This window comes from Rhodamnia argentea, chromosome 11 (assembly GCF_020921035.1).
Source record: "Rhodamnia argentea isolate NSW1041297 chromosome 11, ASM2092103v1, whole genome shotgun sequence".
Lineage (NCBI taxonomy): Eukaryota > Viridiplantae > Streptophyta > Magnoliopsida > Myrtales > Myrtaceae > Rhodamnia > Rhodamnia argentea.
In genome coordinates, this window is record NC_063160.1 from 23,734,452 (window position 1) to 23,873,694 (window position 139,243).

General features: G+C 41.0%; 13 protein-coding genes, 3 long non-coding RNA genes and 1 pseudogene across 28 annotated transcripts in view; 9 read left to right on the top strand and 8 right to left on the bottom strand.

The window, feature by feature from the left end:
• Positions 1 to 338: 338 nt before the first annotated feature.
• Positions 339 to 7,758, bottom strand: LOC115751098 (glycosyltransferase BC10). Of its 3 annotated transcripts, none has more exons than XM_048272984.1 (11): positions 6,872 to 7,755; positions 6,034 to 6,147; positions 5,383 to 5,483; positions 5,109 to 5,180; positions 4,240 to 4,321; positions 4,024 to 4,104; positions 3,860 to 3,898; positions 3,632 to 3,697; positions 2,092 to 2,241; positions 1,018 to 1,150; positions 339 to 463 (listed from the first exon to the last, which is right to left on the bottom strand). In XM_048272984.1, the coding sequence occupies exons 1-11, from the start codon at positions 7,103 to 7,105 to the stop codon at positions 402 to 404; spliced, it is 1,134 nt and encodes a 377-aa protein (XP_048128941.1). In that variant the 5' UTR covers positions 7,106 to 7,755; the 3' UTR covers positions 339 to 401. The 3 variants fall into 3 exon arrangements, with proteins under 3 accessions (XP_048128941.1, XP_030544674.2, XP_030544675.1); XM_030688814.2 differs by having other exon boundaries at positions 387 to 463; positions 2,092 to 2,238; positions 6,872 to 7,758; XM_030688815.2 differs by lacking the exon at positions 339 to 463 and adding an exon at positions 654 to 913 and having other exon boundaries at positions 1,022 to 1,150; positions 6,872 to 7,752.
• A 2,441-nt stretch (positions 7,759 to 10,199) lies between these two features.
• LOC115751099 lies at positions 10,200 to 13,820 on the top strand. 2 transcript variants are annotated; one of them, XM_030688816.2, is made up of 7 exons: positions 10,203 to 10,469; positions 10,559 to 10,693; positions 11,054 to 11,137; positions 11,219 to 11,448; positions 12,206 to 12,253; positions 13,034 to 13,230; positions 13,377 to 13,820. In XM_030688816.2, the coding sequence occupies exons 1-6, from the start codon at positions 10,376 to 10,378 to the stop codon at positions 13,199 to 13,201; spliced, it is 759 nt and encodes a 252-aa protein (XP_030544676.1). In that variant the 5' UTR covers positions 10,203 to 10,375; the 3' UTR covers positions 13,202 to 13,230; positions 13,377 to 13,820. The 2 variants fall into 2 exon arrangements, with proteins under 2 accessions (XP_048128942.1, XP_030544676.1); XM_048272985.1 differs by lacking the exons at positions 12,206 to 12,253; positions 13,034 to 13,230; positions 13,377 to 13,820 and adding an exon at positions 11,516 to 12,194 and having other exon boundaries at positions 10,200 to 10,469.
• A 4,512-nt stretch (positions 13,821 to 18,332) lies between these two features.
• LOC115751100 (glutaredoxin) lies at positions 18,333 to 20,157 on the top strand. 2 transcript variants are annotated; one of them, XR_007197007.1, is made up of 5 exons: positions 18,333 to 18,436; positions 18,559 to 18,647; positions 19,562 to 19,660; positions 19,774 to 19,934; positions 19,985 to 20,157. XR_007197007.1 is itself a non-coding variant. In XM_030688818.2 (4 exons), the coding sequence occupies exons 1-4, from the start codon at positions 18,381 to 18,383 to the stop codon at positions 19,848 to 19,850; spliced, it is 321 nt and encodes a 106-aa protein (XP_030544678.1). In that variant the 5' UTR covers positions 18,333 to 18,380; the 3' UTR covers positions 19,851 to 19,967. The 2 variants fall into 2 exon arrangements, 1 of the variants encoding a protein (XP_030544678.1); XM_030688818.2 differs by lacking the exon at positions 19,985 to 20,157 and having other exon boundaries at positions 19,774 to 19,967.
• A 571-nt stretch (positions 20,158 to 20,728) lies between these two features.
• On the bottom strand, positions 20,729 to 21,663 carry LOC115751165. The gene is made up of 4 exons (XM_030688922.2): positions 21,519 to 21,663; positions 21,259 to 21,364; positions 21,092 to 21,169; positions 20,729 to 20,960 (listed from the first exon to the last, which is right to left on the bottom strand). The coding sequence occupies exons 1-4, from the start codon at positions 21,591 to 21,593 to the stop codon at positions 20,908 to 20,910; spliced, it is 312 nt and encodes a 103-aa protein (XP_030544782.1). The 5' UTR covers positions 21,594 to 21,663; the 3' UTR covers positions 20,729 to 20,907.
• Positions 21,664 to 21,952: 289 nt separating this feature from the next.
• LOC115751092 (pentatricopeptide repeat-containing protein At1g08070, chloroplastic-like) lies at positions 21,953 to 23,139 on the bottom strand. The gene is made up of 2 exons (XM_030688807.2): positions 23,017 to 23,139; positions 21,953 to 22,954 (listed from the first exon to the last, which is right to left on the bottom strand). Exons 1-2 carry the CDS (start codon positions 23,137 to 23,139, stop codon positions 22,280 to 22,282), a joined length of 798 nt encoding a protein of 265 aa, XP_030544667.1. The 3' UTR covers positions 21,953 to 22,279.
• Positions 23,140 to 25,222: 2,083 nt separating this feature from the next.
• LOC125312923 lies at positions 25,223 to 29,127 on the top strand. The gene is made up of 3 exons (XR_007197009.1): positions 25,223 to 25,380; positions 27,753 to 27,786; positions 28,774 to 29,127. It is a non-coding gene; the product is annotated as an uncharacterized LOC125312923 (long non-coding RNA).
• Positions 29,128 to 29,340: 213 nt separating this feature from the next.
• On the bottom strand, positions 29,341 to 32,470 carry LOC125312922. The gene is made up of 3 exons (XR_007197008.1): positions 32,127 to 32,470; positions 31,148 to 31,228; positions 29,341 to 29,368 (listed from the first exon to the last, which is right to left on the bottom strand). It is a non-coding gene; the product is annotated as an uncharacterized LOC125312922 (long non-coding RNA).
• Positions 32,471 to 43,358: 10,888 nt separating this feature from the next.
• LOC115751189 (DNA cross-link repair protein SNM1-like) lies at positions 43,359 to 47,704 on the top strand. 6 transcript variants are annotated; one of them, XR_007197006.1, is made up of 11 exons: positions 43,359 to 44,051; positions 44,286 to 44,466; positions 44,603 to 44,842; positions 44,954 to 45,098; positions 46,011 to 46,145; positions 46,238 to 46,304; positions 46,393 to 46,464; positions 46,728 to 46,780; positions 46,875 to 47,059; positions 47,165 to 47,362; positions 47,527 to 47,704. XR_007197006.1 is itself a non-coding variant. In XM_030688954.2 (9 exons), exons 1-9 carry the CDS (start codon positions 43,463 to 43,465, stop codon positions 46,992 to 46,994), a joined length of 1,602 nt encoding a protein of 533 aa, XP_030544814.1. In that variant the 5' UTR covers positions 43,359 to 43,462; the 3' UTR covers positions 46,995 to 47,379. The 6 variants fall into 6 exon arrangements, 3 of the variants coding, with proteins under 3 accessions (XP_030544814.1, XP_048128939.1, XP_048128940.1); XR_007197005.1 differs by having other exon boundaries at positions 46,875 to 47,362; XM_030688954.2 differs by lacking the exon at positions 47,527 to 47,704 and having other exon boundaries at positions 46,875 to 47,379.
• A 3,070-nt stretch (positions 47,705 to 50,774) lies between these two features.
• LOC115751127 lies at positions 50,775 to 52,018 on the bottom strand. The gene is made up of 3 exons (XM_030688863.2): positions 51,872 to 52,018; positions 51,796 to 51,834; positions 50,775 to 51,609 (listed from the first exon to the last, which is right to left on the bottom strand). Exon 3 carries the CDS (start codon positions 51,585 to 51,587, stop codon positions 50,814 to 50,816), a length of 774 nt encoding a protein of 257 aa, XP_030544723.1. The 5' UTR covers positions 51,588 to 51,609; positions 51,796 to 51,834; positions 51,872 to 52,018; the 3' UTR covers positions 50,775 to 50,813.
• Positions 52,019 to 52,065: 47 nt separating this feature from the next.
• LOC115751166 lies at positions 52,066 to 52,980 on the top strand. Its single transcript, XR_004016582.2, has 3 exons — positions 52,066 to 52,286; positions 52,483 to 52,534; positions 52,642 to 52,980. It is a non-coding gene; the product is annotated as an uncharacterized LOC115751166 (long non-coding RNA).
• Positions 52,981 to 57,026: 4,046 nt separating this feature from the next.
• LOC115751181 (tRNA (adenine(58)-N(1))-methyltransferase catalytic subunit TRMT61A) lies at positions 57,027 to 59,626 on the top strand. Of its 2 annotated transcripts, none has more exons than XM_048272795.1 (4): positions 57,027 to 57,403; positions 57,475 to 57,975; positions 58,568 to 58,812; positions 58,962 to 59,626. In XM_048272795.1, exons 2-4 carry the CDS (start codon positions 57,527 to 57,529, stop codon positions 59,195 to 59,197), a joined length of 930 nt encoding a protein of 309 aa, XP_048128752.1. In that variant the 5' UTR covers positions 57,027 to 57,403; positions 57,475 to 57,526; the 3' UTR covers positions 59,198 to 59,626. The 2 variants fall into 2 exon arrangements, with proteins under 2 accessions (XP_048128752.1, XP_048128754.1); XM_048272797.1 differs by having other exon boundaries at positions 57,062 to 57,144.
• Positions 59,627 to 102,904: 43,278 nt separating this feature from the next.
• On the bottom strand, positions 102,905 to 104,383 carry LOC125312976 (transcription factor MYB118-like). Its single transcript, XM_048273086.1, has 4 exons — positions 104,032 to 104,383; positions 103,710 to 103,809; positions 103,414 to 103,556; positions 102,905 to 103,295 (listed from the first exon to the last, which is right to left on the bottom strand). The coding sequence occupies exons 1-4, from the start codon at positions 104,295 to 104,297 to the stop codon at positions 102,905 to 102,907; spliced, it is 900 nt and encodes a 299-aa protein (XP_048129043.1). The 5' UTR covers positions 104,298 to 104,383.
• A 4,166-nt stretch (positions 104,384 to 108,549) lies between these two features.
• LOC125312795 (DEAD-box ATP-dependent RNA helicase 46-like) lies at positions 108,550 to 114,206 on the bottom strand. The gene is given in 10 exon segments (XM_048272319.1): positions 108,550 to 109,235; positions 109,339 to 109,728; positions 110,014 to 110,216; positions 110,218 to 110,292; positions 110,444 to 110,794; positions 111,325 to 111,594; positions 112,158 to 112,226; positions 112,423 to 112,578; positions 113,062 to 113,379; positions 113,971 to 114,206. Coding segments are annotated over 9 exon segments (2,193 nt in total). The 5' UTR covers positions 113,356 to 113,379; positions 113,971 to 114,206; the 3' UTR covers positions 108,550 to 108,850.
• An 8,420-nt stretch (positions 114,207 to 122,626) lies between these two features.
• LOC125312977 lies at positions 122,627 to 130,284 on the top strand (annotated as a pseudogene).
• On the top strand, positions 126,201 to 128,006 carry LOC115751129. The gene is made up of 2 exons (XM_030688867.2): positions 126,201 to 127,281; positions 127,372 to 128,006. The coding sequence occupies exons 1-2, from the start codon at positions 126,365 to 126,367 to the stop codon at positions 127,958 to 127,960; spliced, it is 1,506 nt and encodes a 501-aa protein (XP_030544727.2). The 5' UTR covers positions 126,201 to 126,364; the 3' UTR covers positions 127,961 to 128,006.
• A 120-nt stretch (positions 130,285 to 130,404) lies between the features above and the next one.
• Positions 130,405 to 136,618, bottom strand: LOC125312894 (peptide deformylase 1B, chloroplastic/mitochondrial-like). 3 transcript variants are annotated; one of them, XM_048272844.1, is made up of 7 exons: positions 136,315 to 136,618; positions 136,033 to 136,171; positions 135,617 to 135,809; positions 133,307 to 133,417; positions 132,396 to 132,458; positions 131,645 to 131,768; positions 130,405 to 130,767 (listed from the first exon to the last, which is right to left on the bottom strand). In XM_048272844.1, the coding sequence occupies exons 1-6, from the start codon at positions 136,544 to 136,546 to the stop codon at positions 131,670 to 131,672; spliced, it is 837 nt and encodes a 278-aa protein (XP_048128801.1). In that variant the 5' UTR covers positions 136,547 to 136,618; the 3' UTR covers positions 130,405 to 130,767; positions 131,645 to 131,669. The 3 variants fall into 3 exon arrangements, with proteins under 3 accessions (XP_048128801.1, XP_048128799.1, XP_048128800.1); XM_048272842.1 differs by having other exon boundaries at positions 130,405 to 130,808; XM_048272843.1 differs by having other exon boundaries at positions 130,405 to 131,030.
• Positions 136,619 to 137,882: 1,264 nt separating this feature from the next.
• LOC115751132 (ADP-ribosylation factor) overlaps positions 137,883 to 139,243 on the top strand; it is a 3,806-nt gene continuing 2,445 nt past the window's right edge. The window contains 3 exon segments of the mRNA XM_030688875.2: positions 137,883 to 138,008; positions 138,406 to 138,589; positions 139,191 to 139,243. The exon segment at positions 139,191 to 139,243 is cut by the window's right edge and continues 18 nt beyond it. Of these exon segments, the coding sequence (XP_030544735.2) occupies positions 138,442 to 138,589; positions 139,191 to 139,243 (201 nt within the window). The 5' untranslated portion in view covers positions 137,883 to 138,008; positions 138,406 to 138,441.

A 139,243-nucleotide genomic window follows, 5' to 3' on the forward strand; every position in this document is an offset into this window, starting at 1 on the left:
GGGGCAATTACCTTGGCCCTTGCACTGAATTTCGAATTCTTTTGGAGTGGTTTCCAATCCCATCCATTGTCCCGGTAAAGAATACTCGGTACAATAAGCTATCGGAATCTCTTTACAAAATATGCTTAACTAGTGTCTCGAGGATATTTGTTAACGATACCTGGCGATAATTAAGACAAAGTGGGTAAAAGTCCGAAAAACGGTAATTTGTATCGCTTGAAATAATTAATCGATAAAAAAAAATATCTCCATTAACATCAATAATTTGTCTTATAAAATCACGAACAATAAAAATATTTTTATATTCATTCGTCTTGCAATGATTCTAGCGAAATAAATGGAGCCCAAATTAATGGATCTCAGGTACGGTGCATCTGATCTGACTCAACTGTCCGAGTAATTCACGAAGGATGCGATCTAGTAGCGAGCAGGCTCTCCTGGGCCCTGGCTTCTGATTTCCAAACCTTTCAATTTTCATTCTTTAAGAGAAAACTAATGTTTCAGTCTTATCAAACGAGCCCGATTCAACCCCTGAAAAATTACTTAAAAGACCCGGTAGTTTCTTAAGTAAATCACATGACAACAATATCATTCCTTTTTCCAATTTAAGTATCGCGTATTGCCCCAGTAGAGTGAAGCTGAATACCACAACGAAGGGGAAAACCATCCTCTCCTTTTATTGCTTCAAGTGCCAAATCAATTACAACAGCCCATACCCTGTATAACGTATTTCCCTATATTTCCTTCTCCTTAGGCTACAACCTTTTACCTTTTATTCTACACACATATCACACGATATTCTTTGCGCGAGTTGGATCTAATCGAAGCTATTCTAATACATAAAGATTACTATTGTGTATACTTCATTTGAGGTCAGGATTTACAAATTATCTCTGGAAGCTCCCAGTGCAGACTGTCAAAAAGACAGGATGAAAAAAAATTAGTAAAAGAACTATTACCCCACAAAGGAGATATGGTTTCTCCATGAAATGCTATCCACTTTTAGTTGCAAGACACTTACGTCATTTAGAAGCCGGAGTGCGGCAGGCCGGGTGAATTTTCTTGCAAACAGGAAGCATCGTGAAGGCTTCCCTTTGCTGCTGCACCATTCTCTTCGGTTTTCTGTCTCATAGTGGATGTTATCAATGTCCTGCAGTAAAATGAACAAAATTATTTGTAAAACCAAGTACTTATTATACACTATATGCAAGAGCCCGTAATTGAAATGAATTATCGATCATATACAAGATCTATTTTGTGTTGTTTCACCATGAACTAGTGCCTGCAGAGCACCAAATCATCACCTCCATTATTCACTGTTTCCCCTAACTACGAGAAAACTAAAACCTGGACAAATTCGCAGATAGAGAAAACCTTAAGAGCGTGTGGGCTATCAGTATCTGCATGTTGGTGACTAGCTGAGACCTACATCTAACCGTTGTCAGAATCAATCCCTCACTACAACACCATCACACCGTATCGTGTGATGACATCACACTTTAATCACTAATGTGCAAATGAAATTTATCCTGAACTCCAGAAACATAATCACGCGTAACTTAAACTAAAGGGAATTCAGAGGTTATGCTGCAGAGGAAAGTAAAGGTGGCAACGCAAAAGAAACATGGAAAGGTGGATTTGGCATAGTGTGATCATCCATCGAAGCAACAGGAACTGTCGGTGAAAGCTGCAAGTTTAGGACCAATCCCAAAGCCAAGTGGTATGATCTTTTTTAACTTCCTTCATACAAAGGACTTGCACAATACCATGGCAGTAGCATCCATTTTTATAACCCGGACATTAATAATTAAAGCTCATTAACCAAAACAAACCACCACCATTACGCATATTTAGATGTTCTCTACGTGAAAATATTGTAGGTCTGCATCAAATTTCTGAGTTAACTTTCCGAAGAATGTAATGCTTAGACTAGCCATTTAGTTCTCTGCTTAGCAGACAAAGCCCTGAAAAGGGGGAGAGAGTTTCTAATAAATGCTCCATTGTCTCTGCAATACCATCTGCAGAATGACATTGCAATCTCTGATACCAACCAGAGAAATTACATCCACATAAGAAATGGAATGATCATACCTTTATGGATTTTATTAGCATTGGAGTAGCATCAGAAAACTTGTAAGTAACAGGATGCCATCCACGACGCTGACGGTCTTTAGAGGATGAAAGATCCCATGAAGAATGTGTCAGAGATCTTCGTGTTATTTCTTCTTCAAGGCCTTCCTGCTAAATTTCGGGAAACAGACTTCAGAAGGTCGAAGTAACACTTCACATGAACAGAATTCCTTGTGAACTTCCGCTTTTTTTTTTTTCAAAAATTTAGAAACAATCCTATCGGCATCATAAAAAATGTAAATATCTCTTTAAGGCATAGTCATTACAACCAGAGTAGAGTTATTTGCTATTAACAGTCAAATGAACAAAAAATGGCTCATACGTCCTATTCCATATGTTCTACACACATGTTTATGAGTTCAACCTTCGTGCTTCACAGCAAATATATCTCCATTCGTCCTTCACCTTTAGGAGGAGGGACATAGAAAGTTTGGGAAAAACTTTGAAAATAGTTTGAACTTCTAAAGTCCTTTGAGTGACAACAGGTGACCAGTTGCTTTGGACTTTGAGATTTGACAAGGCAAACTTAGGCTGAAACAGCTTCTGAATAATTTACTGTTTACCAAAACTTTCACCAAAAGGACTTGCCAACTCTGTCCGTTCTTCCTTTTCGGGTGAAAGAGTTTCCTTGGCTCGCTTTGAGGGAGTTTTCCCAAACTTTGAAAAAGGTTTACATCCAATTAATTATGCTAACTTGTCATGAGATGATTAGATAATTTTTTTAACTTGAAACTTCACGAAACAAAGAATTTATAATTTAGAAACACTCATTTAAACAAAGCAAAAACTTCCCCTTAAACTAATGGGAACTTCAACATTTGCCTTTTGTGTCGTAAGACATAAAGGGGTGAAGGAATGCACATCCCTACTAGTTGGAATGGTATTCCAACCAAATGCACATTTCATCCAAAAATCCAGGATAAAAAAATGCCATAAGAAACCAGTGGTTAGTTTTAGCCTCTCCCATAAACTACGTATGAGTACAGCACGCATGTTTATTTCAGAAAATCCACGTACATGGAGGGGTGTGTTTGAGCTTTAACTTAAGCTCCACCCATAGCACAAAGTCACAGTTAAATTATAAGCATTTTGTTACTAGATCTTGTATGTAAACTGGCCAATTTATTAGCTACTTGATAGCGCACATCTAATTTCCAAAAAGGGTCTCAGCTATATCCCAAACTGATCCTTGAACCACCAATAAAAACATAAGTAGTGCACCAAATTTTGGCAGTAAGCAGACAGCAGCGTGCCTGGGCTGCAGCGGCAGCCATCCAAAATAACCACCAGAAGCGCAAATTTATCTAAGAAAAGTACCAAGAAAAATAGAAACTCAGAGAAAAAAATTTAACAGAACGACCCACAATCCAAAGAAAACTCCTAGTGCATTATGCTCTCTCCAAATCAAAGAAATGTTTCTATCAGACTAGTGACCCATTCTGACTTCGCTCGTATTCCTCTCAGTTGACGTATAAAAGTGAACTCAAAGTTGAAATCTTACAGCAAGTAGGGTCTGCACGTAATGTTCATCGGGTATACAATTGTGCTCCTTTGATGCATCAACTGGCTGCATACAAGATCATTAACAACTGCTTCATAGGTGAAAGAGCAAAGAGAATTTCATGGTTCTAATTAGACCATCCAGATAAGGTCCACCCACTCTGTAAAGAAATGGACATTTTGGTCCTCAAAGTTGGAGATAATGAGGGAAATCAAGTAGGGAACTTACAAGGGGATGATCCCTCCAAAACTCAGGTAGTGACCTCCGCTGCACAATGATCATAATCCATTGTCAAACATTTGGGTCATGCTTAAACAGAGGAATATTGTATGTCAGAACATAAGTTTCTGAACTTTCTACTAAAAATACGAGATAAGGCCATCTTAATTAACCTTGCAGTGCAACTGAAAGATTGGAAAGACTGTATTATCCTTCACCACCACTTCCGCATGTTTTCTGGATAGAACAACCCACTGAAAACAAGAGCAAAACCGAGAGAGAAAAGCAACATGTTAGTCCATCCTTTGTCAGAAAAATCAACAGATAAAAGACTAGCAGATATCGTATTTCGATTGTAGTAGAAAAGAATTAAGATACTAATCTGTTACCTGAGATCCTTTCCTCCAGTTATGAACAGGTATAATTGGACCCATTTTTGGATTATAACGTCCCTGTTTTGTATCTGCAAAGCTGGTTCGGCCAAATACTTTAGCAATAATAGATCCGTCTATGCAGCCAATAGTCATTATAACAGAGTAATAAAACGCATTCAGGAAAAGACATGATTTGAACAATTTATAGAGACTACTAGGCCTTCCCAATATGTTCAGTAGTAGCACACGGCTCCATCTAAGCCTGTGCAATCAATCTGGTTCCTCCTTCTCCATAAACCACCAGAAGTTACCTTATCTTGTACTCAGCAGTGCAAATACATCTTCCAATCAACTAAGATGAGGCAACAAAAACTACATAAAGAAGAACCCATATCTGAAACTCTAAAAGCAAGCGTCTTTGCACTTTCTACCAATTTCACCTCCCATGGTTACTTTGTGCTTAGTTTTGCGTAAGAGTTCCATATGTGTTAATCGTACCTTTAAAATAACATGACCTTTTCTTTAGCACAATGACCCATATCTAACATGGATCACGCCGGCCAAAAAAACCAATAAAACGCAGTGTGAGAAAATAATGGACGAATTTAAGCTACAACTTCAAGTAATAACCAGATTGTCCTCATGACAACAGAATATGCAGAGAAGATCACATGTCATATGCCAACAGAATGATCAAAGTAAATCAAATAATGTCTGAACCAATATCGTAAGTTTATCCCCTTTGAAAAGAGTGATCACCTCCAACTTCACACTGAATAAACTGAATTTTAAATTGAGGCTAGTTTGAAGAGGATTTCTATCAGTAGAAAACCAAAACACCATTCAACATAAGCTCACAAACAGATTCTGGCAGCTCCACTCACCTGTCCACAAAACTAGTTGCTGTTGACATTATATAGTCGTATGTGTAGCTGAAGTTATATAGAGGTAAGCAGCTGAGAAAATGAAAGAAGATAAAACCACTGTTAGAGTTGTGTTTGAATAAGGGCCTCTTGCTTTGAGAACAAGCATTTTCAAAAGTGATAATGAAAATAACCAGAGGATTTCCAGTAAGAAATGTGAAATGAAGATACTCCAACAAAATTCAGACATGAACTGACTGTTGCTGAAGCAACCATTGTTAGGATGATTCCTTACCTGTCTGATAGAAAGACAAAGCGTTCATTAAAAGGCTCTTCCAGTGCATGTTTAAGAAGAATACGCTCTGCTTCTATCATGGTTGCTTCTCCCCAATCCACCTGGTGAAATCATCTGAACTGAGAACACTTGCGCAAATGAAAGAAATCTAAACCTTTGACTAAATCAAAGCATTTAAACAAGCCAACATGCATGCAGGTTTCAGTTTGCACGACCCATCGGTACTTTTGAATCCGAAATGCACCTTATTAAGTAACTAATATATAAGAGACAATGATTGTACTAGCAAACCACCATGTAGTTGCCAACTAGTTTGACTCGCAGCTTTCACAGGGAGCTAGATTCCTTTTCAAACTGGTTATCTATCCACTCAATAGGCACATTAAGCATTGGTGAAGGAAGTAATGGAGGTAAATGTCCTTGTATGTGCATACAACTGCTTGCTCCCACAAAATTATAATAAGTAACAAATATAGGCTTTTTTATTTATTTTTGGACCAGATATTACAGTACTAGTGTGGAAGCCACAGATAGTGTATGCGCAGTTAGAAGGTCCAGCATAAAACAGGAACACTCACCTATATTTGCACTGAAAACAAAAAGAGAGCAAAACATAAAAAGAGAATGACCCGGTAAGGTGAGTAATAGTACCTGTACACTGTCATTAACTTGCCGATTTAAAAAATAGACCGATCTTGTAGTTGCCTTGTTCAACACAAACCCAGGCCTTGAATGGACAAAAATTGAAAATCTGTCCTCCTCACCCTGCAAAACATCCCAAAAAATATGTACTACATTTCAAAAAGCACCTTAAAAATTAATTAAATGAGCAGGTATAAGTTATAAGTGACATCTAAGATATGCCATGTCTGCAGAGCCATGCAAACTTAAGTCGTTCAAAGCCAACCTGCCTGCAGAGATGAACTAAGGCCACATAACTAGTACCTGATTTCGAATCCTAGTGAAAATAATTGACATCAGATTCCAACAGGAAGGGCATACTGTGCAATATTTGTCAGAACAAATAGAATACTCACTCGAGAGAAGGTTGGTTTCTTTCATCAATGCTTCACTACTTACCAAAAGATTCACAAACTAGTTGACTTTTACTCCTCGAGGAATCTCTCTCTCTCTCTCTCTCTCTCTCTCTCTCTCTCTGGGGGACGTGAGATGAAAACAAAAAGACATCGAACAGTACCAAAACTGAAGTGGAACTCTAGATACTGAAACGTGCTAGTCGTGTCTCCACACATGATATCCCAATCCACAATGTGAGCCACTATTGAGGATATAGACGCCATGAACTTTCTTACTGGGATACAAATACCCAGATACGTATGTGTGTATTGGCTGACTAAATGCCTCCTATCATATCCTAACGAAAAAGTTCAGAATTTACCCATGATCGCCACAGACTGACAAAAGGAGACATTGGAACAGAATGCGAGGCTATCAAATTCAACGCGAACAACAACATTGACGGACGTACCTGGAGAAACGCGTGCCAAACTATGTCCAACGGAAGTCGATTTCGCGCTATAAATAGGAAGGCGATCTTGGGCTTGGGAGCAGAGCGATAATGCAGCGAAGCCAACTTCACAACGCGACTGTACTGAGTCTGCATCAACATCAAGCTCGCGAAGCCAAACCCCAACAAAACCGCCGCAAACAGCTTCCTCCTCCATTTGTGCTGAGATTTCTGTTGATTCGCCTTGCGCTTCATTTAGACCGCCTCCTTACTCCGATCCTTTCTCCATCATCTCGACTGCTCGAGCTCACCGCATCCGCTTGTTATCGGCAAAGGCTATTCCACAATCAGAGACACGTACTCGTACACATTACGCGAAGCAGCGCGAGGCTCTTCGACTTCGCTCTCTCTTCATCGACATCGCTCCGGTAAGCCGTCTCTGCTTCTTCCTCCCTCCCTCCCTCCCTCTCTCTCTCTCTCTCTCTCTCCAAGCTGAAACTTCAAAACCCCGCCTCGGCGCTCAAATCACGCCGCGAGAGAAACAACCAGATCCCGCAAAACGCGAGAATCGACTAAGACTCCATGTCCAGAGGCATGGGAAGCCGATGGAATTCGAAGGAATCGCGAAGAGAACCGCGAACTCCTCTTGATGACGCGCCGATTCGGGAAGCGAAGAGCATGTGAAGCAACCGCCGCATGGGAAAAAAGGCCTTCTTCAGGAGTGGACTGAGAAGAGACTCTAGAAGGAAGGAAGTGAGACCAGAGAGAGAGAGAGAGAGAGATGCTTTCTTTTTTAGTTACGGCGGTGATGGCGATGGAGTCGTAAAGCTGCGAGTTTTAATGGGTTGCGTGCGGTGTAGGAGATCAGATCCCACCACCTCTCCCACCTTTATCGTTTTGCATTTTGCCAGACTTGCTCACGAGCTCGTTGCGTTTCCAGACTCGCAATAAACAAATAAGTAATTAAATAACAGAATTCATAATTTTCAGAATGGATAACAGCACATATAATCCGGGAATTTTGTTTCGACATACGATATTGCTCTTTGATTTTTAACTTGTCAAATATGATTCCTGAACTTTGATCAAATATATAATGTCGATCCTGAATTTTTAATTTGTTGAACGTGATCCTTTTTTCTTTTGTTGGAAGAAAAATGCTATTTATATATCATAATATTTGAGAAGCACGTAGATGACTTTCGAGTCTAGCAAATCCTAAATTACTTGTGAAACGAAGCAAAAACTTAAAAGCACATAACAAAGCACAGATCGTAGCTCACAGCATACTTTCATCTCTCGAGAACAAATCTGTCATAATAGACGTTCGATGGCCGATCATCAGATTTGGTCATGAGCACATGCTGAGCTCTCCTACTCCATTAGCAATGGCTTGCGGTGCGCGTCGAGGATCGACACTCTCATCACCATCGCCTTGCAGAAACATCAACATAAACATGTTAGAAGAATACATGTCAAGTATACGTAAGGAGCTCTCAAATCTATATTTCGATCTAGCTCGAGAGAGCAAAACTCTCCAAACTTGAACCAAATCTAAATCGAGAAATGAGAGCACCCTAATCTGGGAGAGGTTATGGAACCACGTCACAAACATCCTCCTCGTTAGTTGTTGATTAGGTGAATGACTGAACCGGTCTTCATGTCCATCAACTGCATAAATTTATTTATAGACACAAGTTCTCAAAATAGGTCGGGGAGAAAAGAGAGACAAAAAAAAAAATTAAGGAGAAAACATGCTATGAAAGAGGGAGGGAAAGAGGAGAGGGGGACAGCTCAAAAAAAGGGGGGGTTGTGTGCGCTACAAAACAACCCTTGGGAGAGAGAGAGAGAGAGAGAGAGAGAGAGAGAGAGAGGAGGGCGAAGGGGGAGTTCTAAAAGCATCAACGGGATCCTCAAATTATTGGTACATGTTAAACATAATCCACAAATTTTTATGTAAATGTTTCAAAATTCAGGGATTATATCAAATATTGTATCAAAGTTTACGGATCATATTGAACAGACGGACCACATTGAATAAAGTAAAAGTTTCGGAGGACATGCACATTAGATCGACACTCATGGACCATTTGTATCATGCTCATTCCATAAGATACTTTCTCTTTTAGGATGCGCAAGTGGCTCTGTAGAACATATTATAGTAATTGATGATATTGGCCTCGATCCGATTACCCTGGTTCTTAAATCGCCTTTGCTCATGATAGAATATATTTGTGTTTCTTTTGATGTCGGGTGTCCCGTTGCTAGACTTCTTAAGATGACATCAATTACACTAATCAAAATAAATAAGTTTAAGAATTAAATTGAATATCGAGTAAAAAATTTGAAGTATCCGCAAAATTAATTTGAAAATCAAAAGTGGAATGAGACTAACCAACTGTATAAGTCGTTAGGATGTAATCATGAAGTCTTGGTAGGCAAATTTTTATTATAGTGGGCACATTTTTTTAAATGCGAGGTTTCAAGTCAAAGCAATGCACCTAATAAAAAGCAGTTGGCTTCCCTAATCATCGACCGTCAGTCATGAGCCGATGATGCGTCAACATCGGAGCTGGTCGGTTCGCTTGCTCGCACGCTCGCTCGACAATGTTGCTGGACCTGTGCTACTCGAGCTCGTGTTGACTTTTGCCATGTTTTTTTCATTTTCTTTTTAATTTTTTTTCAGCCTCAAGATGTTGTCGTTGATCTCGCCAAAATCATGGACCACGTGCGTGGCTTCGCTGGGGATTTATTTTTAGAGGGTATGCTTTGATTTTATGAATTCGATACAAACTCAATCCTCGCTTAAGCGACGATTTGACGGGCGCTTAAAAACTTTTGAGATTGCCCTCAATTGGTCATCGAAGGTTGGACCGACCCTTCGGACTCCTATATGCTAATTGAAAGGCGATTTCAACCATAATATCATATTATACGATAGGTACCGTGTGTGTTGATCTTGTAAATCAAACAAGTATTGCCAATGAAAAAAGTATCCGATGATGGGGATCCACTAAGTGGGCAAGATAGAGGTTTCGCTTGTTGATTTGCATGTCGGGTTGAACAAATTCTAGATCATCGATTTTGTTATGATGATGACTTAATAGATGCAAAAAAGAAGAGTTTATGCATGAGGATTGCACGCGATGGCTAGCTAATATTAATCGCGATCAATTAAAATATGCACAATTGAGGAAATTTTTTCGGACTCAAGACGACTCTCAAGATGTAGGTTTTTTTTTTGGTCGAAGATGAAGGGGTTTGAGAAGATTAAAAAGCTGTGGATTGCTAAAACGGTGCCGTGGATGATCCAAAACCTGTAAAGTGCGGGACGACGGGTCGTTACTATTTGGCAAAATGCGCAAAAAGACAAAAATAACCGAACTGCCCACGTTCCAAAGCACGTCGTTTCGGCCGAAATAAAATCGCCGGAGCCTGTCGGGATAAGTAGATCCCGACGAGCTTCGACTGTCTCGAATCTCCTACTCGCACTCAATAGCCGTCGGAGATGACTGTGTCCACAGTATGGCGTTGGCGGCGAGGTTTCTTCGCCCGATTAGGGCATCTCTAGCTGCTTCGAGTCCTTCTTCCACGGCCCTTTCTCGCTCTAACCCCCCAGGCAAGCAAATTCCCGCATTTCGTTTCCATTGAAGTGCGCAAAGATCCTCAGTCTAGAAGTGAATTCTGTTTCTGAACTTCGTTTTCTAGTTCGTCGTGCCAAGTTAGGGATTTTGAAGGCGTGGTTTGAGGGGATTCAGCCCGCAATACGCGATCATCAGGCTCCCCAGTTCAGCTGTAAATTCTGTATTCGTACGCTGTGTGCGAGGAGCTTTGGCAGAGCAGGCAAGTGAAGAGCATTGTTCTTTGGCGCAGAAAAGGGTTTTTGTTCTGTGTCGTTGCTTCGGGTGGAGTTTTTCTTGGTTGTCTCTGGGGTAGTTACACTTCTATGTGCTGGCTGGTGTTGGTGAATCTGCTAATAACCTTGTATAGCAGTTCTAATTGCAACATTTGGGATCTGTTCAGTATATGCTGTTGGTTATCATCTTGATTGAGTCCAAGTTATATGGGCGGTAGTGATGTTTAATTCCTTTGGTTGACTTTGCATTTGACGCCCAATGCCACTGCTGTTCCTGTTCACGCTGAAACTAACATATGAACTATGTCAGGTTGTCTGCTTCTCATGTTAGAATTGACCTCTTTCAGGAAGTAAAGTGGGAACATTTATCAGTACTTCAGTTATAATTGGATCAGTTCATCCTTGGCCGCACTTTGCATTTTCCCTGGATGGTGAGTGGAGCAACGAGTCATTGAATTGTGCTATAAGTTGCTCATTTCGCCATCGAATCTCAAATCTACTGGAACATGTAGGTGAAGACACTGTGAAAAACGATGAACAGGCGAAAATGTGCGATGAGTCCAATCTGGAAGATAGTCCCAAGGCCTTTTGGACCCTTGCTAGGAAACTCTGGCTCCCCATCTTTTTCCTTATTACTGTCTTGTTGAACTGGGACCATCCTATTGAACTTGCAATGAGAAGTCTTCTATTCCTTCTCAGCACAAAGCCCAGTCCTTTGTCAGTTTATCTTCCTATAGAAAAGGTAGGTGGTTTACTCATTTGTACCTTATTGGTCTCTATACTAGTACTTGATTGGAGAGCTAGTCTAGGACTCAAGAACACAATATGGACAAGGTCATGGCCTGGTGGTGGTCCAGGCTAGAGGCTTACCAAGATCCATGAGGTCTCTGGTCGATTCCCGTCTTCTGCTCCCATATCTATTAAAAGGAGAAAATAAATAGAGATCTGTGGAAATGGACAGTTATAAGTTAGTTGTTTTGGCTGTAATACGTCGAGTTGACGGGCACCTTCACACGGGCTCCTCTAAGCATCAAGAATTCAAATTTCCAAATTTTATTTATTAACAAAGCTTTTTTGTTTTCCATCCTTCTCCTCGGTTATCATGTGAGTGCATCTGTGCTTAGTTAACCAGATTACGAGGGTGATATAATTGTTCTTTTGACATAATTCCTGTATTCAGAGAAATGTGTTGATCTGTTTCATTAACTGTTGACAGTTTGAATTGATCTAATATGTAATCAATCCGCGTTAGTTAGAGCTCTTTCTCATGAAGTATAACTTCAAAAGGAAATTTGGCTCGATTAATGATCCTTGGAAGTTCCATTCCCAATAATAATTAAATTGGAGATGCAGAAACATCAAATGCTTTAACTTTCATATGGCTATGTCTGGTTTTTCTTTAGATATTTGAAAGGAAATAGACTTTTATGGTTGTCGATTTATTATAATCTATTGCTGTTGTTTGGCAACCGGTTGACATGAAATCTTTTATGTTCTAGCTGTGTAGTCAATCTATGCATCAAGATTCTGACCTGTACAGACTAAAGGTATGTTCACTGCTGCCATAAGCTTTTCTTTTCTTCCACTTTGCGCCATAAGTGAGGAGGTGGATAAATGAAGATGTTTTGAATGTGCCAATAGATATCTGTTTGAAATCTTCATCGAAATCTCTCTTGCATTTGCTTGTAGATATTATTCTGGGATCTTCATCTGCATATCATTTCTCCATGAATCTGATCAATTTCATGACTATCCTGCAGCCACACATGTATTATTGATCCTCAATTTGTTGATCATGATCTGCATACTAATCTGCATATCATTACACTTGTTATGGAAGTGAAATCCATGGATTGATGTTTCAGCAAAAACTGTCATTTTGGCCCTCTACTAGATGTGTTCTACAAGTTCTTTTTTATTAGGAAATGTCGTGAAGTATCCTTGTGTGTCCAGTGCGGTAGCTATTTCTTTTTTCTCCCTTTTTCTAATCAGCTCAGCTCGTAGAGGCAAAAGGTGGTTCTGGGACAAAATAGAAAAACAAGCATTGGCGAATCAAAGAAAAGATTTATCTTTTTATAGGTTAAACAGTTCATATGTAGATTGATGTTTGTTTTCATAGAGAGGAAGCCTGCAATTTTTTTCCCTTTTTCCCCCCGGTGATGAGCATGATTGACAGCTTCTTGGGCATTCACATGCATTTGTCTTAACTACATTCACGTCAAGATTGTTTATGAAGTTACCTAGAGCATATTCTCTACCAATGAAGTGAAGAATCATTGTCACTTCTTAACTTTAACTTATATATCTGCCGGTCACCTACTTTGTAGTCAGTATGTGCCAAGAAGGTCGAGGTTCAGGACTATAAGTTCTTCTGCCTCGCAAAGATTGAATCAACTGGTCAGAAATACATTCTGGTTGGAATTCTTGGTGGTTGGTGGCCTTTGCAATCGTTTCTATGGGAGGGAGCTTCTTTAACCGTGAGACATAGAGACTAGAAGAATGGGTGATTAAACATAGAGATACGGTAATAACATCAGTATTCTTATATGGGCATTCCATTCGGAGTTCCTAGTCGTGAATTTCTTCCATAGATCTTGCATTTCATCCAGCAGACGTTGTCTTCTTTATTATTTTGAATTAACAGGCCGATTCTGTTGACTACTTTTGCAGAGGGGGAGCAGAAAATTTCCTTTACTTAAACAAAAGCCTTCAAGTGATGTGGCATACTCGAGGATTGCTTCGTGTAGGCGAGCTCCATCAGGATAGGTCCTGCATAGTTCTATAGCACCCGGTACTCAGCAAGCTAAATTGCGGGCGGTCGAACATAATCGAGACATTTTCCTGGTTAATCATTCCATGGCTTTCCACTTCCAGTGACAGTCTGAGATGGTTATACAAATCCCAAATTTATTAACGCGTTTTGAGATTTATTAATGTAGTGATGAAATTTGCTACCATGAAATGACAACACAATTGAAGAATCACCTATAGAAAAACCATGATTTCACTTCATGGATTTGTATAAAATAATCTCAAGATCGTCTGTGGTGGAGGAAGGATTATAGCTCTTGTCCTTGGCTATGTATTCATTCAGGGAAACTATATTCTTACAAAGTGTAGTCTGCTGGCTCAACATATATGTTCAGCGCTCATGGTACAGCTAGGCATGACACCCGATGATAGATTGGAGGAGGAGAAGCATAAGAGCCTGAAATTTTTGTGGAGTTTCACTTCATGCTAGGTCGCTTTCCTTCTGTTTCTCGCTACTAAAGTTTCCGAATAGTTGCCGATGAGTTCACATTGTTCGGACAACCATTACCCATTAAAGATGCTAACAATGTACTCAAAATCCTAGACTTCGTCGCATAGCTTTGCATATAACCTGTATCTCCCGAATAGGAAGCTCCTTAGATTCCGTCTCATGACATGTTTGTAGAATTAATTTGTTATGTTTTGGCATGGCATGATAATACAATTGTCGTGAAACTTAAACGAAAAAAAAAATTGAAAATAAAGTTTAGAACTTGATCCTTCCGAAAATTCTAGTATATAACGGCTCTTCAACCCTAAAGCAATGAGATGACACAATTTGGTACAAGTTTGTACACATGGTGTTTTTCATCGTTTCACCCAGAATTTCCGCATCTAAATATTGATGACCAAAAATGAGACAAAGATCAAAGTTTCACGTTTTTGCACCCTTCGTAGATGTTACCTTTTGTTTTCCCCATTTACATACGTTGGCCAATTACCAAAGCATACTGTCGGTGAAACGATAAATTCTAGCTCGGCCTTTGTTTGATTATCAATTTCAATCCCGGCACAAACGATCTATTTGTGTCGATCTAGCGATCCAAACTTAGTTCAAAGACCTTTTAATGAAATCACGTCTTAATTTATATATCGGGCTCATGTTCCAATTTTGCCAATCGACCGACAAATGCTTTTATTGAATTTGCATCAATCTGAGATAAGACTTGGACTTGATTGTAACTAGTGAACTAACTTAATACTAACCGGCGAACCAAAGTGCCCGATCCATATCATTGATGTTTTTATTATTATTATTATTATTATTTCAAAGAGGCTGTTGTCATTCTCTTACATGGATTAATTAGGGGGTTTCGTTCTTTTTTTTTTTTTCCTATTGTTTTCCTAAACCTAACAAGTCTCTTTTTTAATCTCCAATTGCTAAGATTCTTCTTTGGCAATAATTTGTATTTATGTGTCCGTCTAAGACTCTAAGTCCCCCCTTAACACCCATTCCTCCGTATATATATAAAAAAAAGAAAAGAAAAGATGCCGATGCCGATGCTGTGGCCACAACCGAAATTGTTCTAGCCACGACCTTTTAGACGCAGTGACCAAAATAACCTTGTTTTGTTACCCACTATGTTTAACATCTTCTCCCTTCCCGCTTCTCTCTCTTAAATTCATACAGAGCAAATCTTTTCTTGAGGTAAAGGGTTTTGCAAAGGCTTAAGACTGATTGGATGAAGGGGGCACACTTAGGGGTGAATGAAAATCATCTTGTTTCGGAAATAGATTTTTGGCTAAAAATAATTTTTTCTATTTCGTTTCTGAATGAGTTTTTGAGTCAAAAAATGCGTTTGATAACGATGTAAAATTTCTAATTCTTAAGGGTGCGCATGAAAACACTTCTCCATGAGAAATCAACTTTTGATCAGAAGTTGATTTCTCTATTTCTCCTCAAAAGTAAAAGTTGGTTTTTTTACTTATACTCCATATTGACTTCGATCGGGAAAAATTCGTTTGGTAACGATTGAAAATTTATACTTTTGAAACATTATTAACAAGATTTTCGGCGGCGATGGTCGACGATGGCGATGGTCGGCGGCGACGACGGTCGGCGGTGGTCGGAGGCCGGCGGCGGCGATCGGCGGTCATAACAACGGTGGTCGGCGGACGCGACGGTGGCGGTCGGCGGCGGTGGCGGCGGTCGGTGGTTGTGGTTGGCGGCCGGCGGTCACAGCAACGGTGGTCGGCGGAGGCGTGTGTGGTCCAAGAAGTCATTTTGGAGCCGAGAAGTTAAAATTTTTTACTTCTCAAAGTTGGCCAAAAATCCTATCAGAAGTGAAAAATCTTTACCGGAAGTCAATTTTTTTACCAAACGGATTTCTACTTCGATCAAGTTTTTATCAAACACATTTTTCTGCCGGATGGGCTTTTGGCGGAGAAATGGAATTTCTGAAGTGTTATCATGCGTGCCCTAAATAGAAGTTTGGCCGATAGGTGGGTGGCGGTAGTGGTGGTGGTGGAGGTGGCCGACAATGGTGGGGCGGTAGTGGCGTGCGGTGATCGACAGTGGGGGCAGCAACGACGGTCGATGGCGATGGTGGACGATTGTGGTCGAAAGAGGTCGCCGGCGGGCAACATCGATTGGTTGTGGGTGGCGGCGACGGCCGGCTGTGGGACGAGGGCAAATTTTTTATTTTTTTGAAAAGTAGAAAATTTTTATTTCTCATTTCTCCTTCAAACCTATTTTTGAAACAGAAATTTGTTTCACAAATAAAAAAATAGAATTATGTTATTAAATAAGTTTATGTTCCAAATCTAATCTAGAAATAAATTTCGAACAGAAACAGAGAAATTGAATGGATTTCATGCACGCTCTAACAATTTTGAGTAGAACAATCGAGATTGCTCGGTGATTCATAAGATTGAGAGAACTTTTCTAGAGATTTGTGTTTCATTTTCCTCAAACTTTCTAGATTTTTTTTAGAGATTTCGAGACCACAATTGATTTTAATTTTTTTTAAATGATTGCTTATGTCTTTTAAAATAATTAGCTAATGAAAAATATCATATCGGTAATATTTGTGTCCAAACATTTGAATATTCGAAGAAAATATTTATTTATTTATTTATCTATCTGTTCTTATAAGCGACACAAATGATTATTTTTGAGAAGACATACTTCGAAATATTTATTCTCTTTTGAAACAAACATGAGCCATACACCCTTTCCTCGTCCCTTCGTTGCTCTTTTGCCGTGAAACAGCCTCTTGCCAACTTTAATCCGCTTTTTGACGCAAAAGACAAAACCTGTTTATCTGTTAAGCAAAAGGGCATGTTAGTCAAAACACTTAAAAGAGGCTTTGCCTCGCGTCATCTATGCCATGGCAATAGTGCCGCCCAAAAAATGAAAAAGAAAAAATAAATAAGTTTTTTTTTTGGGTCGGATAAAAAAAGATGGCAGGATAAAAAAATGAATAAATAAGTTATTGTGGAAGACTTTGACTAGGACTTGATTAGGGGCCCACCAGATTCCTCGAATGAAGATAAATCCTAAGGGTGAGCGGTTCCATTTGGAACCTAGAACCTGGAACCTATCCGTCGAAACAGGTTCCTCATTTTTTGAAATCTGAAATTTACCCGTCATATCTTGGAATCTGGAACCTATCTTGTCACAAGTTCTAAAGTCGATTTCAGAGTACTCAAGAACCTATCAATTTATTTTATTTTATTTTTTCATTTTTAGTTAAGTAAAATGTGAGCGAACGCTACAACATCTAAGAGAAATTAAAGATAAATGATTTTAGGTTCCGTACATGTTACATTTATAACCCGAAACCAATATATTGGAACACGTTTGTTATTTTTTGGAATATGAAATCTAAAAATTTGTTTGAATTTTGATTATACATTCATCATTGGACGCCATAGAATATTGTAGGATCGTGCAAAAACATATACCAAGAAAAATATAAAAATTTATTTCGTAATCCAGGGTCCAAGTTCTAAGTTATAGGTAGTGGAACCTAGAACCTATACGTTTGAACAAGTTCCTTAATTTTTGGAACCCGCAACCTATCTTACATACCTTGGAACCCGAAATCGGGTCGAGTTCTACATGTTTCGGTTCTAGGTTCTCGGTTTTATCCTGGAACCATGCTCGCCCCTAAAAAATCCAACGGCAGGTAATCCACCACGTCACGTCCCAAAGACTTTCATGGGCCCCAACAGACTTTCCCATATAAAAGACAAATCTAGCTCGGTTGGATACCGAATGACAACATTTCTCGTATAAAAAAAATGAATAAATAAGTTAATGTGGAAGACTTTGATTCGCACTTGACTAGGGGCCCACCAAATTCCTCATGTAAAGATAAATCCAGCGGCAGGTAATCCACCACGTCACGTCCCAAAGACTCTCATGGGGCCCAACAGACTTTTCCACATAAATCTAGGTCGGCAGGGTACCGCATGACAATATTTCCACTCTAAAAATCAGAATTAAATTTTTTTTTTTACCCCTCTTCTAAAAATTAACTTTTATAGAGAAGTAAATTTTTCTTACTTTTTCAAATGGCTTTAAAATTATTTTTAAAGCAAAAGAATACTCTAAAAATAAAAAAATTTATTTAATCAAATTAAATTTTGTTTTAGAAAGAATTTTTGACGTAGAAATTTTATTCAAAAAATATTGTCTTATGGGCTTCCTAACTTTTCTAGACCTTTTTCCACGTCATATTTCCGGATAAGTATCATATTTCCATCCAACACGTCGCCTAACCCAAAAAAGGAGAGAAAAAGGAAAAAATGCGCGTCGCGTCACCCAAACGCAACAACGCTCGCCTCGTCCCCTGCACTATATAATCCGCGCCTCTAGGGCTCGGAGATTTTCTTTCGGTGAAGGCGAGGGATCGGAAAATGGCGATGTCGAAGGCGAAGGAGCTCGTGTCCTCCAACCCCGTCGTCGTCTTCAGGTACTAACCGTCTCTTGGCCCGGTTTCTTCTCTTCTTTTCGGTGCGCGCGGCGGCCGTCGATTGTCGTGTCCGTGTTTTTTTTTTTTTTTGTGAAGCGAGAGTGCTTGTGGTGGTGGTGCAGCAAAACGACCTGCCCGTACTGCGTCAGCGTGAAGGATCTGCTGTCTCAATTGGGAGTCAACTTTAAGGTCATCGAACTGGATCAGGAGGGTGAGCTCCTGTCTCTCTCTAGATGCTCCCTATAGCTTCTGGTCTGCCTGGATATTGTGGCTGGATTTGGTTTCTTCTGAAGTTGTTACCGTGTTTGCATTCATATGCATTGGGAATGATGGCTTGTTGTGCTTGTATGTTTGATGTTTAAATAAGTGCTTACTCGACTGAAGTCGAGTAGAGTTGCTTGCCGAGTTGGACCCCGTAAACTGCGTTCGCCCTTGGTGTGTTTTTTCTATATACGCCCAACGAGAAATATTGAATTGTTGTGGCCCTTGAGGATCATATTGGCGGTTTAATTCCTGTGTTGGGACTTCCTGCCTCCAGGGTGTCGATGCCGGCAATTCTGGTTTGCTTTGATTAGCCGAGTAATCGGTTTTGCTTGAGATTCGTTTCATGGCATTAGTGTCGTGATTTCACACTGTTTTTCTGCAAGTTATGCTCTATGCCAGAGTTGTTATGTCTTGTCATTAGCCTAAAGGTCTATCGTGATATACAGGCTGTAAGAACCCTGTGAAGATTCCAGGAAAAAAAAGAATTTCATTTTCCTTGTGATGATCTGGATCTTGCTATTCTGAATATTGAATTCAGGGAAGTGTCTGTTGGACTCTTAGATCTCTATTGTGAGAACTAAGGCTGCAAAAGATTGGTTAGCTGAAGATTTGCTGAATGTTTACCACTAGTAATACATGAAACATTCTCTGTGGATTGGGCATATATAGGTATAGTGAAGGACCAAGTGACTGTCTGATTCTGTTGGACATGAAAATGCTAGTGATTTCATTCTGTTGCGTATGGCTTACGCATATTTTCCCCCTAAACTGGTGCACAGCAATGATCTATCGATATATGTCTTTAGTTCTCCGTTCTTATGCGATAAAACTGATCAAAGCATCTAATTTGGTGTTCAATAGCTGATGGGAAAGAGGTTCAATCTGCACTGGCTGAGTGGACCCAACAAAGGACCGTGCCAAATGTGTTCATAGGAGGGAACCATATCGGTGGCTGTGATGGTAAGTCTCTTATTCCTAGTAGAAATTGCAGCTGCCGAGTTTTAACTTTTCACATTTCATGATATCGCTCTTTGTTATGGTCCATTTTGACGTGGGTTTCTATTTTCTCACAGCTACGACTGCAATGCACAATGAGGGAAAGCTCGTTCCCCTGCTGACTCAGGCGGGAGCTCTTGCTAAAGCTTGTTAACAAACTTTTAGCTACTTGGTCGATCTGTCGACTAGTAAATAATTGCAAACTATTTCTATATGGTGGCCAAGTGTTGTGTTTTGGGTCAGTTTTATGCACATTGACTTGGCCTTGTCATGTTTGACAAAGCACCCAATTCAAATTGGGTGTGTTGGAGAGATTAGAACCTGCTGTTAAAGGTTCTTTGCAGTGTCCGTCTTGAAATATATGTATTAGCTTGTGTAGCTCTGCATGCGGAAGGAGAAATCGTTTGTTGGAGCTTACGACTTCGTGTTCTTGGATTGGGTGGGGACGTCTTGTTATTTCCGTGTGTCGTTCCTAACAGTACCTTTTATCCTTCGAACCGAAGATACACTTCTCATTTGGTATGTCTCAGCATACGATGTGGTCCTTTGATACCCTGAAAAGCGTTAAAACCATTAAGCAATGAATATTTTGGTAATCGGCAACCCATTCTTGATCAAAATTCGGAACTCCCTGACTGATGTACACGAAAATACTCGGATTCCGAGCGCCCCACAATCTTAGGGGCCAACAACGTAAGGTTTACCTCTCGATCATAATCGTTGGGACATATTAAAGAGGAATTTGAACTTTGGGTTTCTTCCATTGGATTCAACCTGTTAAAATTGTGTTGCGGTCAACTTATACTGATCTGCCTCTGTGCTTTCCAATCTTATGCCATGGTTCGCAAATTTTTTGGTAAGCGAAAGTGTTACAATCAAGAAACAGAGGCGAATTATTACAATCAAGAAACTTTCTCAGAAGTCTTTTGTGTAGGTCAAAAATAGAGTGGAACTCCTAGTACCTTTTGTTCATTGCCTGAAGGTTGCTATTGAATGGATAAGAGATGACTCGCAGCCCCGAAAATTACAGTATAGTAAACCGAACGAAATGCGTCGTCCCTGAATCCATTAGCTTCTGTCTAAAACTAATACGAACCCGGCGCATGGGCAGAATTGATGCCGAATCACGGCTATAACATAAGCCTACAAGAACTAGCTGTGCATACCACCTTTTCTGTACTATCTCCTTAGCAGGTCGCTCTCTCAATTCTTCACCTCATTGCTATTTGCTGTGTCCCTTCCGAGAACCTCTCCGATGGCTTATCTGACAAATCAGTAACCATTTGTACGAGGTCAAATGAACATATTTTTCAAGAAAAAATAAAAATAAAAATGAAGAAAGCCCTTCAATATGATCATGGAAGAACTTGTGCATTCCGTATCTAGATGCCTTACATTCCGGATGGCTCTGGGGAACAACTCGGTAATACACTTGAAAGAAGCTTTTATTCTTGTTCAGCAACTCTTCCCAAACTGCCAAAAGCATACAAACAGCATAAGTACATGTTATGGCCCCGGCGGGGGGGGGAGGAGTGTGGTGGTGGGTGGGGGTTGGGAGGGACCCGTGAGGGTGACGACGGGCTGAGCGCTGGCATGTTTGGCTAGAGCTTGGATGCAGTCATCTCTGGTCATGTGGAAGACAAGGCATCTCTCAATCAAATGTTGCACCTGCAAACAATATTCCAACATCGTTGCAAAGACAAACTTGAAATAAGGGAAAAACAGAGAGGAAAAAACAGTGGACTACGTGGGACAAAAACCCATCAAAATCTCTTGGACAAGCTGAGTTTTAGCTTAATGTATATGAATGCACCCCACATACCATTCTTATGTAGCTTTGCGGGTGGCAGTACAGACAGGGTTGGCGGCGGTGGCGGCGGCGCTCTCGGTGCACCATGTTTTTCCCTCCACAAGCAGAAGCCAGATACGAGAGACAGAGAGTGTGAAAAAGTGCAAGGTTTGGAGATATTTTGTAGATACGTGTGTCCATATATATATGATCAATTGAGTTCGTACGGTGTATGTGTGCTCTAGGTAACTTCGTTCGACAGAGAGGTTAGGTATAATAATGCGTGTATAACATTCCAATAAAGGCTTTTAATGACATCAATAATGTTGAGATTTTTTTTAGAAGTGATAAATTTGTCAAAGTATAGCCCAACTTCATTAAAAAGAAACTAGCATTGCCAAGCAATATAAGCTGATGTGTTCTCATTGCAGGTAGAATGCCTGCCATGCATTTAACAGCTCCACGAGATGAAACTTTATTTAGTTTGCTTAAGAAATGCAGGACACTTGCTCTTTCATATCATGCAGAAAACGCTATAGCGACACATTTGGACAATGCAAGTCAGGATTAGCAACCATGGAAGAACACAATTTTGATGAGCAAGAAAAGACATATTTCCCCATAATGATATTAATAACACGATGTTTTAGGATAAAAGAAGCCTCTTAATGTCAAAGTGGTTGTCATTGATCAGCCTAAGGAAGTGAGTAAGATCCGCAGGTACAACCTTGGAATTGTTATCTATTGATAGCAAAAACAAATGATGCCCTCCAATAGTATGTTTCCATTTACCATTAGTCCCTGCACGAACAGCATCCATCCTTGAAGTGGTGAAACCTTTTCCTATCCCTTGCAATAATTTCTCTCTTGTATACGTTTGAAATAATTTTAAGAGCAGAATGGCAATCACTGCAAGTGCAGAGGTTCTTCACCACCCGGATAGTCTTCCTAGGTGGTGTGCTCATGAGCCCAAAAGCAACGGCGATTCTTTCACTGTGATAGGTGACTGCAGTTTCCTTCTCCTCATCCTCAATGTCATGGAGCACTAGAGCTCTATTAGACTCATGGTCATGCTCTTTTAACTTCTTTGAAATCTCATCTAGAAACAAGTTGATTTGTATGATCTGCAGATGTCTACTGTCCCAAGCCACAAACTCGTGCACCATACCATCCACCTCTATCGAACTGCATCCTGGTACTTTGTGAACCCCTCTATCAATCATTACCTTGCGGCATACATTAACCTCATCCCAGCGACTTAATGATGCATACAAATTAGATAAATACACGAAATTTCCCCCGTCGCATGGATCCAAATCGAGCAGATTCTGGACCACATCCTTACTGAGTTCAGTGCCCTCATGAATTTGACAAGCCCTGAGCAAACTTCCCCATACCTGCGCATTAGGTTTCACTGGCATGGTTTTCACAAGTTCAACAGCTTCTGTGAGTAACCCTGCTCGTCCCAACTGGTCAACCATGCAGCCATATTGTCATACATCTCAAAAAAATATCTTCTGCCTGCAGAAACCAAACCAGAATGACTAAACCCACTGAGCAGTCCACCAAAGGTGACCCCATCTGGCTTCAGTCCCTCCTTTTGCATCAGAGCAAATAGATCAACTGCCTTTTCACCATAACCATTTGTGCCCATTCCTACTATGATCGAGTTCCAGCGGAAGATATTTTTCACAGGAAGCCTGTCGAATACATCATCAGCAGCCTTTATGCTCCCACACTTGCTTCTTGAGTTGGAGAAGCTATGTTTTTAACTTCTCAAATTGGGGGAAACAAACTTCAAAAGTGAAAATTTCTTTTATAAGTAAATTTTAACCAAACAAATTTCTGTTTCAGAATTTGTATTACCAAACGGATTTTTGCTCCAAAAGCACTTTAGAAGCAAAAATCTACTTTCAAAAGTGTTATCATGCGCACCCTTGACAATTAAGTCCCTCGTCTTTTCGGTTTACCAACTGTTGATACCTAATTTTGGCGGTCTTATATTTTATTTTCTTCTTAAAAGAGAATATGTCTAATAAGATAACTATGCATTTTTTTCTCTTCTTTTTATTTTATTTTATTGCAAATTAGAAAAGAAAAAGAAAAAAGAGTATAAATGGATGGGCCTCACACTGGCCTTTCCTCATTGGGCCCATGCTTACACCGGCCCAATTTTCCCTCTCTTTCCTTTACTCGGTCCAAATTTTAAACTCTCGCTCATGGGCTCCCGCCTCCGGTCTCACACGTGCGACACCCTCTCGGTCTCTCTTCACTATTCACGCTCCCCTCTCTCTCCCTCCCGATGACATGCGATTCCGCTTTGCTCTCTCCATCTCTCCGGATTTGCGACCGAGAAATACTTTGTTCTCTCTCCTCATCTCACGGCCAGCGACTACTCCTTGCTCTCTCTCCCTTCAAAATGCACCCCCGACCTATCGGAGGCAGCTCCGGCTCCGACTTCGTCCGGGACGTTGTCCTCTCCTCCGACGGCCAATTCGCCCTCTCCGGCTCCTAGGACGGCGAGCTCCGCCTTTGGGGGCCTTGCTGCCGGCGTCTCCGCCCGCAAGTGATCATGTCTCTTTCGCATTGCGTCTTGAAAGTCTTGTAGCCGTCTATAGCATTTCATTTCATATGCACGATGGTTTGGTTTGATTCTAGTGGTGGATCCGTGCTCGATTGAGGGTACGAGTAATCTATCCTGAGTTTTCTCTGTTTCGGGTTTGTCTGGTTCCTTTGCTTTCGGAAATGGTGAAGTGCTAATGAAATAACGAGGGTGTAGCATTTGTTCCGAAACTGTTGAGTGCCAGTATATTTTGGCTTGAATTGTCTTGTTGCCTTAAATAAACGTGAAGAAATCGTTTTGTTCGTATTCTAGTGCCAAGTGATTCTTTTCAAGTTTCTATAATTTTTTTGGTCGGTTTCATAGGTTTATTCTTTTTAGATAGTGATTGTGCTTCGCAGATCTTCATTGATAGGTGTAGAGAGTAAAGATTCAGATTCATACAACTGAGTTTTCTTTGGGTTAGTAGCCTTGCTCCCACTAATTTTGGAAGTACTTGGACACCGATTTGATTCTCATTCCTTTTAGCTCTCTGTGAAGTTTACTTAGTTTTATGTTCCCCGAGGTGTACGCGCTATCCCGATTGAATGACTAAGATCATAACTTGGTTCTATTTTATTCTATTTTAATCCGTCCTGAATTTCTTCCGGTTCGGGGCTTGTCTAGTTGCTTCGCTTTCGAAAATGGCGAAGTGCCAATGAAATAACAAGGGCGTAGCATTTGTTCCGGAACTGTTGAGTGCTTGTGTATTTTGGCCTGAGTTGTTTTGTTGCCTTAAATAAACGTGAAGAAATCGTTTTGTTGGTATTCTAGTGCTGCCAAGTGATTCTTTTCAAGTTTCTATATTTTTTTTTTTGTCGGTTTCATGGGTTTATTCTTTTTAGGTAGTGATTACGGTTCGCAGATCTTCATTGATAGGTGCAGAGAGTAAAGATTCGGATTCATAAAACTGAGTTTTCTTTGGGGAAGTAGCCTTGCCCACACGAATTTTGGAAATACTTGGACGTTGGTTTGATTCTCATTCCTTTTAGCTCTCTGTGAAGTTTACTTAGTTTTATGATCCCCGAGATGTACCCGTTGTCCCGATTGAATGACTAAGATCATGACTTGGTTCTATTTTATTCTATTTTAATCTGTCCTAAGTTTCCTCCGGTTCGGGCATGTCTAGTTGCTTCGCTTTCAGAAATGGCAAAGTGCCAATGAAATAATGAGGGCGTAGCATTTATTTCGGAACTGTTGAGTGCTGGGGTATTTTGGCCTGAGTTTTCTTGTTGCCTTAAATAAATGTGAAGAAATCATTTTGATGGTATTCTAGTGCCAAGTGATTCTTTTCAAGTTTCTATAAAAAAAAATTTGTCGGTTTCATAGGTTTATTCTTTTTAGATAGTGATCGTGCTTCGCAGATCTTCATTAATAGGTGCAGAGAGTAAATATTCAGATTCGTATGACTGAGTTTTCTTTGGGTAAGTAGCCTTGCTCACATAAATTTTGGAAATACTTGGACATTGGTTTGATTCTCATTCCTTTTAGCTCTTTGTGAAGTTTACTTAGTTTTATGATCCATGCGGTGTACACGTTGTCCTGATTGAATGACTAAGGCTGCGTATGATAACGTTTCTGTTCCCGGAACAAATTTTAGAACAGAAACATTTTTTTTTATTTCTGTTCCCAGCAACGATTTTTGGGAACAAAAACGCGTTTGGTAACTGCAAAAAAAATCTGCTCCCCGAATAAAAAAAGAACAGAAACACGTTTGGTAACTGCATAAAATTTCTGTTTCGGAACAAAAAAGAAGAAGAAAATAAATGCGTTTGGTAGCTGCAAAAAAATTGTTCCTAATTTTTTTCATTTAATTAAGGGGACTATATATATTAAAATTAAAATGTCTTTATCTTTTTAACTTGCTAAATCAAATCAAATCGCATTTTTTCAATTTACTAAATCAAATTGGACCAATATATGTATAAGTAATTTATGCACGATTTATCAAATGATGATATGGACGAAATCAACTATAAAAAAAAAAAAACTAAAAGAGAAGACGAATTGGAATTAGACAACGAGAACATCAAATATGTTTTCTATAGATAGGAAAAATTACAATTATGAGTTACACGTAAATGTTCCCAAGTAGTTAAAAATATGATTACCTTTAAACGGGGACCCTATAAAAATATTAATTACACTTTGAGTAAAATCGGGGACTAAAATGAAAAATATTTGTGCATTTAGGTTCTTTTAGTCCAATTGTGCAATTTTTCCAAACATGAGGACTGAAATGAGATGCAAGGTATCAAAATCTCATGTCATGACTCTAAAAGAAATTTTTTTTCTAAAATGATTTAAAATGAATTTTTTTAGTCAATTTAGGATTATGTTCAATGAAGAGGCATGTGGTCCCAAACTAAATTTTTTTAAATTTAAGAGACCAAAATGAAAAGGGGATTAAAATAAGAATATGAAATATTTTTGCACATTTTTCTGACCATAAATACTATTTTTCCTTATTTTCGGCTATTTTTTTATTAAAATAAATCTGCAAAATGTCAAATAGTACAAAAAATATTTTTTGTTCAAAATTGGTTGCTAAGGCTAGGCCAAAGCTTCCAAGGTTGATTTTGTAATTTTATGAATTTTTTCATATTTTTAATTAATTTTTTAAAATAAAATGATAAAAAATCAAGTGTCAACATCATGCAAGAACAAAAGAGAAAAAAGTTTGTTCAAAAACAAAATTGTTCCCAATTGTTTCTAAAAAAATGTTCCAAATGTGTTTCTAAAAAATGTTCCATGAACACAGAAACAAGTTTTTCTTGTTTCTTATTTCTGCTCCAAAAGTGTTTCTGTTTCTCAAAAGTGTTCCCGGAACACTTTGGGAACACTTTTTTACCATACGCATTTTTGTTCTCAAAGTGTTCTGGAAACACTTTGAAAACAGAAACACTTTTTCCGGAACGTTACCATATAGACCCTAAGATCATAACTTTGTTCTATTTTATTCTATTTTAATCTGTCTTGAGTTTCCTCCGGTTCGGGCTTGTCTGGTTTCTTCGCTTTCGGAAATGGCGAAGTGGCAATGAAATAACGAGGGCGTAGCACTTGTTTCGGAACTGTTGAGTGCTAGTGTATTTTGGCCTGAGTTGTCTTGTTGCCAAACTTGAAGAAATCTTTTTGTTGGTATTCTAGTGCCAAGTGATTCTTTTCAAGTGTCTATAAAAAATTTTTTTGTCGGTTTCATAAGTTTATTCTTTTTGGATAGTGATTGTGCTTCACAAATTTTCATTGATAGGTCCATAGAGTAAAGATTCAGATTCATACGACCAAGTTTTCTTTGGCTAAGTAGCCTTTCTCACAGGAATTTTGGAAATACTTTAACATTGATTTGATTCTCGTTCCTTTTACCTCTCTGTGAAGTTTACTTAGTTTTATGATCCCTGAAGTGTACGCGTTGTCCCGATTGAATGACTAAGATCATAACTTGGTTCTATTTTATTCTATTTTAATCTATCCCGAGTTTCCTCCGGTTCGGGCTTGTCCGGTTGCTTCGGTTTTGGAAATGACAAAGTGCCAATGAAATAATGAGGGCGTAACATTTGTTTTGGAACTGTTGAGTGCTAGTGTATTTTGGGTCGAGTTGTCTTGTTGCCTCAAATAAACTTGAAGAAATCATTTTGTTGGTATTCTAGTGCCAAGTGATTCTTTTCAAGTTTCTATAAATTTTTTTTTTTGTCAGTTTCATAGGTTTATTCTTTTTAGAGTAATTGTGCTTCACAGATCTTCATTGATGGATGCAGAGAGTAAAGATTGAGATTCATATGATTGAGTTTTCTTTGGGTAAGTAGCCTTGCTAAAATGAAATTTGGAAATTCTTGGACATTGATTTGATTCTCATTCCTTTTAGCTCTCTGTGAAGTTTACTCAGTTTTATAATCCCTAAGGTGTACGGGGTGTCTTGATTGGATGACTAAGATCATAACTTGGTTCTATTTTATTCGATTTTAATCTGTCTTGAGTTTCTTTTGGTTCGGGCATGTCCGGTTGCTTCGCTTTCGGAAATGGTAAAGCGCCAATTAAATAACGAGGGCGTAGCGATTGTTCCAAAACTGTTGAGTGCTAGTATTTTTGGCATGAGTTGTCTTGTTGCCTTAAATAAACGTGAAGAAATCGTTTTGTTGGTATTCTAGTGCCAAGTGATTATTTCAAGTTTCTATAATTTTTTTTAGTTTCATAGGTTTATTCTTTTTAGATAGTGATTGTGCTTTGCAGATCTTCATTGATAGGTGCAGAGAGTAATGATTCAGATTCAAACGAGCGAGTTTTCTTTAGGTAAGTAGCTTTGCTCACACGAATTTTGGAAATTCTTGGACATTGATTTGATTATCATTCCTTTTAGCTCTCTGTGAAGTTTACTTAGTTTTATAATCCTTGAGGTGTACGCGTTGTCCCGATTGAATGACTAAGATCATAACTTGGTTTTATTTTATTCTATTTTAATCCGTCCGGAGTTTCCTCCGGTTCGAGCTTGTCTGCTAGCTTTGCTTTCGGAAATGGCGAAGTGCCAACAAATAATGAGGGCGTAGCACTTGTTTCGGAACTGTTGAGTGCTAGTGTATTTTGGCCCGAGTTGTCTTGTTGCCTTAAATAAACGTGAAGAAATCATTTTGATGTTATTCTAATGCCACGTGATTCTTTTCAAGTTCTATAATTTTTTTTTGTTAGTTTCATAAGTTTATTCTTTTTAGATAGTGATTGTGCTTCGGAGATCTTCATTGATGGGTGCAGAGAGTAAAGATTAGATTCATACGACGGAGTTTTCTTTGGCTAAGTAGCCTTACTCACACGAATTTTGGAAATTCTTGGACATTAATTTGATTCTCATTCCTTTTAGCTCTATATAAAATTTACTTAGTTTTATGATTCTTGAGATGTACGCTCTGTCCTGATTGAATGATTAAGATCATAACTTGGTTCTATTTTATTCTATTGTAGGTTTGTGGGCCACACTAAGGACATGCTTTCGGTGGCCTTCTCCATCGAAAATTGACAGATTGTATTAGTATCTCGTGACTACACGATCAAGCTTTAGAACACCCTAGGAGAGTACAAGTATACCATTTAGTAGTAAAAAATGTCATTCATGGCGAGCGAACCGGTCTTTACGGCGTCATTCATGGTTGATGTACTTAGAGTAGCAGAATAGCACCTTGATTAGGCAACATTCAAGCACTTCATTGAGGACTTGTGCCGTTGATTGCTAACAGAGGATCCGTCGGAGAGACGTTATTCACACAATCGTCCCGTGCTTCCCCTTCATAGCAACTCCCTACTCGGTGGTTCCACATCATCCTGCGAACCATATCTCATGCGGACGGGATTATGTGGAGGATCCGGCAAGACAACCTCTACTTGGATGGATACCAAATGGAGAATTACGAGCGGTGGTTAGATTTTGGAAGGATCGGTAGTCCTGTAAATCTGATTCCCGAATCCACTTTCACGGGCTTCCGTTGTTACTACACTAGCTTAGAAACTACTGCTGGACGATAGATGAATGTCATTAATCTTGGTCAAAACCAACTCACGGCTGCCGTTAACTTGCTTGCCACCTCTACGGATACTCGGTTGAGGGCGGAATCACTAGTCATTGTTATTCAAATGACTTCTGAATCAATTAGATTCGTTAGCATCTCCAACCAAATCTCTAGGACATTCAGCAATGCGCTACCCCCTTAAGTGCTTGGCCTTGGAGAACATTGGAGCTAGAGGTGGCTACGGTTCGAAATTGGCCAATTTCTATTCATGAACCGGTGGTTCCGATTCGTGGTCACCCCTTGACCGATTGAATGATTAAGATCATAACTTGGTTCTATTTTATTCTGTTGGAGGTTTGTGGGCCACACTAAGGACATGCTTTCGGTGGCCTTCTCCATCGAAAATTGATAGATTGTATTAGTATCTCGTGACTACACGATCAAGCTTTAGAACACCCTAGGAGAGTGCAAGTACACCATTTAGTAGTAAAAAGTGTCATTCATGGCGAGCGAACCGGTCTTCACGGTGTCATTCATGGTTGATGTACTTAGAGTGGCAGAATATCACCTTGATTAGGCAATATTCAAGCACTTCATTGAGGACTTGCGCCGTTGATTGCTAACGGAGGATCCGTTAGAGAGACGTTATTCACACAATCGTCATGTGCTTCCCCCTTCGAGCAACCCCCTACTCGGTGGTTCCACATCATCCCGCGAACCATATCTCATGCGGACGGGATTACGTGGAGGATCCGGGGAGACAACCTCTACTTGGATGGATACAAAATGGAGAATTTCGAGTAGTGGTTAGAGTTTGGAAGGACCGGTAGTCCTGTAAAATCGATTCCCGAATTCACTTTCCTGGGCTTTCGTGGTGACCACACTAGCTTAGAAACTACTGCTGGACGATAGAGGGATGTCATTAATATTGGTCAAAACCAACTCACGGTTGCCGTTAACTTGCTTGCCACCTCTATGGATACTCGGGTGAAGGCAGAATCACCGATTATTGTTATTCGAATGACTTCTGAATCAATTAGATTCGTTAGAATCTCCAACCAAATCTCTAGGACATTCAGCAATGCACTACCCCCTTAAGTGCCGCCTTTGGAGAACATTTGGAGCTAGAGGTGGCTACGGTTCGAAATTGGCCAATTTCGATTCATGAACCGGTGGTTCCGATTCGTGGTCGCCCCTTGACCGATTGAATGATTAAGATCATAACTTGGTTCTATTTTATTCTGTTGTAGGTTTGTGGGCCACACTAAGGACATGCTTTCGATCGCCTTCTCCATTGAAAATTGACAGATTGTATTAGTATCTCGTGACTACATGATTAAGCTTTGGAATACCCTAGGAGAGTGCAAGTACACCATTCGGTAGTAAAAAGTGTCATTCATGGCAAGCGAACCGGTCTTCACGGTGTCGTTCATGGTTGATGTACTTAGAGTGACAGAATACCACCTTGATTAGGCAACATTCAAGCACTTCATTGAGGACTTCCGCCGTTGCTTGCTAACAGAGGATCCATCGGAGAAACTTTATTCACACAATCGTCTCGTGCTCCGAACCCCCCTACTCAATAGTTCCACATCATCATGCGAACCATATCTCATGTGGACGGGATTACGTGGAGGATGCGGCGAGACAACCTCTACTTGGATGGATACCAAATGGATAATTACGAGCGGTGGTTAGAGTTTGGAATGACCGGTAGTCCTGTAAATCTGATTCCCGAATCCACTTTCCCGGGCTTCCGTTGTGACTACAATAGCCTAGAAACTCTTGTTGGACGATAGATGAATGTCATTAATCTTGGTTAAAACCAACTTACGGCTGCCATTAACTTGCTTGCCACCTCTACGGATACTCGGGTGAGGGTAGAATCACTAGTCATTGTTATTCAAATGATTTCTGAATCAATTAGATTCGTTAGCATCTCGAGCCAAATCTCTAGGACATTCAAGAATGTGCTACCCTCTTAAGTGCTGGCTTTGGAGAACGACTAGAGCTAGAGGTGGCCACGGTTCAAAAGCGGCCGATTTTGATTCATGAACCGGTGGTTCTGATTCGTGGCCACCCCTTAATCGATTGAATGATTAAGATCATAACTTAGTTCTGTTTTATTCTGTTGTAGGTTTGTGGGCTACACTAAGGACATGTTTTCGGTCGCCTTCTCCATCGAAAATTGACAGATTGTATTAGTATCTCGTGACTACACGATCAAGCTTTGGAATACCCTAGGAAAGTGTAAGTACACTATTCAGTAGTAAAAAAGTGTTATTCACGGCGAGCGAACCGGTCTTCACGGTGTCATTCATGGTTGATGTACTTAGAGTGGGAAAATACCACCTTGATTGGGCAACATTCAAGCACTTCATTGAGGACTTACGCCGTTGATTGCTAATAGAGGATCCATCAAAGAGACGTTATTCACACAATCGTCCCGTGCTTCCCCTTCAAAGCAACCCCCCTACTCGGTGGTTCCACATCATCCTGCGAACCATATCTCATGCGGACGGGATTACGTGGAGGATCCGGTGAGACAACCTCTACTTAGATAGATACCAAATGGAGAATTCTGAGTAGTGGTTAGAGTTTGGAATGACCGATAGTCCCGTAAATCTGATTCCCGAATCCACTTTCCCGGGCTTCCGTTGTGACTACACTAGCTTAGAAACTACTGCTGGATGATAGATGGATGTCATTAATCTTGATCAAAACCAAGTCACAGCTACCGTTAACTTGCTTGCCACCTCTACGGATACTCGGGTGAGGGCAGAATCACTGGTCATTGTTATTCAAATGACTTCTGAATCAATTAGATTCGTTAGCATCTCCAACGAAATCTCTAGGATATTTAGCAATGTGCTACCCCCTTAAGTGCTGGCACTGGAGAATAGCTGGAGCTAGAGGTGGCCACGGTTCGAAACCGGCCGATTCCGATTCATGAACCAATGGTTCTGATTCTTGGCCACCTCTTGACCGATTGAATGATTAAGATCATAACTTGGTTCTATTTTATTCTGTTGTAGGTTTGTGGGCCACACTAAGGACATGCTTTCGGTGGCCTTCTCTATCGAAAATTGACAGATTGTATTTGTCACGCCCCGTGTCCTTACGTGCGCGTCAACATCCCTCGATTGTTGTTACTAGACTTCTCCCGGGATCGACGCGGCGATAAATTTCAACGTGACGCAATATGCATAAGTAGAAGCGATACAACACCCAAACAATAAAATTAAACAGAATGACTTCGGAAGACAATGAGGTACTATCACATAGAAATACAATCATCCTCACAGCGCATAAAAACAAAATATATAAGAATGCTCCATGGAAATATTACACCTAAGGGTAGGTATCCTACTAGTTTATACCCATTATCGGGATATACCAAAAAAGGGCGGGGAACTCTACTCTAGTCTTCGGTCCGCGGCATCTCCCGAGGGTGGCACGTCTTCTGGATCGGACTCCATAAGTTCCTCCGTGCTCTTTACCCCATCGATTCGATGTCCGGGTCCACGACTTCTCCACCCCCGGGCGGACACTCGACATGATCTAACTCCATGGGATCCCCTTGCTTGTCCTCGTCGTACGGCACGCCATAAATTTGGAGAGGTTCGCCCCTTCCTTCCTCGGCTCATTTAGCCTAGGCAAAAAATGTGTGCTCCTCCCAAGCTCCACCTCCTACGTCTATCCATACGGTGATATAGTGTCTATAATACACTATACTGTCAACTATCACATATTTCATCACCGTTCGGTCAATATGCCTCGGTATCCCAAAAAGTGGCGGTGCCATCTTTAGGGTCGGTGGTCCGAAAAGTGGGTCACACGGAGGGGTGAGATAAAAATCCTAATAAGGTGGATTTAAACCGACCCTAGGTTACGGTACCTCCGAGCTAATTAAACTACGACGGATAACCCAGCACTCACAGATAGTTAAAATCGTATATAAGATTAATTCAAATTGGTACCACACAACTTCTTAATCTAGTAGCCAAATCTTCTATACTATAGAGCTTTAGACTTAGGTACTACTGCTAATCAATCACACGTGGCATCATCTTCAAGCAAGAAATTCCCGAGCCCGCGTAACTACACATTAGGCTAAATAATATATATTCATAATCATGAGTTTAATTCATAGACCCTCGTAATAACGCATCGGGTCGGTCCCGCGTTTAACGTATCAAGACGGGCACAGACTCCGCGTTTAACACATCATGGTATGTGTGCATATAGGTATGTCATAATAATATGCGATCGGCTATGAACCCCGCGTTTAACGCTTTAGGGTACCAGTACTCATAATTTCACTTCTAAGGATTTCATTAATTAACTTCATGATTGAGTATAACAAATAAAACTCGATTTCACAACAATTCGATCGCGCTACCTAACACATGGCCTGCGGAAGACAAGTTTAGCCGATTTTAACATTGACATTTCTAAAGTTCGCATATCGATTTATAATACTATGACATACCCTTAATACACAAATTCTCATTCGGCCCCAACTAAGTCACATAACAACTCATTTCATTCCAACCGAATTCACAACCGGTCCGGCACGCATCCCAACGTGTACTATCGCATCTCACTCTCATAGCCGAACATACTATAGCCCCAACTCAGAATTTTCCTCAATTTTCACAACTTATGCGGTATTAGCAATCCACACAACTACTAGCAACAATTGCATCCAAAAGGTACTTAACTCGAATTCATCATGCAAATTTCGGTCCCCACTATTTTCGGTCATCACTATACACCCGAACCAGCCACAACATGCTCATTTATCATCCAAAATTTCAAACCCACAACAGGTCAGAATTTTTTTCAAAACCGATCTCCCATTTCACCCCCAAAACAGCCCACATAAAGTCCTCGACCATAACCTATCAAGCCGCTTAGTATCCCATAAGCCTAAGGAAGGTTTAGAGTCACTTACACGTCCTTTTGGTGAAGAAGAGTCCCACGAATGAGCTACAACCCGGCGCAACCGGATTTTGACCTAGGGAATTCTGTTGGTTTCAAGCACAAAATACCAACTTTAGCTCATGAAATTCCCCTAAAACCCAACCATGAATCCTACTTAGAGTCTCTTGGGATCCCATGATAAGATCTCGAGCTCCTTACCTTCAAATGGGGCTAAGGAAAACCGGTGAACAGCCCATTCCTTCGGCGGTTGTTCCGGCGTCCGTGGACGAGAGAGAGGGCGGTGGCGACGGCGGCTCCGGTGGTTTACGGTGGACTCACGATCACAAGGGGAAGGAGAGGTGGTAGTAGTGATGGCTGCGGTTCCTCGAGGCCGCCGGGATGAGGACACCGAGAGGGGTCGGGCGAGAGAGAGAGATGAGGGAGTTGGAGAGTGAGCTTGAGTGAAATTGAAAAATGGGAGTGGGGGAGAGAGTTTCGGCCGGCCATATGAGGGAGAGAGAGAGAGGGTGATTGAAATGATCAACCATCACTCAAGAGTAACTGGATTGAAAGTAGTTGGTAAAAGACATGAATAGTAGTAGTGGTTATGGGGTTTTTAGGGAAAATGGGGTTTTGATTGACCTTGAGACTTGAAACTTCAAAAGCACTTTTCCCCCACCAAATCTTGATTTTTTCGGCTGAAGTGATGGGGTGGTTGAAGTGGCCGAATCTCCTTCGCGGTCTCTCAAGATGCTGAACGAAATTTTCGGGTTGAAGTGCACTTTTTCGCTTCGTAGATCGATTTTCGCTTTTTCCGACTTATACCGGCGACATAAAATCTTTATTAACTCTGGCGAGGTGACGTCCAATTTATTTGCATTGAAATTTCCAAATACTCGGCCGCCGATTTCGAAATTCACTTCGCGCTCAAATTAGTCGATCGCGGTTTCAGTACATCTCGGATCGACGGGCGGCTCTCGGGAGCTACATGTATCGACCCGTGATTTTTATCATGTTTAAGAATTGTTTGGACCACGGCGATCCCGGTTGTCATGTAATCGCGAGGGAAACCGCCAATCCCGGTAGGACGCGATCATCGGGAATCGGTTCGGGATCATCCGCAAATCATGTTATGGTCTAGCGGATTCACCCGCGGTCCAATTACACGACGCTAGCAGATTGTTCTAACACTAATCTTAGATCAACCTGCAATGGTCTAGAATGTACCCTCGACGATCCTTATGGTCGGGATACTAGTCTGCGGTCGAGTTCTTTAGTCCGCGTACTATCTTATTCAGCCATTCCCCTTCGATCGATCGTCTCTAAAGTGATCAATTCCGAGTGAGATTACGGAAATACATCGATGCTCATTTTACTCATAAACTTCGAAATGGGGTCGGAATTCGGAATGTCACAGTATTAGTATCTCGTGACTACACGATTAAGCTTTGGAACACCCTAGGAGAGTGCAAGTACACCATTCAATAGTAAAAAGTGTCATTCATGGTTGATGTACTTAGAGTGGTAGAATACCACCTTCATTGGGCAACATTCAAGCACTTCATTGAGAACTTGCGCCGTTGATTGCTAACAGAGGATCCATCAAAGAGACGTTATTCACACAATTGTCCCGTGCTTCCCCTTCAGAGCAACCCCCCTACTCGGTGGTTCCGCATCATCCCGCGAACCATATCTCATGCGGACGGGATCACGTGGAGGATCCGGCGAGACAACATCTACTTGGATGGATACCAAACGGAGAATTCTGAGTAGTGGTTAGAGTTTGGAAGGACCGGTAGTCTTGTAAATCTGATTCCCGAATCCATTTTCCTAGTCTTCCGTGGTGACTATACTAGCTTAGAAACTCTTGTTGGACAATAGATGGATGTCATTAATCTTGGTCAAAACCAACTCACGGCTGCCGTTAACTTGCTTGCTACCTCTACGGATACTCGGGTGAGGGTAGAATCACTGGTCATTGTTATTCAAATGACTTCTGAATCAATTAGATTCGTTAGCATCTCCAACCAAATCTCTAGGACATTCGGGAATGTGCTACCTAGACATGGCCAATGTTGAACCGGGGCCCGGAACCGGTCCATTGACTGGTCCGAAACCGGCCCGTTGACGGGCCCACGGTTCCGACCGAATTTAAAAAAAAAAAAAAGGAGAAGGCCCGGAAAAAAGAGCTATTGGGCCTAGGAATCGGCGATTCCGAATCGGAACCGGAACCGGCGATTCCACCTTTTTTAGGAATCGGAACCATCGGTTCCATGGAACCGGCTACTTCTAGGGCTGCCCCCTTAAGTGCTAGCACCGGAGAATAGCCGAAGCTAGAGGTGGCCACGGTTCGAAATTGGCCGATTTCGATTCATGAACCAGTGGTTTTGATTCGTTGCCACCCCTTAACCGATTGAATAATTAAGATCATAACTTGGTTCTATTTTATTCTGTTGTAGGTTTGTGGGCCATACTAAGGACATGCTTTTGGTCGCCTTCTCCATCGAAAATTGACAGATTGTATTAGTGTCTCGTGACTACACGATCAAGCTTTGGAATACCCTAGGAAAGTGTAAGTACACTATTCGGTAGTAAAAAAGTGTTATTCACGGCGAGCGAACCGGTCTTCACGGTGTCATTCATGGTTGATGTACTTAGAGTGGTAAAATACCACCTTGATTGGGCAACATTCAAGCACTTCATTGAGGACTTACGCCGTTGATTGCTAACAGAGGATCCATCAAAGAGACGTTATTCACACAATCGTCCCGTGCTTCCCCTTCAAAGCAACCCTCCTACTCGGTGGTTCTACATCATCCCGTGAACCATATCTCATGCGGACGGAATTACGAGGAGGATCTGGCGAGACAACCTCTACTTGAATGGATACCAAATGGAGAATTCTAAGTAGTGGTTAGAGTTTGGAAGGACCGGTAGTCCCGTAAATCTGATTCTTGAATTCACTTTCCTAGGCTTCCGTGGTGACCACACTAGCTTAGAAACTACTTCGCTGGACGACAGTGATGTCATTAATGTTGGTCAAAACGAACTCACGGTTGCCATTAACTTGCTTGCCACCTCTATGGATACTCGGGTGAAGGCCGAATCACCGATCATTGTTATTCGAATGACTTTTGAATCAATTAGATTCGTTAGCATCTCCAACCAAATCTCTAGGACATTCAGCAATGTGCTATCCCCTTAAGTGCTGGCACTGGAGAACGACTAGAGCTAGAGGTGGCTACGATTCGAAATTGGCCAATTTCGATTCATGAACCGGTGGTTCCTATTCGTGGCCACTCCTTGACCAAAATAGGCCCCTTAAGGGGCGGTCTCGATTCCGGTTTCGAACCGACGGTTCTGGGCCAGTTCAATAGCCGGTTTCGACTTTTATATTTAATTTTAAAATAAAAAATTATGAAATAAAAAATTATCAAATATAAATTATCATCAAATTGTACATTATAATCAATTTTTTTGGGGGGGGAAGGAGAGGGGGAAGAGACATCAAAAGGGATATATTATGCATAAGTTCATACTTCCTAAATAATTTCTGTTCTTAAACCTTTTTACTATATTTCATGATCAAATTTTTGATGGGGAAAGAGTTGCCACCTGCAATTGTAAAAGAATGACTCATTGAAACACAAACCATGATGCATCCGTAATAGAAAGGCCCACTAACTAGCCCATAAACAAGCCCACTTAGCCCATCTTTAATTCCTCTTATCAAATTTTCATGTGAGCAAGAGAAGACAAGCAGTAACAAAGGTAATGAGGAAAAGAAGAAAGAGAATTGAGAGAGAGAAAGAAAGAGAAAGAGAGAGAGATCTTCATGCGCCTTCACCCCAAAATAGAATCGACACCATTTTCGCAACACCGGGTAAGAATTGAAGCCCTTACTCGTTTAAGTTAGAGGAACTTTCGGATTTAAGGCTCAATTTCATTTTTTGATAGAATCTGAGTTGCGCTGTCCAATTTGAAGGCTGTTTGATTGAGTTTTTGTATGGAAATGAAACTTTAGGATGTCATGGACCCATAGGATCTAACAGATCTTAATTTGACAGTACAATTTGCTCGAAACAAGATTTTCAATTTTGGTGCGCTACAGTATAGCGCGAACAATGAACTTCGAGGCCTGATTTCATTAGTTTCTAGTTACCGGCTGAGGTTGGCCATGTCGAGACTTTTGTAGTACATTGAACAAGCTTCGCGTGGATAGTAAGATGGCTTGAAACAGAGTTCAATGGAAGAAGTTATGGCCTTAACGGTTTTGACGCGCGAGCTGTCCATATAAGACAACATTGAATTTCTGTTAGGGACAAGCTTCCGTTGGCACGTAGTCATCATTTTGTCGCTAAATAAGTGTAGTTTAGCTGAGTCGTACGTTAAGATGACTTGTTGCTCGATTTAATTCGTTTTTCTATATTGGATAGGGATTCGGATGCGTCGGCTTGAGTGACCCTCACAATTGGATTTTGGCTTTATCGGGTGAGTAGTACTTTTCTTCTTTGAGTTTATAAACTCATGTTTCGAAGATGAAAAAAATACTAGATACGTTATGAAATAAGAAAAAAGCATATTTCTTGCATAAATTGGATTGAACCTTTACTACCTTTTGTCGTTAAGCGACAAAGCTTTGAAAAGTATTGTTTATAGTAGTTTTGAAAGAAAAATCGTTTGAAATGCCTTGAATAAATGCTTTGCGAAGGGAATATCTGAAAGTTATATGTATGGTTTATGAAATGCATTTTGTCAATAAATGCTATTGTGAAATTTGTTTGAGTTGTTATGAGATGATTCTGATTTTGGTTGGATTATTGGAGATTGTGTTTTATGTGCTATGCTCATATCACTATGTTAATAACCCATTAAGTAGGGGAGGTATGCATACTATCAAGACGTCCTTCCGGGCCGTACCACCGGCTGATATAGGTGATAGACCTAGCCAAGAGGGGTAAACTTGGCCACCTTTGTCACGGCATTAAACGTGACCATAGTTTGATATGGAGTATTCTATTAGTCGATGGAGTGAACCATTGACTTTTGCTTTAATTGAGAATAATTAGTGGATAGACCATTGATACTTGGTTTGGGATTACTCAATGGATTAACCACCGATTGTTAATCTATGATTGTAAGTTATTATTATTGCTAATCCTATATGTAAAAGATTTGCTGAAAATATATTATTTTTATAAAGGTGCATAGTGATTATTCGATTCGCTTAGAAGAAATGTATTACTCATCGAGCTGTGTTAGCTCGCTCCTTTCATCTTACTTGATTTGCGGGTTCTTCGGTGACACACTAATAGGAGAGCGCTGTGTTAGCGGGGAGACTTTTGATAGGGGTTTTTTTTTTTTGTATAAGCTGTATGTATGGCTGATGAGTTTCTAAAGCAAATCTTTGGTGATTACGTGTATCTTTTTCAAAGCTCATTTCAAAAGTTGGGATGAGAAAATATGAGAAATCAAAACGCAAAATCGATATAACCAATATAGAAGATAATAATAATTAGGAAAAACTCCAATAAAAAGGCTCGAAGTCCTCCTATTTTCTCAAATAACGGCCCCAAGCAAACTTTATTTCAAATAAAGACACAAAGTGACATAGTATGTTTCAAAAAAGGGCTTGAGGTAGTCACAAAGTTTCAAAAATGGGCCTACCCTAAATGGCATTTTCGTCATTTTGTTTATTTTTTCTCTTTTTTTCCTTTTTTTGGTTTTTAAAAATGAAAACAAGAAAAAGAAAAAGAAAACATATCTACACGGGCGAGAGGGCTGCCCCTCCCGCCTGTGACAGCTAGCCTACTATTGGTGGGGAGTCCACCGTAGTGATAAGGCCGGCGTGGTCGCCGGAGCCGTCGACGCCTTGGCGAGGGCCCGTTGGCCCTCTCTTGAATCTGGGCAAGGGGTCCCCGACCCGCCATGAACTCGCCTGGGGCGGGTGGCCCTCGTCGAGGTGCCGGTGACCCCACCGGCCTTTGCCCCCTCCCCCCACCTAGCGGTGAGACGGTGGCCGGCCTCCACTTTTGTATGTTTGTTTTTTTATTTAATTTTTTTTGTTAAATTTTAGAGAAATAGAAAAAAAATTAATTAAAAAGAAAAAAGTCAAATATAGAAAAAAATGAAAGAGCCCTTGAAATCATATCCTTTTTTGAAATTTTATGGCAACTTCAGGCTCTTATTTAAAACAATGTTTACTTCAAACTCTTGTTTGAAAAAATGAGTGCACTTTAGGTCCTTATTTAAAATGAGATCACTTGAAGTCCTTATTTGAGAAAATGAAAGGATTTCGGGTACCTTTTTTGGAATTTTCCCAAATAATTAGGGTTAAATTATGAAAAAATTTAAATTAATACACCTTAATAAATTTATCTCAAATTAATTTTTTGACCATGAAAAACTTCAGATCGTTACACTTATGATAAATTTACCTTGTGTTAATTTTCATAGTGGGTTCATACAAAAAAAAAATTAAGTTGATATACCTGTTACAAATGAAGGGTAAAAACTCCAAATTCCAAACTAATACACTCATCAACCGCCACGTGTTGTTTAATTTAACAATTTGACGGTAAAATTTAATCGAAATTAACGCAGATAAGTTTCTTAAAAGTGTATCAATTTAAAATAAATTTATCATAAATGTATTAATTTAGAATTTTTTGTGATTAAAAAATCAAAGAAAAATTTCATTTAAGGGCCCCAAGTGCTCTTAATTTTTCAAATAAGGGCCTGAAGTTGACCTTATTTCAAAAAAGGGCCTAAAGTGCCCACATTGTCTCAAATAAGGACCTGAAGTGGTCATGGCTGTTTCAAATAAGGGCTCGATCTCGCGGGCGGTAGGCCAATCAAATACTCGGACCGATCAAGTGCTTTTTTGTTAATTGATAGTTTTAACCAAAATTTTAATTAAATTAAAAAAAGTTAAAATTAAAAAAAGTCAACATAAAAAAAAAGGTAGCGTCTTCGGGCGGGAGGGGGTGCCTCCTGCCTATGGCCACCGCTCCACTACCGATGGGGCGGCGGCAATGGCCATTTGGGTTGGTAGCGCCTCGACGAGGGCTAACGATCCCGCCAACTAGACGCGAGGGCCGAACGGTAACCATTTCCTTGGTTCGACAAAGGGCCATGACCCTCCTCTTAGACACGGCCAAGGGCCGGCGACCTTCACCTAAATTTGGAAGAGAGTCGTGACCCTCGCCTCCGGTCGGTGGGGTTGACTGCCCTTGTTGAGGCACCGGCGACCTAGCCGACCATCACTATCGCCCTACCAGCGTTTGGGCGGCGACCACAAGCGGGAGGGTTGCCCTCCCACTTAGCTTGTTGCCTTTTCTTTACTTTTATTTTTTTAATTTTTGGAAATAGAAAAAGGAAAGGAATAATAAAAAAAATTAAATTACGAAATGCCTCCTCCAAGAGGTAAGCTCAAACCCCTTTTTTGAGATTATGTGGCTACTTCAGGTCTTTATTTGAAATAATATTCATTTTAGATTCTTATTTGAGTAATGAGAGCACTTCATGCTTTTTTTTTTATAAATAAGATCAATTTCAGGCTATTATATGAGAAAATAAAGGCAATTCGGGCCATTTTTAAAACTTTTCCAAACATTAATCCTAAGATTTGTTGTCTCCTTCGGGGTGATACTTTATTTATTTATTTTGGGGGGGTTGTTTCGTTTTATTTGTTGGCGAAATCCCCAAAGAAAGTGTCTTGAGTGTTGCGGCTCCACAATAATCGCCTTCACCCCTGGAGAAATTTGGACAATGATACATATCGGAAGTGGTCCAGTGCCGGTTGATGCAGCCGAGTGGGCAGTAGCATATGTCCAAAATATCTAACGAGGAGATTGTCAAGAGAGAGCTCAAGTTCAAGCTTGTCACACACATTCAAGAAGTCTCACAATCACTCAATACTTCATGGCACAATTCTTGAATGTTGGACCTCTTTCAAACACAACCGGCATATGCATCTCAATAAAAACAATGTATTGATTTATAATCGTAGAATAAAAATAATCATAATAAATGGACCAAAGATGCGCAATAATATTCTTATTTGACGGATGAAAACTCTCACCAAGTTTTTTGTCCGTGCAAATAGATGAATTTGCTTTAATCGTTCTTTTGAGATACTAATTTTTGGAATGAGGTAAAAAGGTACTTAGCTCAAGTATCCCAACACTTTTCAAATTCGGATGGCTCATTTTTTCTTGTGCGGAAATAAATGAGTCTCAATTTAGAAGACGAAAAAAACGACGGTATTCCACCTTATTAATGCAGCCAATGCTGAAGTGTCTATTGTACAAGTCCGAGCTGTCAACCAAGTCAATCCATATTGATTTGCACGGACGAAAAAAATTTAACGGGGTTTATTTTGTTCTCCGTAAACGTTTGAAAAAGAATTGAAGGAGGCTGAAGAAAGTGCTAAGGATCAAAATGAACTTTACTCGAGAACAGAGGAATAGTGGAAGGACTTAAAAAAACTTGTTGAGTAGATGTGTTTCGCCTTCAATCTTGAAAGTCAATTATGCGCTCAAAAACCCGTTTAGAAGGGATTAATCATAGTAGAACTATCTAATATATTTTTTCGAATCATCGGCTCCAAGGAGATTACTTTCATTTTTTTGTCTGATTTCAATTACCACATTGTCATTTAACTTTTCGAAGCGATTGTAAATTAGGATTTATAATTTTTTCAAATATATTGCGATTCGCAAGCTTTGACTTTATCGTAAAATAGTTAAAATCCATGTTCAAGATTTTGTTACGATTTATAAATGCCTTTTTTCTATATCATAGAATTTTTTTAGCGCATAAGAGAAAAATCTATCGAGGGAGCCAAACACACCAAATCCAAGTCCGATGTCCAAACACGCCGTATCCTCGCGACGCGCGCTCGACACAAATTCAATCGAAATCGGAACCCTCCCGCGAACCCTGAGAGATAGAGGAAAATGGGCGCGTCCGACGATAGCGACGATCTCGATTCCCTCTTCGACGACTATCATTGCGATTGCGTTCCCGAATCGCCTCGTCTCTATCGCGAAGATGAAGACGGCTTCCCATCGTTTCGACTCATAGAAACGGAGGTCGGCAGTGGACAAGTCGGAGGGATAATTTTGGATGAGGATGGCGAGGGCGACGGAGAGAGTTTTGCGTCCAGCTTCTATGGCAGCGGGACTGACTGGTCTCGCCTGCAATCGGGGGAGGAGGGCGATAAAAGCGGCATAATTTTGGATGAGGATGGCGATGACCGCGTGCGAAGTGGAACGGCATCGGAGAAGAAGCTGAAGCAGTGCAATCTTCTCCAGATGTGGGGGTTGAAGAGGGAAGAGGTCGGAGCCGGGAAGCTGAAGCAAGGCAATCTTCTCCAGATGTGGGGGTTAAAGAGGAAGGAGGTCGGAGACAGAGGACGCGAGGTTGCTCCGTTGGAGCCGGAGCTGGTTCGGAGGAAGAAGAGGTCGAAGACATTGAATGGGGGGAGTAATGGGGGAGCTGCGGTGGCTCAGCCTAGAGTTTGCCCCTTCTACAAAAAGATTCCAGGTCGGAACTTGCTTGGTGCTTGATAATTTGTTCGTTTCACCTGATGGATGCACATTTGCCGAATGAGAGTTGTTTTGGTTAGTTAATGGGTACTTACACACCTGACACCAGTGTTGATCATTACTTAAATGCAGGAACTTATTACATTCGGGTTGAATTTGTCTAGTGATAATGGCCTGTGAGTGACATTCGTATATAATGCATAGTAAAGGATATGTTTTGGTGTTCTCTCAGGGACGCTGTTCACTGTCGATGCATTCCGCTATGGTAGCGTTGAAGGATGTTCGGCATATTTTCTCACACATTTTCATGCCGATCACTATGGTGGCCTTAGCAAGCGATGGTCTCATGGCCCTATTTATTGCACCCCTATCACTGCTCGGCTTGTTAGAATGTGTCTCTATGTCAATCCAGTGTGAGAATTGGATTTTGTTGTTTCCTTTTTCTCTCCTTTTGTGCTTATTCTCCAGAAGCATTTGTTTCTGCCACTTTGCGCAGCACGGTGTTAAGAGTGTACTCAGAACAGTTTTACATGCTGCCTGTGTAAGCAGGTTTATCCGGCCTCTGGAATTGAATGACGAGCATATAATAGGAGGAGTTAGAGTCACACTGTTAGAAGCAAATCATTGTCCAGGTGCAGCTCTGATTCACTTTCGTCTGTCGAATGGTCAATGCCACTTGCACACGGGAGACTTCAGAGCCTCAAAACTGATGCAAACTTACCCTCTTCTTGCAAACCAACGAGTCGATGTGCTTTACCTGGACACAACTTATTGCAATCCAAGATACAAGTACGACACTTTTCTTTCTGCAGAGAATAACTGACAGACATCTTTTTGGTTGCGACTCGTGTCCGAAGGACTTGTTTATTCCAAGTATTTTTTTTTATTTGTCCTTTTCAGGTTCCCTTCCAAAGAAGATGTACTAGATTTTGTTGTCAGAGTTTCTAATGACTTCCTCAAAAAGCAACCGAAGACCCTTATTGTGGTTGGCGCTTATAGCATTGGGAAAGAATGTGTCTACCTTGCTCTTTCAAAGGCGTTAGGGGTATGGTGATGCACTTGTTCCTCTTTTTTTGTTACACATTCGTACTTTATGGAGCACTAAGCATCCCAAGCTGTGAATTGCATGTGGCAGAAGCTCTACAGGTGGAATGGTCATACTCTTTTGTTTCTGAGTGTCAGAAAAATAAAGCATCATGAACTATATCTGTCGTGGTGGGTTGGAATGCCGAGGAGGCAGTTTATAGTCTTAATTTTTGGGTCATAACACAAATAAAGGAGCCAAACCTGAGAAGCAGTACAAATTTATAGGTCTGCTTCATACCACTAGTCTGATAAACTGGTTTGCCTTACTCGATCCTGATAGTTGGGAAAGCAAGCACCAGTCAAATATTAGGCCACATATCTCTCGTGTTTAACCTAATTCTGAATGTCTTGCTCTTATCAGGCAATTTTTTTTTTAGTTTGGGGGAAAATGTGGTTTACATGAGGCTCTTGATGTGAAAATATTGAAGGCAATTCAATTAGCGTATGTGGTCTGTGCACATTGGGGAGAACCTACGCGTTTCTTTCTAATAGCTTCGCGGTCCTAGTATTGTTTCCAAACAACCTCAGAATGATGAACATATCTTTGCAAAAAATTTTGGATACCTCTGCATTGGGGATCGGTAGTTAGAGGATTACCTATTTTCATGCTGTTACCTTGTCACGCACCGATGAGATGATGATTGAATTTGAAAGAAGTTTTGCATGGAACGCATTTGATCGCAAATGTTCTTGTAGGAGCTAGCTGTCTTTCTCTGGACGAAGTGATATTGGGCAAACAACATCAGTCACTCTCCGTTAACTTCTTTCATGATGTTTTTAAGTTCTGCTGCCTCTATTAAATTATCAGAACGTAAGAAAAATATGAATTTACAAACCAAAAGGTCTCAGTATACTTTGGTTGCTTCTTTAGGTTAAAGTACATGCAAATGCATCACGCAGACGTATTCTGCAGTCTTTCAACTGGCCAGACCTATCCGAGAGGATCAGCTCGAACCCAAAGGATACATATCTTCATGTCCTGCCTATATCATCCCTGCGGTTTGAAGTTTGATCCTATGCCTAGCTTTATGAAGATTCGACGTAATCTTTTTATCCCTTTTTCCTGCGTAATTGATGACGGTAATGTTTTTGTTGTAGATCCTCCATACTTATTTGAAGTCTTATGGAGATCAATGCACAAATGTTTTGGCATTCCGACCAACTGGTAGTGTTATATATGTACACAACTTAAAAACCTATTGAGACAAATTCCTTTGCAATCTGTTTTATGGTCCTCAATTCCATTTCCCCAGGTTGGACCTACTCTGAGCGTACACAATTGAGTCTAATCAAACCCATCTCCAAAGGCAAAGTTACCATTTATGGTGAGATTTGATGTTATGTTTGTCGGTTAAACTGGCGCTGCACAAGCTGCAAACTGCATCAGTAGTTCCAAAGCATCGCATCTTATATTTTTTAGCAACAACTTGAGTGCAATGAGTGTAATTTGGCCTCTCAGTTTGTAATTGTATCTTCTCTTTTGGAGGGGGTTGGGGAAGCGAATAGGTTGTAAAGGATTTGATATCTCCTTTTTGGCAATTGTCATGACAAAAGTAGACAGCATTGACCACTACTTGGCACTTTGCAGGAGTTCCTTATAGTGAGCACTCCAGTTTTACAGAATTGAGGGAGTTTGTACAGGTCTGCTTCCAGACTCATTAATTTTTCAGGAACGTTTTCTGTGTAACATTGACGTTTGGGCTTGGCATATAACTAAAAATTTGCAATTTCTCAGTTTTTGAGGCCAAACAAGATCATCCCGACTGTGAATGTTTGGAATGCTTCTACTAGAGACAAGATGCAATCGTACTTTCGGCAATGGCTGAAAGACAAGTCTATGAGCCAGAATTCATGATTTCTGTCCGTCACTGCAAAAATCTTTGGTCCCGCCTGCGGTACAAGTGTACCGCACCTTCGCAGGTCTTGGATACTTTTCCAATGAAATCTGTTTGGTTTAATGTTCTTTCCCCACTTTCTTACTAATGTTTCTCCAAGTAGTCCTGATTTCAGCTCTACAAAATACAGATATCACCAACTCTGTATGGAAGGGCTTAACATATTAACTCAAGTTGGTGCAAAGGACTGGAAGTCCACATGCTCATTTGAAATTCTATTTTGTGAAAGTGCAGGAAGAGGAGAAAGATGGTATACTGATAAACCTGAAAGATACAGATGACCTCTGGTCGGTTCATGACCTTGTTGTAAACATATGTACTCATTTCTGTAAGGTTCTCGTTTTCTGTTTCTTTTTTTCCTGTTTCATGGCTTTTGAGTAACGCTGTTGTAATTAAGCGCTACCTAAAGAAAGATATGAGACAGCTTCCAAGTAGGAACCCCTGAGTAAGAAGTAAACGTGGAATTCATGAAGCAACTCCTTGTGTTTGCAGCCTTTTCTTCTAGATAATTTTGCTCTACGGACAGCAATGATCAGTTTGTCCTTTGGCCTGTAGATATAATCCTCAGATCCTGGTCAATCACTTTTTCTGAAACCTCACATTGGAATATTGTCTTAGATATGGAATTGAATGTCCAATTTGCTCCGACTGAAGATTCTTCTACTTACTAGCTGGCTGCAATTTCGTCGTGCAAAGATGCACCTGAAATCAAGTTAGAAAGGCACACTTTACTGCCGTTGGGCTTGTTCTGGCCAAAATAACAAAGTAAAGCAGTCAGCTTGCTCAAGGCTTTTTACATTACCTGATCTGGGAGACTGGGAATCGTCTTCTGATGGACCCTTATGGTTCAATTGCTCGTCATTTCGTTTTCCCTTTAACTCTTACTAGTACAGAATTTTTATCTTCTGTCAAGTGTATTTTGCTCTTTGAATATAGCAAATTCCACACCATGTCATGCAAACAATTAGCCAATTGACTAGCTAAGCCTTGACATGTATTGTGGTCTTGATTTCGGAATTAGAAAAGACTCACTAAATTCACAAGGATACTCAAGATGAAATTGGATTGCATATTTGTTGCACCTAATGAGAATATTTCTCCTTTTGCATTCAAGTAAAAGGGAGGACATCATCCAATTTATTCCCTCATTGTGTTGGTCGAAAAACTAATTTCAATGCATATCACCTAATGCATGCAGTTTATTCTGGTTCTTCAAAGAAGGATTATGCATTAAAATCCATTTTGTAAGAACTCTTAACTTATGGTAATAGCAGAACTTATTACAGGCCAAAGCCGTAACAAAAGATTCGGAGCAAAATTGCAGGAAGCTCGGCCATTCTGCTTGCCGACCAGATTGAGGTACATTTGAAGAGGAACATACTTTATACGAATCCCCTCCCCGCAGGCTTCTCCTCCCTATAACTTATTTCAATAAGCAGTCATATATATATATATATATATATATATATATATATATATATATATATATAGAGAGAGAGAGAGAGAGAGAGAGAGTCACCCCCCGCATTGTAGTAAAGGTGGATGGCATCATATGCTCGAGAGAAGACACTGATGAAATGTGAGGACAGGAAGCCTACGAGGGAGAGTTCAAACATGGTAGATCTCTCTAAATCTCTTGATGCTTCAGTCGATGATGAACGCCTTCTTGCTTACGGAAGGAAGAGAGAGAGAGAGAGAGAGAGAGATGATTATGGCTTAAAGGCACCATTACATAGGTACAGCACGAGATGTAAAGCCAAAACTCTTTCTTGTCCCATTTAGGAAGGGAGGAACCTTCATATACCGCCGCAGAAGAAACTTCTGGGTTGCGTGCCTTGACACAAGAAACAAACTCATATCCCCATGTTTCTGCTCGTTTCTAACAACACCAAGCAAGTAGCATCGGGTGAAATTGCAGTGCAACTACGGGTTCTCCTGGTACCGTCGTTCGCCACACAGCAATAACATGCTTTGAATGACTTGACCGATGAAAACAAAGCTGGTTGATTTGCATCCAAATTCGAGGAGGGAGCGCATCGCAGTTTGTTGGTTTTGACTGTGAAATTTCCCCATCTCTATTGATGAAAAGAAACAAAAATCCAACACATTGATTGGTGGAAATGACTCGGGGATGTTGTCACCACGACAACAAAGAGCCGTTGACTACGCTGCTCATCTCTCAACCTCTCATATAGGCCCGAACTTATGTAGCAGAAACTGGCCAACAGTCTTTTCTGGCAATCCCCATGTAGAATGCTCAGTTGGCTGCAACCATTACGAAGCAATGCTATGGTGAACCAGTCAAAGATCATTCTAGGTTCCACACATGCAAACCTACTCCGCGGATGTCCGACAATTTCCTCAATATTCATGTCATGCGATCCTGCAATTCTGTTAGGACGCAGATCCTAGAATTTCAAATTACCATATACAATGAAGGTTCCTGGCCAACAAGAGGAGTTGGCCAGAATCATCCAGGCTGTTGGCTGTCTTCGGTCATCGCCTAATACTTCATGCTCCTAAACTGACAGATCCAGCAAAAGAGAGTTTGCTTCAGCGAGCAGGACAACCCTGCTATAGGCATCCGACAAATGGAGGAAGCAGTACCCCCTTCAAAGAATTGCCTCGTAATGTCAACCAGGGTGGAAACAAAGATGGCAGTTGGACTAGCCTCTGATCGTGATTGAACGGCCGCAGACTCACAAATGGGGACATAAACTCTTATTCAGGTTTAAGCATGACGTCCAACTGTTTCATAAGAAGGTACTATGAAGTAACAATTCCACCCACTGGATGTTTTGAATTAGAATATTGTCTAGTAAAAGATCCCGTCTTTGTGCAAATTTTTTCCAAGTTGAAAAGCCAGGGAGCATTTTGCTGAAAAACTAGCAAGAAGTCACGTAAGGACACAGGCAAACAGTCATCTCGTGAGCATCATGTAATACACATCAATTTCAATATGACACCATCAGGCGCCAATGAGTACAGAAGCTGAACTAGATCTAAACCTAAAACATGTTCAAATGGGCTGAATTGCAGAAAGTAAATGCTCGAGGCTTAATCCACCTTTATTTTCACTGAATGCAGCATCAAACATGAAATTAAAGAAACCCACTTTCTCTGCTAATCTGTGCACCAAATATAGCAATGTCAACAAACAGTCGAACAACCTTGAAGGAATTCAATCAAGCATCCAGATGGTCTTGTCCATAACATATGGCGTGTATGTTTTCCTTTTAGTAAACTTGGAGCACTGCATACTCCAGTTAATATTAGCAGGCAAATAAAGGATGTCAAGGAGCCATCCAGGACAACTAGATCAGAACTTCAACGATATAATTCAAACAGGTGATCAACAGCTAACCATGCAAGATCAGAGCGCCTGAAGCTTTAGACCTTTTATGCTGCAAGAGACAGAGAACGCAGATTCCTGCACCACTATAAAAGCTGAAAATAGGACAAGCCAACTTGCTGGCAATATGTCTAGAATACTGAAACAATGGCTCGTTTGCAAACCCGACAAGAAGGGCCAAAGATTCAAACGCAGCGATTAAGTAACATAAAGATGTCACAATTTTATCCTTCTTGATATTACACGCCAGTAATGAAGTATGACTCCTAACTTTGAAGTCAAGAATAGCCCTCAAAAGATCATATTAAAAAAAGCAGCTCCAACATCCACAAAGTATAATCAGCAATAGGCTTACACTAAGATACACACATCCCTTTGCTTATTCAGTTCACTCAGCCATACAGCTTTAATTGGCAGCATATGAATTTTACATATCTAAAGTCCAAGTGACCTTCACTCGGATCATACCGTACTTTGCCCAAATATCCCTTTCAAATGTACCAGAGCATTGAGCAGGGAACTCTGCAGTGCCCTTGGCGATCTCCCTTTCGCTCTCACGTTTGTACCCATTGTGAACAGACAGATTCGCCCCAACTATGAGGGAGGAGCTCAATGGCACAGCTACTACAGATCTCGACAAAGGAATGTGCTCCCCAGGACTTACTCTTCTGTTCTCGTCCAGAGTCTTCTGAAAGAGGGTACTTTCGTTTGTCAAGTTGGTATTGTGAGCAGTAATCTGTCCATAAACATAGGCAGGGTCATTCCCATCTCCATTAAAGAGTATGACTTCCACAATAGCTTGCACTGCAGCACGAAACACGGTGTACTTCACTATCGCCGAACCCGTGTTTCCATTGATCTTCTCCTGTAAGAGACTGTCATACACATTAGTGAGAAGGTAATCGTCCCATGAGATCAGCCCTTTGATGTCATCCATGAGATCCACATCAATGATAAAGCTATCAAGGGCACAGATGCCTCCGGCTGGGCCGTTCAACAAAGCTGCCGAACCGCTATCGCCCTCATCTCTTTTTTGGCTTTTTCGGTTGTAGATGTATTGACAACGCGCGCCGTCGTCGACTGTGATTATGCCGTACAGCTTGCCGCCAGGGTTGTTCAAGCGCAGCACCACCGAGAACACCTCCACCAGTGGCCGTCCATAAGCGACCTGCGCTTGTTGTCCAAAGGCCTCAACAGCCATCCGTCGAACCCTTCGTGGTGCCCTGCAAAATGTTTAATCCAATCAAGATGCCGAACTAGCATCTAGGCTGCGAAACGAACGACGAACGGCACATGGAAAACGAACGAGGGTCGGTCCTTTCGAAACCTAACATGCATATACGACGAAGAGGACATGCCCAGTCACAGTTCCTACGGGGAACAGGACAGGATAAGGGACTCAAGCTTGCCTGTTCAGAGGCGGGAGGATGCTGGGCTAGTGGTGGTCGTCGAACGGCTTTGGTTGAGGCGACTGGTCGGGCGGGCGCGATCGAGACGGCGGCAACGGGCGATGGAGCCTGTGGCTCCTCCTTCAGCCCCCTTTCGCTAACTCACCAACGCTCTCACCCTCTGGTCCAACCCTCCCTCCCGCGCTTTTCTCTCTGCGGGACTTCAACTCTGTCCTCTTTTATTGCTCTTTTCTTCCTCCTTCCCCAAGTTTGTTCATGTGAAAATGGGCCTGTGTAGGCACGGGCCCATGGGAGAGGAAAATCAAAAGAGGAAAGGCGCAGGTGAGGCCCATCCGTTTATATTCTCTTTTTCTTTTTCTTTTTTACATATATTACACCGTCCGCCTCCCAAAAATAGAACAAGACCAAGGAGTCAGCCACCACCGATGTTCGTTGCCGAACCAGTAACACAATCCAATTCCTTTGTCGGAACCGAAGAGTACATTGCACTTGTATGATGGATCTCCACGCCTTTTTTATTTTTAACTTTGTTCATATTATTGAGTAACTGCATAAGTAGTTCCTTTACACACGGAAAGTCCTCTTAATTGTTCAGCATGCATTGTTTAATCCTCCAATTAAGGCTTCAGTTATACCTGAGCACGGTTGCTCTGACATTCACAAGTTGAACTCGATTTGTCTTTTCAGGAAATTATAACGGGGGCGGGACATAGCAATGCTATCGATTGATAGGCCATTGGTAAGTACATCAATTTTGTAGACGACCTCACTTTGTACTCTTCATTTGATAGGTCATGACAGCGGTTGCATCAATTTCTGATTGACTTATTTGTTTCATACATTCAGGCATCTTATTGTACGAGATGCTATACGGGCGGACGCCTTTTAGAGGAAAGAACAGGCAGAAGACATTTGCCAACATCTTGCACAAGGATCTAACATTCCCAAGTAGCATTCCAGCATGAACTTCATCTATATGAGACATTAAAGGAAAACATACTTCCACCTGTTGATGGGCTTAGTGTTCTCTCAACATCATCCAATCTACTTCTTAACATGCTATGGATTTTCGTCTTCTTCGACAGAAAGATTTTTAGTGAAGTCTGACTATGCTTCCCTTTGGACTTTCACAGCCATCTTCCACCTAAATATGTTAATTACTTGTTATGCTCGGCATTTGTTTTAGCATTCACGTGGGAGAATTTGATGAACTGAATCCTTATTTCACACTCCGGGTAAGTCTTGCAGCCAGACAACTCATCTATGCGTTGTTATGGAGAGATCCTGCATCCCGGCTTGGATCAAATACTGGCGCCAATGAAATCAAGCAACATCCTTTCTTCCGGGAGATCAACTGGCCTCTCATTCGCCGCAAACTACTTTTCTTTCAACAGTGAAAGCTCGCCCCCCGTCCTGTCTCCAGGAACTAGTCTCTCAGAAAACGTATGGGGGCCAAGATGAACCAGGAACTGACGTACGATACCTTCTATGGTTGTTGAATTATGTTTTTTTCCCTGCAGTCCCCACCTCCACTAGAAGCGCCTCTTGAGCTAATAGGAAAGGATCCAAAAGCCAAGGATGTACATTGGGAAGATGATGGAGTGCTCATCTCTTCCATGGATCTGGATATATTTTGAAGGTAAGTCTCCTATCGACTCCAGCGAAACTGCAATAAATGCAAACACCTGCCTTAGGGAAATGAATGCCTCCTAAACTTCTTTGAGGGAATTTGGTGTAGCTCTACTAATTAGGCTCTCTCTCACTTGTCAATTGGCGATCAATGTGCAGGAAAGTGAGTCTATCCAAACATTACTATGCGAAGGATCTCCATTGCACATGCCCCGGTATTCCTCTTTCATCCAAAGACAGAGAAACAGAGTATTGAGGCTATTAAGGGCTAGAAGCAGAAGCAGCAGCAGCTAAAGGTCGTGTCTCAAAATAGATAGGTTTGGGCAGAAATAGTCTGGTTGCGTGCGTGAAGGGATGATGAGGAAGAAGGGTAGAAGAGAGGAGATGGTTAATTTTATCCAATGGAGATTCAAGTAAAGGGCCAAAAGAGCACCAGCTTATCTCACCACCCCACTTTTTCTCACCCCCTCAACTCTTTTCAAACCCTCGTGTTGAAGCAAATTGGAGGAGTTGCTCTTCTTGGTTTCTTGACATTCGGTAATTGGGTTGTTAAATTAGGAAAAAATTTCAATTAAGGGTTCGAAATGCTCTCATTTTCTCAAATAAGAATATGAAGTGTCTTACTTGTTTCAAAAAGGGCTTAAAGTGGTCATGCCCGTTTCAAATAAGACTTGACCTCGCCGATCGGCTAAGGGCATGCATGGTAACTGTTCTCATTTTTCGATTCTAATTTTGGAAACAAAAAAGAATGAGAATTGCGTTTGGTAATGCCAATAGATTTGATTATGATCCTAGAATTAGTTTTAGAGTAAAATACAGAACTAAAAAAAAAGTTGATTTTGAAAAAAAGAATCACTTATAAAAATCACAAAACAGAATAAATTTCACATTTCTCACTTTTCCCTTTCAGTTCTCTTGTCACTTTTCTCTTATCCTAATAAAATAAAATAAAATAAATTAGAAAAAATTGGAAATTTTTTAAAAAATCACAAAAAAATTTAGTCCCTAAAAATAGAAGAAGTTTAGATTAGGCTAGTTTGACCTCATTTTCATAAATTTGGGCCTAAATTTCCTATATTTCACTGATTTCACTCTTTTGCAAAAAATGTCGTAGAAGATAAGGGCATCCAACATGCAGATGATAATATCTATACTCGTAGCCATACTACAAAATGTGACCATCAAGACGCGAATTTGGAATAAAACACCCACTTGAATTTAGGACAAAAGCTATAAAATGATACTGAAGGACTTGAACTTCGTATCAAGGAGGATAATATAAATTTTTTTTTGTCAATGGATAATTTGGTTATTTGGCTGCTATGTTTGTATATATTTTAGACAACGCATCATTGAAAGGAAAAAAAATGAGTTCTTGATAAGGGAATTGTCCTGTGCTTTAAATGAACTTCAAATGTCATGTATTAAAATTTATGTTTCATTTATGACATCCTAAAAAAATAATGTATTTTAAATTATTTTAGTGTGTATTGGAAATTATTCTTCAATTTATGATGAAATTTTACAAAGTAACTATATAGTTATTTGACTTAAATAAAAAAAAATTAAGAAGAGAAACAGTTTTTCGAAATAAAATTTATTTGCGGTTATCAAACACATTTTGATTCTCTAAAACTTATTCGGGAATATAATCAGAAAAAAGTCATTTTAATTATAATCAATTTTTCGGAATATAATGGTTACCATGCGCGACCTAAATATTCCGGCTGATCAAAGGCATTTTTGTCAATATACAATTTTAACTCAGTTTTTCATTAAATAAAAATAAAATAAAAAAGAGGAAACACAGATAGTCGGTGTTTGTTGTCGAGGTCATCGATGCCTCGGCGAGAGCCAGCAGGCCCTCGCTATAGTCTAAAGTCCCAAATCCGGGCGAAGGTCGCCGATCCTCCTTCTAACCTAGGCAAGAGTCGGCGACCCACACCCGGATCTAGGAGAGGGTCGCGGCCCTCTCTCCGTGCTCTAGCAAGGGCCTATTGGCCCTCGTCCTTGGTGGTAGAGTCGTTGGCACCCCAACAATAATGGCCGTTGCATCACAAGCGGGAGTCCCGCCTATGTTTATTTTTTTATTTTTATAAAACAAAAAGACAAATAACTAAAGAAAAAAATTAAAAGAATTAAAAAAAAAGTTGATGACGAAAATGCCCCCAACAAATTCGCAAAAGGCTTTTTTTGTAGATTGATATGACCACTTCAAACCCTTATTTGAAACAATATCCATTTAAAATCTTTATTTGAAACAAGATCTATTTCGGACCCTTATTTTAGAAAATGAATGCGCCATTATTTGTAATTTTACCTTAAATTTGACCATGACCTTTTCATCTCTTGGCAAAGTATCCTCTACGCGACCGGCTCATCCCCCATGTGGGTTGAACTTGCCCCGTCCGTCTAGATGATTTGTCCTAACGATAAACTCTATTTCCGTCAATCGAACAATGTATCTATTTAGACTTGAAATCTTTCTTCTAACGTGAATATTGATAAGAAGGAAGTTTGTCAGATATGATCAAAACATGTGAAAGGGAAGAGATTCGAGCAACGGAGTAAACTCCAACATGCTTTCCATCCGTCAAAAATGTGATTATAGAATTGAATTTCATGATCATCATGATAATAACTAGTTTATACTAAATTACAGAGTAATTGAAAGAATGCATGGCCTTTGGTTACATGGAAAATGATATTTGATATTGAAAATTTATGAAGTACCATGGTTACCTTTGGGACTTGAGATATCTTGAGGGAGAAGTGTCAAAAAAGTCCTAAACCTATTGCATTAGTGCCAATTCAGTCTTAAACCTTTTTTTGATGCCAATTAAGTCCTAAACCTTTTGCATTTGTGCCAATTAAGTCCTAAACCTTTTATTGGTGCTAATTTAGTCATAAACCTTCAGTATTGTTGTCAATTCGGTCCTAAATCTTTTATATTTATACCAATTGAGTTAATTTGGCCAATTTTGACGGAAAACCGCCGACATGGATATCGATTGTCTTACATGGCACGGCTAGCGCTAACTTGGAAATTTTTTTAATATTATTTTAATAATTTAAATAAAATTTAAAGCATTTTTTAGTTTTTTTCAAAATTATTTTCAAAAATTATTTAAAATATAAAAAAAATTTAAAAAATATCTACGTTAGCGTCAATCGTGCCACGTAGAATAATTAACGTTCATACCAGTGATTTCTAATCAAAATTTGCCGAATTGACTCAATTAACATAAATGCAAAATTTTTAGGACTAAATTGGTACTATTGTAAAAGGTTTAGGACTAAATTGACACTAATAAAAGAGTTAGGATTTAATTAGCACAAATACAAAAGGTTTAGGATTGAATTGACACCAAAAAAATGTTTAGAGCTGAATTGGCACTAATGTAATATGTTTAGGACTTTTTTAACACTTTTCCCGATATCTTGAGGTAGACTCCAGATAAATCCTTTTTTTTCTTTAACTGTCGTTGAGTTTTTTTACAAACAATAATTGATGGGTTATTCCCAATTTCTCATTGTTTAACTCACCTAACTTTACCCCGCACGTAACTCCAACATTACCACGAAAAATTAAGAAGAAAAACACAAAAACCCATCTAAAAGCCCGATCTTTCCTCCTCTCAACCCGAATCTAATTCGGCCGCCGCCGCCGCCAACACAACCGCGACCACTGCCGTCGCCGGCCTCCGTAGCCGCCTCTGGGTGCGTCTCTATCTCTCTGTTTCTCACTCTCCACGTCCATCTAGGTCTCCGTCTCCCTCTGTCTCGCGATTGCAGCTGTCGCTGGACGGAGCTCGATGACGCGCGAGTTCCGTTCAGTCTCCCTCGATGAGCCGTATCTCATAGACGGCGGCGAATTCAGTGGCATTCGCCCACGCGATGGAGCTCAAAGGGCGTCGAGCTCCCTGCCGTCGACGGTGCTCGACGCTGGAAGAGCTCTTCACCGTCACAATCACAAGTAGTTATCTCACATACGCGCCATGTGCGACATTATGCGAGTTAAGCCAATGCTTGTGCTTCATGCTCTTTCAGGTAATTATCCGTGTTGATTTGCGATAAGCGTATCGAGATCTTCAACGACAAAATGTTGGCTCTTGACCCCTCGAAGAAACTATCCTTCAATAAGACGATTGCAGATGGAGATTTGGTGATTGTGTACGAGAGACACGATACCATGAAGGCCGTTAACGTGAGCGAGGGGTCGGTTTTCCAGAACCGTTTCGGCGTGTTCAAGCATTCCGATTGGGTCGGGAGGCCCTTCGGATCCAAGGTGTATAGCAACAAGAGCGGATATGTCTACTTGCTGGCTCCGTCTCCGGAGTTGTGGACTCTGGTACTGAGCCACAGGACTCAAATCCTTTACATCACGGACATCAGCTTCGTGATCATGTACTTGGAAATAGTTCCTGGATGTCTGGTTCTCGAATCGGGAACGGGAAGCGGGTCATTAACGACCTCACTCGCCAGGGCGGTGGCTCCTACCGGTCATGTGTATACATTTGATTTTCATGAACAAAGAGCTGCGTCTGCTAGGTAATATTCATGAATACTCATTACGGTGGCGTGCCTTACATTTTGGAAATGGGTGTGCCTTGCTGTTTTTTGGCCGGCTTGATCTTTTGGTTCTTAGATTCTGTGGTTACTTTTGTCAAATAGGTTTGGTGATTCCTTGTTATGAAATTCAGTATATTGGCTTTCTTATGTTGTTCCCTGAGATCCTTTAAGCTAAACCAAAGTGATGCATGTGCAATTGTTCACTGTTTTCTTAATGTCTTCCATTTGCCTCTATAGAAGCTTCTACAGTTATTAGACAGGACAAGAAAGGATTTATATCAGTACTGGAGAAAAGAAGGAACAGGGTTTGGAAGGGTCTGAGTCACAATGTTGTTTGAATGCTAATGACTGATAGGTAGAAAAAGGGAAAAAATTGCATTATGACATAGATATGCTTGTGGTTAATTGTCATGGGTGAAGTCATAGCTGTGTAATCGGGCCTGAATTTGAGAGTTTTTTTTATTTCAAACATTAAGAATTTGCTAGAGGAGTTTCTGGTTAATTGCTTGAAAACTCGAAACTCTATTGCCCTTTATAATCTCTAAACACGCTGGCTTGACCTTTCCGATAGGGAGGACTTTGAGAGAACAGGAGTGAGCAGCGTGGTCACTGTTGGGGTTAGGGACATCCAGGGAAAGGGATTTCCTGACGAACTTTGTGGCATGGCCGATGCTGTGTTCTTGGATCTACCGCAACCTTGGTTGGTCATAGTGTCGGCTGCAAAAATGCTGAAACCAGACGCCACTTTATGCTCTTTCTCACCCTGCATTGAGCAAGTGCAGCGCTCATGTGAAGCACTTAGGATGAACTTTACTGGTAAATGATTTCATTTCTACCAACTCTTCCATGTTTAGATATTTTTTGGTGCATTGAGATGGCTATACAGGATTTCCCTTGTCTCTAGGTAATTCATTTTGGTGGATATATTTCACATTAATGACCATGTGTCTGTTTCATGTGTCTAGACATACGGACCTTTGACGTGCTTCTTCGCGCATATGAAGTCCGGGAGGTCAAGAATGATAGTATGCAAGGTCACGGAGGCAGCCCTAGTCAGCAGCCTCCATGCAAAAGAAGACAGACTAGTGAAGGAAGCAACAAGCAGGAGAGCATCAGTTCAACTATCATGGCAAGGCCTTCTGCTGAAGCCAAAGGCCATACCGGCTATTTGACATTTGCAAGACTCAAATGCTCCGAATAAAAGCTGTAGCAAGTCCAATGGCACTGTGAAATGTTGTCAATTCTACACACGAGTCCATCTCCGGAACAGTTGCAGTTGGTTGGTGGCCTTGTCTGTTCTTGAGTCAGGCAAACTGGAATTGCCTGAATGATGAGAGTCATGATATTTGGTTATAGAAGCTTGGTCAAAGGTGCTCTATGAAGAAGCTCGGGAGTTGCATCTCAAATCAGTGAACTTTTGCCCCAAAGAGTTTTCTCCTTTATGCCAATCCTCATCCGTGGACTACTTTCATTTTGCCTTCTCACGTGTGATATGTCTGAGGTTCACGAAGTTGAAGGTGGGAGAACTTCACAGTTGATGAAAAGAAATGGCAATTCTTCGAAGGTCTCTTTCATGCTAGTTCTGATATGCTATGTTAAATGGTCTAGCAATCTGTTGCACGACATAATTCATGGAATTGTCTCAGGGGCGTGCACTTTGTGAAGGCTCATACCTATACCCTTCACGTGAGCGAGATCGATATTAGTCCAGATATCTTCGAGAGGGAAGACAGCTTCCCAAGCCTTTGCTTTGCCTTCTAGGATGCGCTAGGCTTATGATGGGATAATTCTTATTTCCAATGTTGAGGCTTTTCCCTCAATGCTGGTCAGCCATTATATCAAGGCCATGGGCCATCCATACCCGCAGATTGATCATTCTTATATTTGGCCCTCAATAAAGTGCGTGCCTATGTCGTGTTTTATGCATTGACTCTTGAACATGATTTCAAGGGGCATTCAATGACGATTAAGCTGCTTTCTGATCTATGGGTAAGTCAGCTACCGATTGATGATGGTACTTCGGCCTGGAGGCCAACTGAAAAGAACTTTTGCAAGTAGATTTTTCTCTGTCTGATCATACTGTGGGCTTAAGGTTTACTAGTTGTTGTTTAGAGTTTTCTCTAGCTGCTTTTGCTTTCGCTTTCGCTTTTAAGGTATCATTTTCCATCTTATATGGTTGCATACATGCTAGGACCGCCTGCTTCACCTGGATCCATACCTTCTGGCAGTGCCTTTTCAACCTCGATGATGAATAACAAAGGACCACAAGGTGAAAGCGAGGAACAAGGATCGTCGAATCATACAAAAACGAAGTCAAGCAAAGCTCTTCGGAGAAGTCTCTATCCGCATAGTATAACTAGAACAACAAAAACATTAGGTTTCAGATAGGCAACCTAGAAAGCACAAAAGATGTAACACGAATAATACAGTTGAGAAGCAGCTCTAACATAAGGGTCCTTGATTACCTACTAGGGTATTCGCGAATTCGGAATTAGCCACTTTGGTGAGCAATCATCTTGATCAAGTTTAGCTCCTTGATCTCCCGACAGTGATGGACATTATGGTGATGATGGCGACGGTGGTGGTGGCTATCACCATCCATCTCCAAGTCCAATCGCGTTCATTATCACATCTCTTCCCTCGTATTACCACCACCCTCGCTCAGCACCTGATGATAGTGATGGTGATGGTACTTGACATGATAAAGCCCAAGATTCCCATTCCCATCAATTATCGGAACTCAAAGTCACCACTGGCTGGCCTCTGGGTTGGCAGCGGCGGGTGATGGTAGTGATGGCGCTCCAGCTCCTGTTAGGGGTGGTTGGCCACTTCAGGCTATCCATTTGAGCCACAAAAAACGTTTGTTGCCAACAAGGACACTGATCGCCTCTTGGTCTCGTGGCAGCGGCCGTTGCCGTGGTCACGACCACAAGCCAGTGCTAACCATTTCGGAGGAGATTGCTTGCGCTTGGGGGCGTTCTAGTGGTTTTCTATGATATTCTTTGTCCTTCTAGGCATTCTCTTGGCTATCTCGGCTCATTTGTTCCCAATCTGCTTGTGTGCCTGACTCAGGATCTTGTCTTCTTCTATGCTCCACGAGTCCTTCTGCTAGGAAAATGATAGGAGCCAAGCGAAAAAGAAGAAGAAGAAGAAAAAGAGGAGGAGGAGAGATGGAAAAACTTACTCTAGGGTTTTGTGAGTTTGGGTTTTTGGCGAAGTCTTAATTTTGGTAATGTGTCTTTGATTACACTTCATTAATAGAATCGATCATTATTTGATTTTCAGTCTTAATCGATCAAATATGGTACAAAGTATTTGTATTTACAAGCAGGTGTAAAATGTTCTCTTGATATATATTATGGTGAAGTTTCTTTAAAAGAAAAAAAAGAGGGAAATTGATAGTGAATGTGTTTACATCCTTCTAATATAATTTTGGCTCTTATTCAGGTAAGGCTTAATTGTGGTGTATTCCTAATTTTTTGTGGGCAATTTAATAGTTGTATGTTGTGTGTTAAATGGAAGACTTAACCTTTTGTTTTGTTCTTAAATAGCTGCCCAGCCAGAGCATGGAAACGCACGAAGGGATCATCCAATTTCGTCATCACTAAAAATTAGAAAAAAAAAAAATACGTTTCATGAGAATGAAAGCATCTTTTGAGATTTTCACAGCCCTGCTTGTAAAGCATGGTTTCGCATGGGCACTCGTCCCCATGCATGCTTGTGAGTTGTCGCATATGGACTAAATGACGCACGATAAGTAGTATATCAGCAAACTTTAAGAAGTCAATCAACCCAAAACTTAATAAGGATAAAAGAAAGAGATGGAGTCACGAGTTCCACGCACCAGGCGACATGCGTTAGTTAAAAATAAGAAAATAATTTTTTTTTTTCTGTGGACAGGTATTAAAAGAAACACATATCCTCAATTGTGGTGTGTATGGAAGGTGTGATTATGGCATTAATTTATGATAAATCAAAATGGAAAATCACAATGATTGTTGAATGTTCATATCCTTTAATTTATATGAATATCATATATCTATCTTTAGATATACGTCCTATGTATGCGATTCATTTATCAAATTGGAATGTTCTATGAATACATGACTAAATGAGTATAACGGTCAACATAATTTCATATAATGGAAGGTATAATGGTGGTAGATCCTAGAGCAATAGCAAATTATGGGCAAGAACTTGAGATCAGGTCTCAAATGATTATGCCATTTCTTCATGCACTGTTTTTTGACTCTACCCTCCGGTATCTGAGCACTATGAGACCATTTTTTTTCATTTCATGCATCTCAACCAACATTGTCAAGAACTTGCACATAATTGAGAACGAAAAATATATACAATCAATGTATAAATTTCTTCAATCACATATCACCCTCAAAATTTTGAAAAAAGAATATGCCTAGAGATCCCGACGAGGAAATTAAGCTAAAAACACATATATCAAAAGAAAAACAATCAAAACAAGAAGGAAAAAAAAAAAAAATAGATGAAGAAGAAAAAGCAAGAAGAAGGGAGAAAAAGGCACGATCTTAGTTACATTGTCAAATCATTGATTTCTAAGAGGAACATCTATTGCAAGAAGTTTTGATCATAGAGACCAGAGGAGAGGATTGAGAGTTTTATTGAAGGCTTTGTTCGTTCGAAGAAAATGAATGATTTGAAAAATATTTTTCCATAAACGACCTGTTTGTATCGCTTGAAACAATTAGCCTGCGAATTTTTTTTTATTATCACCATAATTTACAGCTAAACATTTTCGTGGAAGATGAAAAGTATTTTCATTTATTTATGTTTGCAAATGATATAAATGATCATTTTAAAGAAAATATTTATCAAATTATTCATTTTTCATGAAACAAAACAGTGCCTAAATGAGAAATGGATGGTTATTGTATAAATTTGACAGAACAGAAAAATGTTTAGGACTGATTAGCATTGAGGGAGTAGATAAATATTACAATTTGAAAAGAACTAGAGAGGAGGATTGAATGTTGGATTTCTTCCAGAAAATAGGGACCTCTTCAAAAGCTAATGTGCCATAAATGTTTACTCTTTATAGGAATATGGGATTGCTTCCTGCTCTTAAGATTGATCAAACAAAAGAAATACATTGAATGTCGAAGAATAGTTCAAATATCACATTAAACAAATAAAAAGTCTGAGGAGGACATAGCGCAGTGAAACTGAAGTTTATGGGCTGCCGATATCTTTTTATATATGACCAAAGGTTCTTTTTTGGCGATAAATTCATCTAAGAATGGTTTTAAAAATAACAAGGGCTTGCTCTGACTCAAGAACAACGCCAATGTGACCCAAAAACGAAAGAAAAGTCTTCTTGGCCGTCCGATGCGGCTTGTGATACTGCAAAGAAGTTTGACTTGATTCTTCCAAGTTTCAACGGTCAAAAAACTTTCTGCACCACAACGATGAAACTCGTGCGAAGTGCCGCCATGACACATTCGATGCTCGAGAGAGAGGGCTAACTTTGGGATGAACATCTCCGCAGAGTTTCCATCCTTTTGCACTTAATGTTGAATAAATAAATAAAAGGAGCACAGCTTGATTTCCATGACATCATAGCTACCCTCATAGCACTAAACGTTTCATAACGGATTAAACGTTCTGGTCAGAAATTATGTGGATACTCAGCAAAGATCAGTTCAGACGGAAAAGAAAAAAAAGAACGAAAGTTTTTTTTTTTTTCTTCTAAATGGCCACGAGGTTTGCTAAATCGAAAGGCCGACAGCGAACGAGGTAACTCTCACGAGGCAGCTTCAGTCATCATAAGCCATAGATCGAAAAGCAGAGAAAGACACTCTAGCCCCCTCGGTGCCTCCATTGTATCTCAACGAGGATTGATGGTTGGGATGAATGTAGCACCTGAGAAAAAGCTTATTAAATTGATTTAACCTTCTTACGAAAAGAACATTTACTTTGAATAATAATCAAAGCACATTTGAGATTTTAACAGCCCCGCTTACGAGGCAGGGTTTCCGAAAAATTCAGGTTCTTGCCTTGACATCTTCGAAGTGCTCCATGAAGAAACTCAGTGAGTTGCATCTCAAATCAGTGAACTTTTGCCCTGAAGTGCTTTCTCCTTTCTGCCAATCCTCATCTGTTGGACTACTTCCATTTCAAATTCTCATGTGCGATACCTGAGGTTTCACCAAGTTGAAGTTGGGCCATTGCTCACAAGGCTACAAGAACTTTCACAGTGATGATAAGAACCGCGATTCTTTGAATTAGGTCTCTTTCTTCCTTGTCCTAATGTGCTAATGTTGACTGTTCTAGCAATTTGTTGCTCGATATAATTTTTATATCCGTCAAGATGGAGGACACACTGTTAACACCTGGACATGTAATGGCGATGACTAGTTTGACATGGAATTTTGCTTCTCGTGACCGAGATCGATATAAGTCCATATTTCCTTCGAGAGGGAAGACAACTTCCCTAGTCTTTGCTTTACTTTCCTCAGGATACGCCAGATTCATGATGGATAATTTTAATTTCCATTGTTGGGGCTTTCCCCTCGATGCTGGTCAAGCATTATATCAAGGTCGTGGTTCATCCATTCTTGCAGATTGATTGTTTTGTTTTTGGCCCTAAATAATGTGCACAGCCAAAGAAGAAAGAACAGAATTGAAAGGTGCTCAAACAAATGTTACTCCCGTAGATTCACAAACGAATCAAGAAGAAAATGAAGGCGACTTTCATGGTGGGAAGCAATGGATACGCACGGCATTTTGGGTTTACTCTGTCAATGTTTTGTAGTTTGTGCATTGACTATTGAATCTGATTTCAAGTGGCATTTGATTGATGATTAAGCTGCTTTGTGATCTTTCAGTAACTCAGCCCCCGATAGATGATGGTACTTGAGGTCTGCTTGGAGGCCTACTGGAAAGAACGTTTGCAAGCAGATGTTTCTCTCTCTGATCATGCTGCCAGTTGGTTCAAGGTTGAGTCACTAGTCGTTTAGGTTGCACGCCATATGACGGATTGTCCCTACCTTTTTCATGCCATCAACAGGAAGTGGAGATGCTTCGCTTTCGCTTTAAGGTATCATTTTCCATCTTATATGGTTGCACACTTGCTAGGGCCGCCTGCTTTACCAGGATCCATACGTTCTGGCAATGCTTCTTGAACCTCCTAGGTGAACAAGAAAGGACCGCAAGGCGAAAGCGATAATCATGGATTGTCTGATGATAGTTTGCTGCTGCTAATGTTGTCGGAGATGATATGGAGTAATAATGGTCCCGAAGGCTTATACCTATACTCTTCTCGAGACTGTGATTGTTACAAATCGACACATGAGGGAAGACAACTTCCCAAGCCTTTGCTTTACCTTTTGGGCAATTGTATTTATTGATCTACCAAAAGAGAGGTTATTTTAGGAGCACTGAGTGCATCAGGTCAAAGGCGGTTCTCTTGATCTTTGGAACGGTGCACAATGCACATAGGGTGCGCCAGAGTTTATCTTATGAGTTTATCTTGGCCAAGATAGTCAATCCAATGGCGCATCCCTCCATGATCGCCATGACCACGAACTGCGCCACTTCCATCGCTTTACCATCCATCGTCACCTCCATCTCATCCCTCGTCACTTCTCTCTCTCTCTCTCTCTCTCTAGCAAAATAAGCCAAAACCTTCATCCTCTCATTGATTGCGAGTTCTAACCAAGAACAGATGAACGAAACAATCTCTAGATCAATACACAATTCAGGCTCACATCCATATATACATTTGTTGCTCGCGCTAGAACAGAACAAGGTGTAGCTCCCCTATAGAGAGTGGAATATAAGCCGCTATAAACATTATGACAGCAATAATTGAATCACCATTGCTAGAAATAGAACGCTATACGGAGAATAAAAGAGTTTGTGCATCTGATTTCGAATTTATTTTACTTCAAGCGGAATCATGATGGTTCAAGCGCAATATCTTCTCCTCTGTTACCTTCTGTATGACTAGCTTGATGAGTTGCCCCTCACTTTCTCTTAAATCATTATGTGAGGTGTTTTCTGAATCGTTAGAGTTAGAGGAGAGACTGGAGCGCTATTTATAGAGTTCTCAGCTGGCTCCTCTCATCACGGGCAGAGTTGAACTCGGCCCACACTAGCTAGGCCCATATTAGACTAGTTAAGAATTTTTGTATCTTATCTTATTAGACCAACATGTAAACGGTGAATTAATCCCATAAAACGGTAGATTTCAATCTCAATTAATTTAAGCTCACATTAGGAAAATTGTAACATACTCCCACTTGGGTGAATATCAATTGAAACTGTATGGAAAGTGCGCATCTCTATGCTGGTCTAGAGATTATTTTTAACGATCAATCCAATCTCATAAAATCTAAAACACCGAATCTTTGGAATGGTGCACAATGCACATAGGGTGCACCAGAGTTTATCTTGTAAGGAATTTGCATATGATAAACAAGGGATCGGAGATTAAGAGCAATTGGTAAGCTTACGGTCGAGATGGGATTCAAAGAAGCATATTTGTGAATGTCACATAATAAGCAATCAGACCAGTTACAAAAACAGAGTCAAACAAAACCTGTTCGAACAATGGGTATAATGGACCTCATGACTCAATAGTTCCCCGATCAAGGTTCAGGTCTAATGAGACTCTCAAAAGCCTTAAAGGTGGGGAAGTGACCTTGTTTCAATTAAAATTGTCTTATCCTTGACAATTGTTTCCCATAGAAAATGCAAATTGCGAGCTTCAAACATGAATAAATCAGTTGACCATCCGCAGCTAAAGAATTGAAAATTCAAACTGCAGTTATACCCTCTCATCTTGCTATAGTAACAAAATCTTTTACTTATGTATGCATCCACGAGGCTAAAATGGTCAAACAAAAGTTCCTTTGTAGATAATTGCCAACTTCCAAAGTCTTATATTCACTCACTAGCTTTGTACATAACGAAAGTAGATAGGGTTTGATCTTTACCCGAAAAGAGAAGTATTAATATGAACTCTTCCACTAATACTTTGCGAAAGGTTTTTGGTGACGACGTGAATAATTCTTAGTCGGTCTCATTGTAGAAATTACATGCATGAATATTGTTCAATAAATCTTCAATCCCCTTACCTTTTCTTTTCTTGTTTTCATCTAGCACATTAGCTAGTAGGCTAGATAGTGATAGAAACCTTAATCCGTGATCGATGATGTCAAGACAACCACAGAAAAACTAACCCAAACACATTAGTAATAATATTAGACCTCTCCTAGGTCTATCACATAAACCCTGTCATAGTCATAGACACCCTCACATATGGTTATATGCGAATAAAACAAAAGATGTCTCTATCTTAAATACAATTACTAGAACAACACCATTAGGTCTAAAATAGGCAAACTCGGAAAACAAATAAGTTTAACACAAAGACAACATTTAGAGATTACCTACTGGGGTATTTATGAACTCGAAATTAGCCACTTTGGCGAGCCATAATCTCGAGCAAGTCTAGGTCCTTAATCTCCCGACGGTGATAGTCATGATGGTGATAAGGGAGATGGTGTCGGCGACGATCACCATCCATCGCCATCTCTAAGTCCAGTTCACTTCCATTGTCAAATCTCCCTCTTCTCCCATTACCGTCACCTTCACTCAGCATTTGATGATAATGATGGTCCTTCACCTGATAAAGCCCAAGATTCCAGTTCCCATCGACCATTGGAAAACCGAAGTAACTGCTGGTTGGCCTCTGAGCTGGCAGAGGTGACTGGAGGTTGTGGCGATCCGGCACCTGCTGGGGGCAGTTGGTCGCTTCAGGCTGCATGTCTGAGCCATAGGAAATAGCGCCTGTCGACAAGGACAACGATCGCTTCTCAATCTTGGGGTCGCAACCACAAGCCGATGCCGGCTGATTTGGAGGAGATGCAGTAGTGGCACTCCTTATGTAGTTTTCCAAAAGGTTGGAGTTGTTGCGCGGAAGCAACTTGCGCCTAGAGAATTGCCTGCGCTTGGTGGCATTCCAGTGATTTTTAATTGTATTCTCAGTCCTTCCAGGCAATATCTTGGCTATCTCGGCCCATTTGTTCCCAATCTGCTTGTGTGCCTGAATCAGGATCTTGTCTTCTTTGATGCTCCATGAGTCCTTCTGCTAAGAAAATGATGAGAACCAAACGACGAGGAGGAGGAGAGATAGAAAAACTTACTCTAGGGAATGTGAGTTCGGGATTTTGGCGAAGTCCTTAATTTTGGTAATGTGTCTTTGATTACACTTCATTAATAGAATCGACCATTATTTGATATTCAGTATTAATTGATCAAATAGGTTACAAATTGTTTGTACTTACGTGCAGGTGTAAACTGTTTTCTTGTTATATATTGTGGTGAAGTTGCCTTGACCCCGCCCCCCCCCAAAAAAACCCAAAAAAAAAAATATCATAGTTAATGTATTTACACTATTCTAATATAATCGTGGGTCTTATTCATGTAAGGCTTAATTGTGGTGTATTCCTAATTTTTTTTTGGGCAATTTAATAGATGCACGTTGTTAGTTAACCGGAAGAATTTGGAGGTTCATCAGATAGACTTAACCTTTTGTCTTTTTTCTTAAATTTCTGCTGAGCTAGGGTATGGAAGTGCACGAAGGGTTCATGCAATTTGGTCATCACTAGAATTTGGAATTTTCTTTTTTTAACGTTTAATAAGAATAAAAGCATCTTTTGAGATTTTCGCAGCCCTGCTTATAAGGCATGGTTTCTGCAAAATCCGATTCGCATGGCCACTCATCACCATGCATGTCTGTTAGTTGTCGTATATGGACTAAACGACGCAGGATTAGTAGTGTATCGGCAAACTTTAAGAAGTAAGTCAACCAAAAACTTAATAACGACAAAAGAAAGTGACGAAGCCACGAGTTCCGCACACTGGACGACATGCGTAGATAAAAATAGGGAAATAAAATCATTTTTTCTGGGGACAGGTAATAAAAGAAATGCGTATTCTCATTTATGGTGAGAAATGCATATTCTCATTTATGGTGTGTATGGATGGTGTGATTATGGCATGAATTTATGATAAATCACAATGGAAAATCTCAACGAGTGTTGAATGCTCATATCGTCTAATACATATACATATACATATCTTATATCTGTCGCTAGATATATTTCTATGTGTGCGACTCATTTATCAAATATGACTGTGATTCTTTTATGAATACATGACTAATTGAGTATGTTGGTCAATGTAAGTTCATATAATGGAAGGTATAATGGTGGTAGAGTCTAGAGAAAGGGAAAATTATGGGCAAGAAAAAACATATTCTTAAAGCAAAAAAGCGATAAATAAACCTTGATATCGGGCCTCAAATGGTTATGCCATCTCTCCCTGCACTGTTTTCCAGCTCTGCCCTCCAGCATCCGAGCAATCTGACACCACTTTTTCGGACCATGCATCTCAACCAACCTTGCTAAGAGTCTGCGCATTAATGAAAAGAAAAATATATACAAAAAATGAAAAAAAATATTCGGTCACATCTCACCCCTAAAATTTTACACGAAAAAAAAAACCCAGAAGCCTAACAAGGAAGATAAGCTAAAAACACGGATTATTAAAAGAAAAACAATCAAAATCAGAAGGAAAAAAAAAATAAATGAGGAAAAAGAGCAACAAAAATAAATAAAAGGGTATGTTTTTAAAGTCTGAACCTGTCTTCTTCAAGCGTCCACTGGCCTTTGACCACCAAGGGTTCCTTGTCAACTTCACTCCGTCTCTTCTTCTCCGTCGTCTGCTTCTGCAGCTGCTGCAGCAGACCTATCACCACCTCTCTCTTGCTCCGATCATCACCACCGCCATCCCCCTCATGACACCGTTGGCGGTCCGAGCTCTCGCCACCCGAAGAGAACTCCTCACTAAGCCTCTCGTCCAGTGGATCATTCAAGTCGAGCAAAGGCATGATCTGGCGGTCCACTGTCACCGGATCATGATGACAATGGTGATCAACCGAACCGTAGCCGAAGAGGCTCTTGAACTCGACCTGGCCATGCGCTGCTACCCCGTCGCTCCTGTCACCGCTCTCCGGCGAGGTTTCCAAGGATGGAGGAGGAGGAGGAGAAGAGGTGGGCGGCGGAGGCGGAGCACAGAGGTCGAAACCTTTGGGGAAAGTTGCGGTTGGGTGAGGATCAAAGGATGTGTGATGAAATGGCGGGACAAGCTGTGGGGTCGAGACCACCTGAGAGAAAAGGTTTGACGAGGAACCTTCGTTTGAGAAGCCGTGGTCCTCGTCGAGAATGTCGGTGTTACCGCTATGGAGGAGATTATAGAAGTAGCCATTCACTATCGTCGGAGGAGTCTCAAGGTCGAGCGCGAAGCCATCTTGGGGTTTCTGGGGGGAATTTTCCTGGAAAGTACCCGGATGGAAAGGTAAATCATCTCGGAAATTGGAGGAGGGGGTGGAGGAAAGGTTGAGCTCCATGCAGAGGGAGAGGGGGGAAGGAGTGGGTGAATGCTGGTTTTGGCTTTGGGAGTGAGTGGATTCTGTGTCTGAGCTGGGGCTTTTTAATAAGGGAGAAGGGGGAGGCCAAGAAGGTGCGATGGCGTCCACGTTGATTTACCAAAAATGCACATGGAACCGACGGTCAGGATCGAGCTATAAATTTGATTTTGGGCCTGGGCCAGCCCGGATTTTGATCTATTTAGTGGGACCCATCTGCTAACGTGGCACCACATGTCGATCATTGAGTGAGCTGATATTGCACTGACGTGGTGGGGCGGAACAACCTAATATTTCTTCCATTTTTGAATCTTACGTCAAGGTATAGTGGGACTCTCGTCGAGTCTTACGAAAAAAGTGCGGGTTATTGTACGGTTTGTGCGCTCTGATTCAAAGAGCGTAATTCAAACACTGTTTAGCCAATGCACTTCAATACTGACAAATGAGCTCGACTATGCTCAATTTAAATATTCAAATTCTGACTGTTGACGCCTAAATTTTGACTAATCTATTTTTTGCATAAAAATTAGAACTAATTTTAGTTCTAAATAAAAATCATCTCACATATTTATTTTTAGCGTACATTGCATTGGCATATAATTGGGCAAGCGGAACACTTAATTTAGCATGCGTCTAGACTAGGCATGGGATGGAAAAATACACCGAGAAGATTTGAAACTTCAGGGACTATATTGCAAATACTTAAAACTTCAGGGACTGTATTGCAAATACTTGAAACTTCGGGGACCGCATTGCAAATACCAAGAGAAGATAATGAAGGGAAGGTGATGAAGAGAAGATGATGAAGGGAAGGTGATGAAGAGAAGATGAAGAAGGGAAGATAATGAAGGGAAGATAATGAAAAGAAGATGAAGAAGGGAAGATGATGAAGGGAAGATAATGAAGGGAAGATGAAAATGGAAGGTGAAGAAATGAAGGTGAAGAATGAAGGATGAAGAACTTTGCCTATAAAAGAGAGAGCTCTTGAGAAGAGTTTTAGAAGGGGGAAGTGGAAGAGAATTGAGAGAGAGAGTAGAGGAGAATTGAGAGAGTTTTTTAGGAAGAGTGGAAGAGAATTGAGAGAGTTTTGAGAGAGTTTTTGAGAAAAAAGAGAGTTCTTGAGAAAAATCGTAAGAGAAAATTTGAGAGTGAAGAAAAGAGTTTTAGTCGAGCATCATCTTCAACGAGTCCCGGCACGTACTTCGCCTCTCGCCATCCAACAACGCCACTGCTTGCCTTTTTTCGACGATAGCTACGTTCTTCCAACTCCGAGATCTTGAAGGAAGCCATAACGTGTACGTGAGTAAGATTTTGTGGAATAGAAGGTAACCCTTTCCATCTCGATCTACAAAAATGTAATCGTTTGGTGTGAACATTTGTTTGTTTATTTTAGACATGTCACGTGTCCCAAAATTTAATATTATTACATGTTAATTTATTTTTGTAAATACTCGTGATTGGCTGCGTTTTCTTTCTTTCTAAATCATCCATGGTGTATATCGTACAAAGTTCAATGTTTTACATCCCCATAAAAAAGAAAAAAAAAAAAAACAAAAAAATTGCATCTTTGAATTTCAAGTAAAATCCATCAAAATTGCCAAATCAAATATTTTTCATGAAAATGGTACCGAAAGGGCGTTAGAGTAATCTAGCGTAACCAAATCCCCGAATTCAAAATCTACGGTTCGCGGAAATAAGATAGTTTTCTCCCGCTATTTTATTTAGGTTTCTAATCAACCTACCGAAAATGATTAGTGGCGACTCCAAATTCAAAACACGTTGCATGTTAATTATTTGAACCTTAAGTTGCGATTTGGTATGGACTTGGGAGAGTCCGAGTTAGGTTAGTTAATTAATTAACCTGATAATCCATTAGCCCGAAAATTAACTTGTTTATTTTTTAGGTCGTGACAACTTAGCGACTCATTTGGGGACTAAAGAGGACTTAGGCCGGAATAATTTCATGAAAAATAAAATCACTTGATCCGGCAATCTTTTTTGAATTTTAATCCTTAGGTGTTAAATGGTTTTGCGGGAAAGGGAGTTATAAGGGGAGGAGTCCGTGGCTAATCTTTGTTTTGCAGGCTTGGTGATGAGAATTTTAATTTTTGAACTATCGGAGTGCTGATTGCTTTTAAAATGTCGTGCATGCCTCTATATAATTGCACTACACCACCTTGACTTGTGACCGAACCCGGGTCACCCGATAGTTTCAGGATGGTATTTATGTGGTTCTTTAACCTTGGCGGTAAGGCTTCGCTAAAGGTTATCCCGCTTGGATCCCGAATTCTTCAAAAAAATGGCTCGAGAGTTATTCTCATGCACGTAAGGCTATGATGCATGAGAGTTGCTCTTGTCGACCGAACCAAGCCGAGATGATTGGACCCGACTAGTCGTGACTATGTATGCGAGGCAGCAACTAGTCATGATGAACGTACGCGAGGCTGCGACATGTCGTTCGTCTTTCATTTCATTTTGCTAAAAGAACTAAAATCTGAATCCACACTTCATGTGCATGTCTTTGTGATTGACATTTTCTTCCTACGAGCGGTAATTTCTTGTCTCTTATGCCTTGTTATCTCATTTTTATTCTGGGCTGGTCCATGGTTTAGGTTGATTTAATTGGCACGTGATCTATATACGAATGGGTCGCAACGATATCCGTTTCGTGCCTACTCCGAAGCTAGAGCTCAAGAAGCTATGGGGTAAGTTGAAGTCGGATGGCCAGCGTACGTGCTCAAGCGTATCGGGTTCATGTTGCCAATTCTTGAGATTGATGTTCAAAGCGGGATCATGCAAGCACTTGCTCATTTTTGGTGCCCCGAGACGACCACGTTTGTGTTCGGAGGTAAGTTTGAGCTCACACCTACTGCGGAAGAATACGGTATTGCCATTGGAAAATCAATTGAGTTGGATGTGGTTGAACCACCTATTCGGGTAGATCCGGTGGTAGTGCTTGCTGAATTTTTGGGTTCGACTAAAAAGAAATTGAAAAAGTCTTGAAGGGTAACTGCCGGGCATGCCCTTTATCTTTCCTCATTGAATGTTTTGAAAATAACTCCGACCTCATGAGATCTAAGATTTTTATCTTAACCTTTTTCGGACTTATCATTTTTCCATTCCGTCAGAACGCTATAGATCCCGTGATAGCATGGACGGTAAAACAAGTTTGTGGTGGGGTCAATTTCGTAAACACCATCCTTGCTGAAACTTTCATTTCACTAACATGTTTCGCTCATTCCAAAAAAGAAAACGAGAAAGAAAAAGATAAGATTTTTCGAGCCCCAATTGAGCTTTTACAAATCTGGTTTTTCTCACACCTTTCTCAATTCGGGGAAAACATGATTGTATTTGAAATGGGTATGACTAACAACCCTATTTTAAGATTTAAACAAATACGGGATCGAACTAAGAACTTGCACTATACGCAGTGGGTCCATTTATTCGAGAATCCAAATCCTAAGATTTTCCTTTGGCAAGCTGTATGGTTTCGAGTGGTAGAAGCTCGATTGTGCCATGGCGACCAGAAACCCGTGCCTTTGATGGGCATTTATGGAGCAACCAGCTATCGGCCTCTTCGGGTTACACGACAATTTCGGGTTCGCAGGATATCCCGCCTTCACTTGGGCCCAACGAATTCCAAGTTCAATTTGAGAAGGACGAGAACTACAGAGCGAACCGAGACGTCATTACGAGGCTTGGCGAGAGTGTTCTAATCGAAGCTGATTTGGCCCATAGAGGAGCTCACCGGAAAAATGAGGAGTCACTTTGCCACAACTCGGTATATTCAGTTTCATGCCATCCCTGCTGAGATACTCCCGAAGATCCCGATCGTGACAATGCAGCATACCCGTCAAGCTCAACTCAAAGCCAGCGAAGAGAAGGCGATGAAGGCCCAAGAAAAGGCAGATGCTTTGGCAAAGGAGAATGCACGATTGCGGCGCGCCTTGAAGGCCCATTCGTCTATAGATCACGTGGCCTCTAAAAAAAGAAAAACCGTTTGATTTCTTGGTTTGCTTAAATTGAGTCATGTATTTACTTTCATAGGTTGATTGTTTAGGAATCTCATCGTCCTATTTCCAATTTCACACTTTGCTTATGTAGTTTTTACAATTTCATCGGTTGTCCTCAATTCTGATTTGGCTTGTTCCTGTTGTACGATTTTTACTAAATTCTATGATCGAGTTTTGAGTAAGTGTCAAACACGAAAGTTGTAGACCTATGTTTCAACTAATGTCTTACAAAATTTCAGAATTAAATTCATAATTTAAGATGGCCCTTCGTTTTTTCAACAACATGCGGTTATAACAGTTTTCTGAACGTGATTTTTGGAAAGACACATTAAACTGCTTTGATCCGTGCATTTCTAGTCCGATTGGCCAACATAAAAGTTGTTCATCATCTTCTCAACTATGAGCTCGTAAAATTTGGACATGTTTTGATCAACGTGCAAATTGATACGGATTTTTTCTTAAAAGCGGACAAACTGAAAATTACATGTTTCAATCCTTTGGTTATAATCACTTTGTTCGTTTGAGTCTAGAGGGATGCCATGGACCGGCTCGATATTCTTGCTCTCTGTACTCATTTTGCGTTTGTTACTACGTACAGGTAATTTATCACGGATCCTCCACATATTACTCGATCGATCGCGAGGAAGATGGCCGACATCAACGCCACCGTTAGTGCTGCCCTAGACGAGAAACTTGGCTCCTTGACCGAGCGCTTCGAAGGGATGATGTCCCGAAAGATGGAAGAAATGATGGCTGCCTTCGCCGCCAAACTTCAATCATCCACCACCAGCCCACCGCTAACCATTCCTGCTCCAATTCCTCCTATGGACAACTCCGGTAAAGCCCCGGAAACTGCTCCCTATCGGACAATGCCGCTAGAAGACGTGATCTTCACGGGCGTGAGCTCGAGCACGCCGCCCGTAGTCCCAATCCCCCAAGCCAGCCCCGTGGCCCCCGGGTTGAATGGTGATACGGCCAAGCGGTTGGCCCAAATGGAACAGAGGATCCGAGAGGTCGAGGGGACTCACAACATACCCCAGATTGACTTGTCTGTCTTTTCAAAGGTCACAGTGCGGGAGAAGTTCAAAATGCCCGACTTCGAGAAGTATGATGGGACTTCTAACCCGGTTCAACACGTCCGGATGTACCAGGCAAGAATGAATAAGCACGCGACCAACGGCCCCCGATGGTCCAGACTTTCCGGGCTAGTTTAAAAGAAGCTGCCATGAGGTGGTATACGGACTACGAGATCTATCGGATGGATGATTGGGAGAAGGCAGCTAATACTTTCATCAAACATTTCAGCTTTAACTTGGACGTGCTCACCACCAGAGAAGATCTTGAACAGCTTGAGATGAAGAAAGGAGAAACAATCAAGCGGTATGCCACCAGGTGGAGGAATGTGGCATCTCGCCTGAAACCAGTCCCTCCGGAAAGGGAGCTCATGAAGTTGTTTGTTTCCACTCTGCCGCGAATTATGAAAACCCGAATTGCGGGATCCGTTGCTACGTCATTCAGCCATCTCATCGCAATGGCTGAAGAAATCGAGAACGGTATGAAGAAAGGTTGGTACGATGATGTCACCACAACAACTAAGAAGTTTGCGGTAAGGAAAGACAAGGAGCCGGCCCCACAGGTCAACATGACCTACGGCCAAAAACCCACGACCCGCACGCCGGTCGTACTGATTCCAAATCAGCGGGCCAATTTCGGCGTGCAACGACAAAGAGGGAATCAACGGCCCCCTCGGCGGTTTACCCCTCTACCGGGAACCCCGTCGCAAGTACTCGCGGTTCTCCGTAAGAGAGGTTTGCGACTTCCGAGCCTCTACGACTCGGTAACACGAGCTCGCCAAGATATGATCCATCAAAGAAATGTGATTACCACTGCGGGGAGCTTGGACATGACACCGACAATTGTTTCGTGTTAAAGCATCGGATCCAAGATCTTCTTGATTCTAAGGCATTCTCGTTCCAAGGCAACAAACCGCCGAATGTCCGAATAATCCTTTGCCGGATCATTCAAGTAAAGTTAATCTTTGTATTAATTTGGGAATTAGGGAGGTTGGTGCTATTAAGGTGGAAGTAGCTGATATTCTCAATGCTACGATCAGGGCGGGATATTATGAGGTCGGTGAACCGATATCACTCGATCAGTTGAAGGAAAAGGTCTCCACTCTCACGAAGAATGGATTCATAGTCCGGGCAAGTCAAACCGGGACAGTGGCCACTATATCCCGGATTGTCATTGATCGGGATCGGGAGCTTGCAGCTTTGACCCAACCCGGGACTTTTCAAGAGTCTCGGGTGGAAGATGCTAAAGTGACTAACTTGATCAAGAATGACCCGAGTTAGCGAGACATGCCCGCCTTGGAAGATGTAGTGGATGATGAACTTGGAATAGTCATTGCCTCGCCTCGGCCTTTTCCGTACGCTAATGACAAGGCGGTTCCTTGGTCCTACGATCTTGCCACGATAACAAGATCGGGACGCGCTTATAGTGATGACCAACCGACTAAACAAGTCACCGAGAAAGATGCTAAGGAATTCTTGGTGTAATCAAGGCGAGTGAGTACGGCGTTGTCGACCCGATTGCGGAAGTCACCGGCTCAGGTATCCCTACTCGAACTTCTACGGTCATCCGAGAAGCATCGGGAGTCCTTGATGAAGGTACTCGGCGAAATTCACGTACCCGAGAATGTTGAACAGGACAAACTAGAGAACTTTGTGGGGACGATCCTTCTAAAGGATCAGGTTGCATTCGGCGACGATGAGATTCCTCTTGAAGGGCGAGGTCATAACAAAGCTTTGCACATAACAGTCAAACATAAGCAAACTCACGTAGCTCGGGTACTTATTGACAACGGGTCGGCACTAAATATTTGCCCATTAGCCACATTGAATCGTCTTGGAATCGACCTTGCCGGGTTGCGGACGGCCAAGACTTCCGTCCGCTCATTCGATGGCGTAAAGAAGGATGTCTTTGGGCGGATCAACTTGGAGATTCGAGATCGGGCCTTCTTTGTTTGACATTCTCTTCCGGGTATTAGACATTCCTTCGGCCTTTAACCTTCTCTTAGGCCGACCTTGGATTCATAATGCCGGAGCTGTCCCATCAAGCCTTCATCGAGAAAATTAAGTTCGTGGTCGAACGGGAAGTTGGTATTTGTCCATGGGGAGGAAGATCACCAGATTTTCAATGAGACGGCCATCCCTTACATCGAGCCGACTCATGTTGAAGAAGATTCCTACCACGCTTTTGAAATAGTACACACCATCCATGCATCACCGGAAAGTCCTTTACCGAGTTCCCGAAATATCGGCCACTTCTCTTATGGTGGCTAAGATAATGGTTGGCAATGACTTCAAACCCGGTATGGGTTTAGGTCGACATGGCCAAGGGATTCGCACCCCAATTGAACCCAAAGGCCAATCTCATACAGCCTGGTGCGGGATGTCGAGGACGTGGACATAAAAGAGGCGTAATGGGTCGCGGTAGGGGCATGCGATCCTTTACCCCCACCTCTATATACCACTTTCCGATCAGTTGGAGTGGTTGGAGGTTACGATAATTTGACCCAATTCGAAGAAGACTTGGGGATTGTGTTCCCAACACACCGAAGGATCGAGATATTCCAGTTGAGCCAATAGGGTGCGAAGAGGATGAAGGGGTCTTCGATATCGGCTGGTTGTTTTGACGATGTAACCATTGCTTGCTATATCCGAAGACGGAGCGCATGAAGAGGAACCTTACCCAGCACCTAAACCTTCCAAATCATTCGTCAATGCCATATGTGATGATCCACTTTGGAGGGTTTAGATTCGGAAGTAACATCTTTATGTTTATGCAATCCTCGCAGTGGGACCTTTTTCGTTTCCTTTAGGTTTTGGATCACATTGGGATTTCTATTACGTGTTGCACTCTTGAATTTTTTCCTAGAAGATGTAATTTCATATTAATAAAATTGCACTATTTTTCGAATCTTGTTGAAGTATCCCAAACCAACCCGATGACGATAACCAACGACCAACAAGTTTATCATCATGGTAAGAACCGAGGGTTGGGCTTCTTCAAGAATTCATGTCCCACGGTTTTGAAAAAAAAATAATAACAAAAAAAAATAAATAAAGTTCTTCAAAAAAAAAAAAAAAAAAAAAAAAAAACCGCAATTAAACCTTGTTTGTTTTTCGATTTTGTTACTTTATGTTTCAGGGGGATACATGAGGAGGGAAATCTAGTGGATTCAGAAGTATACGACCTAGATGAGTGCAGTCCAGATTATGAGGAAATTCGTCGGGATTTCGAACGACATGAGGAGATCAAGCCCTTGACCGGTGAACAAACTGTCTCGGTCAACCTAGGCGATGCAGAAAACCCTAAAGAAGTTAAGATCGGGGCAAACCTTTCCAAAGAGATGACTGATCGCTTGACTAAGCTCCTGAAGGATTACCGGGATATTTTCGCTTGGTCCTATGCGGATATGCCCGGTCTTGATCGTTCCATTGTCGAACATTGTTTGCCGATAGATCCTTCGGCTAAGCCGGTGGTGCAAAAGTCAAGGAGGGCCGGACGGGAGTGGTCCGGAAGATCAAAGAGGAGGTCATGAAGGCGCTTGACGTCGGATTCCTTGAGACTACGGAATATTCGATTGGGTTGCCAATATAGTCCCGGTCATGAAGAAGGATGGGCGTATTCGGGTACGTGTCGATTATCGAGATTTGAATAAGGCCGGTCCCAAAGATGATTTTCCCCTCCCGCATATCGACGTACTTGTTGACGATGATTTGAGGATTTGAATTGTTTTCATTCATGGATGGTTTCTCCGGGTACAATCGGATTCGATGAATGTCAATGACAAGTTGAAAACCACTTTCACCACACCATGGGGAATGTTTCATTACCGGGTGATGCCGTTCGGTCTCGAAATGCTTGGAGCTACTTACCAACGAGCCATGGTTGCCCTTTTCCACGACATGATGCATAATGAGATTGAGGTTTACGTTGATGACATGATAGCAAAAACAAAGCATGGAGAAGATCATGTCGAAACGCTCAAGAAATTGTTCGATAGACTCCGAAAGTACAAGTTACGCCTCAACCCCGCCAAGTGTGTCTTTGGGACCAGCTCGGGCAAGCTGCTCGGATTCGTGGTAAGCAATAAGAGTATTGAAGTCGACCCTTCTAAAGTCAAGGCTATTCGTGAGCTTAAGCCGCCGACGACGGTTAAAGAAGTTCGAAGTCTGATGGGCAGGCTAAACTATATTGCTCGATTCATCTCTCGGTTATCAGAAACCGCTAAGCCATTCCTCAAGCTGTTAAAGAAGAATGCGCTAATCCAATGGGATAGCGAATGTGAAGAAGCTTTTGGGAAGCTGAAGGAGCATCTCATGAGTCCACCCGTGCTTATTCCTCCAACAGGGGCAACCTTTAATCCTCTACCTCACAATCCTTAGTGAGTCTTTGGGTGCTATGTTAGCACAAGAGAGGCGAGGAGGATGGAAAAGAACGAGCCATTTATTATCCGAGCAAGAAATTCACTGCTTCAGAAATGAAGTACACCGAAGCGGAGAAAACATGTGCGGCGTTAGTCCGGGTACTGCACGGGCTTCGGCAATATACCTTGCATTACCGGGTACTTTTGGTGACAGAGTGCGATCCTATCAAATACTTGCTTAATCAACCCGCCTTGATTGGTAGACTTGCCAAATGGCGATTCTCATCTCGAATTTGATGTTCAATATTTGTCCCAAAAGTCAATCAAGGGACGGGCTATAGCGGATGTCCTAGCTGAAAATCCGGGCGAGATGATGATGCCTATTATTCGAGGATCGGATCATGTCGGTGGAAGATTACATCCGGACTATGTATTTTGACGGAGCTGTCAATTTATCGGGATCGAGCACGGGCGCGGTTCTGATATCTCCAGGTGGTCGGCATTATCCTGTGGCCGCAAAATTGGTATTCCCTTGCACAAATAATATAGCGGAATATGAGGCATGCATCCTCGGTCTGCAGGCTGCGATTGAAATGGGGATAGCCCGACTCAAGGTGTTCGGAGATTCCGCTCTCGATTATCCTTCGATTGTTGGAAAGTGGAAGACGAGAGATGCTAAATTGCTACCCTACCATGAGTATTTGGATAAAGCCGGTGGAGGAATTTGAGGATATCTCATTTGAGTATCCGTCCGGGACTCATAATCGATTCGCTGATGCATTGGCTACCTTGTCTTCAATGTTACAAATCACCAATGGACTTGAGGTTGACCCACTGAAAATCGAGGTATTAAAAAAGCCGGCATATTGTATGGCCGTGATCGATGAACCCGATAGTAAGCCGTGGTACCATGACATCAAAACTTATATTTCGAAGCGGCGGTTCCCTGAAGAAAGTACCGTATCGACCAAAAGTACATAAGGAAGATGGCTTGAAGTTCTTCTTAAATGGAGAAAATTTATACAAGCGATCATTCGATTACGTCCCGCTAAGATGCGTTGATTCAACCGAAGCGGTTCGTCTGATGATGGAAGTGCATGAAGGGATCTGTGGTCCACACATGAATGGCCACATGTTAGCTAAGAAGGTTATGAGGATGGGTTATTATTGGCTCACGCTCGAAAGAGATTGTATTCAGCATGTCCGGAGTTGTCACAAATGTCAGATTCATGGTGACAAGATTAATGTCCCTCCGAATGAGTTGCATCGATTATCCGAACCATGGCCGTTTTCTATGTGGGGCATTGATGTTATTGGCCCTATCAATCCTAAAGCATCCAATGGGCATCGATTCATCTTGGTAGCAATTGACTATTTCTCTAAATGGATCGAAGCCGCATCCTATTTAGCGGTCACAAGCCACGAAATATCGTGAAATTTATCCGTCGAGATATCATCGCTCGATATGGTTCACCTGAAGCCATAATCACGCGACAATGGCTCAAACTTGAACAACAAGTTAATGGACGAATTGTTCAAGGAATTCAAGATCAAGCATCCGAACTCTTCCCCATATCGTCCTCGGATGAATGGAGCAGTAGAAGCCGCCAATAAGAATATTAAGAAAATCTTAGCGAAGACGGCTGAAAATTATCGCGATTGGCATGAGAGGTTGCCATTTGCACTTATGGCGTATCGGACCTCGATCCGGACATCTACGAGGGCAACCCCGTATTCTCTTGTATATGGAATGGAGGCTGTTCTACCGGTTGAAGTGGAAATTCCTTCCATACGTATCTTGTCTCAAGCTATCTTGTGGAAGCTGAATGGATCCAGCGAGAGGGCAAGCCAATTGAATCCGATCGATGAAAAGAGAATTAAGGCTATATGTCATGGCCGGTGTTATCATGAGAGGGTTGCTAATTCATTCAACAAAAAAGTTCGGCCTCGATATTTTCGGATCAATGACCTGGTCTTGCGAAAATTGTTGCCAATAGTCCCACTCCCGGGAAGGGAAGTTTGCTCCAAACTATGGTGGTCCATATATAGTAAAGAAGGTGCTCCCTGGTGGTGCTTTGATTCGGCCGAGATGGATGGTCGTGTATTTACCAACCCGGTGAATTCGACTCTGTAAAGAAATATTATACTTGATTTACTACGATGTTTTCATAATCGAGTTATAATATTAATCTGATTCACAAGTTGTTCACATTTGGGCATTCGTTTGTTTCATCGCTACCAATTTTCTTTGAGAGATCGTTTCGAATGGGGGGTCTCTCGGCCCAATTGAATCAGCCATCGGTAGCGTGAGATTTACATATTCACGAGTAAAAGGGGTTATCTTGCGAAAAAATATGATGACCAAGATGAAATCGGTAAAAACTTGCATTCGTTTCATCCATCGAAAGCCTTACAAATAGATCATCGAGGTGGGAACGAAAAGCCAAACCGAGCCCTAATGAGCATCACAAAGGAGCTTAAGCTGGTCCTCCATACAATTGATGCTCCGCCTACACCGATCGCTTCGAGAATCAAGATCCGCCGGCTTAAAGAGGAGGAGCTCACATTTCTCTTTAAGCTCGGCTACCTTGTCCTCGTGATACTCGACGCAGATTCCAAGTCATGGATCAGCATTCTCCGCGGGCTATATCCAGGGGTCGGATCGTCCATCCTTTCTTCCAGCCATGTGCATTGGAATTTCAAAACAATATTGAGCGGATCACGCTCAAAGATGGTACGAGACATGGCCAAACGTTCCACCAAGTTTCCCCTCTCACGAACCAGCAAGGAGACTTGATCATTACCGTAGTCAAGGGCCTTCTTATAATTGTCGGCTACAAGGCGGCCAACACCAAGTTATCCGTCCGATCCCGATAGCGTGCCCTCACAAGATAGGCCAAAGTAACATCTTGATGAGCGTGATTGTAAGCCTCCGGGAAGTTAGTAAAGAGGGTAGGGAAGATCCTATATTCCTCTTCTAACTTGGTACCTTGAATAGAAGTAGTGTCCATATCCCTAAACATAAGACGAATTTCAGTTTCGACCTCCGGATGATTGGCTATATAAGAGTAGCCCTGGCCTAGGAGATTATAAAGTTTCTCCCATTTGGCCAAAACCTCAGCCGAGAAGACGTGTGCGGGGAGGAGGCCATTGTTGTTGAAGCAAGCGAAAAAGAATGGATGCGAAAGAGTGCTTAGAAGGTTGGAGATGAAGATATGAAAGCGATGATCATCTCGGCGTTAAATCCTAATTTAAAGGGCAGGAAAAGTCATAGCAATAATTATTGTGGGGGCCGAGTTAATTATCCGGGTGAAACTACGGACGTTTCGTCCGTGAATCACGGATCTACCATCTCGAGGCTCACGAATTCGAAAAAGTTGCGAAATGACTTAAAGGTTCCGCCATATTAAAAGAGGGACAAGCATCTTGCAGAAAAGATTTGAGGGTCCCACCGTGTCGGAAGGAAATGAAGAAGACAGAGCGGGAAACACAAAATCTTGGGAGAAGCACGGCTTAGTGGTTTTCATCCACGTTAAAAGGGAGGCTACGGAACATGCATGTTTACTCAAAAGAATTTGGAGAGAGTAAGCATACAGCGGAGAGTAGAGTGAACAAAAAGCGGTAAGAAGTATTTCAATCCAACATGTTTGGAGGCTACCAGCACTTACCGGAGGCAACCAACCTAGACATCCCCGAGAATGAACTGCTGAATTTCGAGGCCGGATCCAGCACAGAAGCCGTAAAACCCAACTCCCTTGGCGGTGAAGTTCAAGATCTCGATAACAAGCAACAACAATAGCAATAGCAGCCGTAGTCAACCCCGTAAAAGAAAACATCAAATCAAAGAGCTCGAAGCTGCATTCAAGGAGTGCCCTTACGTGAACGGGAAACGAAAAAATGAGTTGAGCCGGAAGCTAGGAATGGAGCCCTTGAAGGTCAGGTTTTGGTTTCAAAATAAGCGGGCCCGAGTGAAGGTTCAAAGTGAAAGTCATGAACTTACGTCTCTAAAGGAAGAAAATGAAGAGCTTCGCGCGGAGATCAAGAGGTATAGGGATGCTCTTAACATCGCTATTTGCCATGTCTGCAGCAACCCCATCACCTTTGGTGGCATGTTCCTTGATGAGCCACATCTGAGCATTGAAAATGCTCATTTATCGATTCATCCCCCCGAGCAAGTTCTCGTACAATCGGATTTCGTTGGGGATACATCCCAGAAAGTCGGCCTTGTGGAGACAGAACCGATGCCCTTCGAGGGAAGTGACATGCATCACTACAATTGGAGTTTCCACGATGTCACGATCGGCCAATTCAACACCGATGAAACTCCGAATCGTAGCCTACATGAAGCTTGAGTTTTTATTATGGGCTTTCAAAATATCACTCTTTTGAGCATTACTAGCTAGCCCTTATGAATTCTCAAGAGAAGTAGAGACATGCGTGAATGAATGTACTTGTTTGTTACAAAGTCCCCATGTGAGACATTCTTCCTTTTACGCCTAGAGTTAATCAAGGGGCAAAGAACGATTACTATCCGCAAATATCTTCATACTTAAATGCGTGAATTCTTTGTCGATTTGATCAACGCCGAAAGGAAAAACATTAAAAGCCTTCACATAGATAGATGCAAAAAGATTTGAGAAAAAAATAGCTGCCTCGTTATTAGAGAAAGCAAAAAGATCCGAGGAAATAAGCGCCTCGGGAGGAAGTGAAAAGATTTGAGGAGGGAAATAACCGCCTCGTTCGTAGGGGGAACCGAAAAGATCGAGGAAGGAAATAACTGCCTCGTTCATAGAGAAAGCGAAAAGATTTGAGGGCTCCTACATATCGGAAAAGGAAAAAGATGACAGATTGAGTGAGAGGCAAGAGTTATTACGAAATGGATCCAAGGCACTAAGACCGGGAAAGGAGAGAAAAAGTTGTCCTCTTTCGTAGAAAAAGCGAGAACCTATATGCGAGACTAACGGATCAGAAAAAATTTATAAATGACCACGGGAACTCGTCACGAAAGACCACCATCACTTTTGTGATTTTCGGACGATTGTTTTGCAAGTCCGAGAACATCTAAAGCTCGGTCTGCGGTCGAAACAGCCATTTTTGATCTACATATGGAAGGTTTTAAAAGAAAAACACGTTCATTCCGGGCGGAAGTATGGGAACCTTCCTATCCCGAAGATCTGCGAGTCATGGTCATTGATGGCAACCCCGTTTCCCTCTCAATCCTCGTTGCTATCTTGAGAAGTTGCATGTACGGGGTTTTTTGCTAATGCGAAAGCAACGGATGCCTTACAAGTGCGAGGCGGTACAAATATGATTTTGACATCGTCGTCACGGCCGTCGTAGGGATCGACATGGACGGTTTCGATCTCTTAAAGATCATTGATTCCGAGTTGGACATACGGGTCATCGTAGTATCAGCAAGTAATGATCGGCAGTTCATAACGAGGGCCATATCGCATGGTGCTCGAGACGTCTGCGAAGCCGATGCTGCGTTCAAGTGCTCCAAAACATTTGGCAGCATGCTGTAAGGAAGCAATTACTTGTACAAAAAAACCACGACCAAGGCGACGACGACGATTTTGTCCAAAAGAAAAGGCCCCTTTGGTCCGCCAAGCTTCATTCTATATTCATTGAGGCGGTTCGACGACTAGGAATCAATTCGACGACCACCTGGCTGTACATAAAATGATGAATATAGACGGACTCACCATGCAAAGTGTCACAAATCACCTTCAAAGGGTTAGAGATAAGGCGAGGAAGCACGATGCGGCTTGGGACCAAGGCGACCGGACCGAGTTGGTTTGGAAGATCAATTCGGGAAAATCTCCGAGCAAAAGGTACCCGGCCACTTCCCAATCAAGAATACAGGTCATACCAACCTTCCGCTGGTGGTTCTAGTAGCAGACCAGTTGATCATCCCTACAAGTTCCCGAGCAACGACGGAGGCTCAAGCTTAAGGAGTCGGACTGCTCACAGCAATCTGTCACCGGTGTTAGCAAGTAACAATGCCCAATTCGAGTATCAATTGCTCGAAAAATCAGAAGATTACTTTGATGATGAGCTTGCTACCTTGATGAGCCTGTTTGGAAATGAAGGACCTCCAGAGCTGTGATCCGAAGCAAGTTATTATGGGTCTTCAAACAACGATTGTTGGTGTTTAGTCCAAGACAGAATCGGTTGATCGTTGAAGTGGCCAGCAAGAGAGGTGGAACCAATCTCGCATGAATACTCCTTTAATTCTATGTATAGTTCCCCTACGTGGGATATTTTTTACTTTCTAACTGTCTAGAATTTGCCTAGAGTTAAAGGACGAATTTTCTCCTCTCTTGTCAAATGCGTAAGTTCCTTACTAAGCTAGGCCTGTAGCAAATCAATTTGTGGACGACGCCCCTGAACATCCGTAAAGAGAGATTCCGAATAGCCTTACTTGGGAGAATACGAGTAAAAGACCAAGCGGGCTCAAAGATGGGTAACTCCGTATCGTCCCAATTGGCTTTTAGTCGTTTCAAACTCTAATTTAATCTTATTTCATTCTCAACAGGGGATTGTCAACTGTTTTGAGGACAATATAGCAAAAAGCGAACCAACCATGGACGCCAACATCACCATAGCCTAGTGGTTGGGGGAATGACAGTGGTCCGAGGCGTCCCGGGTTCGATCCTGGGATTTGGCATCAATGTACAAAGATTAATAAAAACCTTTTTGCTTCGCAGTTCAATGCCGATTGAAGCTCAGCCCAATGGTTACAAAACCGGAGATAACATCCCGGCCATATAATCCGATCCAGATGAGTTGATCTTTTCAATTCAAAGTTCACAAGAAATTCGTACAAGGGTAAAGCGGTATCGTTTCAACTCGTTTAGGACATGAGAACGTACATTGATGCTTTCCCTTTTGATTTTTACGAGGGTCTTTGCCTTTCCGGATAGGGAAGTATCCATTCTCCCGAAAAATTAATGATATAAGAAATTCTGAAGCCTTTGACAATCTCATGTCTCGAACCGGATAATGAAGTTTTTGCAACTCATTTGCATGAGCAGGGGCAACTCGCGATCCACGCCCCTAAGAAGTTTCTTATGTGCTTGCGAATTCTGTCCACCAAGATAAAAAGTTGCTGCATTTTATATGCTCAAAAACACTCATACATTGCATAGTTTGCGCATGATTGTTCCTCATGTTTAATTTACCAACTCTGAATAAGGAACATGAACTACATAAGATACATCGAATGTATGGAATGGGGCGAAGGCGGGATGATGAAAGGCAATCATTTCCCAAACACGTCCCATTTTTTCGGGAGAGTTGAACGGTGGCTAAGTTCCGCATTCCCGAGGTAAAGAGTTTTCTCGCGAAAGGTACGTTAGCCGAAATGACAGAGGCATTCAATTCTCTATCCCAAACACTACGGGTGATCCATTGATTACCCCTTTTGAGCGGTGGTTTCATTTCTTTACCCCTGTCAAGAACCACCCCACATCGGGGTCCGGCACGAGTTAATTCCAGCGGCAACACGAGGTAAATGGTTAGAAATTTTCTTGCTTTGGGACTAACATTAATCTTCGGGTGTTTCTTTGCATTTATACTCGAATTTTAATTCAAGTGCCTTAGGATGATGAAGAGCATTCACTTCTCTATCCTATACACTTCATTCTTTGCATAGCCCACTTGAGCCTGCAAATTCATTTCTTAAACCCATGTTGGTGATCATTTGCTCATTCCAAAGACGAAGATAGCATTTTCCCAAGGATTAGAATTGGAGATGGTCGGGTCAACAGAGAATTCCCGAATGGACTCATTTCTTGTATGCTAGATTTTTTATGTTTACATAATTTTTCTTTGTAAATGTTTATGTTTGTTGTAATTCCTGGTTAAAAATCATTGGATTGTAAAAAAAAAAAAAAAAAAAAGGAGAGGCAAACTCAACTTAAAGGAGAAGGGCCCGCTCTCGAAAAAAAAAAAAAAAAGCAAAATAAAGAGATATCGAAGAGCTCTCAAAGAAAAAGGAAAAGAAATCTCTTCTCGAAAAAAAGAAGAAAAAAAGAAAAATGAGAGTCGGGAGTAAGAAAAGCAAAGGCCGATCTCATATGAAAATTTCGAGCATAGGAAAAGCAAAGTGCCTACCAAAAGTAAGGCCAATGCACATTCATTTGTAAAGTACTTCTGAATTTTGAATGTACATTTTTGCATGTTAAGTTGTAAATTCCATGTACATGTTTGCATTGTGTCTCTTGCAAATCCTTGACGGACACTTGTTGTGAAGAAGACTCCCCAAGAAATCGGTTTGTAAAGTGCAATTTTTAATAGAAAATTACCATCCCTCATTCAATGATGGAATTCTTTACGAAGACATTTCCGGAAGACCATGATCGGTGACTAGTCGGCGACGATCACCAACGTCAAGCCCCTTCTCATTTAATTTATGAGCCAAAACGAGCCTTTTCGTTCCTCGGTCCCCAATCCTAGCCTACGTTATAACCATCCAAAGTCTCTTCTGATTAGGGCACTTGAGTTAACGTAGAGTTAAATGATTTTAAGCATCACTCGAAGAGGTTCGAGCAAGATTATTTCTCTCTCATTTTTGCGGGGTTCTTGACTTGTAAATCCGGAGCGGATGATGAAGAAATTCATTTCAGCAGCTTTGACTCAACGAGAGTCCCCTTTGTAAACCTTTGACCTAGCCCTCATTACGGTCCTAATCAAGACCTCCCGGATCGGCTCGGTCGTATCAATTGCGAGATTACTTGGATCCTTATCGAATGCGATGATGGAAAGATTGAGTGATTTCTCTTGAATCTCTGAGACGGGATAAATAGCTTTTCTCGAGAGTGAGAGAAAGCCCTTTCGGATGAAGTCCCCCATTCAGCTCACATTCGAGGTATTCGTCATGTGAGAACCTCCCTGGACAAAATTGGTAATGCAAACTTGACGGAATGGTTATGCATGAACCATAGTATGAGTGATTGCATTATACTCATTGTTGAATATGTTTGTGTGTGTTACCTCCGACATTCTATGATACGTAATACATTCCCGATGTTCGAGTTCCCTCCCAAGGTCTCGAAATTCATCCAAGGATTATTGAATGAGCAAGTTTTTTGGCAAATGCCTACCGGGTACGATACTGGCAACTGTTTCGTTCCTTGATTAATCGTTTGGAGAACCCGGGTAAGTTTTTGAACCCCTTTTCAAATTAACAACTCTTCGATGATAGTTGTTATGATTCAATTCGGGCAATATGCCCCTTTTGTACCTATCGATTCCATTCAATGGTGCTCCTATCAAACATTGTTCAATTCGGGCAAAGTATGCCTCTTACGTCAGTCGTGAAGACATATGCATTGGCGATCTTGACATCTTATCAAATCATAACGACGTAGCTCTTATGATTTCGGTCTCGAATCACGAAGACGTATGCACCGGTGATCTTGACGTTTAGTCGGCTCATAATGACATAGCTCTTATGATTTTCGGCTCCTTTATCAAATCATGAAGACATAAGCACCCATGGTTTTGATCCAAACCAAATCATAATGACGTAGCTCTTATGATTTTGTTTCTCTTTGTCGAATCGTGAAGACATATGCACTTGGCGATTTCAACATTTAATCAACTCACAACGACGTAGCTCTTGTGAACTTGATTTCACTTCTTTCGACTCACAACGACGTAGCTCTTGTGATCTCGAACGACACACATATTTTGCGTTGTCTCGTACCAGAAAAAAGCCTGCGGTAACGGATAAGGCACCGATACCTTAAAATCCTTGCATCTGCAAAAAGAAGCTTGGAAATTAAGAGAACCATTAGCTTACGAGAAATTTGGTAAAACAGGTATTCTTGTATGCGATCCATGTGCGAGTTTCTCTAACATGAAAAATGAGAAGTTTTGACACATGTTATTTACTGAGTCTTGCATATCATGCATCACTTCATTACATAAAAAATGGGATTAAAACTCCCGCCAAAAAGTTCATCCATAATTTGCCTTTGTCAAAATTTAGGATTCAATTTTGTCTTTGAGCGGAACCTCTACGAGCCTCCACTCAAAGAGGGCGCTGTTGACGCCTAAATTTTGACTAATCTATTTTTTGCATAAAAATTAGAACTAATTTTAGTTCTAAATAAAAATCATCTCACATATTTATTTTTAGCGTACATTGCATTGGCATATAATTGGGCAAGCGGAACACTTAATTTAGCATGCGTCTAGACTAGGCATGGGATGGAAAAATACACCGAGAAGATTTGAAACTTCAGGGACTATATTGCAAATACTTAAAACTTCGGGGATGTATTGCAAATACTTGAAACTTCGGGGGACTGCATTGCAAATACCAAGAGAAGATAATGAAGGGAAGGTGATGAAGAGAAGATGATGAAGGGAAGGTGATGAAGAGAAGATGAAGAAGGGAAGATAATGAAGGGAAGATAATGAAAAGAAGATGAAGAAGGGAAGATGATGAAGGGAAGATAATGAAGGGAAGATGAAAATGGAAGGTGAAGAAATGAAGGTGAAGAATGAAGGATGAAGAACTTTGCCTATAAAAGAGAGAGCTCTTGAGAAGAGTTTTAGAAGGGGGAAGTGGAAGAGAATTGAGAGAGAGAGTAGAGGAGAATTGAGAGAGTTTTTTAGGAAGAGTGGAAGAGAATTGAGAGAGTTTTGAGAGAGTTTTTGAGAAAAAAGAGAGTTCTTGAGAAAAATCGTAAGAGAAAATTTGAGAGTGAAGAAAAGAGTTTTAGTCGAGCATCATCTTCAACGAGTCCCGGCACGTACTTCGCCTCTCGCCATCCAACAACGCCACTTGCTTGCCTTTTTTCGACGATAGCTACGTTCTTCCAACTCCGAGATCTTGAAGGAAGCCATAACGTGTACGTGAGTAAGATTTTGTGGAATAGAAGGTAACCCTTTCCATCTCGATCTACAAAAATGTAATCGTTTGGTGTGAACATTTGTTTGTTTATTTTAGACATGTCACGTGTCCCAAAATTTAATATTATTACATGTTAATTTATTTTTGTAAATACTCGTGATTGGCTGCGTTTTCTTTCTTTCTAAATCATCCATGGTGTATATCGTACAAAGTTCAATGTTTTACATCCCCATAAAAAAGAAGAAAAAAAAAAACAAAAAAATTGCATCTTTGAATTTCAAGTAAAATCCATCAAAATTGCCAAATCAAATATTTTTCATGAAAATGGTACCGAAAGGGCGTTAGAGTAATCTAGCGTAACCAAATCCCCGAATTCAAAATCTCCGGTTCGCGGAAATAAGATAGTTTTCTCCCGCTATTTTATTTAGGTTTCTAATCAACCTACCGAAAATGATTAGTGGCGACTCCAAATTCAAAACACGTTGCATGTTAATTATTTGAACCTTAAGTTGCGATTTGGTATGGACTTGGGAGAGTCCGAGTTAGGTTAGTTAATTAATTAACCTGATAATCCATTAGCCCGAAAATTAACTTGTTTATTTTTTAGGTCGCGACAATGACACTACAATTAAGCTCTATTGAGAGTAGGACTTTCCAAACTCGAGCTCGACTTAAATAACTTTCAATAGGGTCGAATTTGATTGGACATGTCATTAAAATTCGCATGGAATTTGAACAAAACTCAGACTCATAGTCTAAAAAATGCATTGCAATTGAAAATAATCTATTTGATCAGTCTCTTGAGCAATTTGAGTTGCACAGCCAAAGTTCAAGCTCGGCTCGATTCAATACTTGGCTTAATTTGAACGCGAAAAGCATGGAGATGTGCGAGGTGAGATTCAATCACTCACGAGCATTTTGACTGGTCTATACCTTCGAATGTGATTAGACCAATTGGATCTATGTACGACATCATTTCCCATAGAAAGATAGCACCCCGTCCAAAATGAGAGTTGATGAGAGAGAGAGAGAGAGAGAGAGAGAGAGAGAGAGAGGTGGGGGCGATGGTTTCGCCGGAGGTGACAACTTTCGCCAATATTATGCGTAATTTTATGTTTACTTTTCTATTTAATCAAGTTCGTTTCAAAGCAAATTGATGGACGAGGACAAAAAGACACAATCTTAGTTGCATTGTCGGATCATTAATTTCTAAGAGAAACATCCATTTTGCAAGAAGTTTCAATCATAGAGACCAGAGGAGAGGATTGAGAGTTTTGTTTAAGGTTTTGTCCGTTTCGTAGAAAATGAATGACTCGGAAAATATTTTTCTAAAAATGATAGTTTGTATTGCTTGAAATAACTAGCCTGTGAAATTGTTTTCATTGTCAATAACAATGTATGTCTAAAGACTTTATTGGATGATGAAATATGTTTTTATCCATTTATTTTTGTAAGAGATATAAGTTATCATTTTTAGGAAATTATTATTTTTCAAATCATACATTTTTCACGAAATAAAACTGAGCCTAAATGAGAAAGTGGATGGTTACCGGATAGGTTTGACAAATTGAGAAAGTGTTTAGGACTGATTGGCATTGAGGAAGTACATAGATATTGCAATATGAAAAGAACTTGAGAGGAGGATTGAATGCTGGATTTCTTTCCGAGATTGGGGACCTCTTCAAAATATCTTCATTATCGATAATTATTTACATCTAAACATTCTCGCCGATGATGTAATTTTTTGTCGTTCACTTTTGTCAACGGTAAAAATGATCATTTTTAGAAAAATAATTTTGAAATAATTCATTTTCTGCGAAACACAATGGAGCTGAATGAGAATGTGGATGATTGCTGGATAATTTTGACAGAACGAGTAAGTGTTTAGTACTAATTAGCATTGAGGAAATATATAAATATTGCAATATGAAAAGAACCGGCGAGGAGGATTGAATGTTGGATTTCGTTCCTAAATTAACGACCTCTTCAAAGGCTAATGTGGCATCAATGGGACGACTTCCCCCTCCTAAGTTTGATCATACGAAAGGAATACATAGAAAATCAAAGAATAGTTGAATACTATATTGAACAAGTTAAAAGTTCGAGAACGGCAATGCACATTTGGATGAAAATTTATGGGCTGACAATATCATTGTAACTATGACCAAACGTTCTTTTTTGGAGATAAATTCAGCTAAGAATGATTAAAAATTACAGTGGCTTCCTCCGAATCAAGAATGAAGCCAATGTGACGAAAAAACAAAGGAAAAGTTTCACGTGACTGGCAATACGGCAAAGTAAGTTCGACATGATTCTACCGAGTTTAAACGGCCAAAAAACTTTGCAACGATGAAACTCGTGCGAAGTGCCATGGCATATTTGGCGCCCAAGAGAGAGGGCTAAAATCGGGATGAATTTCTCAACAAGAGTCTTTGTCCTTTTGCAGTTCATGTTGAAAAAGACAAAGAAGCACACAGCCTGGCCCCATGACATCATAGCTAACCCTAAAGGTGTAAATATATCGTAACGGTTCAAACATTCGGGTTCAGAAATCATGTGAATACTCAGCAAGATCAATTCAAATGGAAAAGAAAAGAAAATGAAGGGCTCTCCATGCGTTTTTTTTTTTCTCCATCAGCTGCGGCCGCCAGGTTCGCTAAACCAAAAAACGAGATGACTCTCTCTAGGCGGCTTTAGTTATCGTCAGCCATAGATTGAGAAGCAGAGAAAGACCCACTAACCTGCTCGGTGCCTCCATCGTATGTCAGTGAGGATTGATGGTTGGGATGAATGTAGCACCGGACAAAAAGACCGCAATGGAGGTAGAGGATCCCTTCCCACTTGAAACAGTCTCAACCGTTACAACACTCTCGACATCCACAGTTGTTTATCCAATCAGCGCCCATTGAACTGGACATCAGCCAAAGCCATCGGTAAATTTCAGTAACGGATGCAACATCTAGTTTCAGCAGCAGCTGACAACTAGAGTGTCTTCGGTTTCATAGAAAAAAGAGCGCAAAGGGCAATCACGAATGGAGACCCTCAGCTAGAGCCACAGCAGTTCCTCGTATGCTAATGTTAACTGTTCTAGCGATTTGTTGCTCGATATGATATTTATACTCGTCAAGATGGAGAACGCCTGTTAACACCTGGACATGTAATGGCAATAGCTAGTTTGAGATGGAACTTTGTCTCGAGGGCATGCGCTTTGTGACGGCTTATACCTATTCCCTTCTCGTGACTGGGATCGATATAAGTCCACATTTCCTTCGAGAAGGAAGACAACTTCCCTAGTTTTTGCATTACTTTCCTCAGGATGCGCTAGATTCATGATGGATAATTTTAATTTCCATTGTTGTGGCTTTCTCCTCGATGCTAGTCAGGCATCATATCAGGTCATGGGTCATCCAAACATGCAGATTGATCGTTTTGTTTTTGGCCCTGAATAATGTCCACAGCCAAAGAAGAAAGAAAAGGGTCGAGAGGTGCTCAAACAAATGTTATTCCTGTAGAGTCGCAAAAGAATTAGAAGAAACTAAAGGTGACTTTCACGGTGAGCAGCAATGGATATGCACGGCATTTTCGGTTTATTCTGTCAATCTTTTGTAGTTTGTGCATTGATTCTTGAATCTGATTTCTAAGGGCAGTTACAAAGAAAGCCGCATAGGTCTCCCAGTTTCAGCGTCTTGATCTGTGGCGAGCTTGATTAGTTTGGTCAGGTCTAATCATACAAAAACAAAGTCAAACAAAGCCTGTTAGAACGATGGGTATAACGGGCCTTGTGACTTGTTGTAATAAATGTGAAAGCGAACACAGAACACAAGGATTTACGTGGTTCGATCAAGGTGGTCTACGTCTACGGGCGAGGCAAAACAAGATTCCACAATAATGAAAGAGAGTACATATTACAAAAGTCGGTCTTATCGATCGAACAAAAGCACACGGCTCACAAGTCTCTCATGTAAAGAAATTTCTCAATACCAAATGAAAAAACCCTAGCCGCAGTATAAATAGAGCCCAAAAAAATTTTCTCGGGAGCGTTGCCCCCGACCCCCATAGAGATCTGTTCGTACCACAATAGAGATCGTTTCGCTTGCTCCGAGTTAGGCTTATCGGCTCAACTCTCTCTGTCACGAACTAAATCTCACTTTTTTCTCCACTTTTGGGCTTCACAAAAATATGTCAAGTCGGGTGATGAACCGGACCGGGTACATAAAATTCAAGACATATTTAACATGACTCAATAGTACCCCGATCAAGGTTTAGCTCTAATGAGACCCTAAAAAAGTGGGGAAGGTGACCATGTTTCCATTGAAATTGTCTTGTCCTTGACAACTTTTTCCTGTTGGAAAGGCATTTTGAGCTTCGAACACGTATAAATCAGTTGACAATCCGCAGCTAAAGAATTGAAAATTCAAACTGCAGGTATATCCTATCATCTTGTTACGATCATAATCTTTTACTTATGTGTGCATCCGCGAGTCTAAAATGATCGAACAAAAGTTCCTTTGTAGACAATTGCCAACTTCCAGTATCTTTTATTCACTCACTAGCTTTGTACATGACCAAAGTAGACGGGGTTTGATCTTTACCCGAAAAAAGAAATAAGAATATGAACTCTTGCACTAATACTTTGCAAAAGGTTTTTGGTCACATCGTGAATAATTCTTAGTTAATCTCAATGTAGAGATTACATCCATGATTTTTGCTCAATAAATTCTCAATCCCCTTACTTTTCTTTTCTTGTTTTCATCTAGCACATTAGTTGGTAGGCGAGAGATAGTGCTAGAAGCCTTAACCGTGACCGACGATGTCAAGACTTTTGGAATATATAAATATTAAATCACGCATTCTTCTATCGGCTTAAACTTTTAGAGCGGTTGGCTGTGATCCCATAAAATCTTTCATAGTATCGTAACGGGAGGTCTTGAGTTCAAATCACGCCTTCTTCTATTAGTTTAAGTTTTTAAAGTAGTTGGCTGTGGTTCCATAAAATCTTTCAGAGACAAACACAGAAAAACTAAGTAATATTAGACCGGGTCTATCACATAAACCCTGACATTTATAGACACCTTTATATATGGTTACATGGGAGAAAAACCAAAGATGTCTCTATCTCACATACGATTACTCGGACAACAATAGGTCTCATACAAGCAAACTGAGAAAACAAATAAGTTTAAAACAAATACAACATTTAGAGAAGCAGCTATAATGTAAAGGTTCTTATTTACCTACTAGAGTATTTATGAAGTCAGAATTAGCCACTTTGGCGAGCCATCATCTCGAGCAAGTCCAGCTCCTTAATCTCTCGACGCTGATAGTCATTATGGCAATGAGGGTGATGGTGGTCCTTCACCTGATAAAGCCCAAGATCCGCATTCCCATCTAACATTGGAAAACCAAAGTAACTGCTAGCTGGCCTCTGATCTGGCAGCAGCGACTGGCGCCAGTGGTAGCGATTCGGCGCCTGCTGGGGTTGGTTACCTGCTTCAGGCTGCATGTCTGAGCAACGGGAAATGGCTGCAGCCGACAAAGACAACGATGGCTTCTCGTTCTTGTGATCGCGACCACAAGCTAATGCCGACCGTTTTGGAGGAGTTGGAGTGGTGACACTCCTGATGTAGTTCTGCAAGAGGTTGGAGTTTTCATTGTGCGGAATCAACTTGAGCCTAGAGAATTGTCTGCGCTTCGTGGCATTCCAATGGTTTTTTATGGAATTTTCGGTTCTTCCAGGCAATCTCTTAGCTATCTTGGCCCATTTGTTCCCAATCTGCTTGTGTGCCTCAATCAGGATCTCGTCTTCTTCGATGCTCCATGTGTCCTTCTGCTAAGAAAATGATGTGAGCCAAACGAAGAAGAAGAAGAAGCAAAAGGACAAGGAAAAGAGGAGGAGGAGAGATAGAAAAACTTCCTCTAGGGTTTTGTGAATTTGGGTTTTTGGTGTAGTTCTAATTTTTGGTAGTGTCTTTGATTACACTTCATTAATACAATCAACCACTATTTGATATTCAGTTTCAATTGATCGGACTGGTTACAAAGTATCTGTACTTACATGCAGGTGTAAAATGTTTTCTTGATGTATGTTATGGTGAAGTTTCTTTGAGAGAAAAAATGGGGCAAATTTATGGGGAATATATTCACCCTATTCTAATATAAGTGTGGATCTTATTCATGCATATTGTGATGGATTCCTGATTTTTTTGGGCAACTTAATAGATGTATGATGTGCGTTAAGGGAAAGAATTTGGAGTTCATCAAATGGACTTAACCTTTTATTTTGTTTTTATAAGAATGAAAGCATCTTTTGAGCTTTTCACAGCCCTGCTTATAAGGCATGGTTCCCGAAAAATCCGATTCGCATGGCCACTCGTCACCATGCATGCCCATGAGTTGTCGCACATGGACTAAACGACGCAGGAAAAGTAGCGTATCGGCAAACTTTAAGAAGTAAGTCAACCAGAAACCTAATAACGACAAAAGAAAGAGATGGAGTCACGAGTTCCACGCACTGGACGACACGTGTCGATAAAGATTAGGAAATAAAGCCATTTTTCCTGTGGACAGGTGATAAAAGAAACACATTCTGTGTATGGATGGTGTGATTATGGCATGAAATTGTGATAAATCGCAATGAGTGTTGAATGCTCATATCCTTTAATCTATAGGCATATCATATTTCTGTCTCTAGATATATTTTCTATGTATGCGGTTCATTTGTCAAATCTGACTACAATTCTTTTTTAATACATGACTAAATGAGTATGATGGTCAATGTAAATTCATATAATGGAAGGTATAATGGTGGTAGGATCTAGAGAAAGAGCAAATTAGGGGCAAAAAAAATATATTTTTAAAGGAAAAAAGGGGGAAAAACCTTGATATCAGGTCTCAAATGATTTTGCCATCTCTCCCTACACTGTTTTCCGACTCTGCCCTCAAATATCTGAGCAATCTGAGACCATTTTTTTGTTCCATACATCTCAACCAACATCGTCAAGAGCCTGCATATAAATGAGATGACAAATATAGACAAACAATGAAAAAATTTCTTCGTCACATGTCACCCCCAACATTTAAAAGGAAAAAAAAACCCACAAACCTTAACGAGGAAAATCAGCTAAAAACACAGATAGCAAAAGAAAAACAGTCATTCGACCAAAAAAAAAAAAAAGTCATAACCACAAGGAAATATATATATATATATATATATAGAAGAAGAAGCAACAAAAAAGGGGGAATGTTTTTCAAGTCTTAACCTGTCTTCTTCAAGAGTCCACTGGCCTTTGACAACCAAGGGTTCTTTGTAAACCTTGCCATCCACACTCTGTCTCCTCTCCTTCCCCGTTGTCTGCTTCTGCAGCTGCTGCGGTAGACCTATCGCCACCTCTCTCTTGTTCCGACCACCGCTGTCCCGTTCATGACCCCATTGGCGGTCTGAGCTCACGCCACCTGAAGAGAACTCCTCATCAAGCTTCTCGTCCAGTGGATCATTCAAGTCGAGCAAAGGCATGATCTGGCGGTCCAACATCATCGGATCGTGATGACGATGGTGATCAACCGAACCGCAGTTGAAGAGGCTATTGAACTCGACCTGGCCATGTGCCGCTACCCTGTCGCTCCTGTTACCGCTCTCCGGCGAGGTTTCAGAGGATGGAGGAGGAGGAGGAGGGGTGGGCAGCGGCGGCACACAGAGGTCGAACCCTCTGTGGAAAGTTGTGGTCGGGTGAGGATCGAAGGATGTGTGAAGAAATGGGGGTACAAGCTGTGGGGTCGAGACCACCCAAGAGATAGGGTTTGATGAGGAACCTTCGTTTGAGAAGCCATGGTCATCGTCAAGCATGTCGGTGTTACCGCTGTGAAGGAGATTATAGAAGTAGCCATTCACATTCGGAGGAAGAGTCTCGAGGTCAAGCGAGAAGCCACCTCGGGGTTTCGATGGGGAATTTTCCAGGACAGTGCCTGGATGGAAAGGTAAATCATCTCGGAAAGTGGAGGAGGGGGTGGAGGGAAGGCTGAGCTCCATGCCGCGGGAGAGGGGGGGAAGGAGTGGGTGAGTGCTGGTTTTTGCTTTGGGAGTGAGTGAATTATGTGCTTGGGTTGGGGCTTTTTAATAACGGAGAAGAGGGAGGCCAAGAAGGTGCGATGGTGTCCATGCTGATTTCCCAAAAATGCATTAGGAACCGACGGTCAGGATCGAGCTATGGATTGGATTTTGGACCTGGGCCAACTTGGATTTCGAACTATCTCGTGGGACCCATCTGTTGATGTGGCGCCACGTGTCGATCACTGAGTGACGTAGGCTGACGTGGTGTGGGGGAGGGATACCTAATATTACCCTCATTCTTGAATCTTATGTCAAGGAACAATAGATTCTCGAAAAAAGCGCAAATTATTATATGGTTTACGTGCTTTGATTCGTGGGGGAAATTGAAACAAAGTTTAGTCATTACATATCTGACGTTACTACTAAACTCTAGTCGATTTAAATATTCAGATCTACGTTACTATTAAACTCTATTGACAGTAGGATTTTCCAAACTCAAGTTCAACTTAAATTACTTTTCAACAAGGTCGAATCTAACTGGACTTGTCAATAAAATTTGCATGAAATTTGAACCAAAGTCGGACTCGATGTCTAAAAAATGCATCGCAATTGAAAATCAACTATTTGATCGGTCGCTCGAGTTGCGCATTCAAAATTCAAGCTCGGCTCAATTTGATACTTCGGCATAACTCGAACTTGAGAAGAATTGAGATGTGCGAGGCGAGATCCAATCACTCAGGACTGGGGGAGAGGAAAGTGAAGAGCAGCAGCAGTGACCTCTTAGCGAGGTGGTTGGCGATGGTTTCGTCCAAGGTGACAACTTGATATTATCATATTATTTTGATTAAAGAGTTATGATCAGAACTTACTATTGAGAATCAGGAACAATTTAAGCAAATTAGTTAATATACATGAGGTCGGGGCCAATATTTACATAATTGTACGTATATATTTCTACTTATTCAGGTTTGTTTCAAAGAGAGATTGATGGACTAAGGCAAAAAACACATTGTTAGTTGCATTGTCAGGTCATTGATTTCTAAGAGAAACATCTATTTGGCAAGAAGTTTCGATCATAGAGACCAGATGACAAAATTGAGAGTTTTGTTTAAGGTCTAGTTCGTTTAGCAGAAAATGAATGATTTAGAAAATATTTTGCTGAAAATGAACATTTGTGTTGCTTAAAATAATTAGCCTATGAAAACGTTTTCATTATCAACAATAATGTATGTATAAACTTTCTCATGGATGATAAATTAAATTTTCATTCGTTGATTTTGTAAGAGATATAAGTGATTATTTTTAGGAGAATATTTTTTTCTTTGATTATTTATTTTTTGCGAAACAAGATAGAGCCTAAATGAGCAAGTGGATAATTACTGCATAGGTCTGACAAAATAGGAAAGAGTTTAGAACTTATTAGCATTTAGCAAAGTACATAAATATTAAAATAAGAAAAGAATTGGAAAGGAGGATTTTTTTTTTTTTGGTCGAAAACCAGAGAGGAGGATTGAATGCTGGATTTCTTTCCAAAATTAGGGGCCTCTTAAAAAAATTATTAATAACTATTTATGTCTCTACATTCTTGTAGATGATAATTTTTTTTTGTTCATTTATATTTGTAAGTGATACAAATAACCATTTTTAGGAAAATATTTTTGAAATCTTTTATTTTCCGAGAAACAAAACGTAACCTAAATGAGAAAGTGGATGGTTACTAGATAGGTTTGACAGAACGGGAAAGTGTTTAGGACTTACGAGTATTGAGGAAGTATATAAACATTGCAATAAGAAAGAACTAGAGAGGAGGATTGAATGTCGGATTTCTTTCCGAAATTAGGGACCTCTCCAAAAGCTAATGTGTCATTAATGTTTAACTTTTATAGACACATTGGACGACTTATCCCCCCTAAGTTAGTACATTGAACATTGAAAAATTGTTCAAATACCACATTGAACAAGTTAAAAATTCGATAATAGTATTGCACATTGGAATTAAAGTTTTGGGTTGTCAATATCCTTTCGTATACGACCTAATGTTCTTCTTTGAAGATAAATTCAGCTCAGAATGATTTAAAAATAACTAGGGCTTGCTCCGAATCAAGAACAACGCCAATGTGACCAAAAAACAAAAGAAAAGTTTCCTGGGCCGTACGGTAGTTCGACATGATTCTTTCAAGTTTCAACGACCAAAAGAACTTTCTGCACCGCAGCGATGAAACTTGTGCGAAGTGCCGTGGCATATTTTGCGCTCAAGAGATGATGCTCGGCAAAGATCAATTCGGACCAAAAAAAAAAAAAAAGGGACTCCCAATGCTTTCTTTTCTAAAATAAGTGTCAATCGTTACAACACTCTCAACATCCACATTTATAACGGTGACAAGAGATGGTGATTTCCATCACTTACACAATCGACAGCCATTGAACTGAACATCAGTTTCGACCAACAAAAAAAAATAATAATAATAATTGAACATCAGCCAAAACCATCAATAAAATTCAATAACGGATGCAACGTATAATTTTAACAGTGTTAAGTACACTCCAAGTGTTAAAACTTGTGTACGGCGCTCACTTTAGTGCCAAAACTTTCAAAATGATCACTTTAAATGCCAACTTTTTTTTAAAAACAATCATTTAAGTGCCAAATTTTTTGAAAAGCACTCACTTTAGTGCTAATTCCAGCGAGCCACGTCAGCTTAAATATTAATAAAAAATAGATCACGTCGGATTTCCGTCAGCTCAAATCGGAGTTGACACTAAAGTGATCGTTTTAAAAAAAAGTTGGCACTTAAAGTGATCGTTTTAAAAGTTTTGACACTAAAGTAAACACCGTACATAAATTTTGGCACTTATAGTGTATTTTAGCCAGTTTTAACAGCACTGGGAATTAGAGTCTGGGTCTTCGGTTTCATACAAAGAGTGGCAAACGGCAATCACCAACATTCATCGAATGGAGACCCTCCTCAGCTCAAAGCCACAGCAGTTCCAAAACCGCTTGAAAAAGAACACGCTTCCAGTAAAATTTCTTAGAGAAGCACTTCATTTGCCATAATCCAGTTGAGCATTTTACATTAGAATCTCCCCTACAGTTAACTTCGATACGGCATTGACAAAAATTCATTCCGTCCACTGCAGACAAAGATGTAACAAAAGCTTCACAATTCCATAACTTACTCCACATAAAAAAAAAAAAATTTGGGGGCAAACAAAGGATTGGCCCGACCTCAGAAAGAACTCAGGGGATCTTCACCTGCACCCACGTATCTGCCTCCGTCGGCGGGAATCATGCCTTCCTCTTCTTCCCCGAGGTAAGAGGAGCGAACCCACCACCATATCCTCCATGCCATCTCGAGAGATAGTGATAGAAGTCTTTGATGGGATAAATCGAAGGTGAAGAACAAATACTCACAAAACACTCACAAAAGAAGAGGAGACCAAGATGGCTTTTCTTTATTTCTGTATCCACCTTGATTCACCCATGTCAAAAACGGTTACAAGACACGCCTATTTATAAGCTTGATACACAACTCTTGATCCAACTCTAGAAATATAAATAGTCACGATACATGTACAAAGCATTAACTATAAATCGGAATACGAACAGACTCTTGAAAGACTCGCTTAATAATGACTCTAAAAAACAACACTATAATAAAGACAAGTCTTGGTTCATGCACTAGTCCGTGCATCCGTCTTGGGAGTCGAGCGGACAACATCGGCATCGGCAACTTATTCATTGAATTTGATGTATAAATTTGATTTAATTTCTTACAGCCTTAATCCGTGACCGAAGATGTCAAGGCAAACAGAGAATGACTAGGCTAAACACATATACATATTAGACCTCTCCCAGGTCTATCACATAAATCGTGACAGTCAGAGACACCCTTACACGTGGTGATATGGGGATAAAACAAAACAAGTCTCTATCTCACATACGATTACTAGAGCCACAGATTAGCAAACTGGGAAAACAAAAAAACTAACACAAAGACAACATTTGGAGAAGCAACTATTATGTAAGGGTTTTCATTTACCTACTAGGGTATTTATGAATTCGGAATTAGCCACTTCAGCGAGGGATCATCTCGAGCAAGTCGAGCTCCTTAATCTCCCTATGGTAATAGTCATTATGGTGATGAGGGTGGTGGTGGTGGTGATTATCACCATCCATCTCCAAGATCAACTCCAATTCCAACTCCTTATCAAATATCTCTTCACTCCCATTACCACCACCTTCGCTCAGCACCTGATGATAATGATGGTCCTTCACCTGATAAAACATCCCATTCCCATCTACCATCGTAAAACGAATGTAACTAATACGAGCCTCTGAGCTGGCAGTGGCTATCCGGCGCTTGTTGGGGGCAGTCGACCTTACAGGCTGCAGGTCCGAGCCACGGGAAATGGCTGCTGCCGACAAAGACAGTGACCACTTCTCTTTCTTGTGGCAGAGGTGGTCACTGTGGTCGCCACGCCAGTGCCGACCGTTTCGCAGGAGATGGAATGGTTACACTCCTGATGTGGTTTTGCAGGATATTGGAGTTGTTGTGCGGGAGCAACTTGCGCTCAAAGAATTGCCTGCGCTTTGTGGAGTTCCAGTGATTTTTTATGGTATTCTCGGTCCTTTCAAGCAATATCTTGGCTATCTCGGCCCATTTGTTCCCAATCTGCTTGTGTGCCTGAATCAGCTTCTTGTCTTCTTCGATGCTCCACGAGTTGTTCTGCTAAGAAAATGAAGAGAACCAAACTAAATGAGTTTAACGGTCAATGTAAATTCAAATAATTGAAGGTATAATGGTGGTGCAAAGTATAGAGCAGGAGCAAACTATAGGTAAGGAAAACATATTTTCAAAGGAAAAAAGGCACAGAAGAACCTTGATATGAGGCCTTGAATGGCTATGCCGTCTTTCCCTGCACTGTTTTCCAACTCTCTCCTCCAGCATATGAGCAATCTCAACCAACATATTCAAGTGCCTGCACATAAATGAGAAGAAAAAGATGTACAAACAATGAATAATTTGCTTGGTCACATATCACCCCCACAGATTCGATAAAAAAAAATGCCCAGAAACCCTAACGAGGAAAATAAGCTAAAAACACAAATATCAAATGATAAACGATCAAAACCAGAAGGGGAAAATAACAGATGAAGAAGCAGAAGCAAGAAAAAACAGGGAATGTTTTTCAAGTCTTAACCTGTCTTCCTCAAGAGTCCACTGGCCTTTGAAGACCAAGGGTTCCTTGTCAACCTTGCCATCGTCACTCTTTCTCTTCTTCCTCCCTGTCGTCTGCTTCTGCAGCTGTTGCGGCAGACCTATCACCACCTCTCTCTTTCTCCGATCATCACCACCACCGTCCCGCTCATGACCCCATTGGCGGTCCGAGCTCCCGCCACCCGAAGAGAACTCCTCACCGAGCCTATCGTTCAGCGATCTAAGGTCAATCAAGTCAAGCAAAGGCATGATCTGGCGGCCCACCGTCACCAGATCATGATGGCGCTGGTGATTGACCGGACCATAGTTGAAGAGGCTCTTGAGCTCGACCTAGCCATGCGCCGCTATGACCGGCGGTCTTTCCACGGACGAAGGAGAAAGAGGAGGAGGAGGAGGGGTCGGCGTGAGTGAATTCTGTGTGTGTGAACTGGGGATTTTATAAGGGAAAAGAGGGGGGCAGTGGGGCACAAAGGTGCGATGGTGTCCACTTTGATTTCCTATAATGCACCAGGGATCGACCGTCAGGATTGAGCTACAGATTAGATTTTGGGCCTGGGCCAATCTTGGACTCATCCGTTGACGTGGCACTACATGTCGATCAATAAGTGGCCCAAAAGTACGCTGAGCTGGTGGGGATATTACCTTATATTTCCTCCATACTTGAATTCTATGTCAAGGAACAGTAGGACTCTTGTCGGGTCTCGTAAGAAAAGCGCAAATTCTTGTATGATTTATGCGCTCTGAATCATGGCGGAACTGAAACAAAGTTCAGTTGACACAATTTAGTACTCACAACTCGACTAAGCTCTACTCGATATAAACATTCAAAACCCGAAGCTAATAGTAAGCTCTATTGAGAGTAGGATTTTGAAAACTCGAGCTCGACATAAATAACTTTCCAACAACGTCAAATCTAATTGGACTCGTCGACAAGATTAGAATGAAATAGTCTAAAAATGCACCACAGTTGAAAATCAACTATCTGATTGGTCACATGAGCAACTTGAGTTGCGCATTCAAAGTTCAAGCTCGGCTCGATTCAATACACGACTTAATTCGAACTTGAAAGAATCTTGATGTGCAAGGCGAGATCCAATAGCTCAAGGAGAAATTTGACTAGTTTATACCCTCGAATATGATTAGACTAATTGGGAGGTCGGGATCGAGAAATGCACAGATGACATGATGCACAACACATTTCAATTGACCGAGAAACTTGATATTGACGTATTATTTCGATTAAAGAGTTACGATGAGAACTCACTATTAAGAATTTGGAACACCTTAGACAAATTAATTGATAAACGTGATGTTGTATCCAATATTTTTATATAACTTCTATATATGTTAAAGTGAAGATAAAAGATAACTTTTGAAACGTAAAGCAATTATGACTTAATCAAGTTCATTTCAAAGATAGACTAATGGATCAGGACAAAAAGATGTGATCTTAGTTGCATTGTCAGATCGGTGATTTCTAAAAGCGACGTCTATTTTGCAAGAAGATTTTATCATAGAGAACAGAGAGGAGTATCGACAGTTTTTTTTTTTTTTTTGAAGGCTCTTGTTTGTTTCGGAAAAAATGGATAATTCGAAAAAAAATATTTTTTTATGAGCATTTGTATCACTTGAAATAATTAGCCAAAAAAAAATATTTTCATTCTTGATAATAATTTATTTCTAAATATTTTCATGAAAGATGAAAAAAAGAATTCATTCATTCATTTCTATGAGCAATATAAGTGATCATTTATAGGAAAATATTTTTAAATCATTTTTTTTTCGCTAAACAAAACGGAGCCTAAATTAGAAAGTGGATGGTTATGGATAGGTTTGACAGAACGGGAAAATGTCGAGGACTGATAAGCATTGAGGAAGTACATGAATTTTGCAATATGAAAAGAACCATGGAGGAGGATTGAATGTTGGATTTCTTCCCAAAATTAGGGACCTGTTCAAAAGCTAATGTGTCATTAATGTTTAACTCTTTATAGATACATGGGAAAACTTTCCCGTCCTATATTTGATCCAACAAAAGAAATACATTGAACATCGAAGAACAGTTCAAATATTGTATTGAACAAGTTAAAAAGTTTGAATATGACGTTGCACATCAAAGAACAGTTCAAATACTATTTCGATTGAAGAGTCATGATGAGAACTTAGTATTACGAATTCGGAGCAACTTAGAAAAATTAATTGACAAACATGATGCCGTCGTCAATGTTTTATGTAATTTTCATATATGTTAAGGTGGAGATGAAAGATAACTTTTGAAACGTAAAGGAGTTGCGACTTAATAGAAGAAACGGCGAAGAGAAGGTTGTTTTGGCCTTTAGGGAGGGAGATGAAAGAGTTCTACGATTGTCAATTAACCAAAACCGCCAAAACAAAAAGGGGGTTCATTACATACCACATAAGTGGCCGCAGCTCACGAAGGAATATCAGTATGTGAAATAGTCATTCCAAAAAAATTAATAGATATCATTTTGGTACATAATCCAAATTCCTTATAGAAACAATGCATAATGCCTAACAAATTGCTAATGAGATGAGAGTGACATGGCAGGTTTTTGATAGTTCATACATCTTTTTCATGTTTTTGGCTGCTTTCAAATGCATATTAACCAAGTTCATTTTAAAGACAGAGTAATGGAGTGGGACGAAATGACACGACCTTAGTTGCACTGTCGGATCATTAATTTCTAAAAGGAACGTTTATTTCGCGAGAAGTTTTGATCATAGAAAACAGCAGCGAGAGAGTTGTTTAAGGCTCTCATTTGTTTTATTGAAAATAAATGATTTGAAAAATATTTTTTTCTAAAATCCATCGTTTGATATAGTTGGTCTATGAAAATATTTTAATTATCGGCAATAATTTTGTGTCTAAACATTTCCATGGATGATTTTAAAAAGAATAAGTATGCATTTATTTTTGTAAGCAATAAATGACCAACTTTTGGGAAAATATTTTTCATATCATTCATTTTTTGCAAAACAAATCGGAGCTAAATGAGAAAGTTGATGGTTACTATATAGGTTCAAAAGTGCGAAAGTGTTCAAATCATTGTGCAATGTCTTAATTAAATGCCTAGTGGGATGATCAAAGCCGATAAGCTATATCCTCCATCACAATGTCGAATGAAACTATCCATGGAATCATGCGCCGTGTGAAACGTAGATTATCACCGTTCTTAATCGAGACTCGGGTTAAGCTCCGCCTCGGAACCTTGTAGGGTTAGGAGTAAAGCATCCCGAGGTTGGCACATCTCGTTGGGCGTGGAGAAGCATTGGGAATCCTAATTTCTTTCTTCGGAGCTGTTTCTTTTCACGTCCTAACAGAACAAGAAAGTGTTTAGGACTGATTAGCATTGAGGAAGTACATAACTATTGCAATATGAAATGAACCAGAGATGAAGATTGAATATTGGATTTCTTTCCAAAATTAGGGATCTCCTTAAAAGCTAATGTGTCAGTTATTGTTTGACCCTTTATAGACATATGTGATGACTTCCCCTTCTTATGTTTGATCAAACAAAATGAATACATTGAACATCGAGGAAAAGTTTAAATACTACATTTAACAAGTTAAAAGTTTGAAGATGACATTATCCATCAGGATTGAAATTTATAGGCTGCCGATATCATTTTATATATGACCAAATATATTTTTTTCAGAAATAAATTTAGCGAAGCATGGTTTAAAATAATAAATAAATAAAAACAAGGCTTGCTCCCCAATATGACCATAAGCAAATCTTGCAATACTACAAAGAAGGTTGACATGATCTTTCCACCTTTCAAAGATCAAAAACTCTCTCCACCGAGACGAGGAAAACTCATGCAAGGTGCCGTTGCATATTTACCGAGGGCTAAAATCAGTATCAACTTCTCAACAGAACTTTTGTCCTTTTACACTTCATTTGTGAAGAAAATAATGAGCACAACCTGGTGCATAACAATGGTGACCCAAAGCACTAAATATTTTGTCAAGGATCAAACCTTTTAGTTCAGAAATTATGCGGATACTCAGAAAGATCAATTTTGATGAAAAAGATAAGAAAGGATCGGACCGCCAATGCTTTTCCTTTTCTTTTTTCACATAAGCAATGGCCGCTCGGTTCACGAAATCAAAAGGTCGAGCTAACTCTCCCGAGACGGCTTTAGTTATCATAAGCCATAGATTTTTACTTTTAATCTTGTCGAAAAAAGCCATAGATTGAAAAGCAGAGAAACACACTCTAACGTCTAACCCGCTCGTTGCCTCCCTTTATCTCAATAGGATTTGATGGCTGGGAGGAATGCAGCAACAGATAAAAAGACCGCCTAAAATCAGTCTACCGTTACGACACTCTTCAATATCCACATCTTACCCAATCAGCAGCAATGAGAACTCCAGTGTCTTCGGTTTCATACAAAAAAGAATCATCGAATGGAGACGCTCAGCTCAAAGCCACAGCAGTTCCAAAACCGCTTAAAAAGAACTTCGAGTCTAGTAAAATTTCTAGAGACATACTTCGTTTGCCATAATCCAGTTGCACATTTCACATTAGAATCCCCCCTGCAGGTAACTTCACTGCAGCATTCACAAAAATTCGTTCCGTCCACCGCAAAGCTTCGCAAAGAAAACCAGTTCTAGGAGATCACGGGTCAAGCATCTTAGATCCTGTAATTCTAAGGGAAAACCGAGTTTATCTTTAGAGCTTCCCCTATTTCCAGTTCCAATAACTTGCTAAACAAACTAAAAAAAGAAGGGGCCCGACCTCAAAAAAATGAGGGGATCTTCACCTGCACCCCACTACTTATCTGCCTCCGTCAGCAGGAATCATGCCTTCCTCTTCTTCCCCAAGGTAAGAAGAGCGGGACCCACCGCCATATCCTCCATCCCATTTTGATGGAGCATCACCATGCGACCCCCCAAAATTCCCTCTCTCTTTATCCTTCCCACGGGGCGAAGGAGACCTTGGACATCGCGGACTCTGAGATGCACCTGGGCGATGAGATTGGCTTCTCTCCATCATGGCTTGGTGGAAGCTGCGAACTGGGGAACGAGCCCTGTTATGCTCAGACCTATCAGGGCTACGGCTGCGGTCACGACTCCAGTTACTAGCACGATCAACCCAGCCACCTGATCCCTTGGGACTCCGACTTCTAGCTCTCTCATATCCATCATGGCCACTACTAAACCTGTTTCAATATAGGAGAAGACCTCTTAAGCATCACGATATTCCAAATGCAGTTTATCAAATTAAAAAAACAGACAGACAAACCAAGTTGCCTCCAACATTACCTATCACGTGACTCAGAACCATAGCCACGACCGCCACCTTTGTCCGGCTTGCTGGAAGCAGAAGCAGAAAATGACCAACCTACCCTTCCACCATCTCTTCCACCATAACCAGAATCACCACGTCCCCCTCGGCCTCCATCTCTACCACCAGAATCAGAGCCCCAGCGTCTAAACCTTCCCATTCCACCACCACGAGAAGCCATATTACGAATTTCTGGTGGGACTCGCTGGTTTGCCCCCTCAAGAACTTTGATGAGTTCTGCTGCGTATTTTGCATCCTGTTCACCAAAAAACGTATGCGCTAATCCGCTAGCTCCTGCTCTTCCAGTTCTTCCAATCCGATGAACATAATCCTCCACACCAGTAGGGAAGTCATAATTGATAACCACCCTGCAAAAGATACTGGTTATTTTAACCGCAAAAGTTCATAATATAAGAGGTCCAGATGCGTGTGATAGAATGTATCACTGGTCAAACAAATAAAAAATCCAGACAGGCATGTTTTAAAAACAACAGAAAGACAGCAAAGCGCATTCCCAAAGGGAAAAGACCACCTAAATACACACAGATTCTCCCAATCATCTCTAGTCAGACAGCTTCCAATTTGCCAAGCATCACAAAACTTTACTCTTAATCTGCCTCACATCAAGCAATTAAAAGTAGCTTGTCAAATACCTGATATCTTTGATATCCAATCCACGGGCTGCTACATCAGTTGCTACCAAAATTGGAGATCTTCCAGTCCGAAACTGATTCAGCACAAAATCCCTCTCGCTCTGAGACTTGTCTCCATGTATTGCAGCAGCTCCAAACTGGCGGGAGAGGTTACGGGCAAGCTGATCACACATTTTCTTAGTAGAACAGAAGATAATTATTTTTTGACCCTGGCTCTTGAGAGCGAAGTATCTGCTCCAATCGTCTGTGCTTCTCCATGGGAGCCAGGAGTTCCACATGCTGCATGTCAAAATCATAACAAATGATAAGTAGCGTGTATTTAAACTTCATCTTGACAAAAATGGTCTTCATAAATAGACCAACTGCTGCCACCAAGAAAGAACCATTTCAAACATGTAAGTACAAGTTACGGAAGGAGGACAATACTAACCTGTGTGATAGACTTGTTTGCAACAAGCTCATCCACATTTCCAATATTAACCTGCACAGGATTAACCAGCAGATCTGCTGCAATTTTACGAACCTCCTTTGGCCACGTAGCAGTATACATGAGAGTCTGGCGGCGAGCAGGCACATCCCTCACAATCTTTCTTATCTGAGGTTCGAAACCCATGTCCAGCATTCGATCTGCCTCGTCCAGCACAAGGTACGAAACTTGACTGAGGCTGATTCTCTTCATCTCGAGGATATCATTCAAACGTCCAGGAGTGGCAACCACAATGTCAGCTCCTCTGTCTATATCCCGCAACTGGGGAGCTTTTGGTGCTCCTCCGTAGAGACACTGGAGCATCCAAAGGAAATGTACAATAAGCAACCACATTCAAATCTCCAAATATATGAGTGTAAATTACATATGCTAATATTGACGGATAAAATTAAGTTAATCTTGAACTCAATCACTGCATAAGCTAACATGAAAAGGAAGTTACCGCAAATAATAGTGCAATTTTCACCCAAATTAAGATACATAGGGCACTGATTATGCATGGACACCGGGGAATGCAGTCTACAAACATCCAGTTACAAGAACCATCTCAAAGACACTGGTAACACAGTCTACTAAAAGTTCTATCCTCAAAGAGTAACTTCATGCATGAGAATCATGACGCACGGATTCTCCCGTGGCAATAATGCCTCAAAAGATGGACTGAATAAGGGAAGCCACTGACATGGTTACAAAGAATATCAGCAAATGAGCTCTGATTTCAGTAACATACATATTGATTTGTAGTCCCAATAAGATGATGTCATCATAAACACTGGATGAGATGATAAAGGCAGAATAAAAAGTTAGATGGACATGTGACGCACCACACAGGAAATTTTTGATGATTTAGCAAACTTGACAGCTTCGTCTTGTATCTGCGTCGCCAACTCCCTCGTGGGTGACAGTACCAGCACAGTTGGACCCATACGAGAATTATTACGGCATCGCTTGATATGGATGAAGCCTGGTAGTAGATATCCCAGCGTCTTCCCGGAACCAGTTTTAGCAATGGCCACAATATCTCGACTTTGGAGTGCAATAGGCCATGACTGTGCCTGAATTGGGGTTGGAGCAGAAAACCCAGCAATGTGTACCTGGAAAAAGGCAAAACCCAGCAGCCCCATAAGCACAGGCACTGCCTTCAGTATTTCTTTGTGATTTCCTTTCTGGACCAAACAGAATTTTGGCTAAAGCCAGAAGAAGCATCATCCCCTGCATGTGGCCACCAGTGCTTGCTGATGCAAGCTGGAACAGGAGGAGACCACTTCTTCTGTTTGGACCAAGTAGCAGACTGAATAGTCACCATCGGCAGTCCCAGCCACGAACATGAGTGACTTGGAAAGCCCTTCCAAATAATTCGCCCATCGTCTAAAGGTGCCCCAAAAAAATGCCAGCCCCCAAAAGAGGACAGCATAGCGTACGACATTAGCTCCTTCCAGGAGCAAATATCGCACCTGAGACAAGAGTAGAGACGGCAGAAGAATTAACGTGAGTCTGACACTTAACCTTTTTGACTCCACCAGTTAGACAACCCGATAATCTAGGTTTAGAACGTTCCCAACACATCCATGATCTCCACACAAAATCGCTAAAATCGGCAGAATTATCACACTAATAAAAGAACAAGGAAAAATGAGCATAAATGAGATCTACTTACTTCCCTGAGAATCTCTGAAGGGAATCCTGTAGCTTCAAATGATATCAACGGTGGAGGCACGTCAGCTCCCTAATGATGATACAAAACCAATTAGTAATAGAACCATTAATATTGTGACTATAAAGAGCAACTATATTTGGAAAGCAGGCTTAAAAGAGGGTCAAGCAAATACAATTAAAGGCGCAGACACCAGACATGAGAAATTTACCAAGCACGCTGGAAGAAAGATTATGAGTGTGGTTCAAACACAGTTCAAAGTACTCACAGAAACAGTGATTTCATGATGACGCCGATAAGCATCAGCAGATAAACTACTCCCGGTGCTTAAAGGACCCTGTTCTTTCACAGAAGGTGCTACATGCCCAAGACCAACTGTTCCCTTTGGACCATTTTGCAAGCTAACTGTCCCACCAACTGCACTCTGATGAAAATTTCATTTGATAAGTATCAGCCAGTGATTCCAAATTATTGTGCAAAAAGAGATCTCAAACTGAATTTGACTCCGCAATCAAACGATAAAATTACCGGAGAAAAACCTACAGCAACTCATTCCCAACCGACTTACTTGTTGGGAGCAGTGCATGACAATGGTGTTAAATGAAAGCCCACTCAAAATAATGTCCAAATTACAAAAACTCCCAGAATGGTTTATCAATATCTTTACAAAGTGCAGATTTTCGCAGCCATTCTATATAGCAGCAACAGAGTAAAAGTATTTGTCCCCAGAATAAGACAAACTAGTTCAAATTCTTATATCCTCATAATATAATCAGCGAATCAAAAGGCAAGTGAAGTTACTGATTGGCATGCCAAGAAAACGGTGTATGCATAGTTTCAAGCATGGGTGGACATTAGGCTTTCCAGTAGCAGCAGAGAAATTACCAAGCATGAAGGAAATATCTACCTGAATGCCCCTTGACCCACCATTGTTTCCTCGGCCATATCGATCATCTTCCCTATCAGGATTATAACCTCGCTGCTGACCAGGCGATGGCTGTCGAACTTGAACAGAAGAGCTGATATGAGCCGAAGACGAAGTGCCAGTGGGCCTCTCATACTGAGTAACGTTAGTCTCCGGATTCCAAAAGTAGAGATAACCCGTTTTCCCATCAACAAGCCCTCTCCAGGGCTTGGGAAGAGTGGGATCTTCTGGAGCATAGCGAGGACCAGAAGACGACATGGTTGCAGTTGCAGCCATCTCAATAAAGACTATCAGATTGTTCTACATGGACATGGCACAATGAGTAAGTGATCTTTGAACTTCACAGCTAAAATCGCATGCATCTCAGCATATGCACAACGTCCGTACAACAAATAGGGACACATCCCCAGAAAAATAAAGCAGATCAAGCAGCAGAAAAGCCAGAGAAGAACAGAAAATATAAAGAAACAAGCGGTGTATCCAACATACGCGTATCTCATCAAGGATTAGACCATTAGTGTGCGCACATACAATCGGTTGAAGTCGGAAAAAAAAAAACAATCATAATGCCTCAGATGCAATGCTCAAGCTTCACAATCGCTGTGCATCAACCACAGACGTGTTAACGCCACAGAATCGGTTATCGCCAAGCAAGGCAAAACCCATCACAACGACAATTGCAACTGGCAAGAAGGAAAAATAAATAAATAAGGCGATTGCTCCGAAAAAACCCCAGATCCAAAAGCCAATCACCCCAGATACTTCCCGCAAGAGCTAGAACAGCAAAATCGAAACCTAGTACTGACCGGAGAAATTCCTAGACAACCCAATGGTGCATGAAGAAAACCCAACAAAAGCGGAAAACAATCGAGAGAGGGGAAAGAGAAGCACCTGACGATGGCGTAAGAACTCGAGGAGGTAGAGCTCGAGATCTAGAGAGAGAGGGAGAGAGAGAAAGAGAGATGCGATGTGGTGATACGCGAGTTGTACCCGTCTCTCTCCTCTCTCTGCGGAGCACCCCCCGGCCAATCGGACCCCCTACGCTTCCTATGGACGAGAAGCGCAGAGAGAGAGAGAGAGAGAAGTGGAGAGAGAATCAAAATGGAGGGAGAGAGAGAGAGGAAAGCAGATGCAAGGGAAGGTTTGATATTTATAACGGCTGGACGGCAGACGCGGAGCGAATGAAGACCGTGGACAAACCCTGGTTAGGTGTAAAGCTAACCATGGTTCGAATCGAACCTCATCTCCGGTGGTACAGAACGGGAGAATGCAACCCCGGAAAGAGTTCTTTCTGGAGCTCAACCGGGAAGTCGGGGGGTCTCACCAAAAAAAAAAGGGGAAAAAAAAAGTTGGGGGGTCTCAACACACCGGCGTTATTTCAGGCCACCGGCATGAACTACGAGGACGGGTTTCAGCTGCCTCTGGCAAAATTGGCTTGAATTTGAGCATCTTAAGTTGACCGCGTGTGAGTATCGAGACGATACGGTCATCGAAAATGAAAGCTCAATGGGTTTTTTATTTAAGACACCGAAGAGCCAATTTCGAAAATCGGTTATGGTTATTATCGAGGCTGACGACTCGTTAATGCCATCTATTGATTCTCGTGGGTCATAAAATCGTTTGAGAAAGCATATCGATCGAGATATTAAAAAAAATTATCCCAACGTTGCCTAACCATTATATTCAGAAAGAAAGAGGAAGAAAAAAAAAAAACCAAAAACCTAGGCCCTTCTTAGAAAGTTTAACTTTTGGTGAGGTGATTCTTTCGCTCATAATTCAACTTTCCACGCATGTAGTATTACCTACAAATTAAATGAATAAAGAAAAAGAGTGTCATTTTAGGAATATTGCCGATGGAGTAAAGTTGTGCGAGGGTTTGCTTTCTCGATTTAGTGCCCCCGGGGAAAGAGATCTTTCTAGAATTCAATCTCTTGGGGGAAATCACAACACCCCGGCGTCTTCTCAGACCAGCGACATGAACTCCGACGGCGGATTTCATTCGCCTCCGGCGAAACTAGCTCTGATGAATTGAGCATCTTAAGTTGACGGTACATGAATATCGAAACGGCGCAACGTACATCGAGAGTGGGAGCTCAATGGGTTTTTATTTGAGACAGTGAAAAGCCAATCTCAAAAAAGGATTATCTTATTTATTAACCAGACTCGTCATTAGTCAATATCATCTTTTCATTTTCACGAGTCTTAAGATCGTTTGAGAAAACATATCAGACGAGATGTGAATGAAAAAAAAAAAAAAACCAGCAACTGACCTGACCTAGTTATATTCATAAAGAAAGAAAAAAAGAAAGTAAAAAATCTAGGCATTTCATAGAAAGTGGAGATTGTGATTGTCAAGAAACACAGTTCTGAGGTGTCCTCTGAATGTTGAGCGTTGACAAGTCAATGCATAGGAAGTCCCACGGCAGGGAAGAAGTCAATACAAAAGTCAATGCATGATGGGTTCAGCTTAGCTTCTTAGCAATTCACGGGTACAAGATAGTTACTTAAGAGCATGCACAAGCTAAAAGATGTGAATCTAGCTGGTCAATGTCGTGATGTGATAAAAGTCTTGCCCGGTTATGTGATATGCCGTCGAGGCGCTAAAAACAACAATAGAGAAGACTCGGTCCATGTCCAAACTCAGAGATCGAGCATCCATATCTTAACACGACATTGAAATGGGAAGGACATACAAACTTTTCTAACCACGGTTTTTGGACTACATGTTCTTTTTTTATATATAGTAATAAGTGTATGCTAAGATGGAGGTAGCAAACTTTTAAACTTTTGGTGAGGCGATTCTTTTTCTCACGATTCTACTTCCACATAGAATTACCTAAAAAAGAATAAAAAAAAGAATAAATTTACCCTCTGTTAGATTTTACAGTTTAATTGCTGAGTTAGAGGATACGTGACAATTGACCAGTATACCAGTTTGGGATTTTTGCATGCCATTTGTCACATATATGCTAGTTTAAAGTTTTTCATGGTGTTTATCCAATTTTACGGAAAGGCGAATTCGTGGTGAGTATATCAGTATGGGGTTTTTAGTAGTAAAAAAATTAGTTTTAAGTAAATTTACCATAGGCGTACCAATTTGAAATTTTTTGTGATTAAAAAATTAATTTGAGATAAATTTATCGTACAAATTTGATGTTTTCGTGGCATTAACCCTTAATGGCATGATAACTTTGGGCTTTAATCTAAGAAATCTAGAGACGGGCTTAAGACAAGACTTGCTCCCGTCGGGCCCTATCACAGTTTGACCCGAAAGTGCCTTCACTCAAATGTGGACCGGGCTTAAAATTAATTAGCGGATCCTCCAAATACCCAAAAATAGAAACATGGCTGGCAGGGGCAGTTAGGATTCAAACCCAAGTATAAATGCACTACTTAAATTGAGCAGGCAATGTTTTCTGACCCAAAAAAAAAAAAAAAAATTTGAGCATGCAATGTTTTTTTGGGTAAGGAGAGCAGGCAATGTGCGACCCCAAAAAAAAAAAAAAATTTAGCCCATCACCGAGAGACCCCAAAAAAAAAAATTTAGCAAGCAATGTTCGACCCAAAAAAAAAAAAAAAATCTGAGCAGGCAACGAGAGACAAAAGTTCGACTTTTCCTAAATCATACGAATTAAGGGTCTAATGATCATGTACATCTTTTAGTCGGTTTAAGTAATTAGTCGGTCGAAGACTATAATCACCAGAAAGGTAAATTTAGCCCGTCACCGAATAAAATCTTTCGGGAAAACCGAGGTTGTGCTCTGTTGTCTTCTCAGCTAGGAAACAACGGGAAAATTCTAAAGGTTTTCAAAGATGTGATTTCTATTTCGAAGGAAATATAAATTTCGCATTTACGGCACCTTGTCCGAGAAAGAGAGAGGAAAATCGAGATTATTCAAAGAGTAGTGAGCATCCAATTGATTAATGTAAATGCCATCGAGGAGGTGTTATGTTGATAGTGTGTGGGAAAATTTGTGCCTAACTAGTGCATTCAAGGAGTCTATAGAATTGACAATTTCGGAGATAGATGGGATTGCGTATGAGGCGGGCTGCGGCCAGGATAAAATATAAAATGGTTAAAGTTTTGCAAGATCTATGAATCATTCTACTTTAGACCTCTTTCATGTTCTACAACTATTGTAGAATCATAATCCAAGCGTCATGCGTGCCACCAAAAATGCCCATTTCAAGGGGAAATATTGCCCCGTTCGAGACGAGACAAGGCTGAATTTGGTGTACCGTGCCCCGTCTCCAACGATAGAATGAAAGTTCAAGTTTCGGTTTTCATGGTATGCATGAAAGGTTTCAAGTTTCGAAAAATGAGAAATTGATTCCAACTAGTAGGTTCCAAGTTTCAAGTAGAACCGGAAAGGAATTAGAAACCTCTCATCCCTAGGGTTAGGCAAGGGTGTTACTGCCCTCTTCGAGTCTAAGCCTCGCCTATGGCTAGCGGCCCTTGCTGGCCCTCAACAAAAAAAAAAAAGCATTAAGAATAGAAAAGAAAAGAAAAAATTAAAATAAATTAAAATTCAAAAATTTTATTAAAATATTATTATAAAATGTCCATGTCGGAATTGGTCGTGCCACGTCAGATTGCTGGTATTCACGTTAGCAATTCCTAGCAAAAACTACCCATATGGACTCAATTGATAACAATGCAAAAAAAAATTAGGACTAAATTGATTTATGACTGAATTAGTACAAATGCAATAGGTTTATGACTTTTTTGATACTTTTCCCAAAGTCCAACCTAATTGGCTATTCAAAAATGAGTTTCATTGAAGGAGATTTGGTCCTTCGTGTTTTCAATTTCCACTGTTTAACTATGTGATGTATGTCCAAGTCAAGACAATTTTTTTTTTTTTCAATTAAAAAAGATGTACGTAATTTCAAGAAAAAATCAATCACAAAGCATTACAATATAGTGTAAATTTAAAAAGTAAATCAACTTGGTTTAACCTCGAGCAGCTCCCTCCTTCCACAAGAAGGATTTGTCATATAATCATAGGACAATCGCGGCCGATCATCGAAACTCTCATCATCATAGGCAATGAGCACACGCCGAAATATTTCTCTATAGTAACTACGGCTTTGCGAAAATGCGGTGCAAGTTCGGCGTCTCCAATGCCATAACTATACAACAACAACACTAATAGATTGAAAAGGCACAAATAGAACACTAATAGGTTAAAAAGGCACGAAGAGTTTCATTGGGTGGCATATGGAAGCAAGAATCCCATCTGTCCTGTCTAGAGGAATAGGAGGCCTTTGCCCTTGCCGAACAATAAAAGCCACTTCCTTATTTACATTTACGTCATTTATTGACGATTGCTTAACACCATGTCGGTTCGCCAAACTTTTCTAACACAACTCACATGTACATCATAACAGAAAGTAGTGAGAGAGGAGTTGCAAAGACTTGCGAAGCGCTTGGATGAAGTTCACAAAATTGCCGAAAAAGTCTCGAAGCATCTTAAAGGTCAAAGATAGGGATATAGAGGAAGATGGAAGAAGATGCGAGAAATCCGCTGCTTAACTTAGAAATCCAAGCACGACAAGCAATTCAGCAAAAGCTGATTCATCGTCATTCATTGCGAGCCCTTCTTTCTCGATGGTGGGACGTTGTGAAGTCAATGACAGAGTCGTCACGTAATCTAGAAGATCAGATGGTGTGCTCTTGTGGTCCGGATCTCCGGCGAACCTCGTCTAAAAGCTGAGTTGTTAAGGTGGAAGAGTCCAAAAACCATACGGACCCCAGCACCAAATTGGTATGCGCCTGATCCGGGGTTCAAGTCCCATCCCTTGCAATCAGGATCGTACGGCCTGATACCCGTCGACTGCCCCGATGCTCTGGTTGAGTCCGGCGCTAGCTTTGACGAAAGCTCTAATGATGGCCAAAATGGTTTCTCGGTATAGGTTGATGCCTTTTTTATGGGACACTTGAAAATGGGGGCAAAGAATCGACCTCCGGTGATTGTGGAAAAAGTATACTAGAAGTGTCATAACTTGTGTACGGCGTTTACTTGAGTGCTATAACTTTCAAAATGTTAACTTAAGTACCATAACTTTTAAAAATCGTTTACTTGAATGCCACGTCGAAGCAAAATCGTTCACTTGAGTGCTACAGTAACTTTTTCGGCGTGCCATGTCGGCTTTCGACGTCTACAGTAACTTTTTCGGCGTGCTACAATAACTTTTCCGGCGTTTACGGTAACTTTTCCGCTTGCCACATTAGCTTTTCCGGCTGCCACGTCAATATAACACTCAAGTGAACGGTTTTTTAAAGTTATGGCACTCAAGTGAACGCCTTGAAAGTTATGGCACTCAAGTGAACGTCGTACAAAAGTTATAGCACTTCTAGTGTACTTTTCCCGGTGATTGTTTATATATTAACTCTGGAGCGTGAACGTGGGAACGCCTTAGAGCAAGGATTTCCTTTTCTCTCTTTCTGGGCGAAACGAAATCAAGGTCGGGACACTGAAGGGTATCTCGCCATAGAATCGCACTAGATGTTTAATACGCCTGGCTAACACGACAAGCAACTACGTCGTCCATTTGATCGGAGACGAGCTTTTTAATACGCCGGAAAATGAAAGAGGACGCAGCCTAGACAGCGATGATGTGATGTGGCGATGTCAAAGCTTCACGGGCTTAACAGGAAAATAGAATGGCAAGTCTAGGATGACCCGCGCGTGCGTGAGCATGACCAGATCATCCTCCAAGTGCGGCGTATCTATACCCGAACTGAGGCAAAAATCTCGCGCTCGAGTCGTTTTCTGGACTTGGCAAATCAGGAAGGCAACGTACAACAACGTCGGAGTCGAATATTTGCAACGTCTGAGTTTTCAATAACGTGGTTTGAGGAGGCGAATCCCGTGATTCGATAATAGTTTTGTCGAAGCAGGGGAAAATTTAGGATTCGTGGTTTTTCACGATTCCTCTCACTGGGGCGAACTGGTCGAGAAAGTCCAGGACTTGGCTTGCCAGCCGAAGAGTTTTCGGATTCAATTCCCCAGTCTACCATCGATCTTAGGAAACCTCGATGAGTGCATGAAGGGCGGAACTAAGCTTAGCTTGTATAGCCGGTTTTGGGTTTCCCCACTCACATCCGGTGGGGCTTGCGGCTATGGCACCGGGCTCGCCGGTGCAGAATTGGTGCTTCGTTAGCGCATTAAACCTAACATTCCGCCCATGGCTGAGGACATCTCGATCCCGTTCAAAGTCTTTTTCCGAGGCAAAAAAAGAGAGAGAGAGAGACACTTAAACAATACTTGAAGTTCTCGTGATTAGTTGAATAAAAGGGTACTTGATTTCTAGGAGGGCCTAAAAGATTTATCCAATTTTTGGTGCCAATCAAAGTGAGTCATCATTATATTATTCTATTATAACTGTTTTAACGGTTTGGCATCCTTTTGTTCAGCCGTGCGGCCAGAGAACATTCACCAACAGAAGCGTCATTGGCAAGGAGGACAAGTTAGCTAACCCCGTTTTGTCCTAATGAAGCATCTCTTCATCTTTGTAATCCACCTCAGCACACAAAATCTCGAAGATTTTGCCTTGTCCCTTGCCGCTTATGGCGGCCTTATTCCCCGTAACCATCTTCAATAATTCAATCTTTTCTCGTGTTATACAACTTGAGTTGTTAGCTAATTTATGTATCTCCGCAACACTGGCAAGAGTTGACGGCGACTCGGACCCATCATGCGGGCAAGATTAAGATGATATCACCTCTTGGAAATTTCGATGTCTCGTGTCATGCTTTTATCGATCAGATTCCGCTCGACGATAGAAACGGTATCGTGCATTCGATTGGAGCGCCGCTTTGTATCATGTTCGGATGATCTTGTCGAGGTCATTTTCAAATAGATTGAATTCTACCAAGGCGTATGTTCATGAATAGTATCATATGTCTGATCTGGCAAGCCAGCTCGGATTACGTGAGGCTTTGCCAAATGTTGGTAAACTAACGGTTAATGGCATTCATCGATTGATACTTAATTGTTAACTATGGATCACGTGTGCTTGTCATGTTCTCATGGCATCATGGTTAAGAAGAACCCAGATCTACATCTCATCTCGTTATTGAATAGGATGGAGCCATGGCTCCACATGATCCTCAGAATCGGAATCACCCATTTGCCAAATCAACGAGGATTCATTTTATTGGGCTAGTGTCAAATTCCGATGCGATTACAGTTCGAATGATTTAGAACATGTTCAATATTTCGAACTAACATAGCAGCAAGGTCGCATTGAATTATTTCTGATCATAGGTCAACAGACCGATCTCCGTGCATATTGACCCATCTTACCCAGTTACACAAAACAATATGGCTTGTGGACCAATTACGCGGTCAGGAGCGGCGAAACGATGTAAAACGCAAGGAACAAACTACACCAACCGTGCATTTGTGTAAGATTTATATGGAATTCCTCAGTAAATGAAATCGAAGCACTCTTTTTAACTATTGACTTGCTCTGCGGCCGGTCTTACAGAAGAGGTAATAAGTTCAACCTTCACCCGATTGCTTAATTCATCTATCTCCTTCAGTGACATCATGCGAAAACGAATAGTGGGTCTACAACATGTGATTTAATGTAAGACAAAAACAGAGAGTCACGAGTTCATTGTTAACGGTAGAGACAAATCGGTTGGGGAAAGAAAAGAAGAGCCTAACTGCATATGCATTCGACAGCCGGATCATCATGGAAATCCAATCCCATTCCCACCACTTCTTCTCCACCGAGCTCTATCTCTTAAATCTAGACAAGGCCACGAGTACCTCAAACCTACATATTAAGCATTCTTAATCAAGAACAAATTGCATTCACTACACACATCATTAAAATAAAAATAAAAAGTCGATGTCCTGAAAAAGGTCGGGCGCGGAATCACCGGCATCACATGCCGAGGCCAACTTGAAGAAACCTGGACAGAATCACAACTGATTCAGATACAGGCAATCTCGACATGAGCCACTCAGGTTATGACAATCAAACAGAGAAAAGAGAGCTACGGCCTAACAGACAGCACGAACATTGTTCTAACCCCAGTTTAGAATTCCTACCATACTTGTCCTATTTAACGGTAGTGACAATGTACATTCCATTTGTTTAACGAATTCAAAAAGTCACAAGCCAAAAGAGTCAGGAAAATCACAGAAAGCGAAAGGTACGCTCCATACTCTTGCCAAACTGCGGGGCAAGTGGTCGCACAGCACAACAAACCGAGTTCTTCAAGCTCAGCAATGCTTCCTGCTCATAAATAAAGTGACCAACATACTCTTCATCAGCCACCCTTAGTTTAATATACTCCTTCAAACTACTCTTGTTAAACTGTGGGGCACATGGTCACACAGTGCAATGAATCCGAGTTCTTCATGCTCAGCGACGCTTCCTGCTTATAAATAGAGTGACCAACATCCTCTTCATCAGCCACCCTTAGTTTATTATACTCCTTCAAACATCTGCCTCCCTCCCTCCCTCCCTCCCTCCCTCCCTCCCTCTGCTTCATTGACCACACACATGAGGATGGCTAAGATAAATCCGAAGGATCGACACCATCCTCCTTCTCATTGCCATTTTCATTTTGAGTGCAAGTTTGGGGACTTGCTATGGCAGAGAAGGCAAGCATTGGAGGCACAGCGAAGCTTGCCAATTTAAAAAAGGACAAGGTCATCGAGGTGGACACCGACACCACTGCCAACATCACAACCGCCTTTCGCCAAAGGTGAACGGAGATGGGTACACTGTTCCTCAAGATACTATGACAAGTTTAGCAGGAAGTTCAGGGCGTACTACCACCTTTAATGTGCTGGACTATGGTGCCAAAGGGGATGGACATGCTGATGATACGAAGGTGATTATTATTCTTAAAAGCTTTCAACTGTATATTTTCTTTGCAAATCAGACCTGTTCTTCCGCCTTGCTCTCAAGCAGTTGTGGGTCGAAAATCTGACAAGAGAACATCGCAAGAAAACAACAGTAGTATAGAGCAGCATTGCCTGCTGGATGGTTAGTGTGTGCTGGGGCTAAATGATCTTACATAGCCCACCAGGCAACACCCAGGCAGTGCATATGCATAGAACTGCCAACCTCCACAATTCAAATTGTAGAACTCAAACCAAGCGGTGTCAGTAATCACAGTTTATCCAGAAAGAAATCAGTAGTCACTGTAATTTTTAACAGGTGCCGCACCATTTGTACTGATGCTCAACAAGGCAGACCTAGGGGAATGAATGTGGCCAATAGTTTGGCCAGGAGATGCTTCATGGGTCACAGTTTAAACCAAGCGGTGTCAGTAATCACAGTTTATCCAGAAAGAAATCAGTAGTCACTGTAATTTTTAACAGGTGCCGCACCATTTGTACTGATGCTCAACAAGGCAGACCTAGGGGAAATGAATGTGGCCGATAGTTTGGCCAGGAGATGCTTCATGGGCACAGGAAGTAAACCTCGAAAAAACAATCAGTAAATAATTGAAAAATAGTTGGATCAATTTTTATTTTGTTTGAAACTTAAAGAAAAAGCGGGGATGTCATTTAAGAGTTTATGGGTTTTAGGATAAAAAGTAATTGAGTCAAACTGACGGGCATTTGAAGCAGCTTGGGCAGCAGCATAATAAAAAACTTCAAAACAACAATCAGTAAATAATTTGAAACAGGAAGTAAACCTCAAAACAACAATTAGTAAAATATTGAAAACCTTGAAACAGCATTTGAAGCAGCTCATGCAGCAGCATAATAAGCAGGGATGTGATTTAAGAGTCTTTACGGTTTTAAAAATATAACCTAATTAAGTCAACTGGACAGGCATTTGAAGCAGCATGGGCAGCAGCATGTCAAGTGGCGGCATCAACACTGGTGGTCCCATCTGGGTCCGTGTTTATGGTCAAGCCAATCTCTTTCTCAGGGCCTAATTGCAAACCAGGCATTGTGTTTCAGGTAACTTTAACATCCCATTCCTGCCAGTTAACTTCATTAGATATCAACATTCGGCATTGGACCAATTCTGGCTGAGGCATTAATCGGGTTCAAAACCTTGTAGAAGATTTGGTGAGAAGAAAATCTAGGATAGAATTCCACGGGATAGCCATACTTCTGTAACTTGTCTTCTATACAGTTAGATGGCAAGATAATTGCTCCAACAAGCTCTCAGGCTTGGGGATCAGGTCTCCTCCAATGGATTGAATTCACAAAGCTCACAAAGATCAAAATTAAGGGAAAGGGCACCATTGACGGACAAGGCTCTGTTTGGTGGAATGATTCAGCCACTGTTTATCCAACGGATGAGTTGGATTCGGTCTCCTCCACAGCCCAAAATTCAACAATTAGCTCCACCGATATGGTAACTCAGTGCATATTACACATACACTTTTTCCTATTGGTTATATTTTACCCTCTGTTACACGGACTCGTTGTTTGAAATTTTTTTCCCGTGTCGGACACGTGTCGGACTCGGACACGTGTCCGACACGCTGGGACACCTCCGGACACTTCTCGGACACGCGGTCAACGCGTGTCCGAGACCGGACTCGCGGTCAACTCCACGGACACGCGAGTCCCTCGCGTGTCCGACGCTAAAAAACCTAAAATAAACAAACACCCAATTTTGACCTAATTTCAACTCACCCCTCTCGGTCGCGATCTCACCTCTCGCTCTCGCTCTCCCTCTCGCGATCGTCGACCGGCCTCCATCTCGCGACTCGCCACCGTCGCCGGCTCCCATCGCCGGCTTTTGCTCGCGCCGGCGTCTCCCTCTCCCTCTCGCGACTATCAACTTGCCTCAGCTCGCGTCAACTCGCCGCCTCGATCACGCCTCAGCTCGCGCCGGCGTCTCCCTCTCCCTCTCGCGACTGTCAACTCGCCTCAGCTCGCGTCAGCTCGCCGCCTCGATCACACCTCAGCTCGCGCCTCAGCTCGCGCCGGCATCTCCCTCTCCCTCTTGCGACTGTCAACTCGCCTCAGCTCGCGTCAGCTCGCCGCCTTGATCACGCCTCAGCTCGCGCCTCAGCTCGCGTCTCTACTCTTGCCGCGCCGCCTCAAGGTATCGCTCCTCTGCTCCCCCTCCTCTGCTCACGCTTCGCTCGAGACAAGGGTTTTGGATCTCCCCTGTTGCGCCGCGGTTGAAGACGGGGTTTTGGATCTCCCCTCCTCCGGCCGACCTGCTCACGCCTCTGTTCACCCGCGTTTTAAGTATCATCTTGGCTCGCGAATCGCGTACGTCCATCTCACTCCCCCACTTAATTTTTTGTTTCTATGCTTATTTGATTCCACCGTTTGAGTGCTATTTCTTCTCTTCTTCACCCCTGAAGCTAAAATGGACTAGTGTGCTATTTTTTACTGTTCTATGCTTAATTAAGGGGAAAGGGCACTCAACGGCGTCAATGCTCTTGGACTAGTGTGCTATTTTACTGTTCTATGCTTAATTAAGGGGAAAGGGCACTCAACGGCGTCAACGCTCTTGAGGAAGTCCAAACGGGTTAAGAACTTAAGATAAGAAGAAACTAATTTCCTTATTGTATGTTCAAGCGGGTGTCTTTATCTATTGTGCATATCTCGGCTATGTTTGATGTCTATTTTGGGGACCAAAACTTATACGTTGAAATTTATAGTCCTTGTAATTACATTTTTGTAGAGTGATATCAACTTATCAAGCATGGACAGAAGAGCAATGAAGATTTAAATAAACCACTTGTGGAGGTTTATTACTAAGTTGGCTAATCATGGAGATGCGGGGGGGAATTGTTCTTGGAAATGCAATTTTTGTGAAAAAGATTTTAAGAGTTCCTATACGAGAATTAGGGCTCATTTGTTGATGATAAGTGGAAGAGGGATTGCAAAATGCGGCAAAGTAGAAAAACAAGATCTTTTGGAGATGGAAAGACTAGATAAGGAGGTCAATGATAGATTACGGAGTAATGCTCCTAGAAATGTGCCTTTGCCACCTTCTAGTTGTAGTAGTGTGCAAATGGATTCAACATTTGACTCTAAGAAAAGGAAAATGGGAAGTGGGAGTGGAAGTGGGAGTGGGAGTGGAGGAGCAATTGAGAAAGCATTCAACATATCTCAACGGGAACATTTAGATCATTTGATTGCTAGGATGTTTTATTCAGGCGGGCTTGCCGTTTAACCTAGCAAATAACCCTTACTTTCATGAAGCTTTCACTTATGCCGCTAATCACAACATTGCGGGATATGTACCACCGAAATTTAATTTGTTGAGGACTACTTTATTGCAAAAAGAGAAAGCAAATATTGAGAGCTTGTGTACACCAATTAAAAAAATGTGGAAGGATAAGGGTGTAAGTATCGTGAGTGATGGATGGAGTGACTCACAAAGGAGGCCACTTATTAACTTTATGGCGGTGTCGGATGGAAATCCTATGTTTATAAAATCGGTTGATTGTTCGAATGAAAGGAAGGACATGCATTTCATTTTCAACTTATTGAAAGAAGTAATCATTGAAGTTGGACATGAGAATGTGGTCCAAGTTATTACGGACAATGCTTCAAATTGTAAGGGTGCGGGACAACTCATTGAACAAGAATTTCCGTCCATTGTTTGGACACCTTGTGTGGTGCACACGCTTAATCTAGCTTTGAAGAACATTTGTGCCGCAAAGAATGTGGAGGCCAATGAAGTAGCATACGATGAATGTAATTGGATTACAAAGATTGTTGATGATGTTATGCAAATCAAAAATTTCATCATGAACCATTCGATGAGATTGGCAATATACAACGAGTTTATTCACTTAAAGTTGCTTTCCGTGGCGGATACTCGTTTTGCATCGATGATTGTGATGCTTAAGAGATTCAAGTTGATAAAAAATGGTCTTCAAAACATGGTTATTTGTGAGAAATGGAGTACTTATCGAGATGATAATCAAGGGAGGGCTAGGTTTGTCAAGGAAAAAGTGTTGGATGATCTTTGGTGGGATTCAATAGATTACATACTTTCCTTCACAGCTCCTATTTATGACATGCTTAGAGTTTGCGACACCGACAAGCCTTGTCTTCACTTGGTTTATGACATGTGGGATTTGATGATTGAAAAAGTGAAGAAAGTTATATACATGCATGAAGTGAAAAGGCTACATGAGGAGTCTACGTTTTATGAGGTGGTTCATAAAATTCTTGTGGATCGTTGGACTAGGAACAACACTCCACTTCATTGCTTGGCACATGCCTTAAATCCTAAGTAAGTTCTAAACTTATATTATATTGGTTATTCTTTCTTTAACATATTGATATAATGCTCCTTTTACTTATATATGTTTTGTTAAATAAGGTACTATAGTGATCAATGGCTCGATGAAGATTCTACTCGAGTTTCTCCACACATGGACTATGAGATCAATGAAGAAAGAAAGAAATGTCTTAGGAAATACTTTCCTAATGAGGATGAGCTCTATAAGGTGAGTGTGGAGTATGCAGATTTTGCGTGCAATAGTGGGCGTTTTCAAGACCCTCATTCCATTCGAGATCGGTATTTTATGGAGCCTAAGATGTGGTGGGTTGAACATGGTGCATGTGCACCTATGCTTCAAAAAATAGCCTTCAAGCTTCTTGCACAACCTTCTTCTTCATCTTGTGCCGAGAGAAACCTGAGTACCTACTCCTTTGTGCAATCGGCAAGAAGACATAGGATGACTCCAAGACGTGCAGAAGATTTGGTTTTCATTCATAGCAACCTTCGTCTTCTATCAAGAAAAGACCCACGATATTTAGAAGGAGAGACCAAGATGTGGGATATTGGCGGAGATGCATTTGACACGTTTCAAGATGTTGGGGTGCTTGAAGTTGCAAGTCTTTCACTTGATGAGCCCGATATAGAATCCGTTCTTTTGTCGGGAGGAGCGGATAATGTAGATCCATGACTTCTTGTTATTTTTTATGGTGAAATGGAATTTGTTTTTTGTTTTCCACCTATGGTTAAATGTTAAATTTAAGGTGGAATGTGGATTGCTTTTTTTTTTTCCCTCCAAGTTTTATGGATTATTGAAATGAAATGTAGTTGAATTCTTCACATGATGTATTTTTTTATCGCAAAGTATGGTTTTACTTTGCCTACACATGATATATTTTGTGAGACCTTTCTAAGGAGGAGATTAATAATAGTTTCGACATCATGATGTATTATTGTTGAAATTATAAAAACAATGATTTATTGTGTATATATAAAAATATACATATAATATAAAACGTGTCCTAGCGTGTCGGAATTTTCTACTTTTTGAGAATTCACGTGTCGGCGTGTCGTGTCGTGTCGTGTCGCGTGTCGTGTCCCGTGTCCGTGTAACATAGATTTTACCCACTAGCATGCATAGTTCCAGTTAAAAGCCTAACCACAGTTCTTGAAACTTATCGACTATTTTCAAACATGCTGCAGATAAGTACTAATCTAAGTAAAATGCCAAGCACCAAGCCCACGGTAATTTCCAGTCTTTCCACCTCAAAATCCCACAGAACAGAAGTAAACTCCTAAAACAATGTGATCTTGGCATGCAGGCACTTAGGTTCTATGGAAGCTCTGATGTAGCAGTCAACGGGATAACTATACAGAACAGCCCTCAGACCCACCTAAAGTTCGACTCTTGCACAGATGTCCAGGTTTTTGGTGTTACTATATCTTCCCCAGGAGACAGTCCCAACACTGATGGAATCCATCTGCAGAATTCCCAGAATGTGCTGATTTACAGCACAGATATTGCGTGCGTGTAATCCTCCATTTTCCTAACACCAAAGCAGTGTATCCTTCCTTCAGGGGCACCACAAGCACCTGATGTTAACGAGTGCCCCCAGGTCACTGGTTAAGCATACTTAATTTAGAATAATTCACTTTTTAAAACATTGATTTTGCATAACACAAGAACAGTGATGCTTTGAAAACTATCAAGTTTCTTAATTGAATGCTTAACAAATGCCCCTGGGTACCCATTAACAAAAGTCTTCTCAGAATTAGTCCGCCCAAAAGTCGCTCGACAATACACAGACCTTTGAAGGAAGGATCTCCCCATTTTTTCCAAAGGATCCTTAAACTAGAAACGATAATTGAGTACCAGTTTTTTTTTTTTTGCAGGAGATGACTGTGTATCAATACAGACTGGATGCTCCAATGTATACATACACAATGTAAATTGTGGACCAGGACATGGTATCAGTATAGGAGGACTAGGAAAGGACAACACTAAAGCTTGTGTCTCAAATGTAACCATCCGAGACACAATAATTACTGGAACATTAACGGGGGTCAGGATAAAGACATGGCAGGTAAAAAGACCCTAATCCAATAATGACCTCTACAACCTTTTTCGATTGTCCACTTCATTGACAAAACAGTAACAACTCAACTTCAAACTGCAGCAAGGCAAAATTGATAAACTTTTCTTTCTTGTTTTTTTTTTTTTTTTTTGGAATCAGGGAGGTTCAGGATCTGTACAAGATATCATGTTCTCAAACATCCAAGTATCTGAGGTTCACACTCCTATTATGATTGACCAGTTCTACTGTGACCAAGAAAAATGCAAGAATGAAACAGCGGCTGTAGCAATTTCAGGCATAAACTACATGAACATAAAAGGAACTTACACGGTGCAACCTGTACATTTTGCCTGCAGTGACAGCTTGCCTTGCATCGGCGTGTCTCTTACAAGCATAGAGTTGAAATCAGTTCAAGGCAGCCACTTGTATGATCCCTTCTGCTGGGAGACATATGGTGAGTTGAAAACCACCTCAGAACCTCCAATCAGCTGCTTACAGAAAGGGAAAGCCATCAAACTTACCATCTCAGCTTGTTCCATGCTGAGTTTAGGCAAAGAATTCTGCTAGATATACATACCTTAGGCTTTGAGTGATCTCTTCAGCCATATTTGGCCAACTATGTAGGGAGGAACTATATGGAAATATACACATGTAAGGGAATCATCATGTTCTAGTGATAGAATTGTATTTCTACACATGAATATACAGGAGTACAGAGATACTTTTTCCATTTTAACAGTGGATTCCAGCCAAATATTCTATTTGTCGGAGACCACCAAGCACTTTCCTCCCAGAATCGCACAAACACATTCAAAGATGAGAACCATGGACTAATATAATATCAGGACTCATATAATATCAACCTTGAATAATAGACAAACACCAAGATGAAACATAGAATCCTTCGAGAAAACCAGATGGACCTATCTCATGGCCAGGGTAGACAAACAAAAGAACAAGCGGTAGTTTAAAACTAATGTGTTCAGTCTGACATTGCCTGTTTGTAGGTGTACAGCTACATATTAGAAGGTGATTTGTGATGGAAAATATAAGGAAGTGCGGACAATTAATTGCATAAATGTTCTCTGATAACCAAGTGTAGCCTTTACAACTCATGCGTCCATTACCAACCATGATGAATATTTCAGCCAAATATTCAATTGGAGAGACAACCCGGCACTTCCCTCGCAGGATTATACAAGCACATTCAAAAGATGAGAACCACGGACCCAGTCTGGACACAAATCTTTACAGTCTCAATCCTTTACAACTCATGTATGTTGCTCTCAATCATGAGAAAATCTACAACCAAAACATCAATTCACGTTGCCTGCTAACTTGTTGACTTCTGATCCTCCGCTACCTGCACCGTGCATCTTCCCACTCTTCCAAATGAAAAAGAAATATCTAAATCAGTTGCTTCCTGGAAATTACTCCCGAGAATTATCCCTCTGAGTTATCATTCTGCAATAACCCCAGAAACATTGCCGCAAGTTTCACAGTTAGTTGTTATTCCAACAAAAGCAAATTGGCGCCACAAAACTGAGGAAAACAGTAATTATCTCAGCACTTTAGTGAAGACCAGCTCACACTAATTTACCCCACAGGTGTGGACATCGATACTCTTTTAATTTCTTTTCTTCTTTTATGGCCAAAACAGGCACTTAGCTGCTTCTCTGCTTTCCTCTGTCAACTCCATATACTAAGTTACATAAGACATAAATGTAACAGAGGGCCTAAACTTGCACTAGTACTAATAGAATTGAACTGAATACAATTACAAGTAAACTAGACAATTTGGAAGCTCATAAAACCACAAGATCAAGCATCCGATCACATTCAAGCCAAACTTTTCTTAGAATGGGCAGTTCTTCCTTTAGAATGAAGTTATGGCCGTCAACTTGTCCTCTAAACTTTCCCATGAATAATGAAATCAAAATAAAACAACTATAAGTAAATTAGATGTTTTGGAAGTTTAAAAAACCACAAGAGAAAAAGATTCTCAAATATATGTTGTCTTGCCTAAAAAACAAATGTAATGTACAAAACCTTATGATTGTCTCAAAATACATATGCACTCAAGAATAAAAATATATCATAATTAGGCCATTTATAGCACGGAATCACTAGCAAAAGTTAAAAACTTCTGTATTCAGGTTCTGGCTTATTCTGACTGGGTTTGCATATAAGGTGAGCTTTTCTGCTTATAGAAAGCCATCCACTTCAGCCTCAAAATTCCATGATACTTCATTAATAGTCCTTTGACCCAAAAATATAAGCTCCAGCTTTGCTGTACTCACCTGAGTATCAAAGCCTCAGATAAAATCATGACTTGCCAAAACCAATAGCTACCCTCCTTCTACGTGTATCTATCCGTTCAGGACTGGGCAATCCTGTCCTCTGCTCATACTTCTTCTCCAAGGCCTGGACAAGCATCACAATTTTGATAATGAAAACATAAGCAGAAAATGAAGATGCATAAAAACATAAGAAGAAAATGAAGATGCATAAAAAGAGATGAGAGCTGCACAAGCAAACAAGTACCCAAAAATTCTTCTATTAATGCAAGATGTCAAATGCCCTGACCCTGTTAAAACCTCCATGTCTAAGAAACACTGGACCCTCTAACAGCCTTTAAGCAAAAGCAATTAATCATCTTTTTTTGAATTCAACAAGAGACATGCCTATTCTGAATAAATACAGGAGATTTCTCTTTCGGATAAATAATCTGAAAAGAATTCTCACAGAGATAGCAAATAGAGAAGACTAGAAAGTTAATAAACTGAAAATCGATAACATCTAGAGTAGAAAGCATTTCAGTTTCTGAAAGCAATCATCAGGCATATAAGTTGCCTCATTCAAGGAAAGATGATGTCTCCAAATGAGGAATTCCCAAAATGGTACATTTTTTCTCAAGGGAAAAACAAAATCAAGTTGATACTTAACATGCATAGAGCATTTCATGGGGATAACTTCAGAGTTTGACCATGGCAGATATTTCGATAATTGAACAAACCAGAAATGACCCACAACAAGCATGTATCAACTCACCTCCAGCTCTGCATGTATGCTGTCAAGAACTTGTTCAGTCATTCTATCAGAGAAGACAATCCCCTGCAACAAATTATTTTATTTATAAGAATAGATTCACAATAGCCATGAATGTGTAGAATGCCTTGACATGAAAAATCAAGCCCTTCTCTGGGACATGATCTACATGGGCACGATAAGGCTCACTTATAAGGTAAGAAACAGAGGATCATCTCTTGACACCTTCAACCCAAGATATGGTTAGAAGTAGAAAATTATGTATGCTGAGAATCAATGGCCAAACCATTTTCTTTCACTAATTGCTTGCCCCTGCCAGCGTAACAGACAGGAGGGCCAAACTAGTGTAAAATATTTTGCTCAAACTAAGAGTAGGTATTTTCATGCATAACCAGTTTAGGCCCCCAGTGATCCACTGTGGTTTTGTGTATGCAAATCTAAACTCGTCATGCATTGTAGCCATGTTGTTTCAACAAATGCTCCAATAATTTCTTCAAAAAATGTCCGATAGCAACTGCAAGATGTAACAGTTATGTGATCATCCTTCCTCCAAAATGCAACTAGTTTCTTCTCACAAACTAGCAACTGGGCATTCACACAGTAGTATCCAGCTTTAGAACCTTTGTTGTCAACTACCAATTTCATTAATTGCGCTCATTAAATAATGCAGAAGATAGTAGCATCAAAGTCCAAGAAGTACATGACTACAGCCAAATATCTTTTACATGCTGTCCAATACATTTTTCGCTGTCTTGTACTTTATTAATTAGCAAGAACATAGCAAGTTTTGTGATAATATTCTAAAAAAATATCACACCACAAGTACACAGATGTCTGGAGTACCTGAAGCATTTTTAAAAGTAAATACAAACCATTTTTAGAAGTACACGATATGATGTCACAAAAAGCCCTACCTGCAAATGGTCAAATTCATGCTGGAAAACTCTTGCAGGAAGACCAGATAAGCTGACAGTAAACCTTGCCCCACTGATATCCAGAGCATCAATCTTCACACTTTCTGGTCTCTGCATGTAAAACAAGACAGATTTACTCTGACAAGCAAATAAAACTTCATAGATTCACTAAGAAAAAGTATCACTGCAAAAAACAACCAATTTCTCTCTGCAAGATTAAAGAGTCGTCGCAATGAGTATTTAGCACGAATAATAGCCGGTGACAGGTAAAGATTAAAGACAGAGCGACGGGGACACATCGTACATTGAACTTGGTCTCATAGGGTTGGTGCAAAATTTGGAACCCGATCAAGAACGGGACGACGCACGGCAACCAAGGCGACACATGACACGCACCTTCAGCACCACATCAGCCTTCTCCATCTAATGACATCTTGGCGACGACTCGATTTCCGCAGCAACACCTCATTGCTGACTCAACCGCCACCTCTTCGTCATATGTCGCCACCTCAGCCTTCCTTCTTGTGACGACACATCGCTGGCGAATCATCACCTCCGATTGCGACACGTCGTCGACAACTCATCCCTCACCGTTCTCTCTTCTTGCAACACCTCAGCCCTCACGTGGCAAGGACTGCCATGTTGCCACCACCACCTCCTACACCGACCGCCTGCCTCTCCCGTATATATATATTCTCTCCTCACTTTCGGTTTTGGATTACCACCAGCCGAACAGCCCCTCCCCTCATTCCTCATCTTCAATCTTCATTACTCCCCTCACCGCGTCGTCCACCGAAGCTGTGCCAAACTCTCGCCATTTCGCTGAACCCGTGGTTGTCAATGCCGGCTCGAGGAGCTTGGTGTTGCCCAAAGTGGGTCACGCTAAGGAGTAAAGGCAACCCGAGCTCGTCCGCATAGCAATCCAACCTCCGTTTTCTTCGAGCTTGAGTCTAAGGCAAATAGATCCCTAATCCTTACTACTAGACTACCTATGGTTGGCATTGTGAGCGTTGAGCAACGACCGATCTTGATTTGTAATGAGCTCAATTTGGTATGATTTTGAGACCCTGAGCTTTGTATATGGTTTGTGTTTAATAATGGCCGACTTACCTGCGATCTCGTGATTCTATAGATGGTTTAGTCATTTGGATTAGTGTTCCTACTTGTTGGGTTTAATACTCACTCCGTTTGTTGAAATATCTTTCGGAATAATAGTATGCCGGATCCACTGACCCCCATGCAGCAACACTTTTATGGCAAACCCTTATGGATAAGTCGGTCCACGGAAGAATATACCGAGGTCCGACCCAACAGCCCATTATGAATCCGCTATAAAATTATTCGCTCTAGGGTTTATGTGGACGAGAGACCACTCGTCGGAAGACTCGCATTCAAATTCAAAGTTGTGTATCATCATGGCATAACTGGGTGGATAGGTCCTATTGCACCTCACCATTTTGATGTGGATGGTTAGGCTAGTGATACGGAGAACGACGCAGTTTCTAGTGCAGGCATTGTTATGATGTTTGCCTAAGAAAAGAACTGAGGGTTGTACAGATAGTGATGGAGTTTGTTGGTGGTTCTAGTACTCATGAGTAGATCACCTTCCCTCGCAATCCTCCCAGAGTAACTGGTGTAACTAAGGAGTGATGTACATAACTTAGATAAGATATGAATACAAAATATTTAGCCAATTTGTTGAATTATCTTACTGTTTATGGCTGTATGTGCTATCTAGTAAGTATAGGCTAGTCCAACCTGTAAGGTCATACCCTTTAGGCGTCCCTGCCAGTCTTTCTTTTCATGCACTTGAGATCTCGTATGGCCAACTGATTGTTTTCAGTTTATACTCTTCCACATGCGCCATTATTCTAACTGGTGGGAGTCAAGTTGCCACAAGTCCACAATTATATCTTGGCCCAAAAAGAAAAAAAGCTTCTTCTATAAGACATTGCAAAACATAACTATCATCCATGTAGAAATGACAACAATGTTTATACCAGCTCACATGTCACACAGATCAGCGTCCTCCAGATCACATACATAAACAATGGGAAAACAGGTATGTTGACGAGAAAAATAGTAAACTACATATAAATTTCAATGAAACTATAGTAAAAAATTGCCTTCCCTCTCCTAATTTCTTCCTGGCTTCTGCCTTAAGACTTGCCAATGGTAAGATCCAACTATTTCAGCCATTACTCTCAAGAGCCAAGCCATGTCATCCAAAAAATCCATTCTCTCCTATAAGTAGCATTTCAACTCAAGGAAGTCCAACACCAACGCTGCAGCTAGAAGTAAGAAATATACCTGCACGTCAGCATAAATACCAGGGAATGAGAGGCAACCTTCATTGAAGGGCACCATCTTTTTGGAATATTTAATTATTCTTGGATTCACAAGAACAATCTCCTCTCCCTCCCCGCTTTCGCCAACGGGATTGAACACCATGAGTTGGACATTAATCCCTACTTGGGGCGCCGAGAGTCCAATACCATCAGTTCTGCAGAAAAGGAAGCCATAGCATTCAACCCATGTAATTGCGTAAGGATTTTCTTTAAGCATCCGACAATGACTAGGAGGGGCATGACAAGAACAGAGACAGACTCGAGTGACAACGACCAAGTGATCATTAAACAAACGTCCGCAACACTGACTACAGAGTATCCCCGCTAAAACATCGCAACCAACATCAGCAGCCGCATTAAAGCGAATGAAGAGCTTACTTGTACATAACATCGAACATCTCGTCCACTAACTTCTTCAAATTGTCGTCAAACGTCCCAATCCGCTTGTTCTTCGCCCTCAGCGCAGGGTCCGGATACTCCACTATCTTAAGCGGAGCCTCGAATTGAATATCATCAGCTAAAAAGTAAACCGAGAAAGAGAAAAAAAAAGCATCTCACATGCCCGAAACTCCTCCAACTCTCAACTCGGGAAAGAACAAAAGCACCGAATCCCAGGTACCTATGAGCGGAGCATATGCACTAAATGAAATAGCTACTTACCCGAAGCGAGATCGCCGTCCTTGGATGAGAAGCCTCGCTTGGCCTGCGCGCGAACCGGCAGCGACGGCGGCTCGTGCCGGACAGCGGAGGGCGCGGACGGAAGTGTCAAAGAGAAGCGACGGAGCCGACCGGAGGTAGACGGAGGAGGAGGGCGGAGACGGAGGCTGAGACGAGGTAGGAGAGAGTGAGAGATGATAAGGGAAGATAAGTGGAGGCGAACAGCAGAAGCCATGGCCGCGACTGACGAGAAGCAGGGCGGAAAGTGCTCGTGTAGATTAAAGCGCGACGGCGACGGAAGTTTTTTGTGTCTGGAAAAATAAAGGCGTTTGCTAAGCTGACCGTTCCGCAAGGTCTGACGGTGGGATGGTCGGCTTACGACCACAAACGAAATTTGTGGAAAAAATATTTAAGATTTTTTATTTTTTATTAATATGACTAAAAATTAATATTTTTATGATAAATTTATTTTAAATTATTTTTTAATCATAAAAAATTTTCAATTAGTATATTTGTGACAAATTTACGCTCAATTGATACACCTGTGACAAATTTACCCTCCATTAGTTTTAGTTAAATTTAACTATCAAATTTGTGAGTTAGATGACACGTGAAAACTCATGGATGTAACACTTTATGGTTTCACAGGAGTATCAATTTGAAATTTTTCCTAATATTAATTCAATTTAATGAATGGTAAATTTGTTACCGTTATACCAGTTTGAGATTTTTTGTGGTTAAAAAAATTAGTTTATGGTAAATTTGTCACAAGTGTATCAATTTAGAGTTTTTTTATGATCAAAAAATAGTTTTGGATAAATTTATCACGCTTATATCAGTTTGAGATTTTTCGTGATCAAAAAAATAATTTTGGGTAAATTTGAATGTATTTGAGATTTTTCGTAGTATTAACCCTTCTTCTTTTTTTACTTTTGTGTGTTTTTATTGTAAGTTAAAATTAGAAGACAAAATCATAACACATACCAACAATAATTGAAAACACTTGATTCTTTCTTAATTGCAAATCAAATCAATTTTAGAAGTTGCAAATCAAATGGTCACGCGATCTTTCAATTAATGAGTATTTTATACAAAACACAATGTGATCGTGTGTGGATCTATATTTAAGATTATACTAGGCCACACGATCACTTTATTATAATTTTATCTTCTAATTTTAGCTTACAACAAAAACACATTAAAGAAAAAAAAAAGAATGAAGAGCCATAATGCTGGAAACGAATTAGCAAGTCGATTCGATTTCCACAAATCTCCTTTGTGGTTATAATCCGACCGTCTCACCGTCTGATTGTGGAGGACGGTCGGCCAAGCAAAATTTAAAATTAAAATCTTCAAGCCTTTGCCTTCCAATTTTGTTTTCCCCTTTTTATTTAAATTTTTTTTTGATGATTTTTTTTTCTTTTAAAATTTGAAAGTGCGTCATATTATTGAAGTTTTAAGAAATTAACAAGCTAAACGGCGCCGTCTGTAGATGCCATTTTGTGTGTTTTTTTTTGGGTGGTGGTTTTTCCCTTTCTCTATTTTATTTCCTTTTTTTTTGTGTATTTTCTTTTTGATTTTGAAATTCCATTTTTTTTTTCGCATTGAGAGGTCATTATTAAGCAACCCAAGAGGTGAGCGAGACCCCCTTCGTTCAAACGCCGCGGCTCCTTTTGCACGGAGAGAGACGGAAAGAGGTAGTTCTTCTTCTCCTTCTCGTTTCGATCCATTCGTCATCGAGATTCATCTTCGATTTGTGTTGATTTTCCTGCACGGATCCCACTCACCATCGATCGACGCGCCTGATCCCGCGATTGTAACTTTCTTGACGCCTTTTCGACGAGGATCTGCCCGAACTCATCGGATCTGTCGAAGTAGTCGGCCATATTTGGAATTCGCGGTTGTTTCATAGAGCTTTGCGTGGCCTGTTCCGCTGATCATCGGATTGCGGATTGCGGCTCTTCGGGGTTTATTTTTGGTTTAGATCTGCATTTCTGTTTGAATGTTTGCCCGTCGCGATCGGTTCATGTGGTTTGTGAGATCGATTTCTGTTTAATACTTGCGGTTTTTGTTGGTGGCCGCGCTGCTGCGAAGTGATTTTTTCTGGGCTGAGCTAGAGCGTTTGGGACCATGGGGCTCACGTTCACGAAGCTGTTTAGCCGGCTCTTTGCCAAGAAGGAGATGAGAATTCTGATGGTGGGTCTGGATGCTGCTGGTAAGACCACCATCTTGTACAAGCTTAAGCTCGGAGAAATCGTCACCACGATCCCCACGATTGGTGAGTCCTTGAATGCCCGTCGTGGTTTCCGATCGAATAAAGTTTCCTTTTTTTTATCTGTTTGCTACAAGATCTCGTGTGTGATTTATTAATAGGTCGTGATGCAGGAGGATATACTATTGTCATTCGTTCATTGTTTTTCATGATCTAGAATTAAGTACCGAGAAGAATCTGCACCTCATAGGTGCAGTAGAATGAGCTAGCAGCCTATTTGTGCTGTGATTATTTGATTATGATATTCAATCAGAATTTGTAGGCATCTATATGGTGTATTGTAATTGATAAGTTGCAATGAGTAAATTTGACGGACTGCACAGTAGAAGAGCAATCATTTGAATGCATTTAGATTTTCTAACTTGTGGGCGAGGAAAGAGGTGCCAGCTGCGATTTGTTGTACTTGAAACTAAATCTAGTTATATGAGTGGATAAGATGTTTGGGTTGGTTGGGTATCCGCCCCTGTCCATTGGGTGTTCGACTTGTTTTGTGGTCTCAACTCTTAAATCTTGTTTTGTGGATCCTTCACATTAACCCAAGGTAAACATGTAACATGTTTTGACTTTTTTTCACTGTGATTGATATAGCTTCCTTCATTTTCTGTAGGATTTAACGTAGAGACAGTCGAATACAAGAACATCAGCTTCACAGTTTGGGAT

What these genes read in the sequence shown, in the direction of transcription:
- LOC115751098 (XM_048272984.1), bottom strand. Translation starts at nt 7,105, where the DNA reads ATGAAGCGCAAGGCGAATCAACAGAAATCTCAGCACAAATGGAGGAGG. An exon ending in ACTGGAGGAAAGGATCTCAG is followed by an intron (nt 4,105 to 4,239) that starts GTAACAGATTAG and finishes TCTTGTTTTCAG; the next exon opens with TGGGTTGTTCTATCCAGAAA. An exon ending in ACGTGCAGACCCTACTTGCT is followed by an intron (nt 2,242 to 3,631) that starts GTAAGATTTCAA and finishes CCCGAAATTTAG; the next exon opens with CAGGAAGGCCTTGAAGAAGA.
- LOC115751099 (XM_030688816.2), top strand. Translation starts at nt 10,376, where the DNA reads ATGGCGTTGGCGGCGAGGTTTCTTCGCCCGATTAGGGCATCTCTAGCT. An exon ending in TTCTCGCTCTAACCCCCCAG is followed by an intron (nt 10,470 to 10,558) that starts GCAAGCAAATTC and finishes TTCGTTTTCTAG; the next exon opens with TTCGTCGTGCCAAGTTAGGG. An exon ending in TTTATCTTCCTATAGAAAAG is followed by an intron (nt 11,449 to 12,205) that starts GTAGGTGGTTTA and finishes TTTATGTTCTAG; the next exon opens with CTGTGTAGTCAATCTATGCA.
- LOC115751100 (XM_030688818.2), top strand. Translation starts at nt 18,381, where the DNA reads ATGGCGATGTCGAAGGCGAAGGAGCTCGTGTCCTCCAACCCCGTCGTC. An exon ending in AACCCCGTCGTCGTCTTCAG is followed by an intron (nt 18,437 to 18,558) that starts GTACTAACCGTC and finishes GTGGTGGTGCAG; the next exon opens with CAAAACGACCTGCCCGTACT. An exon ending in CATCGAACTGGATCAGGAGG is followed by an intron (nt 18,648 to 19,561) that starts GTGAGCTCCTGT and finishes GGTGTTCAATAG; the next exon opens with CTGATGGGAAAGAGGTTCAA.
- LOC115751165 (XM_030688922.2), bottom strand. Translation starts at nt 21,593, where the DNA reads ATGGTGCACCGAGAGCGCCGCCGCCACCGCCGCCAACCCTGTCTGTAC. An exon ending in CGCAAAGCTACATAAGAATG is followed by an intron (nt 21,365 to 21,518) that starts GTATGTGGGGTG and finishes TATTGTTTGCAG; the next exon opens with GTGCAACATTTGATTGAGAG. An exon ending in GCCCGTCGTCACCCTCACGG is followed by an intron (nt 21,170 to 21,258) that starts GTCCCTCCCAAC and finishes TGCTTTTGGCAG; the next exon opens with TTTGGGAAGAGTTGCTGAAC.
- LOC115751092 (XM_030688807.2), bottom strand. Translation starts at nt 23,139, where the DNA reads ATGGGCACAAATGGTTATGGTGAAAAGGCAGTTGATCTATTTGCTCTG. An exon ending in GGTTTAGTCATTCTGGTTTG is followed by an intron (nt 22,955 to 23,016) that starts GTTTCTGCAGGC and finishes ATGGTTGACCAG; the next exon opens with TTGGGACGAGCAGGGTTACT.
- LOC115751189 (XM_030688954.2), top strand. Translation starts at nt 43,463, where the DNA reads ATGGGCGCGTCCGACGATAGCGACGATCTCGATTCCCTCTTCGACGAC. An exon ending in TGTCTCTATGTCAATCCAGT is followed by an intron (nt 44,467 to 44,602) that starts GTGAGAATTGGA and finishes CTGTGTAAGCAG; the next exon opens with GTTTATCCGGCCTCTGGAAT. An exon ending in CTCTTTCAAAGGCGTTAGGG is followed by an intron (nt 45,099 to 46,010) that starts GTATGGTGATGC and finishes TTGCTTCTTTAG; the next exon opens with GTTAAAGTACATGCAAATGC.
- LOC115751127 (XM_030688863.2), bottom strand. Translation starts at nt 51,587, where the DNA reads ATGGCTGTTGAGGCCTTTGGACAACAAGCGCAGGTCGCTTATGGACGG.
- LOC115751181 (XM_048272795.1), top strand. Translation starts at nt 57,527, where the DNA reads ATGTTGGCTCTTGACCCCTCGAAGAAACTATCCTTCAATAAGACGATT. An exon ending in CAAAGAGCTGCGTCTGCTAG is followed by an intron (nt 57,976 to 58,567) that starts GTAATATTCATG and finishes CCTTTCCGATAG; the next exon opens with GGAGGACTTTGAGAGAACAG. An exon ending in ACTTAGGATGAACTTTACTG is followed by an intron (nt 58,813 to 58,961) that starts GTAAATGATTTC and finishes TCATGTGTCTAG; the next exon opens with ACATACGGACCTTTGACGTG.
- LOC125312976 (XM_048273086.1), bottom strand. Translation starts at nt 104,297, where the DNA reads ATGCCTTTGCTTGACTTGATTGACCTTAGATCGCTGAACGATAGGCTC. An exon ending in TGGACTCTTGAGGAAGACAG is followed by an intron (nt 103,810 to 104,031) that starts GTTAAGACTTGA and finishes ATTTATGTGCAG; the next exon opens with GCACTTGAATATGTTGGTTG. An exon ending in ATTCAAGGCCTCATATCAAG is followed by an intron (nt 103,557 to 103,709) that starts GTTCTTCTGTGC and finishes TTTTCTTAGCAG; the next exon opens with AACAACTCGTGGAGCATCGA.
- LOC115751129 (XM_030688867.2), top strand. Translation starts at nt 126,365, where the DNA reads ATGTGGAAGGATAAGGGTGTAAGTATCGTGAGTGATGGATGGAGTGAC. An exon ending in GCACATGCCTTAAATCCTAA is followed by an intron (nt 127,282 to 127,371) that starts GTAAGTTCTAAA and finishes TTGTTAAATAAG; the next exon opens with GTACTATAGTGATCAATGGC.
- LOC125312894 (XM_048272844.1), bottom strand. Translation starts at nt 136,546, where the DNA reads ATGGCTTCTGCTGTTCGCCTCCACTTATCTTCCCTTATCATCTCTCAC. An exon ending in GGACGGCGATCTCGCTTCGG is followed by an intron (nt 136,172 to 136,314) that starts GTAAGTAGCTAT and finishes TTTACTTTTTAG; the next exon opens with CTGATGATATTCAATTCGAG. An exon ending in ATGTTCGATGTTATGTACAA is followed by an intron (nt 135,810 to 136,032) that starts GTAAGCTCTTCA and finishes CCTTTTCTGCAG; the next exon opens with AACTGATGGTATTGGACTCT.